A 135770-nucleotide genomic window follows, 5' to 3' on the forward strand; every position below is an offset into this window, starting at 1 on the left:
TGTGGCAATGATTTAACACATCTCTTTGTTCCTATTCGGGAATGCAGCGCCTAATCACTTGATCTGAGCACATTTTCCACAGGTAAGGATCATCCCAAAATTAAAATTTGGATTCGCTTTTAATCTTCATCCTCTAGGCCCGGGAAACTTCTTCTGAAATTGGCATCTCTCCCGTGACCAAGTAGTTGGCTAGATCAGCAAACCACGGTTCTGTATTCAGCGTGTGCTTCCCCTTATCCGATTCCCCTAGACCGGTCAAGGCCAAAACTGCTTCCCAGTCAGGTGGTCTAGGAAATTTCTCCAAAAGGTACAAATGTTCCTCGGGAAAGGCATCGAGTATGGCCTCTTCTGTTTCTCCTTGGCAGATTCTGCTCAAATGATCTGCTACCCTATTCTCCGTTCCTCTTTTATCTCGTACTTCCCAATCAAACTCCTGTAAAAGTAACACCCAACGGATTAACCTTGGCTTCGACTCCTTCTTAGCCAGTAAGTACTTTATTGCTGCGTGATCTGTGAAGACTATAACCCTTGACCCAAGAAGGTAGGGTCGGAATTTTTCAAAGGAATACACGATGGCTAACATTTCCTTCTCCGTGGTGTCATAATTCTTCTGAGCTTGATTTAGTGTTTTGGAAGCATAGAAAATCACATAGCTTTTTCCATCAATTTTTTGTCCTAAGACGGCTCCCACAGTGAAATCGCTTGCATCACACATTATCTCGAAAGGATGGTTCCAGTCTGGTGCCCTGATTATTGGTGCTGATACTAATCTGTCCTTAAGCAGCTGGAACGCCCTCTCGCATCCTTCGTCAAAGACGAATTCCACATCATTTTGTAACAACCGAGTGAGTGGTTGAGCGATTTTTGCAAAATCCTTTATGAACCTCCTATAGAACCCTGCATGGCCTAGGAATCCTCATACCTCTTTTTGGTTCGTGGGGTATGGTAATTTTGATATCACATCCACCTTTGCCTTGTCTACCTGGATACCCCTCTCAGAAACCATGTTGTGATTTTTAGGGTGCAATTTAAGTACACAAAACAAGTAATAAATCCCTAAAAATACTACCTCTGCAAGTATACAGACGTGCAATGCAGTATAAAAGGTGTCGAACCCACAGGGAGGAGATTAATTGCTAAAACTAGTAAATCTAACTAAAAAGCAGTAAAATAATTTAATTTTGGGTTTTTTTAATCTAGAGGCGAGTGAAGGACGAAACGAGAAGGAAAAAGAACAAGGGAATCACGATAAAGAGGGAAGACTACTCCTAGCTTGTTTCGGGTTGCTTGTTCACATGAATCCTAAAGTCTAATTACTTTCCAATATTTATCGGGATCGTGTTGATTTTACGCTCTCACGCAGCTGATCACTGATCGTGGAATTTTACACCTAGGATAAGCTGATCACGTCTCCTAGGCTCTACTCACCAACCCATCACTCCTACAGTCGCATAGTAAGCTCGAGATTGGCTTCTACAAACGTTCAACACATAAGATCCACCCCGGACTATCCCCTGATCAGTTTTAGCCTAGGGTTCCTTATCTATGTTAGCTCCCTACTCCAAGTTAAAGAGACATTGAAGTTAAGGCCTTTACCGGATTAAGTTTGCTAGCAAAACCCAACACGGATTGAAATAAACACATAGACAAGAACCAAAACATGGAAATCTATCAAAACACAATCATAGATTCATATTTACAAGCTTCCCTAACAAACTAGGAGTAATCCCTAAAATCTAGCCACTCATGGTGGGCAACAATACAAGAAAACAAGTAAATGCTACCATATGGGCAAGATTAGGGAAGAATTAGCCTCAAGCTTCTTCTTCTTCCTCCGAAAAATGGACTCCAAGCCTCTTTATCTCTCTAAGAATCGCCTCCAGCCGCCAAAAGATGCATTGGAAGTCGTGCCCTAGCTATTTAAATAGTTAGGGCCCGAAAAACAGGCCCAGTAGCATTTGCCCGGTCGGGCGATTTGCATCTTGAAAAAATGCCCGATCGGGCGTTTTGTCATACTCTCGATCAGGTCGCGCGTTTTGACGTCCGGTCGCGCGTTTTGCACTGCATTGCGCAGTCTTCGTAAAACAGTCGTATCTTCTTCATCCTGTACCCCAGCTGCAATTGTCCTTCTTGACCTTTCCCTGACCAGTTGGACTGCCTCTCCGGAGGGTGTGCAAAATTCGTGAGCTGCAAAGGAGGTGGCTGGCTTTGATCATGGTCAGTCCATCTAAAGTTTGGGTGAGTCCTCCATGGAGCATCCCTCTGTCTTCCTTGATTCCAACTCCCATCGGGATTCCAACTTCCCATCGAATTTGCTTGAGCTTGACACTCCCCTTCGTAGGGCTGACTGTAGTATGGTTGCAGTTGCCTTTCCCCTTGACCAGGGGATTTTTCAATTTCCACTGGAGCATGCGGATTGTATTTCTCGATTGCGTTTAGCAGGGCCTTTTCCAGTTTATCGATCCTATCTTCCACCTTCTTATCTTCTTGATCCATAACTGCATTAGCTGATCCTCTCCTCAATATGCTTCGCGGGTTATCATAGGCCTTCTTTGCCTCGATCAGTCTCCCTAAGGTTTCCCGAGCTTCACTTGCCTTATTCTTGGTAAATTTTCCCCCGCTCGAGGAGTTCATCAAGTCCTTTGATTCAGGGTTTGCACCTTCATAGAACAAATAGTAAGTCTCCGCTTCTATCATCCTGTGGTTTGGACAAGCATCCAGCAGCCCCTTGAAGCGGGACCAATAAGAACTTAGAGACTCATCGTATTCTTGTTTGCACTCCTGAATCTCCTTCTTCAAGGCATTCGTCTTGTTGGATGGAAAAAAGTAATCCAGAAATTCAAGTTTAAAATCTTTCCATGTATTGATCGAGTCCGGCGGAAGCCTCAGCAGCCAAGTGTTCGCCTCCCCTTTGAGAGCAAACGGAATTGCTCGAAGATAGTAGTCCTCTTCTGTTGCCTCGTTGGGTCGCTTCTGAATGCTGCATAGTTTGCTGAACTCGTTCAAAAATTCATAGGGGCATTCGTTCCTACGCCCAAAGAAAGTAGGTAGAACTCCAAGTACATTCGTCTTGATGTCGATCGACCTCCGTCGTGGGTTCGAGACTATAGCATGAGCGGGTTCACCATCAAGATGTGCGGTGAGCGACCCTATTTCCGGATCGGGGTCCAGTAGATGAGCCATATCTGGGTCCTTCTCCTCCTCGGTCTCGGAATGCTCTGGTTCGGTTGATGTCCCTGGGTTCTCCTCTGTCGATGAATTCGACTCCTTTTCACTCTCTGACTCGAACGGGAATGGATCCTCCGTTCTCAATCCTGATCTAGTGGTGATGGTAGATGTAGATTCCTTGACTCGCCACTCGTACTGGCCACTCCCTGATCCAGATGAGCTTGCCCAACTTCCAGATTGGAAGCCTGCTCTCATAAACTGTCAAGGGAAAAGGAAATAACAGAAATTAAAATATTTACACCAAATCCTTAAATGAAATAACAACAAACGCCATCGATCCCCGGCAACGGCGCCACTTGAAAGGTTCTAATTTCGTGCTACGCGTGTTCAAATAGGAAATAGCAGGTTCCCTAGATCCAGCAAGTCCACCAGATCACTCGGTCTAGGAACTTGTGGTTCGCGAGGAATCCCGGTCGTCGGGCACACATAGCACTTTTTCTTTCAAAAAAAAACCCTCAACCACTTTACTAAACCTAGTATAGGGAAGTAGGGATCGATCCCACAGAGAAGGATGCGTAATACTCATGTTCAAGGATTTGGGAATATTTTTGGTGTTGGCTGCTGCCACGCATTTTCTTGGGTTGAGGAAAATCAAAATTAACTTGACTTGGGAACTTTTAAAAATTCTTAAACTAACAGCTAGACCTAGGAAATAAACCAATTGTGGGGACCATGTCTGAAAAAACAAGGTGCGACTGAAAAGTTGGCAGAGTAACTAACTCTCGTACTGACTGACAGTGACATCGTCTTCCACAACCAAAATTGCGTAAAACTTCTTAAGAAAAGCAGCATTAGCAAAATAAAAACAGAGCTACTGACTTGAAATCAAATTTATGCATAATAAACGAAGAACTTAACTGATCTGCATACCCTAGACGAAGTAAAATAGAAACCAAGAAGAAATAAAACAAAATCTATCGAACTACTATCTTTCCACACGTCAAATCCAACCTCAGACGCTAATTCCACTCCGGATCCAAGCGTCCGACATGAACTCCAAACAGAAGAAACTCTCCATCACGTCAGATTTTTAAAAAAAACTCCGAATACTCAAACAACCACAGATCTGTCACCAAATTCCACATCAAACACCTCAACATCAAAATAAACAGAGATCGACATAACAATTAAAGAAATAAGCTAACAGCAGAGAGATCTATGCAAAACGACTTGAAATTAAACAGCTAAACGCAGATCCACGAACGATAAAACAATTAAACATCATCAACATCAAGGTCGACTCCCAAAAGTGAAGTTCGACGGTGAAAACAAGCAAAACAATTGAAATTAAAGGTAATTGTATCTTCGCCCTCACTAGGACGGTGTTGCCAAGCACGAAATTTGCTAGAAAGTACCCCTCCGATCACGACTACCCCAGATCCATTCTCAAGTGTGTGTAAAGTGTGTGAGCTAAGAAGAGTGAAAAACTATCTAAAAAACTAATCTCCCTTTTCCGTTGCATGCTCTTCCATATATATAGGCGTTTGAGTGGGCCCAGCGAGGTATAGATAAGACTTTGTTGCCCTCAGCCGTAGACTCCTCTGTCACGCCAACTTTCCTTGTAAATCCTGCTCACTTCGTTCCTTTCCTTCGCTAGACCATCTCCTTCAGTATTTCCTTGATCTAGCGATTTTCTTCACACACCTGGCTTAGGAAACGTGTTAGACCCAGCAAATTATAACATTTTTCGCACATTACCGATGCATGAAATTAGCCTTATCAGTGAACATGATGATTTTGTTACATGTAGTCTAGTTAATATGTGCTCGAAATGTGGAGTGGCTGATACGCCTTAAAAGTGTTTGGAAGATAAACAATCCTGATATAGTTGCGTGGAGCTCGATTATTAGTGTGCTTGATCACCAAGGTCTGAAGGAAGAAGCAGCCAAGTTGTTCCAGCAGATGAGGGAATCTGGTATGAGAGTATTGCTAGTGCTGCCGCAAATCACTTAATATAGCCATTGGATCGTATAATCTTAAGATGATCTGAACTAATCCTAAGGAGCAGATTCGGCCTTGATTTCTTTATTTAAAGAAATTCTTGTTTTGATCAAAATCATAAGGGTTTTGATCTATGAAGACCAGATTTAAATACAGAGTTTTGATCTATATATATATAGAGAGTTGTGATCAATGTCGAACCAATTTTAAAGACCGAACTAGAGACCAAATCTGGGCCATTAGATCTAGTTTTTTTGATGAGATGTGCTGCTGTGAAAATTTTTTCTGCTTCATTACTAGCCCATTTTACTTCATTGTATAGGTTTATTACTTCATTCTGTACCTAATACCTTGAAACTACAACATGTTTTTTACTTGCTTCCAGTAGGTTTTGAAATGATTCAACATATGTTTCATTCAAATTCATTGATGTTGGTTTTTGCTTGATTGACATTTAAAAATGCAATTTATTCAAGTGAGTTTATTACTTCATTCAGGAACGTTATTACTTCATTGGATAAGATTTTTACTTAATTCCAGTAGGACTTCAAATGCTTCTACACATACTTCATTCCAATAATTTATTACATTATTCCATGTGTTTATTAAACCAATATTAGCGCCATGGCGGTGGTGATAGATATTGTAGAGAGAAAGAACGGCACGCGACGGCGAAACCACAATTACGTACTGGAATGAAGTAAAAACCTACTAGAATGAAGTAATATATTCTGGAACGAAGTTAAATCTTCGTAACATGTTAGTATGACTTATTTACCTTCAGATGAATTAAAATAGGCTCGTGATGAAGGCGAAAATAATTTATAAATTTCTGTATCTTATCCATAAAAAACTAGATCTAAAAGCCCAAATTTGGTAGGGTTCGGTGGTTCGGTCTTTAAGAGTGGATTTGTGGATAATGGGACTCTATATAGATATATATATATATATATATATATATATATATATATAGGGATGTATTCAAATCCTTTTCATATCTTTTGTCCTTTTTCCTTCTTAATCCTAGCCCCACGATTTTGTCATCTGACGGTTAGATTAATGCCACGTGTCATTTAATAATGCATATTTTCATTCTAATAATGCAACATTATAGACTAATAATGCACATTTTCATTCTAATAATGCACAACGGCTAATAATGCAACATTATAGACTAATAATGCATTGATCACAACCATCCAATTCAAGGATCCAAGGGCTGAGATTAAGAAGGAAATAGGACACTTAGGATGCAAAGGAGCCTAACGCACCCCTATATATATATATATATATATATATATATATTGTGTTAAAATGACAACCCCTCTTAAAATGACAACGTGACAACGCTTATACAGCAATATTATAAACGCTACACAACAATATTACAAACACTACACAGCAATCTATAGATTGTTGTATAGTGGTCGAATATTGCTGTTCAAGAAAAATTGTTGTACAAAGACCAGCATATTGCTGCCCGTCTTTTTTCAGAATATTTTTTTTTGCCACGTGGCAGCTTATTATTCGTCCACGTGTACAAATGATTGGCTAGAAATGGTGGTATGGTAATATTTTAAGGGATGGTGGCACCCTAACATGCCCATATATATATATATATATATATATATATATAGGGATGTGTTAAAATGACAACATCATTTAATATAACACCATACCACCATTAGGGGCCCTAGGATCTGGAAATCGGACGGTTGCTAAGCTGCCATGTGGCATCTCATTTTATTTTTGTTTAATCAAATTAAAAGACTGAAGGGCATAATAGGAATTTTCTTTTCTAATTCATCTTCACCCATTCACGCCTAAATTTATCATTTTGCAAATTTTCTTATCATTCTCAACCCAAATTTCACGCTAGATTCTGCAAATCACCCAACTAATCTCGATTTTGATTCTCGATCCTGCAATATCTAGCTCCAAATAACACGCCACATGTTCAATCCAGTTTGAGGTCATCTCAATTCGAGCTATCAATCTCACCATCGGTTCAATTGACCTAAATTTAATTCCTCCAGAATTGACAGCGATTTCTCTGCAATTACAGCACTTGTGCAATCGATTTTTGTGCTCTCTGCAATTCATTCACAAAATCGTTTGAATATGGGTGAATCGATTCAACTTTGACCTGGATGTTTTTCTAGAAGGTGAGCTTTGTTAGATTATCAATTCTCGATTCAGATTGTTTGCGGATTTGTCATATTCAGATTCACATTGTTTTGATTATGATTGGTTGGCGAGTTTTTTTTTGGTTAAAGGGTAGTTTGTGATTTTGGTTGATGAGAAGTTTTTGGTTGAGCAATGTTCTGTTTTAGTAGATTTAAGGAATTATTCAGAATATGCAGGTTGTGATTTTATGGCAATACTATGTTTCTGTTTTATGTAGTTTCTATGTACTTGTTTTACATCTTGCTGTTTATATAGTCGTATATTGCAGTCCATACTATCGTATATTGCAGTACATACTATCTGAACTGATTCGGCTTGATTTGGCTTTAGAGATAAGTACTTTTGCAGAAGGTAAGCATTTCCCTAATTTTGCAGATTTTGTAATCTCCGCGATAGGGTAACTTTCATGATATGTGTGTTGTGTAATCCTTGACACAGATTCAATTTTTTGTCATTAATTTAAGTTGTCGCGATTTTGTAAGTATTTGTAGATGTTGTTGTTCAATCAAATTTGGCCATATTCTGTGTTCATCAATTGAATTAATTCAGTTATCTTCAATTTTTGCAGCTGGTTTCAATATTTCGTTGTTGGTTTCAATTTTTTTTACCATTGAATTAATTTTGTCATCTTCATTTTTCTCATTATACTATGTTGTGGCAGATTGCTTAGTTATGCAGTATATATCGCATTACATAGAAGAGGTATTTGCAGTTCTATACATGCATTGATTTCCTTTTTCCCCGGTTGATTTATTTTTGCACACGTGTTATGTTTTGTCGTTGTTGTTGGTTTTGTAGTCATTACTTGATTCCAATTTATTTTTCCATTGAAGCAATTATGTCATGCTCTTATTGCTCCACCTTTTTTGTTGGCTTTGATTAGAAGTTGTTCAGTTAAGTATGTTTTGATTTGTGTTGAAATTACATGTTATTTGCTATGAATTGAGTTTTTTTTTCATGAACTCATTGATTGTTGTTCAAATTCGTTTTGATTAATTTTTCTATTAAGTTCTTATGGATACCTTGTTTTTTACCAGATTGCTGCATTATGTGTTACATATTGCAGTCCACCATATGGTTAATTGCATTCGATTGCAGGTTTGGGAAGCAGTTCTACAAACGATGCCCTGTTTGGGAGGTGTGATTTTGGGGGAATCCTGGAGGTATTGCTTGAGGAGTGGTGGCTTCTGGAGGCGGCAGGAGCGGAGCTGGAGGTAATTGGCGGTGGAGGAATTGAGGCGCTAGAGGGCTAGGGTTCTGGCTAGGGTACGGACGCCGAGGAGAAAGTGAGAGACGTCGAGGTCTCTCATGGTTTTCCTGCAATTTTCGCCATCACACCTTTTCTTCTCAATTTGCAGGTTTTTCTCGATTTTCCTGCTCGATTTTTGTCTTCGCGGCTTCTCGCCGTTGAAGCTTTTCTTCTCAATTTTTGGATTTTCATTTTTTTTATCTCAATTCGGATTTTTGATTGTAGGATATAAACATCCCAATACACATACGGGATATTTGAATTTGCACATGATTAACATATTGCAGTGTGACCAAGTAGTATTTGTTGTGCACATATTAATTTATTGTACTTGTTCCCGTTCGATTTTCTCGATTTTCAATTTTTCATCTCGGAGGATATTTGAATTTGTACATGATTAATTTAATTTCAATTTAATATTTTCTGTTATGTAATACGGATTATAAATTCCATATTGCTTGGTTAAGTATTGTATATCAGCATTACACTGAACGAGCATTCCATATTTTACTGGCTTTTGATTGGTGTAAAGGATGACTCCTATATTGCATAGTACTTGAACATTTTATTTGTATTACTTTTTCACAATACAATTACAAGATTGCAGTTTTACTTTATAAATATTGCAGTGTTACCAAGTAGTATTTGCAGTTACAAGTCTTGTCGTATTGCCTATTATAGCTTTGTGGCATGCAGTGTTTGAATTACTTCTTGGCTTGCACAACACAATAAAAGTTTTTTTTTTTTGTAATTCTATACTGTTGTGGCAAGATTTGCATTCTCATTAATTAAATATTGCTTCCGAATAATTGCATTGCAAACATACGTATTGCAGTACAGAACTTAATGAATTGCTGACTACTCCATCTTATGCATGCAAACATTACAGTTATCGGACAACTAACAACTATGCAACAATGAACATTCAAATTATGTGACCAAAAATGTCTACACCACGATAAAATTATCAGATTTTTAAGTACGAGTATTCACAAAATAATAACATTAGTCAATTCATTTACACCAAAAATAACACTGAAACTAAACCTAATGTTTGAAGATAAAAGAAGTTCATTCAACGACAATTTCTTGTAGTCCGCGACCATCTTCTCAACATCTATCGGTCTCTTCTCTTTTGCCTCCTCAAAGTGTTTTGTCGCAATATTCATGACAATGCATTACATTGGTAAACAGTGTTGGTGACATCCGAAAGAGCAGGGCCTTCACTCCCTTGTTTACTTTCACCATCACTGTTACGTAGAAGAGTATTTCAATCATTAGATCATTTTAATATTGCATTTTCATATACACTAATATGCAACCAACTAATGTAAATACTGCAAGGATAAATGTATACAAAAATGGAATGTCCTGTTGCACAACATCGTACATATGTATTTAATAGTGTACTGCAATGCCAAATAACAAAGTATTGTAATCTAAATATATGCAAATAATTTGCTTAAAATATGCAATCCGTATAACAAAATACTGCAATATAGATTCGGCACTACAATAGGCAATGTAATGTCAACAAATTAATTTGTTTCAGATATGCAATCCATATAACCAAATACTGCAATCTATATAACAAAGTACTGCAATATAAACTCATATCCACTGCAATATGCATCTACATTCATTACACTACATTCACATATACATTAATCTGCAATCTCCAATACTATCAAGTGCATTCATGTTTTAAATCACTATCTCACGCACATATGCAAACATGTTACAGAATACTGCAAGATGTAGGAGTAGTCACAGGATTGAACCCAAATGTCAACTTCATAACAGAAATCGCCAAAAAAATAAGAACAACATTAAACAGAACCGAAATTGAACGAATGATGCTTAAATCGCTGCATAATGTTCCATAAAAAGGCTATAGGCATTGCAAAATAAAGCAAAAATTGACAAAGTTCGATAAGCACAATACGAAATAACATTTTCAAAACGAATTCCTATCAACACCAACTACAAACGAGAAGAGAGTCCAACAATACTGCAATATTTTAAATGATGCACTGCAATATATAACAAGCAATACTGCAATATATAACATCAAAATTGCAAGATGTATCACAATACCTAAACCTCCTGGTCCTGTTATTTCTCTTTTTTCTTCATCAATGTTTAAAATGCTGCTTGTTTCAGCTTCCTCCTCATTCGTATTTCGATTACTAGTGTTGTTTTCAACTTCTTCTTCTGTCTCCCTTCTAGAGTTATGTTCAAACTCTTCTTCTTTTTCCGTCTGTGATCTTGTTCTTTTTTGTGCCATTTTAATTTGTCTTACACTGCATTAAACCAAGAATATGAATCAAATATTGGCCACCAAACAAGCAACATTTAAAAAAATGCAGTGGATACAATATAGCAACTAATGAACAACCAAATCATCCCCAATCAACCAAACCATCCACAAATCATTTAAATCAATCAAAAAAAACAATCTCACATGGCTTGGTTACAGTAGCTCACTGATCTAGGGTTTCCTAACCGAGCTTCATCTATGTTCTCCAAAACATCAACCAAAATCTCAGAAAAACCTCAGATCCAAACCATAAATCACTCACAAAAACACAAATCAATATTAAACAAGGCATAGATTGTAGGAATATTAATCTCTCAGCAACATCAAACAAAAATCAATAAACACATTCATTAATCTGCATAAACAAATCAGCAAAATTCTCGGAAACGTATTCCCATCAACATACCTTGTCGACAGTGGACTAATTTCGGCGATTACTGGCTGAGTGGTATAGAGGCATTCAGAGTTGCTGAAATTGGCTGATTCTCGAAGTAGTTATGGTCAAAATCGCCGATTCTCGAAGTAGTTGTGGCTGGAAAGCGCCAATCTCGAAGTAGTTTGGCTGGAAATCACCAATTCACGGTGTAGAGGCGGAGGCGGCAGATTTTGTGTGAGATTTTCAGAATTTTAGGGTTTCTATCGATTGTTTGAGGGTTGAAGAAGATTAATTGCGGTGTGAAGAAAGAGAGAAGGAGGGAGAGAGAGAATGTAGAGAATGGCGTGATTGTGAGGAATATCCCCAAATCTGATTTAATTTTAAAATTTATGAAATGACTAAAATGCCCCAGACAGCAATTCGTAATACATTAGACAGCAATCTCGCGAAACTTAATCTTGGGCGTTGGATTTCCAGATCCTATGGCTGATATTGGTGGTATGTTGTCACTCTAAACATGGTGGCACCATAGTGTGCCCCTATATATATATATATATATATATATATATATATATATGGGCATGTTAGGATGCCACCACCCCTTAAAATAACACCATACCACAATTTCTAGCCAATCATTTGTACACGTGGACGAATAATAAGCTGCCACGTGGTAAAAAAAAAAATGAATTCTGAAAAAAGACGGGCAGCAATATGCTGGTCTTTGTACAACAATTTTTCTTGAACAACAATATCCGACCACTATACAGCAATCTATAGATTGCTGTGTAGTGTTTGTAATATTGCTGTGTAGCGTTTATAATATTGCTGTATAAGCGTTGTCACGTTGTCATTTTAACACAAACCTATATATATATATATATATATATATATATATATATATAGGATTGTGTTAAAATGACAACACCTCTTAAAGTAACACCATACCACCATTCCTAGCCAATCATTTGTACATGTGGACGAATAATAAGCTGCCATATGGCAATCATAAAAATTGCTCAAGGGTAAATTTTCACGGACTGCAATATCCAATACACTAGACTGCAATTTTTTCCGGCTGCAATATCCAATACGCTAGACTGCAATCTATAGATTGCAGTCTAGCGTTTATACTATTGCAGTCTAGCATATATAATATTGCAGTCTAGCGTGGTGTCACAGTGTCATTTTAAGAGTGTTGTTATTTTAACGCACCCCTATATATATATATATATATATATATATATATATATATATATATATATATATATATAGGGATGTATTCATATCCTTTTCATATTAATTGTTCTTTTTCCTTCTTAATCTTAGCCCCACATTATTAAGATCTGATGGCCCTAAATCATGCCACATGTGTTTAATTAAAATATTTTAATAATTCGAAAAGGTCAAAATGGGTATACACAAAGTAGTTTGTTATGGTAATTACCTTGATTATCTCCATCAAAGATATCAGCGTTTATTTTCCACGCTTATACTCTTCCATCTTTCTTCTTTCTTGAAAATTTCAGCGCCACTTCTCCATTGAAGAAATTCTCATTCCTCAATTCTTGTCTGTTTTTATGAATCGAAGAACACACGTTTTTATTTCTTACCGAAAAATACCGATTATTCCGAGTTGTTAAACAGCGAAAAATTTCCGAGCACTAGATCATTGATATCGTTTGTTCTCATCAATAGAAGAAGGTAATTAAATTTTTGCATGTCATTGATTACTAATCCGAGTTGTTAATTGAAATACAGATTTGTTGGAGTAATTGATCGTTGAAGAATTTGGCAATATGCATTGTTTAGTTGTTTCACTTAATTTCATGAGCTACCTATTTTGTGATTTGCAGTTAGTAATGTAGAAATCGAGTAGGCTTTCGCAGTCAGTGGTGGATGTGGTTTAGTATGTTGCTTAGGCGACAAGTCTCATGTATTAGGGTTTAGTGTTTATTTTGTTTTCTCGGCTGCTGTGTTGTAGTTCTGGACTTATATAATGTACGAATAATAATGTGTACTGCATTCTTTCTTATATGTAATGTATGGTTGATATCATATAATGAAAATAAATTCTGATATACTTTTTGTTTTGGTTTTATGTGTAGTGTTCGTTCTCGGTATAAACCAAATGATACTATTCAATTAGTTCGTATACTTGTGTTTGAATACGTATTAGTTTATTTTAATCCTCTAGGTTTTAGCAATCATTGGTGGACAACCCCAATACACGTTTTTTGCTTAGGCTGTTGTGTTGTATTTCTGGATGTAAATAATGATAGCGTAGTAATGTATAATGTATTCTTTCTTATATTTAATGTATGGTTGATATCATATAATGGAAATAAATTTTGATATGCTTTTTTCTTTTGTTTTGTTTATAGTGTTTGTTATACCTGAATGTTCTCCACAATTGAAGCTTGTGGTTGGTCTGAAGTTCCAATCCCTAGATTTTGCTTTTGCGTTTTATGATGTGTATGCCCGCGATGTTGGTTTTGATACGCGCAAACAAGGAATGAGAAAGGCGACGGACGGTGTTACTACTTGGTATTCTGTCGTATGCAATAGGGAGGGCAGCAAGATGTCGAACGAGGAAGACGATGTGAATGCACGATAAATTTATTATGCATAAAATGTTTTGTACCTAAAAAATTAGTTTTCGTCTTGTATTCAGTCTTATTATATGTTTCGTTGTCCTAGTTTTATTATTTCTAGCGCCGTGAACATTTTATGCATAATAAATTTGCATTTTTCGATAGTTAATGTGCATTATCGAATAATATCCTTGTACTACTAATCTGTAAACGTACATTATATGGAATGAATATGTACATTACTCCACAACATGACTTAACTGTCTGTAGATTAATTCGACGGATCTGTGCATTATTCCCTTTATTTATACCATTATTCCATTACTTTGTTAATTTGCATTATCGAATTATAGCATTGCAGTAATACTGATATTCTGTGCATTACTCCATTTATTTACTCCATTAATCCATTACTTTGTTAATGTGCATTTTCGAATAATAGCATTGCATTAATAATGATATTTTGTGCATTACTCCCTTTATTTATACCATTATTTCATTACTTTGTTAATGTGCATTATCGAATTATAGCATTGCAGTAATACTGATATTCTGTGCATTACTCCGTTTATTTACTCCATTAATCCATTACTTTGTTAATGTGCATTTTCGAATAATAGCATTGCATTAATAATGATATTTTGTGCATTACTCCCTTTATTTATACCATTATTCCATTACTTTGTTAATGTGCATTATCGATTAATAGCCTTGCATTAATAATGATATTCTGTGCATTACTCCCTTTATTTATACCATTATTCCATTACTTTGTTAATGTGCATTATCGATTAATAGCCTTGCATTAATATCGATATTTTGTAGTGCACAACAACGAAATCAGTTGAATTCCTACATCCAGTTAGACCAAAATCTAAGATATTACACAATAATCAACCAAATCGTCAACAATGGAAAGAATCAACCACACACTGAACAAAAATTCAAAAATTGCCAGATACCATAAAAAACCGAAAAAACTCGACAATATCCAGAAACCAAAACAAACATAATCGGGCATTTACCACAAACAACTCAGCAATAAACTATAAAATTAACTAATTGAACGAACCCTAGTTCACACGCATACGATTTCATTTTTTTTCCAGAAAAATTGATCCATAAAATTCGTGCATTATTCGAAGAACGAAGTCAATCGATGACTACAGTCCAGAAATTGTTAAAAACCGACGCTAACAAGTGTTTTTACCCAAAAATCGGAACTTTAAAAACCCACCTTTAGAAACAAAAATCGGTCAGACAATCAATTGCCGTGCACGAAACTAGAAATCGGTACTTCAAACCTCTTAATCGGCGACCTACGATGCTTCTTGCGGCGAGAAAGGGTGAAAATCGGGGGTTAGAGCGGCGGCTTGGGTATTCGCCAGTTTAGAAACGGTGGAGAATGGGGTTGATGGGATAGAATGAGAGAGAGAGGGGGTAGATGAAAGGTTTCAGAAAATCACGCTTAATTATAGGACCTTCCGTTTTGAAAGTGTTACAGCCAATATGCTTTTACTCTTATACCCTTATAATGCACATATTAGTACAAATAATGCAACACGGGATCAGTTTACCCAATTTAATCTAGTCCATCCATTCCCTCAATCTAGTGGATGAGATTAAGAAGGAAATAGACACTTAGGGGGCAAAAGGACCCTAATGCTCCCCTATATATATATATATATATATATATAGAGAAGTGATCAATGTTTAACTAATTTTAAGTCCATAACTAGAGAATAAATCCCAGCCACACATTTTAATACTTCAAATTAATCATATGGCTTAAGTTATCCTATTGCTTAAATATAGCCCAAGGGCATTTTTGTAATTCAATATTACTAAATCAAACTTATGATTTCTTCACCATCACCATATTTTCATGATTTTCTTAGCTCTTCGCAATTCACGATTTCTTCCAAAATTCACGATTCCTGATCGTTAATCCTCTGGATTTGTTCATCATGATTCGATTCCAGACTTCAGATTCATCACGATTCCAGATTTGTTCATCTCGTTCGTGATTTCCAGATTTCTAATCGTTCGTCAAGCATGATTTCCATATTCGATTCCTGATCGATCGTCCTTCGTCAATTCACATGATTCGATTCCATATTTCAGATTCATCACGATTCCATATTTGTTCATCTCGTTCGTGATTTCCAGATTTCTAATCGTTCGTCAATCATGATTTCCAGATTCGATTCCTGATCGATCGTCCTTCGTCGTGAATTCACATGATTCAATTCCAGATTTCAGATTCATCACAATTCCAGATTTGTTCATCCTATTCGCTATTTTCCGATGTCTAATCGATCGTCAACCATGATTTCCAGATTCGGTTCCTGATCGATCGTCCTTCACCGTGAATCCTTCGAGGTACTGCAAAAAGATGAAAGACAAAACAAAACAGAGGCAGTGAGAATCTGGCAGAAATAGTTCACTTTGTAGAATGTTTAGTTCACTTTTGAATGATTTTTAATATCTGAGTGAAGAATATTGGTTATAGTGTACTGCTTTTTCATAGAGTGAAGTATATTGCCCATAAAGTGAAGTATATTGAGCATATAGTGAACTATTAAATGCTTATAGTGAAGTATTGAGCATACCTTATGGTGTACTGTCTTTTCATTCCGGTAAAATAAATATGATTTTTAATATTTCATAAAGTGAAGTATATTGAGCATAAAGTGAAGTATAGTATGCATAAAGTGTAATGTTCTAATGATGTACTGTTTTTTTCATATAGTGAAGTATATTGGGCATAAAGTGAAGTATATTGAGCATAAAGTGAAGTATATTGTGCATGTCTTATAGTCTACTATTTTTTTCATTTTCAGTGGAATATATTGTGCTTATAGTGATGTAAATTGAACATGCCTTATAGTTTACTATTTTTTCACTACAATGAAGTATATTGTGTATATAGTGAACTATTATATGTTTATAGTGAAGTATAATAACTTTACAGTGAATTATAATGAAGCAAATATGCTCTATAGTGAAACAAATATGCTCTACAGTGAAGTAAATAGTCAACATAATATTTAATTTAATTAAAACGGATGAGCTTTATATTGAATATAATGACAAATATTATGAACTATATCATTTTCATACAAATGGGCATGAACGCTTGAAGTTTACAATAATTTTTCCACATCTATCTCCAAGTTGTTACTTCACTCTAAGCATAATCTGTTCACTCTAAACATAATATTGAATTTAAATGAACTGAATACGGTTTACAATGAACTAAATGAAACATGTTATGAATATATCAAATTGGTACATCTTCGCCTTCATAGACGCCAAGCTTCCAATCATCATCTTGGCCTCTACTTTCGTTGCTCTAGATCTTTCTCTTCGTCTTTCTTTAAGTATATCAACAGCTTTCAAAAGATTAATAGTTGTCCTGCCATTTATAGAAACTATAAGCATGGATCACAAACACTTCACTTTAACCATGAAATACTTCACTCTAAGCACATTTCACTTCACTAAAATGAAAGGTTAATTAAGTGTCACTCTAAATCAATAGCAACACTTGTGCCAATATAAAAAATCCTGGAATACTTCACTCTGACCATGTTTTACTTTTGGAAAAACAAAGCACTACAAGCATAGATGACAGACACTTCACTCTAATACTGGAATACTTCACTCTGACCATGTTTTACTTCACTGAAATGGAAAAACAAAGCACTACAAGCATAGATGACAGACACTTCACTCTAACACTGGAATACTTCACTCTGACCATGTTTTACTTCACTGAAATGGAAAAACAAAGCACTACAAGCATAGATGACAAACACTTCACTCTAACACTGGAATATTTCACTCTAACCATGTTTTACTTCACTGAATTGGAAAAACAAAGCACTACAAGCATAGATCACAGATACTTCACTCTAACACTGGAATACTTCACTCTAACACTGTTTTACTTCACTGAAATAGAAAAACAAAGCACTACAAGCATAGATGACAGACACTTCACTCTAACACTGGAATACTTCACTCTAACCATGTTTTACTTCACTGAATTGGAAAAACAAAGCACTACAAGCATAGATCACAGACACTTCACTCTAACACTAGAATACTTCACTCTAACACTGTTTTTACTTCACTGAAATGGAAAAACAAAGCACTACATGTATAGATGACAGACACTTCACTCTAACACTGGAATACTTCACTCTAACCATGTTTTACTTCACTGAAATGGAAAAACAAAGCACTACAAGCATAGTTCACAGACACTTCACTCTAACACTGGAATACTTCACTCTAACCATGTTTTACTTTACTGAAATGGAAAAACAAAGCACTACAAGCATAGATCACAGACACTTCACTCTAACACTGGAATACATCACTCTAACCTTGTTTTACTTCACTGAAATGGAAAAACAAAGCACGACAAGCATAGATCATAGACACTTCACTCTAACACTAGAATACTTCACTCTGACCAAGTTTTACTTCACTGAAATGGAAAAACAAAGCACTACAAGCATAGATCACAAACATTTCACTCTAACCCTGGAATACTTCACTCTAACCATGTTTTACTTCACTGAAATGGAAAAACAAAGCACTACAAGCATAGATGATAGACACTTCACTCTAACACTGGAATACTTCACTGTAAGCATGTTTTAGTTCACTGAAATGGAAAAAACAGAGCACAATAAGCATAGATCACAAACACTACACTCTAATAATGTAATACTTCACTAAATGAAAAACAGAGCAGGTAGTTGTTACTCACGATCGGAGTCTACGGTTGTTGTTTTTCTTTTTTTCTGTCGATCAAAACCTACACAAAACATAGAAATAGTTAACTGTAGTTAATTAACTGTAAGCTAACATTTGTTCTGTTCAATTTGGATTCCATAATAAACTACTACATATCTCACTTATTAAAAATTCTCGGCGTTTGGATTTGCAGAATTCTCAAAACTAAATCTAGATAAGAATGAGAAATCTAAATCAGAAACTAGTAGAACAACTTACATTTTGAAAAATCTTTCTATTTGGATTCATTGTTTGACTATGGATGGAGGCGACGGCGATTGCAGCGATGATGGATGGAAGCGACGACGACGGTGGATGGAAGCGACGGCGACTATGGATGGAGGCGACGGGAAGAGCAGTGATGGCGGGAGATGAATTCTGCAAATGAGAAATTAATTCAATTGTTAACCCTAATTTTATTAGTGAAATGTCCATTATACCCCCGCCTTGTATAGTGAAGTAAATTTGTGATAGAGTGAACTGATTTCTCCTTCAAATTCGAAAATCTCATGTGTTAAAACTAGCCCTTGATTTTCTTGATCTTGTGGCTGTGATTTGTTCTCTAGTTATATACTTAAGGGGCATTTTCCCCATATCACTACTCTATATATATATATATATATATATATATATATAGGTTTGTGTTAAAATGACAACCCCTCTTAAAATGACAACGTGACAACGCTTATACAGCAATATTATAAACGTTACACAGCAATATTACAAACACTACACAGCAATCTATAGATTGCTGTATAGTGGTCGGATATTGTTGTTCAAGAAAAATTGTTGTACAAAGACCAGCATATTGTTGCCCGTCTTTTTCCAGATTTTTTTTTGCCACGTGGCAGCTTATTATTCGTCCAAGTGTACAAATGATTGGCTAGAAATGGTGGTATGGTGTTATTTTAAGGGGTGGTGGCACCCTAACATGCCCTTATATATATATATATAGGGGAGTGTTATATTGTTAACTCAATGCTTAATTGCTAACTACAACTCAATAATAGCCATTAGATATTCAAATTAAAGGCCTAGATCATCAACCACAAAATGTCAATACGATCAACAAAAAACGTCAATAAGGCTATAGGATTGATTCCAATAAAAATCAATAGGGGTATTAATGTCAAGTTAGTTAGAGCATCCACAGCGGCTGACAAATTCAGCCCGGTCTCGTCTCGGAGAGACGAGACGCCGCTGTGGCGTCCATCTCGTCGCGGTCTCGTCCCGAGCCCGTCCCGCGTCCCGTCTCGCCGAGGCAGCTGGCGAGACGGTCTCGCCACGCGCTGGGCGACGTGGCACGTCGCTGTTGGTGCGTGACGCCCACTCGCTGACCCCGCGAGTGGGCGTCGAATATCTGATTTTAATTTTAATTTTTTTTAAAAAAAAAAATCGATTTAAATTTTTTTTTTTCAATTAACGGTAATATTACCGTTTTTTTCAACGGTAATAATTTTTTTTTTTTTTCTTTTTTCTTATTTTATAAAATACACACTACTCTCTTTCATTCTCCATTCCACACACAAACACTACAAACACCAATTTTCAGGAAGAACACATTCCGGAATACGTTCCGTTCAGCAGCGGTAGAGGCTCCGCCAGCCGCGATACCGAGGACGAAGAGACCCCGGTGGAGGAGGTGGTGGATGAGGATCTAGGTCGTCATCCATACAGCTCCAAGGAGACGATGGCTCTATACACCTCTTGGCTCACCGTCTCGTACGATCCCATCGTCGGGAATCAACAAAACAAATTGTGCTTTTGGCAGAAGGTCACCAAGCTTTACAACACAGATTCAAAGCCGAGGGGAGTCGCCCCCTCACCGTGAAGATGCTCCGCGCTCATTGGGACCGGGTTGACAGAGATGTCAAAAAGTTTTGCGCAGTCTACAGGGGTGAAGCGAAGCATTACCAAAGCGGAGCCAGCGAAGCCGACATTCTGCGAGCGGCGATGTGCGTCTTTAGAGACGACGTCAAAAAAGATTTCAAACATATCAATGTTTGGCAGCTGGTCAGAAACGAAGATCGGTGGGCTGGCAGTGTCCAGTCCTCGAGCTCGAAACGTACGAAGCACACGGGGGGTGGCTACTCGTCTAGTGAGGGCGGCGGATCAGGCAACGCCTCACATGAGGCTGGGGACACGCCCACTGAAGCCGGTGGCTCCTCCTCCGGTTCACGACGTCGGCCGCAAGGGACCAAGGCGGCGAAGGCGGCTAGAGGGAGATGGAAGGGGAAGGGGAAGAGCCGGGGCGAATCGAGCCAGGCGGGAGCGGGCATGGGCTCGAATACTTCCCTGTGGTCCGTATACATGCTCTCCACGATGGCTGACACTTCCAAGATGACGCCTACCCAATACAAACATCATGTTCTCGGAATGCAGGCGATGGCAAGGCAACTTGGTCTTCAGCCGGGTGGACCGCCACCGGCTTCGAGGGATGATTCGCCGACGGAGTAGTTTTTTAAGTGTTTTTAATTTCTAGTATTTTAAATTACGTGTGTTTTTATTTTTTTAGGATTTTAATTATGTGTGTTTTTATTTTTTTAGGATTTTAATTATGTATTTTTTTTATTTTTAGGATTTTAATTTGTAATTTTATTTTATTTAATGAAGTGTGTTTTTTATTAATTGGATTTGTTGAAAATAAAAATGAAAAATGAAATTGAATGAATAGTTAAGAGATGAGATGGTTAAGAGATGGATTGATGTGGGTGCTATCTCTTAGTTAAGAGATGGAGTGAAAAGTACAGTGGGGCCCATGAATAGTGAAGAGATGAGACGGTTAAGAGATGGATAAGAGACACCACTGTGGATGCTCTTATAACTAACTTTTAAAAGAAATCCCAAAACTTTAAATTCATATAACATATATCAAATTAAAGATAATTTTATAAGGATTCCAACGATATACTACATGCATACGTCAAAATTTGAAAAAAAAAATCTAGAATTTTTGTATTTTTCGTACACAGATTTATGTCAATGCAGCTAAGATAATATGTCAATATAAAGCGTATACAATGTCAATCCTAAATTTGTGTTGACATTCTCAAAGCATTGTGTTGATATTTTCGAAACACTATATTGGCATTTTCATCCAAAACCCTAATTTGACGTTTTTTTTTATCTTTTTAGATTTAATTAATAAAAACGAAAATTACACGTGGGAAATTGTAGACCACACGTTTTTTAAAATCATGTGGCCTTAAGTTATTTGTAGTTAGCAATTAAATGATGAGTTAGCAATTGATCACTCCCCTATATATATATATATATATATATATATATAAGGAGATGATCAAAATAAGTATGTGTTTAAAACCAGAAATGCAGCCCAAATCTTGGCCTTAGGATTAGATGATCTAATGGTCAATAATTAACCAAAAACACGGAAGGTCATAATTTAGTAGTTTTAGGTCATATTATAAGATTTGACTTTATGTCATGTTAAGATCATTTTAGGTCATGCTTTGTTATCATGACCTAAAACTAAACTAACTATGACCTAAAAATGCACTACGTATGACTTTGTTCTGCATTTCTGTATTTAAATCTGGTCTTCATAGATCAAAACCCTATATATATATATATATATATATATATATATATATATGTATATATATATATATATGTTTGTGTTAAAATGACAACCCCTTTTAAAATGACAACGTGACAACGCTTATACAGCAATATTATAAACGCTACACAGCAATATCCAACACGTTAGACAGCAATTTATAGATTGTTGTCTAACGTGTTGGATATTGCTGTTCAAGAAAAATTGTTGTTTAAAGACCAGCACATTGCTGCCCGTCTTTTTTGGGATTTTTTTTTTTTGGGCTACGTGGCAGCTTATTATTCGTCCACGTGTACAAATGATTGGCTAGAAATGGTGGTATGGTATTATTTTAAGGGGTGGTGGCACCCTAACATGCCCATATATATATATATAGCAAAAAAAAAAATTCTGAAAAAAGACGGGCAGCAATCTGCTGTTCTTTAAACAGCAATTGCTGTATAAGCGTTTATAGTATTGTTGTATAAGCGTTGTCATGTTGTCATTTTAAAAGGGGTTGTCATTTTAACAAAAACATATATATATATATATATATATATAGGGACATGTTAGGGTGCCACCACCCCTTAAAATAACACCATACCACCATTCCTAGCCAATCATTTGTACACGTGGACGAATAATAAGTTGCCACGTGGCAAATAAAAAATAAAAAAATCTGGAAAAACTCGGTCAGCAATATGCTGGTCTTTAACCAGCAATATTTCTTAACCAGCAATATCCGACACACTATACAGCAATCTATAGATTGATGTGTAGTGTTTGTATATTGCTGTATAGCGTTTATAATATTGCTGTATAAGCGGTGTCACGGTGTCATTTTAAGAGGTGTTGTTATTTTAACACAAGGGTTCAGGGTTTAGGTTCCAGATTTTGTTGGATATTTCAAATTTTTCGGTCCAATCTTGGATTAATTATATACTGTACATTGGAAATTAAAAAAATGTATTTTTTATTTTTTTAAGATTTTGTTGGATATTTGAAAGTTTTCGTTCCAATCTAAAATTAATTATATACTACTACATTGGATTTTTGGACACAGATATTTGGATATTTTAGACCAATTTAGGTGGAAGATAGAGGTAAATATTACTCACTCCGTCCCAAAAGAATATACATTTTAAATTTGACACAAATTTTAATACAAAATTAATAAAGTAAGAAAGATAGAGAAAAAAAGTAATTAAAATATTGTTAGTGGACAATACTTTACTAAAAAGGATAGAGTGGGTAATCTTATGGGATAGAGAAAGTATATCTTAAAAGGATGTAAAATAAAGATAAACGAGATTAAAGCACAGACAAAAGTTAAGAGGTAAATTATGAATTGGTAATAACTCACTTGCAAAGTTTACTACCACATACTGCAAAAAATAGAGGTAATTTGTGTAATGTGAGTTTAGGGTTTAGGATTTTGTTTACATACCAATAAAAAAAATGTAATTTGTGTAATGTAAATCTCTACTAATAGTGAGAGAGTTTAGCCTGCAACACAAAAATTTCATCTGAAAAGATCAAAATTTTAGCCTGCGACAGAAAAAATAATTATTAGAATCGTTAAACACAGATGAATAGCGTTAAACGAAATCCAGACGTACCTCAAAAGAACATAGTAGGAATGTTCGGCCAAAAATACACACTTCCATCAGTCCGTCTTATAAAAGTGTAGCTCGGAAAATTCCACTCAAAGCCGACCAGATCGAACTCACCCGTACGCTCCGTCATTTGAAAACGGACAGAGTGTGTTTCATTATTATCAGCGTACGTGATGGAAAAAGGCTTATTAGCTGTAAAGAAGAAAGCTAATTGCCTGTACTGGCCATATTCTGGATTCATAAGCATAACAGCATCATCTTCTCCAAACATTAGTACACCATTAACAACATTCTTGTTCATGGTCACCACGACATTTCCTTGATCTGTTTAAAGAGAGATTAGGAGATTAGAATGGCGTTTACTTCATAAAAAATAAAAATAGATCAGGATGCAAGCAATATTACCAGGGTGGAGGCAATACACATAATCAAATGTGTTAACGCCACAAAGGCCATTAAACACAAGCACGCCACTTTGAAAGCTATCACCTCCCATAATATAAGTGCCAGGAGGGCCACGTTCGAAGCTTTCATCTCCCATAGAATAAGTAGAGGGAGGGCAATAAGTGTGCGGAGGGCCTTCCCCAATCACAGGTACTTTGATCCAGGCATTATTTGCTACATAAATTTAAAACCATCCACTTAGTAATTGACAGATTTAGTAAATAAACAAAATTTCAAAAAGTGAAGATCCTTGTAGAATCTTTAAGATTCTAGGAAACCATCTACTTACTAAATTTCAGAAAGTGAAGAACGTTGGACAATCTCTGATCCTCTGGAAAACCACCAAAGGCATACAAAGTTCTTACAGTTGGAGGTGGCACTTGCTCGCCAAACTTTCCAAACAATGTTCTTCCAGTTGGACTTACCACTTGCCCGCCAAACAAACTTTCAGTTGAAAGTGACACTTGCTCGTCGAACTTTCCAAACAAAGTTCTTCCAGATGGAGGTGACACTAGGTCGCCAATCAAAGTTGTTCCAAAGGGATTAGACCACTCAAGAGCATCTATATCATTAAGGAATGAAAAACATGTCAATGCACATATTATTACTATACATATTTCTATAAGAATCAAACATGTTAATAACAAGTTACCAAGATCAAGTACGCGAACATCAGATTGGGACATATTGGAAGAGACAATATCGCCTACGACAATAATATTGTTCTGCCACACAAGGCAAGTATGAGAGTTCCTATTACTTGGAAATGTACCAGTAGGGGACAAACGATCCCACATCCAACAATCCGGCTCTGTAAATAAAGACCGAGAAAAGGATGAGAAAGATTCATACACAATCCATAGAAAAAGTGAAATTCTAAAAGAATTATGTGAATTCTCAATCATCTAATATGTAGGAAACATGAAAACAAAATTAAATCTCTCCTCAAGACTACTTAAGTGGCTAAATAAAACCAGATACAAAGGGAAAGAAATACATAAAGGAAGAAGATTGATTAGCATCAATAAAATCATATCTAAAAAAGAGTGCTGCTATCTACAAAACAAAAATGAACAGATTTTTACAAGAGAGGTAGGGGGCCTTGCTTAGCACATCACAACACAAGGAGCTGACAACTGAACATATATACAGAAATGATATTCTTTCCAATACATGCAGACAAAGAGAGAAGATTGGTACCAGTATCCAACATATAAAGATCATCATATTCCTCATTATCCATGCCAACTCCACCAAAAACAATTAGTTTTTTCCCGACAAATACAGCGCTATGTCCTGCCCTTGGTGCAGGAGGTACCCCAACAACAGATGGAGCAATCCATGTATTGGAGGCTATCATGGACAAAAATATATAAAAAAAAAGAGTCAATTACATATTGAGTGAAAGCAATAGAGGATCAATTCCAAAATGCAAAAACGAAAGGAGTTATTTGTTACATAGGCAATGAATGACTTGAGTTGAAGATAAACTTAAAGAAAACTATCATAAGAATTAAGCACGAACAAAGTTGTCTAAACAGTGTATACAAATTAAAACTTAACTGCAAAAGAATTGAGAACTTACAGGTGTCCAAAACATGTAAATCGTTAAATCTTTCATTCCCATTCACGCCACCAAAAACAAACAATTGATCACCAATACCGGTACAGCTATGGCCGTTCCTTGGGGAAGGAGGTATGCCATTCACAACAGGCTCAATCCAGGTCATTTCATCTGAGTACACATTACAATAATAAGAGAGCTGGAGTTTCCATTAATCCCCACAAATAATGAATACAGATAAAGCAGAGCTCGAGTTTCCATTAATCCCCAAAATAATGAATACAGATAAAGCAAATGATTCCATATAGAAACATCCATATGTGAATTAGGGATAAAATTTATTGTTCAAATTAATTAGAAACCAAATATTTCAAGAATGATGAATATCTACAACAAAAAAATGCCCAATAAGCAAGAAATCGAAAACAAGAACCTATGCTTCAACTCATTAAATTTCAATATCATCCGTTTAGAATACAAATGCAAACAGCAATAGATAACTATATTTGTAATAGATTTTCCATAAACACGCGCACAGAAACAAACCCTAAAAATCCGTGCATTTTAAACACAAAAAATTAATATCACTAACACGACAAACACATAACTGAAAATTAGAAAGCATATTAGGCAAAAAGGGCCAAGAAATAACCAGTATGGAGAACATAGACACCATTCGTATTGCTTTGATCTTCGCCACGCCCAGCGATTACATAGATACGCCGCCCTCCTTCAATGGCGTTGCAGGTATGGCCAAGCCTCAACCTAGGGCGAGCACCGCCCTCAATTTTCACCCTCTGCCAGCGCAACACCAAGCCCGTAGACTGCATGCTCGCACCTCAAGAAAGTAGCGGAGAATTCGAACTAGTGAAATTTCTTAAGCAACTTAGGGTGAAAACCTTCACGGCTAAACCCTAAACTAACTTATAAAACTAACCGGTAGCGGGTGTGATTCCCGGGTCAGTAATTCCCGTACCAACCCGATACCCGGCCAGTAATGGGTACCCGCTACCCAACCGAAGCGGGGCACGAGGGGCGGTGCGGGTATTTAAAATCAATATATCAACCGGGTATACCCGTTACACCCCTAAATACGATCAATTCTTTTATTAAGCAAAATTTTGTTTTAAACAAGTAACACAATGTGTTATTAAATACTACTCTCTTTGTCCCACTAGAAATGAAACGTTTTCCTTTTTAGTTGTCCCATAAAAAATGAAACGTATGTTAAAATAGAAGGGAAATTGGTCTCTAAAATCATGAACTTTGCCTAAAATTTGGTATTTCCCATGAACTTTGAAATTGGTATATAATATCACAAACTTTGTATTTTGTTTGGTATTTTCCAAACTCACTCAAATAAGATATTTTCATCAAAATCTTATTTAATATAGGCAACCTTGATATGCTTTATAATATTTGAAACCACTTTTTAAGTTCATAACATGTAGCATAAAAAGTCACGTTGAAAACTACGTTGATTTAATTGTGCCAAGTATGATAAAAAAACCTCGTAAGTTAGTCAAATATAGCAATAAACATGCCGTGGGAAATACCAAACAAAATGCAAAGTTCGTGATATTATATATCAATTTCAAAGTTCATGGGAAATACCAAATTTTAAGCAAAGTTCATGGTTTTAAAGACCAATTTCCCAAAATAGAAATAACTTTATCTCTACTTTTTACTATATCTTACTTTACTCTCTCTTCTTTAACTCACAAAAGAACACTATATAAAATCATGTGCCGAAAAGCAAACGTTTCATATTTATTGGGATGGAGGGAGTATATATTATGCAAATAACTAAAACCATATCAATAATACACAAAATTGACATTATAATGCATATGGATAAGAATTTCATAATCACATAAATTTTGTGAAGAAAACTCGATAATATACTACTTAAAACATTAAGCAAAATAATAAAATATAGTACTCCTCTGTCCACAAAATATAGTCTCATTCCTAGACGACAGGAGTTTTAATGAGATATAAAAAATAGTCTAGAGACAACACATTCCATTAACCCATTCCAAAATCATACATATGTATGAATGTGTGTTTTCTCTTAAACAATTGCCATCACTGAGAACAACAATGAATACAAGAGTATGAATGTGTGTTTTCTCAATTGCCATAACTGAGAACAACAATGAATCACCTTCGTATTCAAAATGCATTCAAACGTGTATTACAAAAGAAACAAGTAGAAACAAACATACATATGCGTGAACGGCTCAGGGACTTGAGAGGCGTAGAAGAGTTGTCACAATTAGGTGTTTATATAGTAAATATGTAATCCTATTTGGGCTGTGACATATTTGGGCCTAACCTAAAAATGTTTAGGGATTCTAAACCCTACTTACATTATTAAATGAAGGCTAAATTTAAAAATTGAAGTTTCGCCGTTATGAGTAATAATTTTATAATCTCTATTTCCCATTAAAAGTGAAACGTTTTCTTTTTTGGATTAACTTATTAAAAATGAAATATTTACTAAAATAAAAGTAATATCATCTCTCTTACTTTATTCTCATCTCATTAACTCACAAAACAACATTACAAAAAATCTCGTGCAGAAAAGCAAATGTTTCATTTCTAATAGGACCGAGAGAGTATATTTTACTTTACTGTTTCTCCATTTTAACTATTTAATACTCCATCCGTCCCATAAAAATATGTGTACTTTATATTTTGTCCTTCCCACAAATACATGTGCATTCTATGTTTGGAAAGTTATATCAATGTAATAATATCGGTTTCACTATCCACTAACACTACTTTAACTACCATTCTCCTCAACTCTCTTACTTTACCATACCATTCTCCTCATCTCTCTTACTTTACCAATTTTGTCTTAATTCCCTTGCTATATCCATTGTCCATATTTTTATTGAATGGGGGAAGTATTATTTTCTCAAAACTAGTGCAGGAAATGAAACGTCGCTATTAAGGTGAACGGAGGGAGTATTTTATCCTTGTCGATTAGTATATTTATAAAAATGCACTGATTTTGGGATGGTGATTGAGTTATAGTTTGAGATTGATAGTAATCGAAAATTTGTCAGAATACACTAAAATATTGTAAAGATGGTAAGTACTGGACTAATTTGTTGGATGGGAAGTAGTCATGATTATAATAATTGTAGGATACATACTAATTGAAGATATACTCCACCAAATTCCGGCGATATTTATTAAAATGATCCATATGAATCATGATCACATACTGTTTGGATGAATATCATCAATGAGAATAAATAAAAACAAATTTTATAATAAAATTACAATATTTTGGTAAGATATTATAGAATAACTTTCTAAAAATTTAATAAAAGCATTTGAATTGACAAAATAATCAATTTTTTAAAGTCATCAGTGTCCAATTGTTTTAAATTAAAAAATTCTTAAAATTCTAGATTATAACAATGACTACGTGTATATATACTTAATTTTTTAATATTATTATTAAAAAAATTACAATTATTCATATCTAATTATTTTATTATTAAATGTTTTAAAATTTCAAGTTTTAAAAATGACTACATGCACATATACTTAATTCTTAATTTTATCATTAAATGAAATAATCAGTCACTCACATCTAATTTTTTTATTATTAATATTTTTTAAAATTTCAAATTATGAAAATGACTATATGCATATACTTAATTTCTTAATGTTATCATCCAAAAAAATAATAATAGTATTTCACATCTAATTATTTTATTTTAAAATATTTTTTTAATTTCTAGTTATAAAAAATGACTACATGCACATATACTTAATTTCTTCATGTTATGATCAAACGAAATAATCATAGTCATTCACATCCAATTATTTTATTATTAAATAGCTTTTAATTTTTTAAATTGAAAATTGATTACATGTATATATACTTAATTTATTAGTGGTATCATCAAATGAAATACTACAGTCATTCGCATCCACTGATTTTGTTATTAAATAATTTTTAAAATTCCAAGTTATAAAAATGACCCATGCAGATATACTTACTTTTTTCGTGTTATCATCCAAAGAAATCATATTAGTATTTCACATTATTTTTACTAGTATTAAATAACTTTTAAATTTATGAATTAAAAAAATGACTACATGCATATAGTACTTAATTTCTTAGTGATATCATCAAATGAAATAATTAGTCATTCACATCAAATTATTTTATTATTAATACTTTTTAAAGTTTCAAATTATGAAAACGACTATTGAATGATCTATATAATTAAATTACATATTCAATGTATGAGCAGTGATAAAATGAAAACTCATATATTGTACAAATTCCAAATTTTTCAGCACAGTATTAAACACATTCAACACAATGTAAAATTTCAAGATTTTGATGCCAACACAATTTCAACAAAACATCAACCGTTGACATTGTGTTGACATTTTTTTGTTGCTATTATTTTATCATATGTTGACATTTTCTAATGGTGCAGATCATAGTTTGGAGTTTGTACAATATTTAGAGTTTGCATTTGATCACATTCATTCAATGTATAGTATATTCTTTTGCATATTTATATCATCAACTTTTCCTAATAAAATATATGAAAAAAATGTAGAAAGAAAAAGATTTTGTATAATAAAATTGAAAAAAAAAAGAGAATAACTACATAAAAAAAATAAGACTAAGGATTAGACTAAATAAAGTGATAATCTATCTATTACTCCATCCGTTCCACATAATTTGACCCAGTATTTCGTTTTGGGTCGTCCCACATAATTTGTCTCATTTCAATTTTACCATTTTTGGTAGTGGACCTTATATTTCACTAACTCATTTCTACTCACATTTTATTATAAAACTAATCCTTTAAAAGTAGGACCTACATCCCACCAATTTTTTCAACTCACTTTCCATTAGATTTTTAAAATTCATTCTGGGTCAAAATGTCCCAAATTATATGGGACGGAGATAATATACTATATAAAGTGACAGTTTTCTAAAATCATTTTTAGCGGGAAACATGATAAAACGTGGACAAACTTTATTTATTCGTGATTTAAAGTTATAATAGTACATCTACTGAAAAAGCCAATTGCACATTGATAGTATTAATTATTCATTGGGGAAACCAACTGCCTATTGATAGTACGAAATTATTCATTGGAAAAATAATTTACTGCAAAAGCCATTCCTTGAGCCATGTGTTCCAATTTATAGACTAGATTTATTGTTAAAACATATACCAAGAAAGAGAGCATGCAAAATAATAAAATCCGATCCAAAAAAAAATTCTTGTGCCAAGTTCAAAATATAATTTTTAAAAATAAAATTGGCTTCCCAAGAAGCTTTATCCCTTATAAAAAGTAAAAACACTAAATATAATTTAATTTAATATCATTTGAGTGATTCTTACTACTGCTACGCCGACATTTGTCTAAGGTGGTTGGGCTCAAAGATCTCATTTTCCTTTCTCACCATGTCTGTTGAGGCTCTGTATGTTCCTTTTCCTCCTTTTTTTTTTATTTTTGAATCATACTTAGTTGTAGTTGAGTATGAAGGACCGGTTGCGGCAAATTGATTCGACTATGATACCCCAGAAGCTCAATCGCAAGCAGTCCCCCACGCCGGGGTGCACCAACATCATTGCGCGAGAAGATAAACATTCTAGAATTGACAAGCGATGCCAACCCCCCAACCAAATCCAAGAAGGTATAATCGAACAAAATTGGACGAAACTTGACAATGAATAGCCAGTTCGATGAAAATTTTGTTTTTGACCGCTTTCAATAAATTCTAATAATAGCATTTAAATTTTGTAATTTCGATTGTTATCTTAAATTTATGTTTAATACAACAAATTAGAAGAGGATATATATTAAATAAAACAAACACAATGAGTATATAATAACTTGTAGGGATCAGATCACTTGGGATTCGCTAATTACCAGGACCTCTTTATTAATTGAATTCTGAGATGGCTAATCTCAGAAGTTACAAGCCAAATACAAGGGTGTTACAAGATTACAAGTAATCTAACTCACTAAGGTATCTAACTATTACAGATATCGAACCCTAATTAGAGCCCTAACTATTCCAAGATTTCAACCAATCTAGAATTCAAGTCCTTGCCCAATTAGTACCTGCACACTCAAGTAGATAGATCAGTAAATCAACACAAGACTCAAAGAGTCTAAATCAAATCAGAAAATGAGACAAGAAATCAGAGATATGCGGATATGGCTCAGGTCACAATGTGACTATGCTCTGGGCCAAGGACCTCCTCAATCACACTGTTTTATCCAAAGGAGCGTAGTGAAACCGTCTGAATCAGAGATCTACCAAGACCTCACTGATTGCTACCAACGTTACCGTCTCAACACGCACAACCCCCTTTTCACCGAGAGAACCTCTCTAATACTCACGAACTCACAGATCCTCACAAGAACACAATGAAATCGCCTCCAACTTAGCAGATCCAACAAACAAGTTAGACCTAGCCCTGGACTTCGCAAGGCCACCGAAGAGGTAACCTCTGCTAGTGATTTCACCGGTTGAAACACTCTGAAAGGCTCAGAGAAACACTCGAAGAGAAGATCTCAGACGAAGAATGGAAACCCTAGGAAAATCGCCAGAGAGAGAGAGAGTTGAAGAGAGAGAGAGTTGAAGAGAGAATGAATGAGAGAGTCTAAGAGACTCCTCAGTTATTACTCACAAAACTAACACACTCAACATCCAACGGCGAGGAGGGGCGATCCGCGTGGAGTTGCAATGTGGCAGCAATCCAGCCACTCTAGAGAGTAAGGCAGCGACTAACCGGGCCTAAAGCTTTGGGCCCAGAATTAATAAGTCATTGGGCTGAACACATCCAAGCCCAAGACACCATTATTCAGATATGGTCCATTAAGTCTCACATGCTCCACCTTGGACCTTATCAGATAGAAAGAGAAGAGCTTGGTCCTTCACATTGCTTCATCACAGCCTACAAGGTTCATTCCTGACACCGAAGATTTAGAAACAGCTCATTAGTCAAGGAATAAACCAGGTTGCCTCACAAGACACCAGATGGCAAGCCAATTAGTCTTAGAGGACTTTTAGTTGCCTTGTGATCTCAACTAAGCCAAGGCTTAATGAATCATCAAGGTCTTTCCCCCGGGACATGCAGATGCACATGCTAACCACAATCAAAATGCAGCCTTTTAATGCAAGAAAGCAGTTTCTCCACAGGTAGGCACTTGGTGCCCATGTCTGCAGGGTTTTTATCAGTATGCACTTTATGCAACAAAACCTCACATTTTTCAACATCTCTAATGAAATGGAACCTAACATCTATATGCTTAGTTCTATCATGAAAAATAGGATTTTTGCACAATTGTATAGCAGACTAACTATCAGAATAAACAGCAGGAGTATTATGCAAGAATTTGAGTTCAGAGAGAACTCCCTTTAACCATATAGCCTCCTTCATAGCCTCTGTGATTGCTATATATTCTGACTCAGTAGTAGAGAGGGCAACTATGTGCTGCAATTGTGATTTCCAACTAATACAAGACCTACACACAGTAAACACATAGGAAGTAGTGGATTTTCTCTTATCCTTGTCATTAGCATAGTTAGAATCAACAAAACAACATAGCTCAACACCATCATCACACTTAGTAAAACACAGACCATACTTGGAAGTATGTTTCAGATACCTAAGCAACCATTTAAGAGCCTCCCAATGCACAAGTCCTGGATTAGACATGTATCTACTTAAGCAAGAAACAGCATAGGCAATATCAGTCCTAGTACTAACCATAAGATACATAACAGAGCCTATAGCATTAGAATAAGGCACCTTCTTCATAGCTTTCATATCAGACTCAGTTTTAGGACAAAGGTCCTTACTTAGCAAGAAATGAGCAGCTAAAGGAACAGAAGCAGTTTTAGCACCAAGCATATTAAACTTTTCAAGAATTTTTTGCACATAAGGCTCCTGATGAAGAATATGAGAAGAGGACTTCCTATCCCTTAGGATATTGATCCCCAATATCTTTTTGGCATCACCAATGTCTTTCATGTCAAAATTATCACAGAGAGCAGATTGCACATGTTTAATAGACTTAATGCAAGGACCCATAATAAGCATATCATCCACATATAGCAGCAAGAACACAGGCACCTAATCAAGGTCTTTCACATACAAACAAGCATCAAATGAGCTCCTAACAAAGCCTAACTTCTGCATGCATGTATTGAACTTGATATTCCACTGCCTAGGGGATTGTTTAAGACCATACAAAGCTTTCTTAAGTAAGCACACATGATTGGGAAGGTTTGGATCTACAAAACCCTCAGGTTGTTTCATGTCAATGGGTTTATCCAAGTCACCATGAAAAAAAGCAGTTTTGACATCCATTTGCTTTAATTTCCAATTGAAATGAGCACATAAGGCAAGCATTACCCTTACAGTAGTAAATTTAACCACAGGAGCAAAAATTTCTGTATAATCTACCCCCTCTTGTTGTGTAAAACCCTTTGCAACCAACCTAGCCTTGTATCTTAACCCCTCAATCTCATCTTTCAGCTTAAACAGCCACCTGCAGTCAACCACAAAGGCACCAGGGGGCAGAGGCACAAGAATCCAGGTTTTATTAACATACAAAGAGTGGATTTCTTCTGTCATGGCTTTGAACCACATGTCCCAAAACTTGGACTTTTGAGCCTGCTTATAAGATTGGGGCTCATTTCCATCAGACTCATAAACATTAAAAGCAAGATTAACCAAGTTAACAAGGCCTAAATACCTTACATAGGGATTAGGTTTCCTTCTGACTCTATCTCTAGACAGGAGGTAATCCTTCAAATATGGACCAGGGTTAGGAACATGTTCAGGCTCAACAACTTGGTCATCATGAAGAGTCACATTTTGGGGTTCAGGCTCAAGCTGAGGCTCAAGCTCAGGTTCTGGTTCAGGGGCTATAGGGTTTGTATTCCAGAAGTGCTCCACCTCACTTGGAGCATCATTAGATGGCTCCACCTTAGTGAGAGTGTCAGTGGACTCCACCTCAGTAAAAGAGGCTCATTTTCAACACTTATAGAAGAGGTATCAGGGTCATGCTTAAGACAAGGGAACTCATCCTCATTAAAGACCACATCCCTACTTATTATGACCCTAAAACCTGGTTCACTTCTATTCCAAATCCTATAACCCTTAACACCTTCTAGATATCCAAGAAATACCCCTTTCTTAGATCTGGGATCCAGTTTATCAGTTTTAGAGTGAATGAAAGCACTACATCCAAAAACTTTTAAATGGGATAAAGTAATTTTTCTCCCAGTGAATATAGACTCAGGACATTTACCCTTTAAAGGGACTGAGGGAGACCTATTCACCAGGTATGCTGAAGTCAGAAGGGCTTCACCCCAAAATTTTTTAGAAAGACCACTTTTAGACAAAAGACACCTAATTTTTTCCAAAAGGGTTTTGTTCATCCTTTCAGCAACTCCATTTTGCTGAGGGGTATAAGGAGTGGTCTTGTGTCTTTTAATTCCAAACTTGGAGCACAGAGCATCCATTTGGGAATTACAAAACTCAAGACCATTATCTGTCCTAATTACTTTAATGGTTTTTCCAGTTCGATTTTCAACAAGATTTTTTCAAGTCAAAAAATTTTCAAAGACTTCAGACTTATTTTTCATTAAAAAACACCAAACTTTCCTGGAGAAATCATCAATTATGGACAGAAAATACACAGACCCTGAATGAGAAGAAACAGAGGCTGGTCCCCACACATCCATGTGGAGATACTCAATAACACTCTGACTGACATTGTCAGTCATAGGAGTGGGGAAGGTAACTCTGTGTTGTTTGCCCAACACACAAGTGTCACAAAAGGGAAGTCTATTTTGAAAATCATTTTCAGACAACAACTCATTTTTCTTCAAAATATTAAGACCCTTTTCACTCACATGACCAAGTCTATTATGCCACAACATGGCCTTATCCACCCTAACCACATTAGCAAGATTACTCACACAGGCCACAGATTGAGCAGAACACACATAGAGATTACACTTCTTCTCAGCTTTAAACAAACACATAGCACCATTACAGATTTTCATTACACCCTGCCCCCACTTACCCTCAAAACCTTCTTGTTCTAAACATGTACAGGAGAGCAGGTTGTAACATAAATCAGGCACATATCTCACATTCTTCAAATTAAGCACATAGCCATTACTGAACTTCAAACACACAGTCCCAATGCCAAGAATCTGACACTTTTTGTCATTAGCCATAGAGACAAAGGTATTTTCAATAGGTTTGAAATCAGAAAACACAATTTTGAAAGGAGAGATATGATAGGTGCAACCAGAATCAATTAGTCAGTCATTGATGGAAAAAGAACAGCCCAGGGTAGAGTTGACAGAAAGAATATCATGAGTCATGAAGCAAACACCTTCAGAATCACCATTCTTAGCCAGGTTAGCCATGGAATCCAGTTGATTATTATTTTTCTGCTTTTTAGGATTAGGGCACTCCTTTTTATAGTGACCAACCTCACCACAGTTAAAACATTTTCTATTAGCCTTAGGATTCCTGCTTTTAGACCTGGACCTACTCTTACCCTTCTTTTTACCATTCCTATTAGAGTTACTGTCCTCATTACCCCCTCTATTTCTAGATCTGCCCCTAACATTTAAAGCATTTGACTGAACAGTTTTAAAAGCTTGATTTTCCTTAAGCTCAATTTCTTTGGATTTTATAGAACTAATGATTAAATCAAGGGGGGCAGAATCTCTACCATACTTAATGGCAGCTTTAACATCATTGTAAGAATCAGGGATAGCATTCATTAGGGCAATGCTAGTATACTCATCAATGGTTTTGTCACCAGACCTTTTAATGTCTTGAACAAGTTTTTGAAAAATATCAATATTATCCTCAATATCCTTTGAAAGAACAAGTTTAAACTTAAAGAGCTTTTCAAGCAAATACATTCTTGATGACATTGAGGTTTCAGTGTACAGAGTATCTAGCTTTTCCCATAGCTCAGAGGCAGACTCAATGGTACCAACCTTTCTAATCACGGAATCAGAAAGGTTGAGTATTATAGTAGACCTAGCTAATTCATTCATTTTAGCAGCCTTATCTTCAGGCTCAGAATCAGGGACACTGCTCTCAACAGATTTGAAAATTTTTTGCTGAATTAAAACACACTTCATTTTCTGTTTTCAAATCACAAAATCATTTTTCCCATTAAAGGGGACAATGCCAACTGGCTGGGACATTTTGAGAAAGATTTTAACATACACAGAGGTAACCCAGAGAGCACAGCAAGCAACCCTGCTTTCACAGAGAGTGGTCTTAAACACACAACAGTCAAAGAGAACACTTAAAACAGATATGCAGGGGTTTCTCATGCAAGAAACACAGAAGCACTTTTACAGCAAAGGCGCACACGCACAGGAGACACCTCAAAGTGATCTCAGACTCAAGAATCAAGTCCAAAAGGAGTTCCTCCCTATCTGTCACGTGTACCCCGGCAAGAGGATTTCCCAGTTCACAATCACCCAATGTATGGGGGCGCAGGGGGTCACTCAAGACGGTTAAGGCACAGGGTGGATAGGCAATTCACTCAAGAACACAGAGTCAAGCTCTGAGATACACACTTTGAGATTAAAGAAACACTCAGAGAAAACAGCAACGGAAGCAAGAAAGCTGTAAAGAGCAACTAGAACATGCAAGACAAACAGGAGAACAGAAAGCCTAAGCCACGGCCAGTGGCAACTACCAGCAACAACTGCCCATCCCTAAACTTGAAAGCGGTAAATGATGGTGCTGGCAGTGGAAGCGCATGCAAAATAAATCACATAATTTTCAGATCTATTTAGCAGATTATTTAGACAAAACCTATTCGCGTAATTATCACATGTATCATGCTCATAACTTGAATTAATCATGCTTTAAGAATATTGAAACCTAAAACATGCTTTTCTACGGAGCAGAAAAATACCTAATTAATTCTCCAAAGAATTGAAGATGGCTAGCTTCTTCTCCACGTGATGCTTTGAGTACTAAACCACAAATCTTCTCTCTGGTTCCCGAACTGTATCCCAATATCAGTGTGGGCTGATCTTACTAGAATACTAGGACTTAAATAAAGAAGACAGAAGAAATCCTTTTTGGAATAGGAGAAGATTTCGAAAATCTCCTCAGCTTAGGAGAGGAATTTCGAAAATTACACTAATCTGAATTGTGTTATTTCTGTCTCCTTTATTCTCCTATTTATATTAAGTTCCTTTAGGGCCCAGACAGGGATCTATGGAAGACTTTGGATATGGGCTCATCCAATTTACTTTTTACTAATTAAATTGAACCCACAATTTAATATAAGTTATAATTGGAATATTACGAGCAGCCACTACAGAAGTAATATTGAACTCTCCCCATCCAAATCCGAAATTATAAGTAATCCGGGTTTCCGTTTAACTTTCATTTCCCGTGCTTAAGATTAAAATGTCCATTAATTAATTAATGTCTGCTATTGACTTAATTAATTAACTTCTTATTAATTCCAAGAGTGGACTTAGCATGAAACGCTTATTTATTATTCATAGAGTAATCACACTCCAACTAGCTAGGTTCCGAATAATAAAACCTCGTTTCGCGCTCCTCTTGAGGACATTATCAAACGAGACTCAGCTCGTGCACGATTCAATATAATAGCAATCCTAGCACCACTAGGTATCGATCACCACTACCCAATATATCAGGATAATTGGGTTACGAAAAACCCGCACCATTTGATAAGTCAAAGCAGTGCATAATCAATACCGTATGCACAATGCTAACCTACATTGATTAAGAAATAAATATTTATCAAGACCTCACCTTTCAGTAGATAGCCTAAGGCAAGTCTTGCTGTTAGATCCGTTCAGTGCTATACCACACCAATGTCATCTTATTTCAGTAAGGCTTAGAAATATGCGGACTGACATTGCAACCTTTCTCGATGGATAGTCCAATTCCATCTAGGTTGTGAAATTCATATTTTTCTTTGTTTAGAACTGACCGTATTACCATAAAGTGGACGACGCCCACAACCGGTCTACTGAAACAAAGACTTAGACTTCGTTAAGTTAACTTATACATTTAAACATGCATTAACATCCATTAAATGTAAAACATAACAACATTATGACAAAAATAATCTGTTTTATTCATTGGAAAATAAAATAAGAGTTTTACAGTATTCAATCACTCGAAACGTGATTTCTAGTATACAAACTCTAAAAGTAAAGAGTTTTAGGGATTCAGCCAATTTACCTGAGCGGAAACCCTTCGTTAAGGAGAATCCGAACTACCTCAGAGCCTGTACCGGAGGCTGAGCCTTACTCTGACGAGCCCACCTCCTTATTTTGCAACCCGGCGCGCCCAAGTGATCCCCCCGTGGCTCTGATACCACTGTAGGGATCAGATCACTCGGGATTCGCTAATTACCGGGACCTCTTTATTGATTGGATTCTGAGATGGCTAATCTCGGAAGTTACAAGCCAAATACAAGGGTGTTACAAGATTACAAGTAATCTAACTCACTGAGGTATCTAACTATTACAGATATCAAACCCTAATTAGAGCCCTAACTATTCCAAGATTTCAACCAATCTGGAATCCAAGTCCTTGCCCAATTAGTGTTGGGGTTTGTATACTAAAAGATGCTTCGAGCGTACATGCCTTTGTACAGTCAGCTTGTGCATGTATACGAGAAACGCCACATCCACTTGTTTACCTATTTATGAGAATAAATAATATAATATAAATGGTTTATTATTGAAATATGATAAACAAGTCTAAGGCTTTTTACTAAGAAGGTCAAGTAGGGAAATTCGATGAATCTCCTCATGAGTTTTCCAGTATGGGACTTGGCCAGATCTAGTAAGAAGAAAAACGTATTCACAACCTAGATAGGCTTTGGCTACCTATTGGTACGGTTGCGGTGTTTGTGATAATTCTCTCTTACCTAAGATGAGATTAGTAACACCGGTGTGGTAAAGCACTAAAAGGATCTAATCCGAAATGTATTCTTTATTGCTATCTACTGAAAGAATATATTTCAAGAAAGTTTAGTATTTTCTAGTCTATGATATTAATATCAATATTGTTTATTCAATCAAACGCCACTTTGACTTATCAATATGTGAGAGTTTGTACGTAACTCAAGTTCATGATATCTTGGGTGGTAGTAATTGAATAACATGAAGGTATTGGAATATTATTTCATAGAATTCGCGTGCCCAGTGTGGTGTGATTAAATCCCAAAAAGGGTGATCCCCAATGAGGTGTTTGAAAGAGGAATTTATTATTCAGAAATCTGCGCAGTTGGAATTTATTCCACGAATAATAAATAAAGTTTCAAACTAGAAAAACTCTTTGGAGAATTAATTTAATTCTAGTCACATAGCAGACAAAAGAATTAAATTGATGGATCAAGATAATCTTAAACGCGGGAAATATTATAAAATAAAATGGACCCAAGTTATTTGTAATTTGGTGATTTAAGTGGGAGTGCAATATTATTCTTTAGTGGAATAAAATAATATTCCATTGATAATATATTAAATCATGGGTCATTTGATTTAATTAGCAATTTATCTAATGGGTGAGCCCCCAACACTTAAGTCATTCCATGGATCCCCAACCTAGCCCAACAAGTCCATTATAAATAGTGATGAGATGTGGAAACTCTAGCACACCATTCATTCACAACACTCCTCCCTAAACCCTAGAAGCCGTCGCCGGCTCTCTCTCTCTCTCTCTCTCTCCTTGCCTCGGTTTTCGTGCCTTGGCACGTGGGAGAATTAGGGTTTTTGCTTTGTTCTTGTTCTATCCTAATTCATAGGATTAGATCAAGACAATATCGAGTTTGTGATTGGGTTTTCCTAGATCTCTTCAAGACTATTATTGATTATCTAAGATCCGCCCACACGGATGGAGAATCAAGGACTAGGGAATAGGTTGGAAGATTCACGGTCGATAAACCAAGGATCTCCGGGTGGTGCAGCTAGCAACTTCGATCCTATGATGGATCAAAATGAGGTAACAATCGAATCTACATCAAATTGCATGATTATGTGTTTATTTGATGTCATATCTATAGATCTATGAATATTGCATGAAATTGGAGTCGAATGCATAATCAACTAAATAGACCCGTTCTAGGACGTGTTTGGTTTCCGTGTCTTCCGCTGCGGTAGTCCCAACAACTGGTATCAGAGCCATTTTTTAGGCTCTGATTATGTATTTGATTAATTGAATTTTTCGAAAATTATAGTGTGGAAACTTGGGATTTTCGAAAATAATGCAATATGTGTTGGATCTATGTTTTTCTTGATTTTATTTTTGGATCTATGATATGATGTTCTAGATCGATGAAAGAATATTATGAATCTTGGATTTTATTCAAGTTTTTCACAAAAATATTCTAGATCTATGATGAACATCATTAGATCTATATATTCTAAGTAATATATACTAGATTATATGTTTGATGATTACATATATGTATGTGTTTAAGTGAATATATGTTTTTGAATCAAGAAATAAAGTGGTCCATGATTGAATACTTGGATCGATGAAAGAATATTATGAATCTTGGATTTTATTCAAGTTTTTCACAAGAATATTCTAGATCTAAACAAGTATTCATTAGATTTATAGTTTTATGTTCTTAATATGCTAGAATAATTTAAATTGCTAAAAAGCTAGATATTTAAATATGCATATTTGATATGAACATAAAAGATTGTTACAAATTAAGAAATGATTAATTAAGATTTAAGATCGCGGTCAAGCGTAGCGACCGCGATGAATCGAGTTAATTAAAAATCGAAAAAAAAAAAATTGAACTAGGGTTTCGAAAACCCTAGCTTCACGCCGACCGGGGATCGCGACGGAGGCGGAGCTCGGGGCGGCGGCCGGCGATGGTCGTCGACCAGAGGGAGCTCCAGTCCAGTGGGAGAGGCGGTAGACGGCGAGCAGGCGGCGGAGCTGTCGGAGGCGCGTCGGATCGATCTCGATCCGACGGCGTGGGCCTCCGGCGGATGCTGCAGCGGCTGTCTGACGACGACGGCGCTGGAGGCGCGTCGGGTCTGCCAAGATCCGGCGACGTGGGCCTCCTTCGTCTCTACAGAGGCTGATCGACGCTTGCGGTGGCCAAACTCGGCGTTTCCAGGCGACGGCGGCGGTGGCGTGCGGTGGTTCCAGTTGGCGGTCGACGCCGGAGCAGTTCCCGACGGGCCAGAGGCGGCAGCGGCGGCTGCTGCGAGGCAGTGGCGGCCCAAACCCTAATTAGGGTTTGGATTGCACCGTCTCGTCGTCTCGTTTTGTTTTTCGTGTTTACATTTCGTTTCTTAACTCGCAAGCTATTTATAATTGTGGTTTAAAATCCTAAACCTAGAATAATTAAAATATCTTTTGGGAATTAGAATGATTTTGCAATTAAGTCAAGATTCTAATTTAAAGAGAATAATTGCCTTCTTTAAAATATTGCCAATTGATTAATTAGGTCAAATAAGTTGATTTAATTTGTTAATTAGTTGATTTTGATGGATTCTTTCCATCTAGATAATATCATGGTAATTAACATAAGGAAATTCAATATTTGATTGATCTAATTTTTGGCTTTTCCTTAATTGGATGGAATTTTAAAGAATATTCTCTTAATATGCTTTCATGTTTTAATTTTAAGGTTTAATTGAAAATTGTCTATATTTTATTTGGTGTGTTATGGAATTATTTCCTAGATATATACCTAAGGAAAAGACATGAGTTTTTTTTCAATTGTTTTAAACCTTGAATATTTCGAAAATTACATAAGTAATAATTGGATGGATTTTAATTGGAATCCTATTCCTAGTTTGAATTTCGTCTTTAATATGATGTAGGTGAATTTTATTTCATCTAGATAACATCGGTTTAATTAAAGAAGTGAAAAATTCATTTGGCATTAACATGCTACTTATATCCTAAATTATTAAAGTGTTAAATGATTAATTGGATTTTAATTGGAATTCAATTCCTAGTTTAATTTTAATTTTATCTTTAATTTTGATGAAGGTGAATTTGTTTCATCTAGATAACATCAAATGTGATTTAAAGGTATGAAAATTCATAGAGCATTAATTTTGCTATTAAAATCCTTAATTATTTATTAAGTTGAATTTTGTCTTTAATTTTGATGAAGGTGAATTTTATTTCATCTACAAAACATCATTTTGAATTAAAGATGTAATAAGATTCTTCTTGTCATGTGATTTTATTTGAAAGCTATGAGAATTTTGATTCTCGAATTTAATTGGTGTGTTTTAAATGGATTTAGTCTTAATTGGATAAATGCGGATTTATATATCCAAGTGGGCATTTTAAATTGAGACTTAGCTAATCTTTTATGATATACACCTAGACATTAATTTTAGGATAAGGATAGATTAATTCTATCTAAGTAAATCCTAATAATATTGAAAGGTAATTCTAATAATCAAGATACGTTATTTTAACTAATAATGTATGATTGTTTAAGATTGGACTTAATGTCTAGATAATCTTGTTTATGTGAAAATGGAATTTTAATTCTATCTATTTATTTTAGATGCTTAATTAAATGATCAAGTTTCGCCATTATGTTTATGTGAACCTTTTGTAAATGTGTTTACATGTTTTATTGATGATTGATGGATATTTAATTTGAGTTATGATTTTATTTGTTAAAATCTAGTTTAACTCGTGCATCTCCTATGTACTTATTGCCTTGCATGCATAGCTAGTACATGTTTAATTATTCTTTGAATGTGGATATCTGCCTTATCTGCTTAAGTAATAATTAAACTATTAAAACCACCAACAAGAAAATATGAAGCGATAATTACAACACGTTTGTATATGGCCTCCATAAAATTGGTCTTAGTGCGAAGTAGTGACCGGCCTGTCTTTACGGGAGGAACATTACCAGTTCGTAAGTTTGGACTTCTCTAGATAAAGATTATTAAAATCGTAAAATTAGTTTTTCAATAATATCGCGACTGGTCTTTACCAGAGCAATATTGCTGCGAAATTATAAGGATTGTATTTTAATAATGCTTAGAGGGAGCTATAGGAGGAGGTGCTTGTCCGGTTCGACCTTTCTTTAGAGGAGTTCACGCACAAGTAAAGAATCCTTAGTGCTTAATTTTATGGTTATACGCTTTAGCATTGTTAGTCAGCCATGCCATTCTTATGGTCTCTGGACTATCTGTCGACATTGTGGCCAGTAAAAATAATGAATTTCTTGCATGAATAAGACTCGGCTTCCTTGTAGAAGAACGTTTGTGCTTGATTTTTGTGGATGTAAAATTGATGAATTGTTTTGTGGTTATTTGCAATTCTTTGAAATTTTACATGTTTATATTATTGGTATTTATTCTCAGCTTGAACGAAAGATGATTGATACTTGGGATATTTATTATGCCATACTTAGTTCGAGGAAGCATGACTCTGAATTGTTTAAGGAATGGAAAAGTAAACTTGATGTTGATCGTTTGATCAATGACTTGAGATTGATCCTCAGCAAGGATCGTCCACCCACATACCATCTACAAGGAGAGGACAAGGAGTTTCGTGATCAGTGGTATACCGCGGAATGTCATCTCAAGGGCTTCATTTTGGCCAGTATTGGCAATGCCCTTGAGAGGTTTGACAAACCCAATAGGCCGTTGGTCAACAAGCCCACGTGGTTTGAAGAAAAGTCCTCTAAGATAAGAGCTGGTATCGCTGTGAAGCATTTAAGGCATGATGTGTTTGAAGAGGGCCAAGACGTGGGGGTATATGCCCTAGTCATGCTTGGCTACTTCAATAAACTTCACTTGTCGGGGGGGGGGGAAGTTGACCCAGAAACCCAACAGATAATGATCCTTGATGGGCTTCCAGATAGCTTTAATGAAGTCAGAAATGAAATTTTGTTTAGCCACAAAAAGTTTTCGTTTTTGGAGCTTTATAAAAAGCTTGTGATTGCTCAAACAAAGATGAAAAGAAGGGGTGGACTTTCGAGATGATCATGTTCAAGTCAGAAGAGTTTATTTTTGCTTTATTTACATTGTTGAATTTTAAAAGTTTTTGATATTGTTTGGTTTTGATATCATATGGATTATTGATATGGAAATTTATTCCTAGTTTATCAATTGTGTTTTTGGATTATCGATGTCATTTTATAATGCTTGCATTATTAGATAAATGAAGTTTTGATCATCCAATAATTTATGACATCAAATGTAACATGGTTCGTATCAAAATTGTTTACTTGTGATTAAATTTGTTGATTCAATTATTATGAAGTTTTCTTCTAGAAATATTGATTATTAAGTTTCTTTAATCCTTGAATCTTTTGAACCATTATTATGTTGATGAGTCAATAGAACATTAATGTTCGACATGGATTCAATACAAAATAAAATGATCTTATGATCGCGTTTGTTCAAATAAAGGTGTAAGAAAAATAATCACAATAATTGATTACAAGACAAGTAAATTAAATTCAACTAGAAACAAAATAAGTATTTATTATAAATACTAGAAATTCTTGTATAGTAAATATAGTGTACACATTAAATTATTTTAATGTTCCAAGCCTAGAGTTGACTATTTGATTAGTTATTGTTTTATTTATTTTGTTGTGAAAGTGATAATTAAAATAGTGGGAGCTTTTCTTAATGAATGATTAAATTCTAAGTGTTTAATAAGAGCTTCATAGCTTGTTTTATTAAACTAGGATGAATTTAACTCCAAGCACTATTTAAATTGTTTTAATAGCCTTAAAGAATATTGAAACTAGTATCTTTCTACTTTTAAAAGTGGGAGCTAAATTTTGTCTCATAGAATATTCATAAATGGAATTAAAGTAATGTTTAATAGAGTTAAAAGGGTTCACACCCTAAAATGAAAGAAGTGATGAATTGCACACTTTCTAAGACTCTAATAACATTAAAAGACATTTCCAAGTTAGCTATTAAATTAGAATTACTTTTGGATTTCCAAAGAAAGTATTTCTAAAGATCACAACAAATGGTTAAGTAAATGAACTCTTGGAATTTATAACTATAAAACAAAGAATGCAATCATTCGGTTTTATTTTGTCATAAGGACTAATTTCCAATTAGTCATTGTGATGAGGTAATTATGTTCATGCATGAATTTACATCACAAGTTATATAGCAAGGATAATACCAAGTTAGGTTGGTATTATATAATTAAAGTTTTGGGAATCATATTCGACATGATTAAAAACTTTATATTTGCTATAAGTATTCTACTTTAATTAGTAGAAATTCAGAAGGATCAAAATAGTGGATTTTGATAGAGGAATATGTATAAGTGCGCTTGAGAAAGGCACATAAAATTATTCCACTGGATCAAAGGGCCTAGAAATATTTTGATCAAATTATCGTGCTCCTTAGCAAGAATTAAGGTTATAAATTACAAGTATATTTTCGTTTTATGTACTCTAGAAAACTATGTTGGTAGATTCTTTTAAAGAATTATAGTTTTGAGTACATAGTGGCCAAAGCCTGCTTTGAGTATAAGTGGGAGAAAATGTGTTGTGAATGTGTAGCACAAGGCCAATAAAGCGGTTGGTATACTCGAAAGCATTCTTTGAGTATAAGTGGGAGATTGTTGGGGTTTGTATACTAAAAGATGCTTCGAGCGTACATGCCTTTGTACAGTCAGCTTGTGCATGTATACGAGAAACGCCACATCCACTTGTTTACCTATTTATGAGAATAAATAATATAATATAAATGGTTTATTATTGAAATATGATAAACAAGTCTAAGGCTTTTTACTAAGAAGGTCAAGTAGGGAAATTCGATGAATCTCCTCATGAGTTTTCCAATATGGGACTTGGCCAGATCTAGTAAGAAGAAAAACGTATTCACAACCTAGATAGGCTTTGGCTAGCTATTGGTACGGTTGCGGTGTTTGTGATAATTCTCTCTTACCTAAGATGAGATTAGTAACACCGGTGTGGTAAAGCACTGAAAGGATCTAATCCGAAATGTATTCTTTATTGCTATCTACTGAAAGAATATATTTCAAGAAAGTTTAGTATTTTCTAGTCTATGATATTAATATCAATATTGTTTATTCAATCAAACGCCACTTTGACTTATCAATATGTGAGAGTTTGTACGTAACTCAAGTTCATGATATCTTGGGTGGTAGTAATTGAATAACATGAAGGTATTGGAATATTATTTCATAGAATTCGCGTGCCCAGTGTGGTATGATTAAATCCCAAAAAGGGTGATCCCCAATGAGGTGTTTGAAAGAGGAATTTATTATTCAGAAATCTGCGCAGTTGGAATTTATTCCACGAATAATAAATAAAGTTTCAAACTAGAAAAACTCTTTGGAGAATTAATTTAATTCTAGTCACATAGCAGACAAAAGAATTAAATTGATGGATCAAGATAATCTTAAACGCGGGAAATATTATAAAATAAAATGGACCCAAGTTATTTGTAATTTGGTGATTTAAGTGGGAGTGCAATATTATTCTTTAGTGGAATAAAATAATATTCCATTGATAATATATTAAATCATGGGTCATTTGATTTAATTAGCAATTTATCTAATGGGTGAGCCCCCAACACTTAAGTCATCCCATGGATCCCCAACCTAGCCCAACAAGTCCATTATAAATAGTGATGAAATGTGGAAACCCTAGCACACCATTCATTCACAACACTCCTCCCTAAACCCTAGAAGCCGTCGCCGGCTCTCTCTCTCTCTCTCCTTGCCTCGGTTTTCGTGCCTTGGCACGTGGGAGAATTAGGATTTTTGCTTTGTTCTTGTTCTATCCTAATTCATAGGATTAGATCAAGACAATATCGAGTTTGTGATTGGGTTTTCCTAGATCTCTTCAAGACTATTATTGATTATCTAAGATCCGCCCACACGGATGGAGAATCAAGGACTAGGGAATAGGTTGGAAGATTCACGGTCGATAAACCAAGGATCTTCGGGTGGTGCAGCTAGCAACTTCGATCCTATGATGGATCAAAATGAGGTAACAATCGAATCTACATCAAATTGCATGATTATGTGTTTATTTGATGTCATATCTATAGATCTATGAATATTGCATGAAATTGGAGTCGAATGCATAATCAACTAAATAGATCCGTTCTAGGACCTGTTTGGTTTCCGTGTCTTCCGCTGCGGTAGTCCCAACAATTAGTACCTGCACACTCAAGTAGATAGATCAGTAAATCAACACAAGACTCAAAGAGTCTAAATCAAATCAGAAAAGGAGACAAGAAATCAGAGATATGCGGATATGGCTCAGGTCACAATGTGACTATGCTCTGGGCCAAGGACCTCCTCAATCACACTGATTTATCCAAAGGAGCGTAGTGAAACCGTCTGAATCAGAGATCTACCAAGACCTCACTGATTGCTACCAACGTTACCGTCTCAATACGCACAACCCCCTTTCACCGAGAGAACCTCTCTAATACTCACGAACTCACAAATCCTCACAAGAACACAATGAAATCGCCTCCAACTTAGCAGATCCAACAAACAAGTTAGACCTAGCGCTGGACTTCGCAAGGCCACCGAAGAGGTAACCTCTGCTAGTGATTTCACCGGTTGAAACACTTTGAAAGGCTCAGAGAAACAATCAAAGAGAAGATCTCAGACGAAGAATGGAAACCCTAGAAAAATCGTCAGAGAGAGAGAGTTGAAGAGAGAATGAATGAGAGAGTCTAAGAGACTCCTCAGTTATTACTCACAAAACTAACACACTCAACATCCAACGACGAGGAGGGGCGATTTGCGTGGAGTTGCAACGTGGCAGCAATCCAACCACTCTAGAGAGTAAGGCAGCGACCAACCGGACCTAAAGCTTTGGGCCCAGAATTAATAAGTCATTGGGCTGAACACATCCAAGCCCAAGACACCATTATTCAGATATGGTCCATTAAGTCTCACATAACTTATCCAAGAAATACATCCTAAGCACAAATACAAAAATGTTTGCCGCATCCCACTTCTGTAAGGTTGCACACCAACTTCCACAAATGCCACTATGCAACTTGAAGCATGCCAAGTAGATATTCCTGCTTAGCTCATATAATTTTTTTTCTTAACTATCTAAGGCATCAAATGCAAACTAAATGATAGTAATAACATTATTGACAATTCTCCAATTTTAGACAGGTTCTTATTCTTAAGTTATAGTTAGATGTTGCTCTCTCTTTGTATTTTCAGATATCACCAAATGTTCTAACTCCTTTTTCAAATACTAATTTCTTCAACAACCTTAATTCTTAAGCTGCCGGAATATTAAAACTCAATGTGACGATGAAGTACACATGAGATAAAGCATTGGAACTTAAGATTTAGGCTTGAAGGAAACATTTTATCCTTAAATACATGTATAATCTACAAGTTCTTATCAATATGTATAGATTTCCAATGCATGACATATATATATTACTCTACGAAAAAATCAATTAAAATCTTATTATTGCAATTCTCAGATCCATAAATTCCAAATTTTCCGATTCAGGAAATATGAGCAAGATTGCAGATAAATATAAGTGATATTGTTTTAGACAAAAATAATTCATCTATTGTGAATGAGACTAATTTGCATTTGTTAACTTTGAAGATTTTAGATTGTAAAGATGATGTTCATATTTCAATATTTATGTACCACTGGTTCGTTGTTATCATTCTAAGTTAAATTCCTAGTTATGTATATTTATGTTTTTGGAGATCAAATTTTATTGAATATTGTAAGTTTTTTTATTAAGTAGTTTATATTCCTTATTGTTTCGTACTATTAAGTAGACGTGTTGTTAAAGTTTGATTTTTATGTTTTTATCTTAAATTTGAAAAATATTATAATCAGCATTTGTTTTTGTAACTTCTTAAAACATGTTTTTATATGATATCTATACTGAAGTGTTAGTATATATATATAGGCTTCGTCTGTTCACGGTAAGCGACATATTTCTCTTTTTTTATGTCTTACTCTAATTAACACACTTTTTGAAATAGAAACATCATTATCTTCACTTTATCTTCCGTCTTACTTTATTTTTTCCCTACTCAACTCATAAAGTAAAATTTTATAAATTCCAGTGCTTAGTAGGAAATGTTTTACTTGGAATGGGATGGGTAGAAGTACATTTCTTTTTTTAAAGTGTACATATGATATTATTTCTTAATTATGCTTAATCATTTCAATTTGTATTAAATAAGTGAAAATCATATGACTCGTGCATAGATAATACTAGTTGGTCAAAAGGCCGCCGCAAAAGTTCAAATCAATTTTCAAGGTGGCCGAAAAATGAGATCATTGAGAGAAGCATTGTGACGACACTTCGTTCCCTAAAATCACATGGAGAATCATTAAAATCCAGCGGATTGTGTGGTGTGTGGATTGTGTGTGTGTGAAACTTAACTTCAAAAACTAACCTGAAACGTAAATAATATAGACGTGAATTTTGAATGTTCTAAGATATATTGTGTATTGCACTTAGAACATCTTTATTCGTCAACACACATTATATAGCACATTGACTACAACAATCATATTACACGGGTCGTATATCTACTAGTAAACACAAAAATACTATGCGTACCTACTATTTTAAGAGATGCACAATTCATTAAATACTACCTTCATTAAATATATACAATAGAAATAAATAAATAATATAATTAAAATATAAATTTCATAAAATTAGTGGAGTACATAACTTTGGATAAAATGAGTACATAATTGAGTGATTCGAAATAACTAGACTAAAAAAAATACATTTGTGGATTCGGTATTTTTCCATCTGTTCCAGTTTAATTTCTTTTGCATTTTCTTTCTGTTAAAGATAGATTCCTTAACCGGCACCGGCGGCGTTAAAGCTCAGCAGTGAGAGAGGATTCCTTAACCGGCACCGGCGGCCAGGAGGTGATCTCCGTGTTTACTTAGAGGGGTTGGCCGAAGCAGAAAATGTTCAAGAATGTATAAAGCAAAACCCGTTCGGCCAGAGGCCCATAACGGAGAATAATCTTTCCCGGGGCTACTATTGCAAGGTTATTGCAGCAAACTCCACACCCACGAGAAACAGACATTGGCAGCCATCAATCATGAACAGTAAGTCTTGATCCCTACACCCCACACGTAAACCACAATTCTGCCCAAACATAGATTATCTGTTTGGTTATCGAAAAGCATCAGCGTCTCTCTATTGCTGCTTTTGGTTTCTCAATAATTCTGGACTTTTTTCTTCTCTAGAATAGTTATAGTGTATGTTCCACAGCTCTATGTTTGGTAAGTGGATGGTTAGTTCAATGTAATTTTAGTTAGATTTTTGTATGATGAGCTTTGCTAAGCAGAGCACCCTTTGAACTACAGTGTTTTGGTGTATGACGACATGTCGTCTGGCTACGTTGCAAATAGAAAGAATTGTCCCTTATTTAATTTGATCACCGAATTTCTTTAGTAAAATTCAAGAAAATGTTCCTTGAATCCTAAGGCCTTGCAAAAATAAAAATTAACTATTAAATGTCATAGATAAATAACTAAAAAAACCTAATAAAATAGTAAGAAACAGCAAACAAATATCATATGGTCATAGAAAACACATTCAAAGATAAGGAAAATATTGGCCATTGGCTTTCTTCATAAGCTCAGCCCTACTTAGTTATCATCTCCAAACATTTGCATCAAATTCGACGAAAGCATTCAAGCATAAACACTACATATGCAAATACTTAGATGTCACCACTTTCACAATATCCAGTAACTATTCAAATAATGCAACCCTAATAAAAACATAATGACTGAACATTGTGAATTCCCAATGTTTTGAGTGATAAAAAGCTAGGGATGTAAATAGTGGTGCTAGGAAAGTAATAATAGCAATATTGTTGAAGAAAACCACGTACATCATAAGCTTCAGTGTTTTTTGAGTAGATAAATAATCCACCATGGCCAGTAAACAACAATTCACCATTCGTCAAAACTTTGAGCGGAGTGGTATAGTATGTCGGTGATTTGAAGTCATATTCCTTTATCCAAGAACTTGCATCTCCATAATTGTGCATCTTCCAAATTTTGGCAGCATTTCTAGGATATGATGTATCGCATAAACATAGCTGGTCCTCTAAAATGCATAGCCGATATCCCAAATATAAGAAAACCGAACGTTTATCCTCAGGATGAATCAAGATACGCACATCAAGGGATGGAAGAGGAAAACTGGTAAACAACTCTGTTTCAAGATCAAAGCAACAAACTAAAAAATTATTCTCTAAATCACAAGCAACCCAGTGAATATTTCCGTTTAAAAATACAGCATAATCAAGTGATGGTCTAAGTGTAACTGAGTCCCACAATGGCTTTGTTGTAGGCAATCTAGTTGTCAGTGGTGCTAGGATCCTTCTCCACGAAGATGCAGATTCTCCTCCTAGAGTGTACACATGAGAAAACCTAGATTCATCAACACATAATATCTTATATTGTCCACTTAATTTGCTCACTCCAAATCCATATAGACACCTACGTGTAGGTAGAGGAGGAAGCTCAGTATATTCACAAGTCATTGGGTTGGCTATGAAAAGAATATCACGATTATCATCCAATCCATCCCACAACAAAAGCAAACCATTAACTGAGCTAATTACCAAACGATGGTGAGAAGTTGAATAAGGGGGCCAGTAGAATTGGAAAAGTGGTTGGCCGTCCTCATCAGCGACTGCATACCCCGTCATGTCTTGATTAACAAAAGCCATGAATTGTTTTGGAGTCGCAAACTGATCCCCTTCTATTAGATTGCGCCATGACTTACAAACGCACCTACACCTCATAAGGCATCTGATCGGGAGTCTTGTAAGGAGATTTCTCCATATTTCTTGCGGTATCCAAATTTGTTGCAAATCACATTTCTTGCAAGTCTTGTAAGGATCTCTCTCCATATTACTTTGACAGACGGCTTATGAAAAGTAAGAATTAATTAGGGATAGGAACAAGAGAGTTTCGTACATATTTATCCTATATCAAATCCTAATCGACATGGAAATAAATTGAATCCAGAGTATAATTAAGGAGGATAAAATTCACATCAAATCCTAACACATAGGAAGAAGAACGTGGGCCGAAGAAGAAAAATTGGGCCTTGCAAGGAGAACAACAATTCATGTTGTGTAACTAACCTTCGATTCTTCGCCGCCGGAGATCGGACTAGAGGAGTCAAGGCGCCGCCGATCAGGCTTCAAAACGATGGCGGAGGGCTCAGAAGCTGAACTCTGATATCGAAGAACGGATTTGGCGATGGAGAGGATTGGAATCTGAAATCTGGATGCGCGTACCCTAGCCCCCAAATTCAAGATAATATGGAATTTTAATTTTTCCTCCTTTGCTGTGTAGTCTGGAAAACGACGTCACTTTGGCTCATATTACATCCTTTTCTCTGGCGGAAACTTCTAAGGGCCTTTCCTTTCCTCCTCAACTTTATTTGCTACTCCCTTCCCATTAGAAATGCAACGTTTTCCTTTTTGAATTGTCCCACTAAAAATGAAACGTTTCCTAAAATGGAAACATCACTCTTTCTACTTTTTCCTCTCTCTTACTCCCTCCGTCCCGGCTAAAATGACACATTGCTTAGCCGACACAGGATTTTAGGAGTTATTGGTTAAAATGTTTAATTGGAGAGAGAAGGTGGGTGTAGGTATTAAAGTAGAGAGATGAAAATAGATGGATATTTTAATAGAAGTGAGAAAAAATGGTTGAGTGTATTAATTGGAGAGAGAAAGTTACCAAAAAAAGAAATGTGTCACGTAGTTAGGACAAACTAAAAAGGAAAACGTGTCATCTTAAGCGGGACGGAGGGAGTACTTTACTCTCTCTTCATTAACTCATAAAACAACACATGCATAAAATCCTGTGTCGGAAATCAAATATTTCATATTTATTGAGACGGAGGGAGTATTTACTTCGCATATCAATTCATCTATTTGATGCAATAAATTATGTTTATTACTCTCATTTCTTTACAAAAATGCAACAAAAACTCACATTAAACAAGTTTTAAATGATAAAGTATTATGCATCTTACAACAAGTTACATAGTAAATTATTAAAATAAAAATATAGATGAACATATATAATTATGTTTTTAATGTCTTTAAACTTTAAATTGGATTAGATTTAATTAACATAAATTCGTTTTATTTTTAACTATATTATATGTACTCCGATACACCATCAGTAAACATAATATGAAATATGCCAGGAGTTTTTGCTATTAATGAAAAGATTCAACAGATTTTAATTTCCTTTAATTTTATAACATGTTAAATGCACCCACGCACATTATTTAAAGTTCTTCTCAACAAAAGAATAAAGAAAAAAATCGACAAACATAATATGTTATAATCAACAGTAATGAATCTGATTTACATAAGTTATAATCACATCGCAGTACCATATGTTGTAATTTATAAGTAGAAAATAAAAATTGACTTCTATTCAATATTTTATTGGAAGCTTGAAAATTGTGAGTATTATTTCATTTGAAAGTTGAAATATCAGAACTAACTTGCAATTAACATAATCTAGTGTGGATTTTGAAAGACCACAACTGAGTTCTTAAAGGGACGAATAATTGTGATCTCCAATACCGATTTACAAAAGAAAATTTTAAATTTGAAAGGTATACATAATATGAAGTATGCTAGGAGTTTTTGCTATTAATGAAAAGATTCAACGGATTTTAATTTCCATTAATTTTATAACATGTTAAATGCACCCACGCACATTAATACATTATTTAAAGAAGTTCTTCTCAACAAAAGAATAAAGAAAAAAATCGAAGACGTTAGTAAAACGTAGGCCCAATTTGGCATAGTGTTAGGCCCATTTAAGGTCGCCCGAAACGCAATACATGTTCTTATTGGGCCTGAAGCTTTAATTTATTGAACAAATTATGTGGATGCGTTATCATATTCTTAAAAAAAAATTCGACATATAACACACCTCTAAAACATATAAATGACAGATCTGAAAAATATCTGATTATAATTTTTTTTTATATTTTTATGAAATAGGAGTAAATTTTAAATTTTAAACTACCGATAAACTATTAAATCAATAATTTATTATTTTTAATAAATACTATACAGTATTGATTTAAATAATTTTGGATAGCATGTTATGATGCATGTGACGAGTTTTATCAGTTAAATTATACTGCGGCATTATTGACACCAGAATGACTATTTTTATCTCCGTCCCAGCTTAAGTGATAGATTTCTTTTTGACCGTTGTTTTGCGGAGATGATAATAAATAGTTAAAGTGGAGAGAAAGAAAAGTAAGAGAATGAATAATATAGAAAAGAGTCGTATATACATTATTCTATTAATAATTTACTTTATTTCTACTTTAATTATTTGTTATCATTTTCCCCGAACACGTGCTAAAAAGCAGTTAATCACCTGGGATGAGAAAGTAATTAGAATACTTGTATATATCTATTAATCAATTAAATACAGAGGGGGTAATTAGAATACTTGTATATCTCTATTAATCAATTAAATACTATCTTCTGTATTAAAGGGGGTGAAGAGATAAGATTGCACTCCAGAAAAGCATTAAATACTTGTATATCTCTATTAATCAATTAAATAGAGTACTATCTTTTGTGTTAGAGGGGGGTGAAGAGATAAGATTGCACTCCAGACAATATATCCCAGTATGGTTGAAATTTTTCAAAAATAAATTATATGGTTGAAATTTAGAGATTAAGTTTCCTTTTCAAGTATTGAACAGATAGATTTTTCTTGGCTGTAATGGTAATACAATGTAAAACATAAATGACTATAATAAATCTAGTAACATCTGTGAAATTGCAAATTTTGACCGGTAGGAGTCGGTTCATATTAAGAATTAAATTAAATAAATACTAAAATTATTAATATGCGAATCTATTATTAATTTATACAAAATGGATTGGAACTTTAGAATGTACTTAATTCATATCCATATTTCAAATAGTTGGTAGTCAATGTTCACGCAGATACGCACTGACACTCTTAATAGCATGTTTAGAAGGGGTGATAACTCATCTAGAGATGGAATTTTATGAACAGGAAGTAAAAGAAAAAAAAAAAACACCAATCATTCGTATAACAGAACAATAATTCCCATGTGGTTCAATCTTCTAAAGTAAGTAGACACCCCTAAATTTGATACGAACTCTAAATTTGATGGTACTATAATTTGATATACTTACATATGAATATTATTTACATGACACCCCTAAATTTGATACTAACGGTAAACTGACAAATTACCAAAAATATCATAACCTTATTTGATATTTCTATGGATTTTGCAACTCAACAGTCAACATGATTTTGGAATTTATGAACAGGGCTGGCCACGGCTCATGTCCAGTATGAGCCGGCTCAAGACCAATCCGAAACAAAGCAGGTCTTGACTGGGCTAATTATTGAAGTGGACTTTAATTGTATCATTTTTCAAACTCACTCAGCCCAGCCCAATCCAAAATAAGACCATAATTACAAATCCTATTTATCTTCTAATTTTAATAAATTTAAATTATGTTTAGTCGTTAATTTATATTTTTTAAATTCCTATTTACATCCGATTATTGAAAATAATTATAATAAGATGATAAATTTGAATATAGATATTTATTTAATAGTATAATTTTAAAATCATTCAATAAATTATATATGATTATAAGTAAATTATAAAATCATATAAATAATTTAATTCTTTAACTATTTTTTATTTTAATAGTATATAAAAAATAAAAAATATATAAAAAAATAAAATAGATTACTTCCTCCATCCACCACGTAAATTAATACTCCCTCCATCCCCAGAGAATATACACTTTGGGATCGGCACGAGTTTAGTGTAAAATTGTTAAAGTAAGAGAGAAAAAGTAATTAAAGGATTGTTAGTAGAAAATGGTCTCACCTTATTAGAAAGAAGACTTTTTAAATTAGAGTGCATATTCTTGTGGAACGGACTAAAAAGGAAATAGTAGATATTCTTGTGGGATGGAGGGAGTACTATTTTGACTCAGCACGGGTTTTAAAAAATTACTTAAATTTGTGAATAAAAGTAAATGGAGAAAGTAAGGAGTATCTAAGAGCATCTTTAGTGGGACGGACATCCCTTCGCCCTTTTCAAAAACACCTTCTGCCACGTCATAAGGACTTCCCACCCTCCTGTCACGTCATAAGGACTTCCCACTGCACAATCCACCCTTCCCATCGCCCTTCCCGCACGGACTTCCCCCAATAAAAAAAAATTCACAAATATTAATTTTACATTACAGAATTAAAATTTCAACACGAATACGGATGGGAAAAATGCAACAAGTTCATTAATAAAAAACTTACATAATTAAATTTAAAAAAAATTACGTAGTCATAAAAATAACCCAAGCTTCAACAAAATGTGACCCCCCAACTCACTCCTCGTCCTCCGCGTCGCCCCGTCGCCACTGTCGTCGTCCCCGCCGGCAATGCCGCTGCCGTCGTCCCCGCCACCAGTCTCGGCGCCATCATCTCCAATGGGTGGCATCCCCAAATCGCGCTTCAATGTGTCGATGGCATCCTTCAACATCCTCTTGTAGAAAGGATCGGTCGTTTTATGCCACCTATGCATGGTCTGTACCAGGGTAGCCATTTGTTGTGCGCGGGCGAGATTGTTGTACTCTTGAGGGGCCTCCGATTGGACCTTGTCGGACTCGCTGGCGCTTCCTCTTGCCATCCGCTGCGCAGTCTTTTGCTCAATCAGGCGACGACGGCGGCGGGAAGACGATTGAGGGGTCGGGATCACTACCTCGGCTTCGGGGAGCTAGTGCAAACCGACACTGCTGCTGTACTCGCCGGAAGCGAAGATCTTCGTCCGCTTCGGCCAGTCCGCTTCAACCCCCGCAGAAAACTTTTGAGAATTCTTCACCACGAGAAAGACCTCCTAATGCTCGAATTCACGGAACTTCAACTACTTGTCGGGGTACTGCTGTATGGCACGGATCTTCACATCCTCCTCGAACATATCGCTGGTTGCCTGGCGGAGGTTGTTTTGGTAGAGGCCCGCAAATCGACTAAGCTTGGCCTCAACCGCTCCCACTGTTTCCGGCATTGCTCGGGACCATGAGGCTTCCCATCAGCCGGTTTCCATTTGAGGTAGCCTTGACTAATGCGAAACCACATTTTGTCGATATGCTGGTTATTCCCGATGTAGGGATCCTCGACTACACCGACCCAGGCCTTCGCATGCGCGACTTTTTCCGCCACGGTCCAGACGGTCCTCCTTCCCGTCTCCTCCACATCCTCATCGGCCCTCGTACACGAGAAAGAGGCCAGGCCTTTCCCCTTGCCCTTGCCTTTGCCCCTGCCCCTTGCCGTTGTCCCTGTCTCACTGGGAGTTTCCCTGACCGTAGATAGCCCCAATTCCTCAAAATAGAAAGTGTCGATGCCGGTGAACTGAGTATCCAGAGGAGTATCCAGACAATAAATCCATATATGGACGGTAGACATTGTCCACAGGTGTTTGGGAGCCCCTGCTACCTCCCCCCTCCCCCGCGCAGCGGCAGGCATGGGCTGCATCATACCAGGCATCATCCCCGCCGGTGTCATTCCTCTCCCCCCCAACCCCCCCACCATCCCCACTGGTGTCATTCCCCCCAGCCATCCCACCATCATATTGGGTGTCATCCCCAATCCCCGCTGCCCTCGGGCATCATCATACCACCCATCCCACCCATCCAATTGTACATATTGTAGTACGGGGACATTTGCGGATGCATCCCCGCCATTTGGGGAACCATCCCCGCATTTCCGACGGGGAAAGACGACGTATGTGACTCGCTCGTGGCGGGAGAGTTCCTATCTTTCTCCATTTATCTTCAACAGAAATGAAATTTAGATTTTAGAGAGAGAAACAACTTGTTAACACAAGTAATGCGTATGAAATGAATTTCAACGAGCCATATATATAGAGTTTTTGTTTTTTTAATTAAAAATGGCGGACGTCCCCGTGTCGCCACAATGGCGGGCGTCCGCCCGCGCCCTTCCGCCGACGGCCGCGCCCTTCCTGTGTCCTCACCGGACGTCCGCGTCCGGCTCTCGACGCCTCAACGGCAGACGTCCGGGGCGCCCTTCCCGGAAGCCTCTCCGAAGGGCGACGGGAAGGGCGCCATTGCGAATGCTCTAAGACATATTTTTAGTATTTCATATCAAAAGTGGAAAAAAATAAATAATTCTTTAATCGTGGAAAACTAAAATCAGAAAATGGCTCGGTGGACGGAGGAAGTAAAAATTATTTTTGTTTGCAACCCAAGTGAGCTTATGCCTAATTGGGTCAGAACTAATTAAAAGAAAACACAGCCCAACCAACTTTGGTTGTGGGTTGGACAGCAGGCACCAAGTTGACTGGTTTGAACCAGTCCGGCCTTACCATAGAAGCCCATGACAACTGTGGCAAAATTTATGTGATATTTAATCTTACATTCAAAAACTTTGGGACTCACATAAAAAAGAAAAAAAAAACTTTAATTTTCGAAGTTGAAAAGCTTCAATTTTTAGTACTCCGAAATCCCCTCCCATAAATAAGCATTCCAAATATCGAACAAAATCTCTGCTTTACTTAGAGATGGACGACGACGACGACGCTCCATTAATGGATTCGATGTACTCTGGCGTCACTCTCGACGACACCATATCGCTCACCGAATCAGAATGGCTCTCCATGAACAAAAGATTCACGAGGATGGTCGAAAAGCCCGACGTCTTAAACTTGGACTTTTTAGCCCATCAAATCCTGGGCGACCACATCCTCCCCGGAAGAGGCCTCTTCTGCCAAGCCCTCATCCAATCGCAGTCCAAACACCCCGACTCCAGCGACGTCTACACCGCGCTGGCCGCTCTGATCAACTCCAGGCGCCCTCAGGTCGGCCACCTCCTCGTCAAACGAGCCGCGCTTCAGTTCAAGGCCGCCTACCACTGCGGCGACGAGACGCAGATGCACACCTCGTCCAGCTCGTGAACCAGAGGATCGCCAACGAGGCTCTGGCGCTGGACGTGCTGGTGCTCCTGTTGGACCATCCGAGCTCGGACAATGTGGGGGTCGCGGCGAGGTTCTGCAGGCAGTGCGGGCTTCTGCTGCTGGAGGAGACGCCGGGTGAGCTGAGGGAGATGCTTGCTGAGTTTCGCGGCCTGCTGAGGAAGGGCGAGCTGGAGCCGATGCCTCGCCTATTGATCGGGAGGCTGTTTGCTGCGTACAGAGTGGCGTTTAGGGAGTCTGGGAGAGGGTTGAGAGTTGTGGATGATGAAGAGCAGATCACGCACCGTGTGAGTCTGTTGGAGCATATTGATCCGGAGACCAGTCTTGATGCATTTCACACCAATCCACATCTTTTGGAGGAAGATGAGGTTAATTCAAATCCATTTTGAGGTATTTAGTTTGGTTATTGTTATTCCAATTTTGATTATACAAATTATTTGTTTCTTAGCATCTGAATGCTATGTTCATCTTTCATTCACGAGTATTTGTGTATCCTCCTATCATTGCTGTTGGGACTCCCTCCTACAAGGAAGTAGAATATGAGTATTAGTGTAGATGGTTAGAGTCCCTATGAGAGATGGTTCATATTCTACATAATGAAGATGGTTCATATGCCAAGTCTTTTGAGATGGTTGGAATGCAATAATTATGGTGGTTCAAATTAGAATGCCCAACCCATATAGGAACTAATGATATCTAGAAGTTAGATGCCAAGAGTGCAAAATTTGTCCGAAAACACATTCTTGATTGAAAACAAAATCTGGCAGAGCAAGTTTTTCACTCTGTGTAGTTCACGATGAAGTCATGAATGCATTGTTATATCTGTTCTGGTCGAACTTAAATTTTGCAGAGAGTTCCAGACACATTGATCTTAAGTTTTGGATAGTCGAATTATGGATTGGATGGTCCGGACACATTGATCTTAAGTTTTGGATAGTCGAATTATGGATTGGATGGTCCGGACTCAAATCCATTTGTCTTGTTGATGATAATTGTGTGCTCCTAATTTTGGTTGATAGAGAAGAAATTGTATTCCCATTGTTATAGTCGAAGTTTGTAGGAGTTGGTTCCATGGTTTTTCAATTTTCCTATATTGGGGATTTCCCCTATTTAAGTTCCATTACTTAGTTTTCTCTACTTGATTGCTCTGGATTTTGATTGCACTAGAGGAGTAGTTCATTAATCTTGGTATTATTATACTTTGTTTCTGCTGCGCCACTCCTCGCCAACAATTGCATGTTGTTATCTAAACTTCTGTACTATTAGTTATTCATATCGTTTAGAGCAGTCCACAATTCAAAGTACATCGATAGCCAAGGTAAGAATGGATCCACTGGTCTGACTGGTCTGATTTTGAGTGCTCCTACCTAACTACAGACTACAGGCAGAGAGAACTGCAACCATGGTAGCTTCATCGGGCCTCACCTCAGCCTTCGACAATTGCCTGAAGAGAACTATGGCCTCATTCAGCCTTCCATGTTAAGCCTCACCATCTATTTTTGACGTTCCAACTAACCAAGTTCCTCTAAACCATCGAGTCAAAGAGTCCACGAGCCAAGACAATGTCGCAGCCTCTTTCGTAAATATCAATGAGAGCAGCCCTATCATAATCATCCGATACAGGCCCAGATTCGTGAGCATGGCAATGCAGGGCTTTTCCAGTTTCCAGTGTGCAGGCTTTGACGGCAGTAGCCAGCATAAATGCATTAGGCTCTAATTATTCAATTAGCATTTGTACATAAAAATTAAGAGCTTGTTCATATATTAGAGACTGTGTAAAAGAAAACATCAGGATTTATTGTTTAACTACCTAGTGCAACCAAGATGTATAAAACAGATATTCACAAAGAAATCAAAACAGAATATGGCACATGCACAATCAACCATCATTATTAGGCTATCTATTGTGGTTGAGAGCAGGGCATGACAGTAACAGAACATATCGCCTCATTTAATAAAATCTGCATTCAATGCTCATGAACATTTCATTTATATACCCACTGAATTCATATTAATTATCCGTACAGATTCCCGAAAACAAGTCAGACAATTCACCCAACACCATGCAGCAAAATTAAAGAATTTAAGCACATAATCGGTTGTTTGTTCCTAACAGAAATTACTGCCAAACTAAAACTATACTCAGTTTGAATTAATAGTTAGTTCTAGAAATATTCACTTTATATTTTACATTGTTTGATAGGGTTTCAAAATAATAGATTAAAATAGGTAATAACAATATTATTCTTTTTAATTAACCTTCATAATAATTAGGGCTACTTTAAAATTAGATAAAAAAAGGCGTGTTCTAGCCTCCATCTCCGCTACTCCAGTCTCCATCTCCATTACTCTACTCTCTCAATTGAGCGCAAAATCTAATCCATAAAGCAGAATTGTGCTAAGGAGCGGTGTGATTTATGATGGAATTGATCAGTAGGAAAAAATCCTCAAAATTACTGGCATAGGATGGATGACGTAATTGAGAATTGCGATTGTTTCGTTGCAGATTCATATACTTTTTTTTGTCAATCTGCACATTCTTCGTCATGGAGTTGAGATCTTTTTTGTGAATGATGGAACGGATGTAGAGAAATAAAAACAAAGGATATTTTGTGTAAAAAATTATACGTAAATATGAGGGCATTGTGTAAGAACATAGATTTGTCAGGTTAAAAAAATGATGGAGATAAATAAACAGACCTTGGATACCGGATAATTATCTATAATATGAGAGTTTATTATATCGGGCCCGTCCTTAATCATATACTCCCTCCGTCTGCCATTAGGAGTCTCAATCACTTTTGCGCACTCGTTTTATAAAAATGATAATAAATAGTTAAAGTGGAGAAATGGAAAGGTAAAAGAGAGAATAATGTAAAGAAGACTCTTATCAACATTATTCTCTCTCTTACTTTACTATTTCTCCACTTTAACTATTTGTTATCATTTTTATAAAACGAGTGCGCAAAAGTGACTGAGACTCCTAATGACGGACGAAGGGAGTACTTTATAAATAAATAATCTATGCTACCAAATGATCAATAATGTAGGGTAAATAATATAATCTATTGTTATCATAGCTACCATTAGGGAGGTTCGTTTGTAAAATTGTATCTCGTGATTAAATATATAGTGTGTTTAGTTCAGAAATTCAATCTCACACCTCAATCTTTGATGGATAATCATATGAACACAACCTAATTGTTTATAGGAAAACTAAAACATGTGTTGAACGAAGCCACGAAATTCAACAAGCAAAACCACATAATCATGAGGGAAACGTTAACGGACATGCGAAAGCTGTTTTGCCATATAGTAATGAAAATGGTTAGATTGAGTTCATACGTTGATATATGTGATTAACGTTTTTGTCAAAAAGTTATTTAATTTATTAATTATTTAGTTGATTTGGTCGGCATGAGTTTCACTCACATATACATTTATTTTAGTTTAAGTACTCCACTGTACATCAAAAGTAGTGTTTGCATAAAAATATATAATCAAATAAAAATCAAAGCTCAAACCTTATTCTCTTTATTTAATTATTTGAAGTTAAAGAAAGAATATAAATCAAATTTTTTATTAATTTATAAATTAATAATAATATTTCATTAGAAAAATGTTGACAGAATTGCAGAAAAGAATAAAAGTGTCCACAAAAAATTAACTACTATAGTATAATAATATTATTATTCGATCGATATATCTTGTCAACAATAACGTGATTTTCTGTTATAACAACCCGATGACATCCATTCCATTATTCTCAATGTCCTTGGAAATTGTGAGAAATTGTGAGAATTTTTATTAATTTTGTAAACTACATAAAATTGAAGGTTAAAAATTATTACTACTACTATTATTTTGTTTATTGAACTTAAAAGGAATAGATGGAAAAAATGACTAAGGCGAATTTTATTTTTATATAATTTGTAAATTTATAAAGCCAATAACAATTTATTATACATAAGAAACTCCATAACAAAAGAAACAATAATGGCAGTGTTCACTAAGTATGAAAGGAAACATATTTTTTCATCCAAGTATATATTTTTTTAGATGATAATTTGGATTATACATTTTTATTTTATTTCATACAAATTTAGATTTCGAAATTTGAAAAATTGTTTCTGAAGTTATTTTAAAAAGAGTGATACTGCGGTTAAGCTATCCATGTAAAGTTTTTTTTTTCTCTCTAAAAAACTTGAATCAAATAATTGGTTTATAATCCGTATCAGTTGTTCGGACCGGCCACGAGCGGGGGTTTCGCTGCACTATTGCACGCTATTTCAACGTGGCGATTTTTTTAATTATTATTTTAATACATTTTTCTATCTTTAAGTATCTCATTTCTTCTTCTTTACTTGTAGTTTTTGAAATCATATTGGCATTTTAATCTATGTTACATATTATGTGAGCACAACTAAAGGTGGTTGCTATATATGTTGCCGAGCACAAGTAGAAGTGGTCGGTATATTCCGAGCACAGTTATAAGTGCTTGTTGGGTTGCCGAGCACAAGTAAAAGTAATCGCTGGTTTGCCGAGCACAAGTAAATATACTCAGTAGTTTTGCGAGCAAAGGTAAAAGTGCTCGGTAGTTTCCGAGCACAAGTAAGATACTTGGCCAGTGTTGGTCAGAGTGTTTTTTTTGGAAGTGTATTATTTAAAAAACTTGGCTATGTTGTAATAATCTAAAAACAACCGTTTATTTTCAATCAAATAAGATTAATGTTCAATTAGAAATAGCGGGAAAAAAACAGATTAATTTTCCTCTTTCTTTGCGAGGAATAAAAATAAATGTACATGTACATACTATCCTTTAAGTTATAAATTAAAGTACGTATAAATTAATTTTGTTATTAGTTATGTTATTCTATAGCAATAAAGAGGAAATGATGTGAATAATTTATGATAATTTGTCACGTTAGGTTAAGCCTAATTCGAAATAATTACACAATATTAAATAAAATTTACTTTTTTTTAATATATTGATATCTAATTAAAATTTTTAATAATTTTCTAAATTGTTATCGAATAATTAGTACTATGTACTTTATTTTAAATTAACTAAAATTTATAAATTGATTTTAATGTACAATTTGAAAAAATTTATTTATGAACGTACAATATGTACGTTTCCTTTTTTTTAATTTACTTCCCAAACAAAACAAACATATTTAATGTGAATCTTGATGTATACAGTTGAATCGGTTTTAATGCATGCAGAGATTTTTGACCAACCTTCCATTTATGCAAATTACATCGTAGAAATCTTACATAGATCGTGTTTCACAAAAATTCGTTTTTTTTATAGTTTATAGTAATTTTATGGTTTATATGACAAAGCCCTATTTCCTGAAATTCTAGTAACAACAAATTTTGAAATTGAAAATAGAAATTGAATCACAATCCCTACTTCTTCCACTACTGCGACGTTTTCAAACTGACTTTTCACATTTTTACATATTGCTGAAATTGCAACACTGAATTGATGGAAGAGAAAAAGTAGCAAATAATAATAGTATAAGTTTCCAGCGCTCAGCAGCTGACTTTTCTCGCCTAAAATACTCTCTCGCTCTCGCATCATAGACCTTGTTTCTTCAATTTAATGTGGCTGCGAATTATTGAGGCTTTCAATCATAGTTTTCAGTGACAAGTTGCAGAGGTAAACGTGCCCCCGCTAATTTTATCTTCCTTGTTGAAATCCTTGATTTTCTAGAATGTGTGGTGGATTTATGTGATGCGAATTTGTGCTTTTTTGAAATCTCGATTGCATGAATTCGTCATTATTGGAATTCGAGTTGTGTTGTGTTTTTATTAATCAATTGAATGATGTTAGGTTTTAGTGTTCATTTTTGACATCTCTGGGTCTTTCCCCTCTCGTCTTATTCACTTGATTTGTAGACTACAGTTTTTTTTCTAATGGTGAAAGATTTGAGGCACAATTGTTTGCTTACTGTTTCTTCTGTTTTAGGAGTCATTTGAATTTTGAGACACTGTGCTTGTTTGGTGAATTTGGATATTGAAGTCATGTATGGTTTTCGTGTTATTCACTGTTTTTATCCTCATAATGTAATGAGTGATTTGCTGCTGTTATGGAACTTGTTGAGCTCATATTCAGTGATGGTGGCATACAAGTGGAAGCATATGAGTAGAAGCTCTTGATTTTTCTTTTCTTTTTTTACTTTGGTAAAATCTGCTATGGAAATTTGAGCAAAGTACAAGGGTTTTCTGTGGCTGTAGTCCCGTTTTCCTTCCATTGTTATTCTTATCACGGAGGGATAACGTTGTTGTTAGCTGTCACTTTTAACCTTAAATTCTTCTGATATCTTTTTGCATGCCCGCAATTTCTAAAGTAATGCTTACTATTTATCGAAGTGCACGAGTCTAGGAGTGAACTTTCCAGTGGATCTTGACTCTTTGGTCTTCTGCAACATTTTCATCTCACACTTATTTCTTTTGTTCGTCTATAAGTTGAAACTGCGTGCTGTGAAGTAGTCAGCTTTGGTTTAAATGATTCCGGGCATCTATATACATGGTTAAAGACTTAAACTCAGTTTATCCTTTATTTCACTATCTGAAAGCATAAGTTTTTGGCTTTGGTGTTAATGCTGGAAATAAATGTGAAAACCTTGCGAAGAAGAAGTTGTTCTGCTTACAATGAATTGATAAAAATGTAGAACAGTATTTTTTTCAGGTTGCTGCCCATATAATCCATGTAGGTTCTTCTGTGTGAAAGGTCATAACTTATGCTTTTTGGTTTGATTCTTTTTCTCTAGGTTCATGGTATTCACTTGAAACCATACAAACAAATCAGATTCTAATTAAAGTTGTTCGTGGTTGATGGGCTTCTCAGTTATCGCACAACTACAACTCTTGCAAAAGGGCAAAAAAGAAACTGAAATGAAAGGCCTTCTTTGTGCCAGAGTGTGCTGACCTTGAATGTTCCGAGTTTGCGTCTTCTGTGGACTTTGACCTATAAGGCAATGTTGTCTGGTAATAATCCTGCTAATGGCCACAAGGATAACCGTAACGGTGGAAATCAAGAACAAAGTTTGGAATCTGCAAGCAGGTAATTGGTCAATCAACTTTTAAGGAAGAGGTAATAATTGATTGTGCCTAGAACTTGTTCAAACAAAAACCTATTTTGACCACAGTTACAACCTGGAAGCATCTTCTGTACCTAAAAATTCGAAGGGTAAAGAAAACTTGAGCCACTCGCCAGACCAAGATATGATGGTACTATATTTGTTCAAAAGATTGGTATAGGTATCAATTTTGAAGTTCTAAATTGAATGAATGCTTCATAGGAACTTTACTCCCGGAAAAGAGCTCAAGAGAAAGAAATTATGTATCTTCGTGAACAAATTGCTCTTGCCAGTATCAAAGTAAGACATGCTTTTTGGCTTCAATGATAAATCTTGGTCTGTATGTTTTCCACATGGCTTATATCATTTTATATGATTGAAGGAATCCCAGATGCTGAATGAGAAATATGCACTTGAGAGGAAATTCTCCGAGTTACGAATGGTATGCGTCTGCCATCCACCTTTCCTTAATTTTTTGTAAGCCTGTATTAAGTAACTTATTTTCGTTTTAGGCTCTAGATGAAAAGCAAAATGAAGTTATAAATTCTGCATCAAATGAGTTGGCACGGAGGAAAGGCGATCTTGAAGTAAATTTAAATTTGCTTAATGAATTAAAGGTAAATATTTGGTTTGATCACTATTTACTTTTTACAGTTTTGCTACTAGTTACTATCTTGTTCTGCTGTAAATTTATCAGCTGCAGTTTTTCCAGGCAGACAAATTTCTGTCCCTGCACTCTTGTACTACTTTATGGCACATATGCAGCTTAATTGATTTGATATCTAGGATAGTTGGAAGGTTGAACCTTTCTTAGGTTTCGGAATTCCTATACTCCAATGGAGTCGAGCTTTGAAAGCTGGGTTTTTTCATATCAAGATTCAGTAGTAGGTCTATCATATGAAAACTATTTGATTACAGTAATCACTAATGAAAACCCACGATATGCTCTAGTTCCAATTTTACTTTCTTCTAAACTTTGTGATTGTTGTGTACAATTCCTTAAAAGGATGGGTTCAACTTTCATTGCAAAAAAAATTCATTGTACTTGGTATATGCCAGAAAATGCAAAAGCAGTGTAGTTATCTTCCATGTAACCTATTTTGGTTGCGAAGAACAAAGCCGCATTGTTCCCACTAAAATCTCTTAAATTCTTTAGACTTCGACTTGGTGAAGATCTCATCTAATAAGTGTGGACAATCCCCTCTCCCTTATGAGGCCTTTTAAGGGGTGAGTGGCCCATTTCTAATATGGTATTAGAGCGGGCCCAAGTCGATGATGGATTTTATCTCTTTATCTCTTGTCTTGCTTACCCACGTGATGGAAGTCCAAAGTGTCATTCCGGCCCACACGTGCGAGTGTGGAAACACTCCCCCCTTATGAGCCCTTTTAAGGAGGTGAGTGACCCATTTCTAATAGTTCACATTGTTACCGAAGATCTAAAAAACAGAAAGATGTATACTCTGCCTTATATCATCGTCTTTTCTTTTTGTTCGATAAAGTAGACTAAGAGAGCTTAATTGTGGTAATGATCAAACACGTACTCTATCAGTAAGTGAGTGGAACAAGTAGAATCATACAATGCTCATGAATTCATAAGATATAAGCCCTCCGTTCCACAGTAGTAGAGTCATTTCATTTTTTGGGAAAATGAGGAGTAATAAATAGTTGAAATGGAGAAAAAGTATAGTAAAAAAATATAATATAGATAAGAGACTTTCCTACATTTTTCTCTTTCTTACTTTACTCTTTATCCACTTTAAAATTTAATCTACTACTATGGAACGGAGGGAGTATGATATATATATTCTTTATATGTTTAATATTATCATTTCCAGTTTATTTATTCTTGTGGCGGGTTATGTAATGGGGCGAATGTCAGAGCTCTTCTTACTGAATAAGTATCACATATCCTCTGAATATTTGAATATTTCCGGTTTACTCAACACAAAATTGAATATTTGAGCAAAGCTTCTGTCTTGTCATTCTGCATATGAAATGAATTTAGACTTATCTGTCTTCAATATATATCTCTTTACCTCCCCACTTCCATCCATTTCTCCTACATTTCCTGGACTTTCATAGAAACATTCACATGGGCCCAGGTTGCTGAAGATGAGAAACATATCTTCAAATCATCCATGCTTATGATATTGGACGAGTTTGGGGCTTTGCCTCATGTTACCAATGCATCAGCCCTTACCAACAGCATCAAGGTATTTCTTTACATTAACGTTCAGATAATTTTCTGTAAGTTTTCTGACTCCCCAGTATCTTCATTCTTCACTCCACCGAGCCAATGCTTAACTTATTGCTAAAGTTTTGACACTCTTTTAATGCAGCACTTACATGATCAACTCCAATTGAAGATTAGAACATCACATGTAAGCTTGTACCGTCCGTTATTTTTGCTCATTCTGTCACTTTGTGTTTGTGGCATCAAGAATCTTAGCTCCTGATTAGTTTTGTTTTTTGTTCTATTTGATACTCTTCCTTTTTGTTTGTTGAGTAGCTGTGGAAGTGTGGATATGGTGTGCTTTCTAATTTATGAGATGATGCTCTCATGCGAGTGAGTTTTGCTTATTAATCTTTATCTTCATTCTGATAGAGTGAAGGGTTTATTGAGATAAAAGATAAACAAAGAAAACTATATACCCTTAGTAACAAACTCTGATAAAGAACTTGCAGGGAACCTGCCATAACTGTGAGTGATGTCAGGAATATTACTTCCTGTCCAAGCAGAGAAATCTGCTGCAAATCGTATACCAAATCCTAATCCTGCTAAGTGCTAACTCAACTAAAGCATAGGTCATGCAAGGGTCCTATCATCTAAAATCCCAAACTCAATGGAATATTATTGCTAGAGCTAATTTATAGTATATTTTAACTGGAAATTAAGTGTAATGTGCACCAGATTGGATCTTAGAAGAAGGGTTCATAAAGATTTTCATTCCATTATTTTTATGCTTGTCTATCATCACGCTACGTAGGTTTACAGTTGTGCATCATAACTTCAATAAAGCTAATAAGAAATCATTAAATGCAGGCCAGACTTGTAGAATTGAATTCCATGACTGGAGATAATTCCAGAAACAGTTATATTGATAAAGAAATTCCAAGTTTAAGACCCGAGAGTAGCCCATTTCCTAGCAGTTCGGTGGTAATTGCTGCATTTTTTTGTTTTTTGCTTTGGTCTTTGTTCACGCTGAAAATACTACTCCCTCCGTCCACAAAAAATAGTCTCATTTGTGGACGGCACGAGTTTGAATGTGAAATTGGTAAAGTAAAAGAGAGGAAGAGAAAAGTAGGCAAAGTAAGAGAGAGGGGTGAAAAGTGGATAAAGTATGAGAGAGGAGAAAAAGTAGGTAAAGTATGAGATATAAACTTTCCACTTTTAGAACTGGGACAATCCTTTGTGGACATCCCAAAATGGCAAAATGAGACTATTTTTTATAGACGGAGGGAGTATTATCTGTTCCATTGGTTTAGGAGTTAATAGGTTGGCTTACTCATTATTTGTGGACACACAATTCTTTTTTTTTGCAAATAGACATTGTTTCTTTATTGACTTCCTTCTGTAGGGTTTCCGCGGGTTTTCTCAGTATGGGCATTATATTGATGGGAAAAATATGGAACCAGCTGATGACATGTCAAGATATATGCAAGCTGATGATCCTAACAAAAACCTGAGGCAGAGTGTTGAGATGCATCAACCACCTGATAATGAGCATTTTCAAAGGACATCTCCCAACTTTGACAGGTTCCCCATCACTGTTCAGAGTTACTCAATTTCAAGGAGATTTTATGTACTGCCACAATTTGTTTTAACAACTTGAATAGGTTCATGAAGTGCTGGAACTTTGTAAACTTTATGACACTACTACAGATCTGGACTGCAATGAATTTTCTACTCCTGTTATTCAGGTCAAAAATAGAGTACAGAAATCCCGAAAGCCATATGGTAGACATTATGCATGAAAGAAATGGGCTCCTGTCAGGATCTGAGCAAAGAGCTGTTGAGCAATATCCCCGTTCACCGATGATGCAAGTAGATAGAGTTGCTTCTTTTGGTTCAGAAGGTAACATGCCTAATTTCTTGTTAATGAGTAGCATATCTTCTCGAGTATAACACAAGTTCTACCTCAGAAGATGGTCCTGGAATTGAGAACTTTCAAATAATCGGGGAAGCTAAACCAGGATGCAAACTGTTAGGCTGTGGATTTCCTGTACGCGGAACATCTCTCTGCATGTTTCAGGTATGACAAATTTATTCACTCAATGTTTTACATTTGGCAATTACTTTTACTGATAATTGCTATTTTATATGCTGTCTCCTTCTAATTAGTGGGTTCGTCATTATCCAGATGGGACAAGGCAGTATATTGAAGGTAAGTGAATGAACAGCTGCGCACGCGTGTTGTTATGCACATATTTGTAAATGTGGCGTGTTTAGGCAATATATCATTCATTTTTTTTTTTAATTTCAGGAGCCACCAATCCAGAGTACGTAGTGACAGCTGATGATGTTGATAAATTTATTGCTGTTGAGTGTATACCAATGGATGAACAAGGACGACAGGTAATGTAGCTTTGTTTCCTCTATTGCTCTTGCTTGACTTACAAAGCACTATAGAAAGCGCATCTTAGAAATAAATAAGGAATTGTAAAATGATGAAAATATAATAAAGAATCAAGCAGCTTTTGTATTAGATAGTATTTGATTGTTGGCAGCACATATGATTTCCTGTGTATGCACAACTGACTGATGATGGATATCATATTTTTTATTTTATATCAAATTGAATCAGGGTGAGCTCGTCAGGATCTTCGCCAATGAAAACAACAAGATTACTTGTGGTGAGTGCACTTCCATTAATTAGATTATTTTATAAATAATTTTTCAACTGTAATGCTTAATTTTGAAGTCATTTACCATATTTAGATTTCTCTATTACCTTGTTGTATGAACACTTACTTGGAATGTTAGGAGTTCAAAAGCATTCTTGACAATTGTTCCCAAACATGTATGTGTTGTGTCTGGTTTTATACCTCGATGAACTTATGAAACTTGACAATTTTAAGAAAGACAAGTGTCTCGACATATCATCCATGTTAAGCCACAGAAATCTGATTCCTCTTCTTGCCAGTTGTTGGTTTGGTTGGATTTTTTCATCTATATGAGCTACTGCTTTCCTAATCGGTCACCTGGCCTTCATGTTAGATATTGGCATATTGCCGAATGTTATCACATTTTATGTTTAGTATGTATTGCTACTATGTACCATTCAGCCAACTCTCTTTACTGGTTCTGGCTCTTTTGGCCATTCCTCTACATTACATGGTATCTCATATGCGAATGTAAACCTAATAACAAGCAAACTTCAAATATTACCACAGAACTGGCACCCATAAAAGAGTCATAAAAGAATAGCACTGGAACCTGTATATGTTTCAGAATTGAGTTCTCATGAGGTCAGTTAGTCAACATGTCAGTTTTCTGGGACTCGTATTCATATTGAAATAGACTACAAAGACAATTCTTTTGTAACCTACTTCTCAATTAAACGTTGTAGATCAGGTATTTATGAGCTTTCACCTGTTTATGAAAAGGATATCTAAACTGATGCATGTTCACTCCTTAATGGGGGAAATGACCTGGTCTTCGTGTGATACTTGTATACGAATCTTTCAAGATGTGAAAATGTTTGAAAGTGTACATGCCTGCTTAATTTGAGAGAAACTTGGCTGCCTGCTAACTGCTAAGAAGGAGAAGGACCTTTACCTTGTCTACCTGTGCAGAAAATTATCTTCCCACCCTAAACATGGCAAAAATGCACTAGGAACATGACAATTTAGAGAATGACAAAAGGATTCTGATCTTAGTAGTGAACTTGTGTTATGTGAATCAAGTCAGATCAGTATAGGCAGGCCTTATCTTTGTTGCACATCCAGTGATAAAACTGGGAAAATTCTTCTTCTTAGTTGTATATTTGATGAGTGGTATGAAAAATGCAGATGCGGATATGCAGGAGGAGATTGATGCTTATATTTCTAAAGGATCGGCAACATTTGGTGTCCTAATCATTGTATGTACTGATAATTTTTCACTTGTAGCATTATTTCATGTGTTGCGTAATTTCAAAAGCTAGTTTGAACATGTTTATGATATTCCTCTTAAAGTTATGTTCACAATTTCTCTGAATCATTTTGACAGCTAGATTCTTCTGCTGAGATTTGGGAGCCAGCAACTCTATTGCTGAGGCGATCGGGTTTTCAGATTAAGGATGGGAGAAAACAGGATGTTATAATCTCAGATAAATATTCTAAAGAATTATCGGTATGGTACTCTTTAAAGACCACCCTTGTCAGTTTCGTTTTCTACATTGTAAGCATGTAACAAATATATATTTTCCTTCTAATTTACAACCAAGTTCTATCGAAAAGATGTCACTTAAAGCTGAAGTTGGTAGTATTATTAGAATAGCTGTCATGTGCACCAGTGTTGTACTATTTGATAGTAAGGGTTCGGTTTACTATATAGATGGCGTTTATTTTGAATGATATGATAGATTGATATAAATAGAATTTGGTATTTGAATTATAAGATGATAAAACAAGCCCAAATTAATCAATCCATGCTGGTAAAGAGTGGATTACTGTGTATTTTTGTTTTTAATCCATCCTATCACTCAAAGTAAATGCCTCCGAAGTCATGAAAGGACTGGTATATTCGCATTACGAGATCTTGACACTATTATGGAAATTGTTGTCTATCTATCCTATTTTGGTAATGATGTTAAGCCTTTAACTTAAAATTTCCAGATCAAAATACCAAACGGCTTGCCAGCGCAGTTTGTCCTGATCAGTTCAGATGGCTCATCTTATCCTTTAAGTACAAGTGATGACATACGGTAATACCTACTTTCACTTCTTATATCAGCTTCTTTTCATGATTTAAACTTTTCTTTTCATGATTTAAACTTTTCATCATCTGACTCTTAATTAATTGTGTATAAAAGTTACTCCCTCTGTCCCATTAAGTGGCTCGTATTCCCTCTTGGGTCAACCGACTCGTCCCACCATTGGTGACTTGTTCCCCAAAAAGGAACAACTTTCTTAATCTTCGTGCCCAAAATAACAAAGCCACTTCAAATGGATGGAGGGAGCACTATATTTCCAACTTGTTTAATACTTAGGTAAAAGTTTTGACAACATTTTTGTTGTTCAATATGTTGGGTTCTACAGGTAAATCAAGTAGTGAAGTAGTAAACCATCCCCAGCAATTTTAGGACAGAAGCAAATTGTGTATGGTCAATCTAATTACAAATACAGAAAGCACTTTATAGAGATAGAAACATCTAACCTTTTTTCTCATGTTCTTAATTATGTGAACATCATTTCTGTTTAAATTTGATCATATGCGACATACTGGGGACCAATTTGTGCGTAATGTAAGTTCTTGCATATATTTCTAACTTGATGCTTCCGTATTCTTATGTAGACTGCGAGATACAGTTGTGCTGACAATGAGAATCTTCCAGAGCAAGGTACCTCATCCGGCACTTAATTTACTCTCTAATGAACATCAATATTTATAGTCAGAATAATCCCATTTTTCCCCTAATGCTGCAACCTAGATTCACTTCTAAGAAGCCAATTTCACATTCTGTTGTGTAGTTTAGTTAAGTTAAATAGGTTTGTGCATGCCATTCTAAACCGGCGATTTGTTCGATCTAGAGTCCCAAGATATGTGACTGAGTGATGAAAATGCGAGTTTCTTGATGGTTCCATGATCATTTCTATCATCTGTTGTGCCTGCTTCCTTTTTATAAACACTAGTCATTGTCGTTTGAGCCTATCGTGCGTAAAATAGATGAATTATGCAGAGATGTAAATGTCTCATCATATGGGACTATAGATATGTAAAACCAGTTAAATTCCTCTTATATCCTTCAAACAGGCTCTAGACGAGAAGCGGAAGAGTAAAGCTTGATCGGCCATCTTCTTGTAGGTGCAGTGTTTATAGCCATTCTTCATTCTTTCTTGGAATAGGAATACAAGCAGTTTTGCTATATGATTGAGAATAAGTAATTAAAATATAGTGCATCTCCATTTTCCTTGTGTTGTATTGTAACACTGTAAATGTACAGTCCCATTGCCTCTCATCGATCACGTTCCGTTTTATTATGTTCATAGGTTTAGAAGTCGAAGAGGGTTTTTTGTATGTCAAATGCTCATTTTTGACCTTGTATTGTAGCTACACGAACACGATAAATATAAACTTGTATCTTGTACATACTGATGGTTCTAACTTCTAAGAGAAATACTATCTGTTTCTCACCATTTTCATATGAGAAATTATATTAATGGAAATGCTACAATACATATTGTACTTATATAAAAGTCAAGGATTAGTGCATAATAAAATTTGGTGTAATTCCAAATGTTTCAGTGGAAGAGTTGATCACCATTTGACTAGCTTAATGAGAGACATAATTAGGCGTTTACTTGTGAAGTCCACTGCTATTATAGAGTTGGAATTATATGACAGCTAATGTCCAAAATATTCAACCAGTTAATGATGAGATTTACTGTTATTGTACCTAAATTTATCATTAGCTGTTAACTTTTATGATAACATTCATAGTATCATCTTCCCTATGCAGACATAAGAAGGAACCCACTTTTAATAAAGCAAATATACACTGTTTCCCTATTCTTTGGATGGCTCAACACATTTTCCCTCTAATATTTTACCATCAACCTATGCCTCCCATTTATTTTAATCAAAGAGTGCTCCCTAATATTCCACCTGCTTCTGAATTTGTGAAATTAACAAATATAAAGACAGCCCACATGCCACTGATTCAAGCTTGATTCGTCACACTCACTCTATGGTGGGGGCTCCCTCTCTCCCCCTCTGTTTTTCTCTGACTATAATGTTAACAAAAGAGATTAATAATGGTCAAAATACAATTACTGAGAACTAGGGACAAAAGACTAAAGTTTGATTAGGTATTGTTGCTTCAAGATATGTTGCTTTCATTCACTGCTACTAACTTAATCACAAGGGCTAAGTTGAAATGTTGTAGACCACACATAAAGAAAGGGCTTAAAAAGAAAAGCCAAAACATAAAGCAAAGTAGATGTGGACCATTCTCTACCTTAAATATCAGTAAATGCAGTTTGAATTGTAATTGTGCCACCTACTGGCACAAAAATTAGTGTTGATGGATGATGTACTTTAGTTTTAGCCTTCTCAAATTATTGTCATCAAAAAAGTATAGATTCTTGATATGATGCATAGAATAAATTTGATGAAAACAAAAGAGAAAAGAGGGTAGATATCAACTTCCACTTTCACATTCCCTTCCCCTTTTTTCCCTTTAGTTTCCTTCCCTTCAAAGCTCTCTCTCAGCTATGCATAGATTGCTGCAATTCTAATCAAACTGTTGGTGTGAGTGTGGAAAATGGGGAGTGTTGGAAATCCAAATCCATGGGCTCCTTATGAGAACTACAGAGATTGCTCACAGGGGATTTGCAGCATCTACTGCCCTCAATTCTGCTACTTGATCTTCCCTCCTCCGCCGCCGTCCGACGACGATTCCGGCGCCCCCTTCTCCCCTCTCATAATCGCCATCATCGGCGTGCTTGCCAGCGCCTTCCTCCTCGTCAGCTACTACACTCTCGTCACGAGGTACTGCCGGCGGAGGAGGGGCGGCGGCGGCGGAGGATCGGAGGGCCGCGGCGGAGGAGGAGACGATTCGTCGCCGGAGCAGTGGCAGGTGGCGCAGGACGGGCTGGACGAGTCGCTGATCAAGACCATCACCGTCTGCAAGTACAAAAAGGGGGAAGGGTTGATCGAGGGCACCGATTGCGCCGTCTGCCTCAGCGAATTCGAGGACGACGAATCGCTGCGGCTCCTCCCCAAATGCAGCCACGCATTTCACCTCCCCTGCATCGACACGTGGCTCAAATCGCAGTCCAATTGCCCCCTCTGCCGCGCCAGCGTCGTCGTCGTGGTGCATCACCCTTCCCCTCCTCCGATTCCAGCCAATCTCCATCAATCGTCGCCTCCGCCGCCGGCGACGGCGAATTCCTACCAATTTGAGAGGCGAGACGACGAATTGGTGCTGGTGGTGGATGATCAGAGCTCACACTCTCAAGAGATGGTCGTGATTGAAGCCGACGCCGGCGAGGATGAAAACCCCCAAATTGGGGAGGATCAGTATAGACGATCGGTATCCCTAGACACATTTCCGCAGCAGCTATTGATCTCTGATATTCTGAAATTTGAAGATATCGACGAGCAAGGACAGAATTGGAGAGGCGTTGGATCGTCGAAGGGCTTTCTGCGAAGCCCGGCCTCGATGAAGAGGTCGATTTCAACCGGTGGATTCGTGTTCCGAATCAATGAGGCCGCTGCCAAATTTTAGTGTAAGATAAGATACTTTTTTTTTTGTGGAGAATCAACATAGATTCAGCTGAGCCATTTTACTTCCACGTTTATTGTATGATGATGATTGATAAGTACACAAAGGAACCAACATAATGTCAGAATTTGAGAAACTGTTCTTTCTCTTTATATACAAATCAATATTTGGTGTCTTCACAGAGCATTGTTCAGTTGTTCTTGCCTTTTTTTCACTCTTGTTAGCTTTTAAATTGCGAATTCGAGCTTAGTAAACGAGAGGGGAGCACGCACGTAAATTCCTTCGAGATCAACTAGAAATGGATCTAAAGCTCAGTTTATGTTGCAAGAAGTGTTGAGGAGATGCAGTGTGTGTGTTTGTCTGGTGAGAGTTGGAAAGGGTGGCTTGGCCTATTGTGTTGGCAATGTGCAAACAAGCACATGGATACAAGGCTTGTACCTAACTCAAAGTGCCCACATGTCTCACCAATATTTCCTCAATCATTTAGCTATCCTCTTTCCATATCTGATAGTCAATGTGTGACTAGGCTTTTTAGGGTAGCCCAGAATATCACCATATGCCAATAATTGAATAGGTTGAGGCCATGTTATTACCCAGAAAACAAGGCCACCCAATATAAAGTTTATAAGTTAATGTTAGACTCTTATTGAATACAAATGTTAGACTATTATTGAATAATGGTCATAAGTGGATTTGGTCAAATAAAATACATAAAAATCAGAAGTAGTTATACTATTATTGAATAATCTTTGCTGCACAATGCTTCACAGAATGCATCTTGTGTTTTTCAGACTTTGAAGAAGATTCTTACATATTTTATTGGCACCAACTCATTAATAAAATCAAGAATCACATGCTTTTTGATAAATCCAAAAGGAAGATGAATAGCTCAGATTAAGCTGTCTCCAACTCCTCTTCTTGTTCCTGCAATCTCATATTTATATCCACAAACACACCAAGAAAAAGAAAAACATTCAAAAACATGCCTGAGACTCCCACAGATTACCCCATCAAGACAGTTGTGATCCTAGTCCAAGAAAACCGATCATTCGATCATATGCTAGGATGGATGAAATCCATCAACCCTGAAATCGATGGTGTCACAGGCCAAGAATCCAACCCTCTATCCACCTCCGATCTCAGCTCGAGTCGCGTCTCCTATGGTCACCAATCCGGAAACGTTGAGCCTGATCCCGGCCACTCTTTTGAAGCATGCTACGAGCAAATCTATGGCGTTCCATGGAGTCAGGAGTCAGCCTCTAACCACAACCTGCATCCTACAATGGAAGGCTTTGCTCAGCAAGCGGAGACCATAGAGAAAGGAATGGCCAACATAGTGATGAACGGCTTCAAGCCGGAGCAGCTGCCTGTTTACAAGGAGCTGGTATCAGAGTATGCAGTTTGTGATCGATGGTTCTCTTCCGCTCCCACTTTGACACAGCCAAACAGGCTCTTCATACACTCTGCAACGTCCCACGGTGCAACAGAAAACGACACGAAGATGCTGATTGAAGGCTATCCACAGAAGACCATCTTTGAGTCTGTGGAGGAGGGAGGTCACTCATTTGGGATATACTATCAGTATCCTCCTTCAACTCTCTTCTACAGGTAGTTCCATATACTCATGAAGCATCAATTCCTTGATTTCTTTCATTCTTAAAATTTCTTTATTTATGCTTTCAATCAGTTTTTTAGCCATTAGCAAGTGATTACACATAGTAGTAAAGCTTAAAATTTCATTCTTTTTTGCCTATATGAATTCAAAAATTCAAGAATTGTCACTAGCATACCACTACCAATACATTGCCACCAATGATATCAACATCAACATATGTTTAATCCTATTTGATTAGGTAAAGGATTAGTTAGATATGAGTAGGGCAGGACCCCACCATCACCTTCCCTTCTCTATCAAAAAACAAGATAAACTCTTTTTCAATGGTCAAAGCCACCAATCAAGACTATTTGATAGTAGCCTTTACTTTACTCCAATTTTAGAGCATATCTAGTTTTTAAACCTTACAAAGCAGTAACTTATAAATTCACTTTGCAAAATGTAGAATATTTTTAACAGAGTTAAATGACAGGAACCTGAGAAAATTGAAGTACATAGACAACTTCCATCAATTTGATCTGAGCTTCAAAAGGCACTGCAAGGAGGGGAAGCTACCAAACTACGTAGTGATCGAACAGAGGTATTTCGAGACAATACTGGCCCCGGGAAACGACGATCACCCACCCCACGACGTCTCAGAAGGCCAGAAATTCATCAAGGAAGTGTACGAGGCACTTCGATCAAGCCCACAGTGGAATGAAATCCTATTCATCATCATATATGACGAGCACGGCGGATTCTACGATCACGTGCCCACCCCCGCCACCGGGGTCCCTAGTCCAGACGACATCGTTGGCCCCGAGCCTTACAACTTCAAATTCGACCGCCTCGGCGTCAGAGTCCCCGCAATCTTGATTTCCCCTTGGATTGAGCCTGGAACAGGTTCTTGCAACTTTTCACAATCTTTCATTATAGTTATAACCAAACCTTTGCATGTTAGGATCCTCGACTGCACATTAGTTTGATATTATCCACATATTATCCACCTTGAGTCAAGCCTGCACGGATTTGTTTTTCTGGTCACTCATATATTGCTTCCAACTTCCTTCATTAATGTAGTGCTGCATGGACCTTCCGGGCCATATCCGACGTCGGAATACGAGCATTCATCGATTCCGGCCACGGTGAAGAAGATTTTCAATCTGAAAAGCTTCTTAACAAAGCGAGACGCTTGGGCGGGGACTTTCGAGTGTGTGATAAACAGGACTAGTCCACGAACAAACTGCCCCGGTAATTACATTACCAAGTTTCTTACAGATTTGTTTTTGAGTCACTCCAAAAAGGATTTAAACAACACTTATATACTGCTTTCAACTTTCATCATTTTCTAATGTGGGATGAGTTTGCAACCCGACAAATACACATATGACATGAATTGATTGATGGTGGCGCAGTTGAGCTGTCGGAGCCGGGGAAGATGAGGGAGAGGGAGGCGAACGAGGAGGTGGGGCTGACGGAGTTTCAGAAGGAGCTGGTGCAGATGTGTGCGGCGTTGAGAGGCGATCATGGAGAGGTGAAGGATATGAAGGTGGTTGAGGCGGTTGATTACGTGGGAGGCGCGTATCGGAAGTTCTTGGATGACTGCCACAGCGCGGTGAAGAATGGAGAGGATGAGTCGCATATTGTATGCCTCGCGCATCAGCCGCAGCAAAAGCGTGTTTCAAAGTCCTTTGCCGGGAAACTCTTCGCCTGCTGCGCTTGTGGCCGCGATCAGGCTGTTCAATGATTTTATTTTATTTTATTTTTTATGTGTGTATATTTTAAATTACAATAAATATGCGTGCAACTTGTTTATCTTATAAATAAATATTTACTGTTTGTAAATTTCATTTTGACTAAGGTGTATTTAATTTTAATTACTAGTACATGGAGGGGGTGTTTGATTTGCAAGATTGTATCTTGCATTAAATTTATTGTGTGTTTGGTTCAAGGGATTCAATCCACAACTCAATAATCATGGAATTAGTCATAGCTAATCTTCTACGACTAAAATAATCTCACAGTTCAATCCTAGATTATATCTTGGTACTACTTTTAGAGATAAAAGTGTTTCTAATTTTAGTAATGAATCATCTTAGTTGAAACAAACTAAAAAATAAAGTGAATCATATTTTCTCATTCTGATCTTTATTTTGATTTTTTTTATTTACGAAACATTTCTATTTCTAAGATTTCAGGATTATTGATTTGCAAGATCATTGACAGAAATCATACCCAAATACCAAATCCGACTTCTATATACTCCTCGGAAATTCTTATTCCAACATAAGAAATTCTTCCAATAATTCCGAGCCTAATCTTTTTAAAAAAGACGAGGGAGTAATATTTTCCTATTTCTAGTGCTTGTGGGCCCCAGATGGGTTTAATTGAGCCCAAGTTCGATAACACATTGGGCTTTTGGTCAGTGCGTTAAAGAAACTTTTTCTTCTCTTACTTTTTGGCTCAGCTATTACGAAAAAAAAATAGGCTGTAAATAAAATTATCGTTCCGCGTGGTAATCCACTAACACCCTTTTTTTGTTGGGCTTAATTAGGTGGTGTATTTCTATGTGAACATATTTATGTGTGTGTAGATTTTATTCGTAACATGATTAGCTTATTATAGATTTTTATTGTTCTACATCAAATTCATCGTGTTTACTTCATTGAACGTCAATATAAAGTCAAGTTAAATCGGGAATCAGGTATATGTTGAATATATCGATAGAGAAAAAAAGAGGGATTTGGCAACCACGCCCAAAATAACATCTTCTAGTCTCCAATAGATCTTGTTTTCTGAATATCTACACTAATTTCTCCAATCAATATCTTCTTGTTGACTTTCATTGCAGTATATTGTTACGATCTTATTTAAGACCAGGTAATATATACTATATCCAGCCCCTTAAGAAAAGAATATTCGTAGCATAACAATACATACTGTTGACCTTAATTAAACAGTTTTTTTACATCTGACTAGTAGTATTAATTTTAACAACAATTTTAAAGTATGCTTCGAGATTGGAGGAAACAACACTTTTGTAATTGTGGTGTACAAGGAATAATTTGATTGGGCCCTCCTATGATTGTGGTGCAACACGTATGAAAACCAACTATATATTGAAGATTTAAGGTTAGGTGCAAGTGTGCAACGTGTTGAGACTTGAGCGGCACTTTGAGGATTATATTTTATATTCGATGAAATCTAAGTTGTTTATAGCATAAATTTGGGTGTGTTTATCATGCCACTACTTTGATTTAACTTTACACCGTTACATGTAATTAAGATCAATAATATCAGCATGTGATTAGTATGCACATTCATGGAATAATGGAATATTGTCATGTAATGACGAATGAATCAATTGTGGAAGAGAATTTGAATTTGATTTGTATTTTGTCCAAATCTTGAAATCGAGTGCTAGCTCGTGTCAAATTATGCAAATAATTTAGATGAAATTGATTGCCGATTATATTCATTACTAGGCAAACCACATCTAAAATTACTATTTCAAGTAATTTTGTCTCATAGATGCCGTTGTTATTAGGAAAAGTAAATCTTTTAAGCCAATCAAATTTCACGTAACTTTATGAATTTGAATTAGTCGAACACGTTATAGATTGAATTTATTAGAATTGCACCCATTAATAGGAATTTAAGAGCATCATGTAAAGATTCCCAAATTTGACACGTACCGTATTACTACATTTTTTTCAACCGAAGGAAAATAATAAAATACAGTTCGTGGTTGTTGGATATATATTTCACATGCTTAGCTAATCCTGTATAACAAACGTGATGAAGATGGGGTAGGTTGCGTCTCGATTTTGCTATTATCTCTAACTCAGACAATTTTAAATTCCGAATATATTACATCACTCAGGAAACTCGATATATATTTGTGAACACCGAATCTCTAACAATAGATAGTAAATATAAAATGGAATGGAATTTGCAACAAAATCAAAACACGAAATTAGCCTCTGGAATAGTGTAGATCTGTTTCATTATTGAATTTATTTATTTTATTATAGTAAATTTAAAATAAAATTTTCTTATGTACTATGTTAGTAAGTAAGTACTTCTAAGAAGCTTAAAAATTCAATTAAGAATTACCAATTGCTACAAAAGTAAGGTCACATCTAAAAGTGAGAAAATGACCAAAGTGAAAATTAGCAATCCACTTGTTAATTGTCGACTTCCTAATCATCTAATGAAGGTGTACTAACAAAATAGAACCAACCCCACATTTGGAGATAAGGGTGCATGAGTTGGTTGGATTGACTTATAATTATATAACATGTGCAAAACCCTAAAAATGAAACCAACGACATCGAGTTAATATAGTTAAAAGTAATTTGATTTAGGACTAAAAAGCTTCTTTTTATTGTTCATAAATAGAGAATTGTCTCCCCAATAATTTCATGTGGGTTCCCATAGGCCACAATAAGTCTCACCTTATCATTGAAAAAAAACAAATCCCACTACAGTTTTCTTCACCGCGTTATCCTCATTTCAAATTGTACAACATCATCATAACAACAAGACAAGCAACCTTAACATCTCATTTTTTGCAATCTTACATCCATACAATATACTTTGAATAAATTTCTTCCTTCTTAGTATAAGTTATAACCCGTATAGACTAGTCACTCCCAACAACCAAAACACAATCCAAAAAAAAAGAGATATTTTAGAGAGAGACTAAAATGGCATCTCCGATCAAAACAATAGTAGTTCTAGTCCAAGAAAACCGGTCATTCGACCACATGCTAGGATGGATGAAAACCCTAAACCCGGAAATCAACGGCGTCACGGGCACCGAATCCAACCCGCTACCCGGCTCCAACGGCCTCCTCTTCCAAGACGGGTCGGCCTACGTCAACCCGGACCCGGGCCACTCCATCCAAGACGTCTACGAGCAAGTCTTCGGCGTGGAGTGGACCCCGGAGACCGCGGCCTCAAACCCCGAACCCACCATGACCGGCTTCGCCCAAAACGCGGAGCGAAAAGAGGCCGGCATGTCCTCCACCGTCATGAGCGGCTTCTCCCCGGACTCCGTCGCCGTCTACAAGGAGCTCATCTCCGAGTTCGCCGTCTGCGACCGCTGGTTCGCGGCGGTCCCGGCCTCGACGCAGCCCAACCGCCTCTTCGTCCACTCCGCCACCTCCAGCGGCGCCTCCAGCAACGTCACCAGCCAGCTCATCGCCGGCTACCCGCAGAAAACCATCTTCGAGTCATTGCACGAAGAGGACTACACCTTCGGAATCTACTACCAATACCCGCCGTCCACATTGTTTTACCGGAATCTGAGACAGCTCAAGTTCATTTTCAACTTCCACCAGTTCGATCTGTCGTTCAAGCGCCACTGCGAGGAGGGGACGCTGCCGAACTATGTGGTGGTGGAGCAGCGCTTCTTCGACTTGGCGGTACTTCCCGGGAACGACGATCACCCGTCCCACGACGTCTACGAGGGCCAGAAGTTCGTGAAGGAGGTTTACGAGGCGCTGAGGGCGAGTCCGCAGTGGAATGAGATGCTGTTTGTGATTATTTACGATGAGCACGGTGGATTTTACGACCACGTTCCGACTCCGGTCACGGGCGTTCCTAGCCCCGACGGGCTTGTGGGCCCCGAGCCGTACAATTTCCAGTTCGACCGCCTTGGGGTTAGGGTTCCGGCCATTTTTATATCCCCGTGGATCGAGAAAGGCACCGGTGAGTTATTCAATTTATCGTAGCGACCATGTGAGTATCAATTTAAAAATAACTCACTTAGCTTGGGACTCACTTAGCTTGGGACGTGTGAAAAAGATATATGAATCACTTAATAAGGAACATAGAGTATCAAATTAAAAGTAATTTGTTCTTAGGTTTCATATGATTGCAAAATTGAAAATTGTAAGTGCTAGTATTAAAAAGCATTATTATTATAATTGAAAGATAATGTTGATTATTTCATTTTGTATAGTTTAATGAAAGTGAATAAGTGATGGTGAATAATATGGTTGTGATGATTTGGGCAGTTGTACATGGGCCTTCAGGGCCAACTCCAACGTCAGAATTCGAGCACTCGTCTATACCGGCAACCGTTAAAAAGATATTCAATCTAAAGGAGTTTTTGACGAAACGAGACGAATGGGCTGGCACTTTTGACGTTGCTTTGAACAGGACCAGCCCTAGAACCGATTGTCCTGGTACACTTCTTTCATCTATAAATATTCTTATTTATTGAACTTCACATAATATCAATAAATAGAGTATGGGCACGTTGACCTGGTCCGTTACAAGTCACTACATTTTTTATTTTTATTTTGTAAGTGGTAATTAATAAACAATAATACTGATAATAGAACTACATTTTTATGTTTGCAGACTGACATTTCATTAGTAGTATTTTCTAACAACCCTGTTTTTCAAACTACTAGTGTTTAATTTCACATGCTAGCTAATTGATTCTAACTACGAAATCAACCCTGTTTTTAAAGCTAGTGTTTCATTTCATGTTCTAATTGTTGGATTGTTAATTACAACTCTTGCTATTATCCTTAAAATTATAAATTTGATTTATGATCGATCGCATAAAGAATGAAAACGGAATATTAAATCACACAGTTTTATCAATTGTCGTATCTGTGTACAAAACGACGTCTTTTGGAGATGTTAAAAATAATATTGTTTCATTAAAATTAGTATTTTGAGTATCACTATATAAGATAATTGCTAAAAAAGGAAACTTGTAATGTAATACTCCTATTTCAATTTTGAAACGTTACATATGCATGACCGACTAAAATTTGATCAAATTGTGTGATTTCACCAAAATTTGATCAAATTGTCTGATTTCACCAATTTAAAATATAAGCGTGCCAATCATCCAACACTTGAAATAGGAGACGTACATACTAGTATTTGACAATAGGCATGACTTATGAATATGGCAATGTGCAATTTGGAGCATACTAATTGAACCTCACCATATCGACAACGACAGTGACCCTAGGTGAACCATCGAAACTGCGGGAGGCAGAGGCGAACGAGGCTGCGATACTATGCGATTTCCAAGAAGATCTGGTGCAGTTGGCCGCGGTTCTGTGCGGTGACAAGCGCAGCGAGGCGGACTTCCCACCCGAGCAAATCGCGGAAATGACGGTGGCACAAGGAGCCGAGTATGTGAAGACTGCGTTCGACAAATTCCTGAATGAATGCAACAAGGCCAGGGAAGAAGGCGCCGATGGATCCACCATTTGCATACCACCTAAAACCGGCGACGCCGCTGCCAAACCGGCTGATTCCAACTCCTTCGCCTCCAAATTGATCGATTGCCTTGGTTGTGGTCGTGATTGATTCCTTCATTTCAATGTTTTTGTGTATTTTAATGGTTCTCGCTTTTTCTTTTCTTTTTTTTTAACTGGATGCGTTAATTCCTTGTTTTGTTTCGTTTGTGGCTGCTGTTCAAGTGTTTTGATGCTAGTAGCGTACACATGATTATATGTGTTGTGTCGAATTTGATTCGTAATTTTCTACTCCATTTTGTACTTTCTATTTCATAAGACAAAAGGTCGCACCATTTTGTGATTTCTATTTATTTATCTCGTTCTAGTGTCAATATAAATTAATATGATAAGAAGAATTTAAGGTTTGTCTGCACGGATACTCAGATGGTGTTGATGAAGGAAATGTAGTTTGAAGGAAAGAAAAATAAAATGAAGAGGATGTTGCATAATTGCATTGCATTAATGTGAGAAAGAAATATGGGCCACCTCAACTTAGGGCTGGCTTCAACAATTAATTTTTTGGCTACGAACTATTGGGCTTATCAGTTAAATGACAATTACAGCGGCCGTCGATGGCCCACTAAAATGAGACGTGGGCTTTCAGTCAAGCCTTCAATACTTGAAGCAAAAAAGCAAAATTGTCTAATATATGAAGCAGGAAATATGATATTTTAAATATGAGAAACTGTATAAAATTAGCTTCTTAAACAAAGCAAAATTGTCAATAAAAAACTTAGAAGCTCTTTAGCATGAGTTAAAACCGTCTATAAATAACAACAGAGATTATTGACATGCATCAAAATTAGCACTGAAAACTTAAAAACTATTTAAAATGAGTTTAAACTTTCAATAAAGAGTGAAACATCTCCTTGAAATTGGTCAGGTCTAAGCTTCAATGAAGGAAGTGAAGCATCTCCTTAATACAAGCCTAAACTATTATCTGAAATTGACTCTTAGGCCCATTCACTAAACTCAAAACATACCAACCACTCAATGGGCTCGAAAATAAATGGAACAATTCCATGAACTGGTGCCCAAAAACAATAGAGAGGATGGGATGTATACAATTTCAGAATGAAATTAATGTCGAACAAATTTAACCTGTGCCAGGTCGGTTAAGTGTAAAGTTGTTTTCAGTCAAAAAAGTCTATGCATTAAATTATTTGACAATTTAGTACTTGGTTGCACTTTCATGGATTCAATGTTTTCGGTTCATTCTTGACTTTTTGGTTCTTGTTTTTCACTTTCTTTAACTCTCTAAGTTGTGCGCTGTCGGATGTAATAATGTAAGGAGTAATAACGAAAGATTACTATGAATGTTCTTTACATATATATACACTATCATTTGCCTCTTTTTCTTTTTTCTAGTTTCGCTCAGTTTCATCTCTGCTTTGGCATTTCATGATGAACATTATCCATGTGCATAACATATTTATATTTATAACTTACTCGAGTATACTATTTATTAGGTATAAGTATTAATGTATTATTGGAAAAAGAGTCACTTTAATAGGTATAATGTTTTCTATTTAGAGTTGCAAATATACACTTGATGATCAATTCTCAACTAATCCAATCAACAAACAACTTACCACATACAATCAACAAACAACTTACCACATATATTTAATAGGTAATAATGTTTTTTAGAGTTGCATGTATATAATTGATGATTTGAATTCTCAACTAATCCAATCAACAAACAACTTACTACACATTAGAGGTTGGTGTTGTGATTTCTCTTTCTCATCAGGGGAGGTGAATGACACCACGGGGGAGGCAGAGGCTCTTGATAACACAACCTCTGATATGCTGATATGTTGTTAGTTGGTTTAATGTCATATTTTCTTCATGCTCGTTTCGTGTTGTTCGTTTCGTATTGTTGTTGGCTCTTATTGTTAGTTGATGGTAATCTTGTTTGTCATAGTAGCGTCTATGGAGGTGTTTTGTTTTTTCGCTTCACTGTGATTCTATTATATTTTGCTCTTCTCTATGTCTTTGTTCGGGCAGAATATGTATGACTAGGGGTGTCGAAACGGATAGCGGGTATCCGCTACCCGACGAAAACAGGTAACGGGTCGGGATCGGGTAATCATATTTTTGGGACAACAATTTCGGCCAAAATCGGGTGCGAGTACCCGTTTTGACACCCCTATGACATTTGTACTGAACTACTATTAATTAGTCATTTAACGATTGGAACATTTTATTACTTATATATAAAAAATGCAAAGTTTAACAAAATTGCAAATTTATAAAAAAATAATTAGTACAAATTAAATAATCTATTTCTATATTCCCTCCGTCCCAGTTTAAGAGTCACTTTTTGCCATAAAAGTCCGTCCCAGTTTAAGAATCACATTTAGAATTATTATTTAGAATTTTTCATATTTGGTCATACAATTTTATCCCATTGTTCATCAAAATTACATCAAAACGTCATTATTTACATTAAAATAAATCAAAACAAAAATAAAAAATCAAAAAGTCAAAAAGGGACCCACCTTTAACTAACTCACTTCATTTATTACGCACTCCGCCATCTCACTTCATTTACTACATACTTCCACTCTTTCTTAAAATCTGAGTCATAATAATAAGTGACTCTAAACGTGGGACGCAAGGAGTATACGTTAATTGCAACGAAATCTTCGTACAATATGCCAGTTTTTGTTTGGTAATTGGGTGAGATGGAGGGTAGGAATTATATGGCCCCATGGCCTCATCCTCATCTTCTATGTGGATACACATGATTACGTATGCATTCTTATCCCTCTAGGCTCCATCTAGTCTAGTGGCTCCATACTCATGCACCTATTTTAAATAACACATGTAAAACAAATAATTAATCATAAATATTCACACAATACAGCACATAGTCACAGACCAAATGAACTGCTCTTTTCATTATGGGCGCGGTTTGATTTCGTAGGGCCCACCACTCGAGCTGACCTCCTCCTTATTGGCTCTAACCAAACCGATTTTCCATTTTTTTAGTTTCCCTCTTCTGTCTTAAACCAAAGTTCTAAAATAATGCATCGAATTAAATATGGTGAGAATAATTGTTTCCTAACATGTACTACAATTTATACAATATATTACATTAATAAAACCAACAGACATTGCGTGACATATATTTCATAAAATTGGTAAAATGGGTCCCACTGCCTCCACTATAAATTTATTTTTGTTAGTTTGGAATGATTATTATGAGTAAACCTCTAATCCAATATGTAGCTGTGAGCCACTTTCTAATATTGCGTCCAACTTAAGTAAGCCGTGGGGGCCTTATGTTGGTCTGGCGCACTGATTTTTCTCTTTTGGTGTTCAATTAAATCAGTATTTTGGTGAGTTCAAATTTTAAATTAGTATTGGATGATCTAATTGTGTTTGAATTAGGAATTTTATAATCATGTGATTGGTCATTACTAATGAAGTGTTGTTTTTATTAACAACTTGGGTTTGGTTTTATGTGATGAATTAGTCTAAGAAAAGGTTCATAGAGCCGTTGGAGAATTCTCGATGGAACTTATGGATTTTATTGAATTTATGGACTTTAAACTAATGATTAACCATCATTGTCTTATTTGATTAAGTTTTGAGTGGCTTTGGAAGCGTGTATAGGAGGTAAGGAACACACCTATGCTTCGTGTTGTCATTTTGAAATATTATCTTAAATGTCTCATTTCAAATTATTAATTTTTATGTGCGAAAGTGATAGAGCCGTTGGAGAATTCTCGATGGAACTTATGGATTTTATTGAATTTATGGACTTGAAACTAATGATTAACCATCATTGTCTTATTTGATTAAGTTTTGAGTGGCTTTGGAAGCGTGTATAGGAGGTCAGGAACACACCTATGCTTCGTGTTGTCATTTTGAAATATTATCTTAAATGTCTCATTTCAAATTATTAATTTTTACGTAGTTCACTCTTTTTAATAAGCTTCACATTCTATTAATATATAAAAATAAAAAGAATTTGTGTGTGACATTTAATTGGAGAAAAAAAATGTCATGTAATATCATCATGTCTGTCCATAGGATAATAGATTCCTCTGAGATAAAAAAAATAAATATTATTTTTATGATAAAATGTGGATAGACATTGTTTTCGATCCGATAATTTCCACGACATATTTTTCATATTTCGGCTAAAATCCAACTCAACCTTTAGTTAAGAAATTTAGGATAGAAAGTTATGATGACTGAAGAGTGACGGGTATCAAACCACAAATAATGTGTAGGTCAAATTTTTTTCACGAATTTGATGGAAGACAAAGTGCTAGTAACCATCGAATTTTTCCATCTTATCTCAAAGTAATTTTCATCTCAATATATAATGGAATCTCATATTTTATTCTACTTTTAAAGTAGATTGTGTCTTTGCGTGTATCAGAGCGTTGAGAAAATTATTGAGACTTAAGCCCCTAAACTTAGTTATACTTACTAAATAGTCTATATGAAAGTAAATATGAGCACTAATGAAAACAAGATAATAGTAGTATAATAATTTCATTTAATAAGGTTTAGAGTATATACTTCTCCATCCCTAAATCACTACCGAAAAATAGCTAAGAATATTTTTAAAAACAATTAAGGATGTTAATTTGTGTTTGTAAATATAATACTAACACTTAAAAAGCGTCTTCGTTTTGATGTCTCAACTAAAATTAGGAAATGCAAAAGAAAGCATCTTAAAAAAAAAATAAAAGATTAAATTATTCGTCCTCAATTTAAGGATACTCTATTTTGTGTCCTTTTTTTTACCATATTTTTAACATAAATCATTGCATTTCTATTTATATCCTTAAAATATACACTCTGTTTTCAGTAGTAAATTAACAATGTTTTATTTTTGCCATTTTTGTAGGTCCATAAAAATTATTCTATTTTTATTTAGACATACAAACAATTACAACCCAGCGTTATCTACAATGTGAGACTTTTTCTCCACACAAATAAACATTATTATTTATTGAATTAAGCCTTTCAATCACAGCGACGGTTTGATCATTAGCTATAATCCCTGTTTTTTTTCAATAAATAGATCAACTGTATCTTATACTATTGGGTTCTTAAATTTTACAGACTATTACCAGAAATTCTAAATTTGGAAGCCAATCCCATGCGTTGCAAACCACTTATTAAAAATTCTCATATTAATACTAAATTAAAAAGATTAAGTCACACACCATGTGCATTACACATGCATTCAATGTTCTTTTTTCAATTCCTTAATCATTTACTATAATAAATATTTTGCTTAAGTATATTATATATACTTAATTATATATTCATTAATATAATAAAAACAAAATTAGATGGAATTTATGTACATGCCTTACATAATACCCTTATCTCCACGGCAAAAGCATTTTTGAGTAGATAATATTTTGTGTAATATCCGTCGTTATAAAGAAGACTATTCATGAAATGCTGTACTAATATTTATTGAAATTGTCATCTATAGGATGGTGATTTGGGCTAGGCATATACTTCAAATAAGATTTATAATGCAAAAAGTAGTTGCATCTTCAATTTTGCATCCACTCAAATAACTCTTTTTAAGTAATATAGCATCTACATGCCTTGAAGAATCAAAATTGCCTAATTTCCTCTTTCCCTCACCTTTCATTTACTCTCAACTTTTTCTAAATCTTTTCTATATTTTTCATGGATACACATCCTCAAGCAAAGAATTACACAGGTGGCATTTCTTGTCTTCCTTAGAAAGTAGGCCCCAATTGTTAAAATGTATTCCCAATTTAAATGGTTGAAAAACAAAAAAATAGCTGAAAACGGCGGAGAAAGCGACCGGCCAACTAGTAGATTCCTCAAAGGGTTGGCCCATATATTTCCAGACAAATACAACTACACAAACAATTTAAGATTGTGAAATATTCCTCCACTACAAAATAGTTTACTTATGTGTAACGTTTGGGATAATTATTATACTTATTATTAGCATGAATTTTTATTTACATTACTTGGCCGCGCCCCGTCTTTTTCGTCGACAAATACCATAATGATTAAATTGGGTAAAAAAAAGACAATAATTGATTGATTCGTTTTATCGTATTATCTTGATGAGTATTTAAAGAAGTATGACTATTTTGTTAAGTTGGTGCAACAAATCTCACGAACATCTCAGTTTTTATCAACTTACAACAAGACATTTTCACCTAGACAATTGTTTTGCTTATATTTATTTATTACAAACAATTATACAGGTCATCAATACATGTCTTCTGCTAAGTGTTGAGTTTGGGATTAGAGATTGTAATCTTGTAGTAATTTGTTTTAATACACAAAAAACAGTGTTTACGGATTACAAAGATAGTTGTTAATTGAAAGGCAATATATAGTGCTCGGTAAACATGAGCACAACGCATAGATATTTCTAAGCACCTCGTGCTTGAAATAGTCGGTTGTGTTGAATTTAGTCATTACACAGATAATTGCACGGGTCGTGCTTGTTCACATACAACCGTGTTTAGTGTGCTCGGAATAGAGGAATTTGTTGAATTTTGTCACGAGGGCTACATGGGCCGTGTTTGTAAAAAACAAGCATGATAGGAACTTAAGCCTCTTGATTACTTCAAATGTACACTATTATACACATATTCACCTAACATAAAGTTGAGATTAATACTAGTATAAACAAAGAGGGAGCTAGTAAGGAAGGTGGAGAACTATGGGCCCTCCAACAATATAGGGGAAAAAATTAATGGGTATTTTGGTAAATTCATAGCTTATTACTCCCTCCATCCCATAAAAATAGGGACTATGGAGACGGCACGAGGTTTAATGTGAAATTGGTTTTCTAAATTTACTGATGATGTTGCTTCTATCGGTAACTACAATATGTATTTCTAGCTCTTTTCACTTCCTCTAATTCTTTCTCTCCCCATGTCTCCTACCTGATCCCGCCAACATCGTAGTTGCTTCTAGCGACACCAACAACGAGAAATACTCTACCACTATTAATAATGGCTAAGCACGACCAACAACATACTATAAAAGGTACTTCCTCCGTTCCAACTAAGTTGATATTACATAACTTTTGGGCATATAGATTAAGAAATTGTATTGAAAAGTGGGAAAGAGGAATAAAGTAGGAAAGATAAAGAGAGAGTAAAGTAGAAAGTGGAACAAAGTAAGAGGGATTGGATGTTTTGCTTTTTTGTTAAAAAGGAAAATGACTCAACTTAGTTTGGACATCCCAACAAGGAATACGACTCAATTTAGTTGGGACAGAGGAAGTAATTATAATGGAAAACTATAAGAAAAGAGTTTTTTTATGAAATGTTTGATAACTTTTCTATTAGAACTCCAATAAGAATTAGAGATGTGATTCGGTTTCTTCCCAATCAAAGAAAAGAGTCATTTCAACTCTATATATGCCAAATATGACATAAACCTCTATTTATTTAGCAAAAAGGCAATTTGCTTGCCAAGATAAGTTAGGAAAAAGCTTTTCTAAAACAAAGCTATCATTATAATGAGCTCATAATTTTCCAAATTATTTTGTCATACTCAGAAATTCTGCAAGTGATCATTTGTCTCGTCATGTAATTAACACATATTTTTAGATTTTTGAACTCGAATAGGTACAGAACATCAATATTATGGCAACTCATGCAGTTCTGCGTGACAACTGTCTTTGAGCAAGTAGATTATACTGGAGTATTTTTTTTCTTAATTAATTAAAATAATATTATGTGACAAGGCCATTGCAACTTTCTTAATTACTTAAAACTTTCGTGGCACATTCATTATACACAAATTACTTTATAGTAGCAGTTATCAAGCAGGTTGATCAATTTCTGGTCAAATGGATTTAATAGTATAAACTGATAATAGTGAGCCACGTGGACAGCTTGTTTCATACACATATGATGTTTTTGTTTAAAGAAAGTCAGAGCTTTGATAAAAATTCAAATTGAGTTTGAGAAACAATAAAACATTGTTTAATCAGTACAGATAACAGTCAGACTAGTAATCAATTTAAAAATTAATATACATAAATATTTGATTTCGATAGCCTAACCCATCGCTGCTTCAATAAAAGAGAGCTATTTAGTCCTTTGTTATGATTATTAGGTGGGAAAAAAGTTTTCATTTTCCAACTGCTATTAATTGTAGTTTTAATACATATGTGGTTTTGTGACAAGTAGTTGCTTTTCCATATTTTCTTGACTTTTGTGCTTTGGCGCATGAGTGGCTCTCTAGATAACTTTAATGCCTAATGTTGAAAATAAATCAATAATTTTAAAGAATAGGACCTTCAAATTGGGCAAAATATTTAATGAGATGTTTACGCATTAAACTTATATGAATATCCGTAAACAAATGAGTACTACTTTGATTTTAATTGTTTTATTTTATAAATCATGAAAATAATATTAATAGAATAAATTTAATAATTAAAAAGGAAGAATTTCATAAATATAGAAGCCAAAAAGACTAATTAGTGGAATTAACTTGATTAGATATGATAAGATATCTTTATACTGAAATATTGTCCAGTGCATAATGAAACAATTCTACACTGTAAAAGAAATATTAACATAAATCACGATGTTGCGCATAACATAAAAACAATATAATTGTAATGGACATATTCTTGTAAACATATATCACAAATTTACAACACATTAAATACATGATGTATGTCCTTGAGAAATAGACCAATTTTATTTAAAGAAACATTTTTTTCTCTTTAATAAGACGAACTTCATTCTTCACTAACAATACTCAGTTACTTAAAATTCGTATCATTTCAAATATTATATATTTTTCAGAGACGGAGGAAGTACGACGTAATAAAACAATATTGAATTAAGTTGTAATGAAAGAAATATCATAAGCATAGATTGTATGTCATGTTTCACGAAATTAACTTGATTATAAAATAAGATATACAATAATTACAAAGTGATATGGTAAATCATATTTGACTGATTTATTTTAATTAAGGAAAGACAATTATGTAAAAAGTAATTTTACATACTGTAGATCATATTTAACTAATTCACCTTAACAAAGGAGAGAAAATTGGTGTGGCCTATCGAATTTGGTATGTCTACAAGTATTTCGTAGATGTAGAAACCGTCCATAATGAGGAAATTATCCCATTGTCCTTTTGGAATTAATTTATTCAATTAATAATTTTCATACAAGTAATTAGATATTTCAGATTTGATTATTCAGTTGTCCATAAATAATGATTTTTCATGTATTAATAATTAGTTAGCAGTACTACTTATTATTAATTATGCACCTTTTCGGTTAGTAAGATTATATCTCATAATTAATTATATATTATGTTTGGTTCATGAGATTGAGTCTCGTAACGTAATTTTACATGGATAATCCTACGATAACTAGTCACAGACTCACAATCACCCTTTAAATAACATAATTTTAGACGGATAGCCATATGACAACGAGTCATGACAACGGAACGACACTAATATCTACTAAATGAGTAATACCAGTAACCACTAAATTAAAAAGTATGAATATACACATAAACAATTTGCATGGACTTTTAAATATGAAGGTGGAAGAATCTGAGTAGTGAAATAATTGAGAAGAGTCTTTCAGACCGTTTCCAAAAATACCCTCGATTGTAACTCCCACTTTTTCTTGTGTCCACTGATTATTAAATTATCGATCATCTCTCTCCCCTCAAACTACACATATATATACTCTCTGCACAAAACAAAAAGAGAAGCATTAGCAGAGCAAAATGGATAAACTCAAAAATCATATGCCTGCAGCCTTTCTCCTCCTCCATGTCTTATGTTTATGCATATCCCACACTGCAGCTTTCAATGACATCTCCATCATCCCTTTCACCCAAGGCTTCACCACTCTCTTTGGCGAATCCAACATCATCCCCTCCCAAGATGATCAATCCGTTCAACTCCATCTCAACCAATACACAGGCATGTACATACATACATACATATCACCCATCATCATCATATGCATACATACATCTTTTTTTTCTATTTATATTTTAAATATATATTGATAATTAATTTTGTGTACTAATAGGGTCCGGCTTCCGATCATCGGACCACTACAACCACGGCTTCTTCAGCGCGAAAATCAAGCTTCCGTCCGACTACACAGCCGGAATTGTCGTCGCCTTTTACGTACGTTAACACCATACTTACAATTTACAAATAATCATCCATTAGTACTATTTTTTTTATTAAGGTATGATCATAGTCTAATTAATTTAAGTACAGACTACAAACGGGGACTTGTTCAAGAAGACACACGACGAGTTGGATTTCGAGTTCTTGGGAAACATAAAGGGGAAAGCATGGAGATTTCAGACGAATATGTATGGAAATGGAAGCACACACAGAGGTAGAGAAGAGAGATACTACCTCTGGTTTGACCCTTCCAGAGAGTTTCATAGATACAGCATATTATGGACCACCCACAATATTATGTAAGTTTTTTTAATTTAATTTAATTTTTGGCTGCTACCACTTTTCATATTTTAAAATTTGGTACTATTTGACCTTTTCAAAATAGATTGCTTCATCAACAATATAACCACGCTTTATCCACACACTTTAAACATAAGCATCAAAATTTAGGCCGCCCCATATAATTAAGATATAGTAATTTATTTTATTGATTAGTATATATGTGTATTATGTTAGAATCATCTATACTTTTCAAAGTTCACATGTGTTTGAAAATATATGGAGGGGATTGAATGAGTCACATGCAAGGTCACAGGATCTAATTGGCGACTGGTAAAAGGTTGGATTTTGATGAAATTTTAGGGAAAAAAAAAAGTATTTTGGTTAATTATCGCAATATGGTTAGGAATAATCTTGTGAACATAAATGATGGTGTTGTCCTTGTCAAGCTTGAGGAGGATTAGCTGTTAAAAAGTCATAATTATGATGGACCGTTCCTATATATGCTTTTGCTTATTGCTTAACCTATTTCATGAAAGTTACGACTATAATTAAAGGTCTAATTAATCAAATGTCCATTTTGGACTTTGAGTTTTAGGCACCTACCTAAACATGTACTACTTGGTAAAATTCGTTAATAGTGGGCAGCCAAAGCCTGGCTAATTTCTGTAGTGTCACATCTATTTTTAATTAATTAGGGGAATTAATTTAAATTATATATGTTTTAATATCTTTCACATGCTGGCTATAATATCGCCTATGTGTATAATAATATGTTTAAATGCTCGCTTAATGTGTTTTAAGTACTAGTAAAGTCAAATGATACTAATTATACTTCGTGTAATATACAAATGTGTGGCGTAGTAATGAAATAAAGTACACTCTTCTTAAAATTTAAACAATATGTAATAGATTTTGACTTTTTATTTGCAGATTTTATATTGATGATGTTCCAATCCGGGAGATAGTAAGAAATGATGAAATGGGGGCTGATTTCCCATCCAAGCCTATGGGATTATATGCTACAATATGGGATGCTTCCGACTGGGCTACTTCCGGTGGTAAATACCGAGCAAATTACAAATATGCCCCTTTTGTTGCTGAATTCACCGATTTCGCCATCCATGGATGCGCCGCTGATCCATTGGAGGAGGTCACGGCCACCGAATGTGCCGAAAGAGATGAACATCTAGCCGGAGCTGATTTTGCAACGCTAACACAAAAACAAAGGTTGGCTATGGCAAAATTTAGGTCAAAGTACATATACTATTCATATTGTTACGATACTGTACGGTACCCGGTCCCACCACCAGAATGTGTTATTGATCCGGTTATGAGGCAACAATTTAAGGAGACGGGGCGGCCGAAGTTCGAACGCCGCCACAGGAGATACAAGCAAAAAAGTGAAGTTATGGGAGCTAGAAACTATGGAAATCAAGAGGAGGAGTGATACTTAAGTACATATTTATACAATATTGGATTGTGAAGGTGATTTTTTAATTAAGATATAGATTTATTTTTGGGATTGATACAAATAAATATAGATTTGTTTATGGATTGGACTGGGAAATTCTTTAGCTTGACCCATCTTGTAATATAAAATAAATGGGGATTTGCACTGTACTAGTTCTTGAGATAATGAGAGATTTTAAACTTTGTGATTTAGTTAAGTAAAAGAAATATGTAGACGTTACCACCAAACTGATATTTGCAAAAATGAATAATCTCAATAAAGTTTACTGTTTCACTATTCACTATAAATTCAACGAAATCGGCGTTGACTAGGCCAACAATTAAATAACTTTAACTACCATCCACAATCTTACAAGTTACACCTTCTACATAGTTACATCTGTTGACCATCTAATAGTGTTCCTTCTTTATGCAAACCAATCAAATAAAAAGTAGCTTATAGAAGCAAACACTTGTCAAAATATCATGTAAATATCACATAATTTTATTCTTTCAAGCTAACTTAGTTAATAAGCTTGTGTATGATTTAATTAGTTGATTGCTGTCAAGCTCAAACTTTAGTAGCTTGATCATGAGTTAGACGAGTTAGACAAATTTACGAAGACAAGGAGCTCTTTTATAATCTGATAATTACTTTAGCTTTTTGAAAATTTTATAATCGGATACTCAGTGCAAAGTTATTTTATTCGAGTAAAATAAGATACAATTAATGATGCAGAAAAACAATATAGCTTGGGCTTTTATTATGGGCCGGCTTGGGCTTCACTTTATTTTGATGATAAGATCGGGCACAATCAAATTTATAAGATCTATTGATCCTAAAATTATAAATTTTTGCTATAATATTATCTACAAACTTTAAATTTGGTTGCAAAATGAATTTATGCAGTGTATTGAATTTCTCATAGTTTGAAATTTCGACGAAATTTGAGAGGGATTTTAAAACTCATAATATTGCACAAAATAATGTCATTTACATCCATTAAAAGACATGTTTCTTATGTTGGTTCAACTACATAATCCGACATGACAAATTTAACTTAAGGAAAACAAACTTATGGAAAAATCGCTACAAATTAAGTGTATGCACATCATTAATGAAGGGCTATAGTGACTAAAATAAGGGAAATGTTTAAAATTACCTAGTTTTTAATGTTTTAGAATTATATAAAATCTCTATATCATCACATAAAGTGAAGGTATTATTATTTTCGTTCAGAAAAAATAAATTTATTTTCTATTTTCCGTCATCCACCAAAATTAATACCTCTATATGTATAGTTTTTTCTCTAAAGTAGTGGGTCTCATTTTTTTATCTTCAATAACTTTTTCTATCAATCTCTTTTATTTTAACAATTTGCATTAGAACTCATACTACTATCTGCCATCAAAATTACTTTTTATTGACAATAGTAATACATTATATAGAGATCATCACACCATTTCATACATAATTGTAAATTTTCTTACCATCTAGAACCTATCAAAGCTTAGTTGAACCACATCATTTTTTAGCTAAATCTAATTCATCCTTTTTAACATTCACAGGTTTATTCGTTATTCTACCCAAATTCATATGCGAATCCAATTCAATTAAAAAAAACGCCGAGATATAAAATAGCAAGGTTGCTCTCCCAAAATATTGCGGGATAATTAATCCAAGGCTAGGTAAACATTTTATAGAATCATCAAATCAAATCAACACAAACATATACAAAAGTTTTGAAAAACCAAAAAAACACCTTCCACAGCTTCATATTTGCAGAAGCATAATACTAATGTAACAAAATTTAACTAGAATTGCAAGGGTTTTCTACAGAAGAAAACACCTTCCAAAAAGTAGCGTATGCTGGTTTTAAGCGACGAGCACACGGTATTCTTTAGTAAAAGGCGAAAGAATAGTTCGCTATGTGCTCGACGCGCAGCTGCGTGATTTTTGGAAATGGCAATCAATCTCTATTTATTGAGGATTTCATATAGGCTGGTTGGTCTGTGGCCGATGTGGGATTCCTTCACATTACATATTATAACATTGACAATAGCAATTCTTCAATAATCTACTTAAAATTGTTACACTACAAAGGTTTTAATAAAATGTTGAAGAAATGAGGCACTTATAGATTGGATCCATGAAATCTTCTTTGTGGTTATATTTTGATTTCAAGAAGCACAGAGAAATGTCAGTTTTTCCTTCAAAGTCTGGATAGGAACAGAATTAGTTAATGGATGACAATATTTGATGATCAACAGAAACTCTATAAAAGTTTGAAGCTCTCCACTTATAATATAAAGCCTGTTATAAATCAGATGGATTATAATGTTAGACTGAATATCCTTGAGCAGTATGTAGATACTATGGTACTTACTGCTTCGGGCATTGCTCTTGTTTAAAGTTTTTACCAATATTTACTATCCAATCTTCCCACCGAGTTTCGATATCTTGCAGTCACTATATGGAAAGGAAACATTGTTAGCCAAGCATTAGATATGAACAGACTTGTGTTCGAACATACATACTTGTTGTGCCAAGTCGCTTCAAATGAACGTATAGCTTGTCTTAGTTATTCTGCGAGTTGCTTGCAATGTTAAATGCCAACTGATGATGCAACTGTTTTCCTTCCTTTTCTTGTATTGAACTCCACAAGTCTCTGTTCTGTGAGGTCAGAGTTCTTGGACTTGCCTTTCAATATAAAGACATCATACTCTGAGATTTAGGTACTACTATTCTGAAGTGATAATTTATTCTTTTAATTGGTGGAACTAATGAGCATAATGGGAAGAAAATCAAATGACATTTCTATATTTTTTGAAATGTGCAATTCACTTTTCCTTTTCTTTCTCGGCATCGTACTAATGGCCGATCTACTATAAAATTATACAAGATCAAACCGTTCGACCTCGAGTATACACATATTTTGGCCATAAAACGCGGCAAAAATAACTCAATATTTGAATCATGATTCGTGACTTTCTATTAAGACTTTATCAAGCTCAGTCTCAAAATAATATCAAACAAGTTCAACATGCTTTTTATGCTTAAAGCCTTATATTTGCCTTGAAATCGAACATGGATAAATAAATACATATTCAATTTGCAAAACAAAGTGAAAGACAAAAAAATTAAAGCGAAAAGAGTTATAAATAGAAAAACCCAACAAATATAGTAGAGGAAAAGAGTGCACATTTACTATTCAATGCAATTTCATAATGAAAACGAAATCGAAATAATGGAATTCTTCATCACACGCTATTTATTAAGCACTCGTTAACATTTGTAAAAATGGTATTTTAAAGCGTTCTTTGTTTGAACAAATCAATTGTGTTAATCGCCAAATTTTTTGAATAATATTTGGTGTAAATTTATAATTTCAAAATTTAGTGTTTTGGTTTTTGTCGTATTTAATCATATACACTCATTTGGAACATATAGTATTCATCAATAATTTCCAAAAAAAAATTGTATATATGTCAAACATGAATATATTTCACAGTCACTGTCGTCCCACACTTTGGTATTTCTCTTATTTACGCTTTCTTCAATTAATAATTCCAAATTGTGACACAAATAATCACAAAATATAATTGTCTCGTGATCGGCAAGATCTCACGTGGAGTAGATCCTGAAATGATATAGATCCATCCCCTTTTCTTTTCCAACGACTTTGAAACGCTGATTACTTCTCTTTCTGAAGCTTCACACCATAATCTCGGACCTCCTCAATAGCCATGGGACAAATTCTTGAAAAGATTCAAGGTATAATATTATTCAAATTCAAACCCATACAATTTCCTCTCGTGTGCGTGTTTCTTAGTATTGAATTCTGAATTTTTTTTTTTTTGTGGGCTTTTGGTTTTGGAGGGAAAATCTATTGTAGGAGTTATGTTTTCAATCTGTAACCGATTATAAGTAGTGTAAAGGCCGAGTTTTTGTAGCTATCTGCTCATGAAATTCGTCATTTTTGGGGGAAAAATGTCGAAATTTCAGTACTAAACTGGATGAAACATATACTTATGGTGACTGTGTTTGGTTATTTTGATTCTCGTGCCTAATTTATCTTGTGTGTGTCAAATTTGAGCAACCAAAAACTCAAGATAATTTGTTATAAAAAGATGGATAATTGCTGATAAACAGGCATTATTTGCATGATTTCTTTGGTTTAGATGAGATTTTGTGGAAGTGGAAACTCTTTCTGTGATTGAAGGCCTCCTCCTGTTCAATTCCCAACTGATAATGTAATAGCTATAGACACCCAACACTCTGTTGCAGGGTGATGATATACTATTGATTATATTTGGATCGCGTGGAAAATAGAGTTGTTTCTGTTGTTTTGACTTACAAACTGAAATATTCATGGAACTTGAGGTTTGAACAAAGTTGTGATCATACATTTTCTTGCAAGAAAGTACTTTACTAGCCTGGCCTTGTGATGGCGAGCTGGTGTATTTCTTGTCGACATCTTCTTATTAAGGCGCTGCCTTTACTAGATCGTTGTGTTCTTTATTCCAGTTGATTCATTTAACGGTTAAGTTTGTGTATGGATGCGAGCTTTTTCAGTGCCTTGGATCCGCAATATGGTTTCACTAGGGTCACAACTCAGTTATGTACGTAAATAATTTCTTGCTGCCCTCTTTTGCAGGAAAAGATTGGAAAGAAAAACAGATTCGACATATCAGTAGCAAAGTTTTTGACCGTGTCAATAATAATGAGGGCGGTAAATTGACATTTGAAGAGCTCTACATTGGTGTGCTGCTAGTATTCAAGTGAGAAGCTTCGCCTCCATTCCTTCTACATCGTTGTAATTTGTTTTTGAGGTTCCTCAATTGTATATTTTTTCTTTGTAGTGATATTAATAAGCGTTTGCCCGGTCCTCACTTTGATCCCCCAACAAAGGAGGAAGTGCGCAAACTGCTGGAGGTATGAGATAAGACTTTCCAATCATGTACCTATATAGAATCCACATTTTTGTTTTTTGCAGAAAAACATATCTAAACCAGAACCCATGAGTTTTTCCTACCTTCACATTTAGCTACTCAATAAATGCATATGTTTATCTTGTGTAACATATGTTCTGCAGGAGTGTGATATGAACTGCGATGGGGCACTAGATCGTGAAGAATTTGTGAAGTTCATCCGTCGTATTACAAAAGATACACTCTTGACAGTGAGTCAAGGTTTGATCATTGCTCTGGCTGTTGCTCCAACCGTGGCAATACTAACAAAGAGGTCAACTGAGAACATCCCGCATGTCGGAAAGGTGGTGGAGAAGATACCAAGTTCAGTCTACGCTTCCCTCGTCACCCTCGTGGTTGTTGCTTTCCAACAAGGTGCTGAGAGATCATAAATACTTCAATTTCTTTGCACTAGTTTGTATGGAGATGGCCGCTTTGCAACTTGATAATATAGAATACTAGACAAATAAAGGGTTTTTTATGTTGAAAATGTGGTGCGGTAATGTAAGTATGATATTTGAAAGTTGTATCATTACTTGCACAGATAGTTATGGTGAACCTTTTTGTTACAGAAATAATGCCATCCCAGTTTGTGGTGATGTTAACATTTTCTGGTCACAGTTTGTGCTGAAGCAATTTCATCTCAATCATGCTACATATCAACACAATCAACTTTAGCAAAGTACACTGTAATTAAACAAACTGATGCCTTGGAAAGTTAATTATTATAGCAATACAAAGTATCTACACATTCACAAATTGAATAAATAAGTACTCATAGTCATAGTGATCTCCAAAACTGTCTTCACTTTCTACTAATAACTGGAATCAGATATAGATGTTTTACCCATTGACAACTGAATATAGAAAATAAATGGTATTCCACCAAACTGTAGTCTACAACTCTGGGTACTGAAATTTTATGAAGACTATATATGGATGCACATCATATAAAATAGTTAGGCCGGAGTTCAGCTGTGAGTCGTCCTCTCTTAATCTGAACACTGCACCACAAAGTCGAGGGTGGTAGGAGTCAGGTACATGGATTTGATCGCATCAAGATCAACTCAGCTTTTGGAGCTTAGCTTTTGCTGCATCCAATTGTTCTGCCCAATAATTAACAGCAGCGGTGTTGATACATAAGCCACATATGCAAAAAAATATTACATGCTGAAACTCAACAGTATACTTTACTTTGTTCAAATGCAGTTGCTTTCGGAATGGTTGTTCGGAAAAATATCTTGCCATTTTTTTGGTAGACAGCCTACACAGAAGAATAATATCAAGCCGTAAAATTAAGTATCACAATCATCGAACAGAGTAAAGTTCTCTGAGTCCCACTCAAGAAGATGCATCTCCAAATCATGGCAGAGACAGACAAGGATGATCATGAATGAAGTTATTCACCACATAATAAGCTTTTCATATGAAATCACTAATACCATAGTTGACACTCAATATGAACACCAAAGCATTTTTCTTGACCATGATAAGGCTTCCAGGTAGTAAATGACCAGAAACCATCACAACATTAGTAAGTTGCATAATGAAGTATCCCTATCTCCTCTTTTACAAAATACGAATTGAAAAACAATCAAACAAAACAGATTTGATAGCTCCATCAACCAAACAAGATGAACAATCATTCAAAAAGAACATTTTAAGAGTAGAAGCAGAAGGAAATATGGAAACAGAGGAAAGCATATGCACCCGAGAGGAAGAAAGACTATTGAGCTCCGCTACAGCAACCTCGTGACTTCTCACCTGTCAATTCCACCATCATCATTCATCAATGAATAATTTTACCATAAAATCAAAGCATAAAGAGAGAGAGAGAGAGAGTAACGAAGAAAACAAATTACCTGCTTCCGAAGATCGTCGGAGGATGACGAGTTTGAAGACATTAAATTCCTAAGGGAAGAGCTTATTAGGGTTTATTGAAATTGGGATTTATGAATTATGATTGCTCTGGTTATACGGCCTTATGGCTTTGGTAGGGATGGGTAATAGTGTTAAAACGGTTCGACCGATTTACAAAAAGTAGTCTGCGTATAATCCTAAATGTTTTACTAGTATAATTTAAAATATTAGATTTGATATTTATAAATAATTAATTATATTTATAAATTACCATTTGCAAATCGCACAAAACCTTGCTAAGTGTAAAAGAATAATAATCCAGAAACAGAACCTTGTTAATTCATCAATCTCCTATATCATTTCAGTGTAGTTGATTCACCGTTGCACACATTTTTTGTTTCTTTGAGTTACAATCACAATCACATATACTCCCTACACAAACACAAACACGCATAATGGCACAAGCAACTATAATTGGCAAAATCAAGCCTGAACATCCATCCATCACTGCTACAAACTTCACAAAAAATCTCTACTTATGAGAAGAAACAATGAAAAAGAGGTGTACAGAGTGCTGAATCTGCTCACGAAATGTACATGATAAAAGAGGCTACATAAGCCGATTAACAGCAGAGCTTATTACTATGATGACAAGTGCTTTTGTTGCTACTGCCCAGAGAAGCATCAAACATTCTAATGGTTGAATGATCCTCTAATGCCATCTAAGCTTTCTCCGAGAGATGCCCTGCCATTGAATTCAAAGAATTACTAGTAAGATAAACAAACACACTCAACCAGAGATTAATAGCTTTGTGCCCTCAAAGTAAACATATTGTTAGAGATGAAAAGGCGATGATAGGATAGTTAGCCCACTTGGACTGAATGAACAATACTCCTTCAAAGAAGGCCACGGATTTGCTAGCGTAAATGCCAAAATTCATATATATTGATAATCTGCCCTTCCTTCCAAACCTCAAGGGTTTATATAGGGCCTAACATCAGTTACTGATTAACTAATATAATTAAAAGCATAAAATTGGTAACAGCTGAAACTATTATTGTTCAGCTTTCCCTCTTCCTTCTTTATTTATTCTCTCATGTCTTTTCCCATCCCCACATTTACTACTCTTTTATTGTGATAGATCACAGACAGCCTTGTAATGTGTATCACATATGGTTATGTTTAAGTAGAACCCTAAAACAATGGCATCTACCACTTATTGTGTCATCCACTGCATATACAAGTAGCGAACTCTATTGCCTTAATAAGTTATAGGTTCAATTTACTTGGTGCCAAGCATGCCAAAACCCATCATTTGTGTGCCGGGATAGGACAACTAGCCTTAATTTGCACTAAGTAGAGAAATTTTGTTTTTTTACCAATGCACTTTTTTACTTTTTTTATAGTTCACTTTTATGGCAAAGCTCTTCTCAGTTCTCATTCACCTTGTCAAACAACTCCAGCTATGACTTATTGTCTCTCACAATCACAGCCATGCCTATAAACACCCTCCCAAGAAAAAGCCGTACATGCTATACCAGAACAAGATAGCCTTGGTAGAAAAGACCATGATCATAAGTTTCATTATGCATACAGATGTTACGGAACCTGGACTAACAATGACAAGAATTATTCTGCAGAAAACATCTTTCCAACTATTTCTTGCGAAATTACAGGACACGAGAATGTAAGCTTAGAGTTATCCCTATTTAGTAATTTCCCATCATCCGATAACCGAGTGTATGAGCTCCCAAGGAGTGCATTTAGTGGATCGTCGTGCATAAGCACAGTATTTCCAATTTATCACGAGACACTCATCCTTTACATAGTATCACAGAGAATCGAACAAGAAACCAGTGTGCATAACTCCACAAGCAATGACAAGTAAGAACCAGCAACAATTTGAAATCATAAAATCCTCAGTACACCTTGAGCATCATCATATTCAATAACAATTTTCGAGCATCAGTTATTTTACCTATGCATGCAATATTTATACTCCGAACTCCTAGTAAAGTCTTTCTCCCCTTCTTCCAGCTGCAAAGTTATATAAACACATAAACTCATCACCAGAAATCCATAACCAGAAGCACAATCAGTGATTTTTCTTCATAAATGGTAGTAAGTTAGGTAAAACCCTCACCGGATCACTCTCGTAGATGAGCTCATAACAAATCGGTGAAAGGCATCGTAAAGCACAATTCTCCTTAGCTATAGTCGAAGACTTGCATTGCTCACCCCACAATCCGCTGCAATTTAAATTATTGATCAAATCCATTGGACTAATAATCAGATACGAGTGAAATCAACAACTAAAGAACAAAAAAATCATCAGCAATTTCTACATAATCAAGTAAGCGTAAGTGCTGCATAAATACCGACGAAGGAAAAATTAGGGATTTGAGAAATTAAGTAGTACCTCTCAATGTCTGCATAGCAATCATTTTTCTTCTGTCGAGTCTCCGCGTCCTGCCAAGAAGGTGAATAAACCGATAAATAAGGAGGCGGATTACACAGATTTTGGGGGGAAAAGAAAGGGAGAATCAGGACATACAGAGATGGGGGTTCGAGACTTGGCAAGAACTAGATCGGAAGTGAGTAAAAACACGGCGCAAACTATCATCACATAAAATTTCGCACCGTAATTGGAGAAAACCATCTTAGATTCTTCAATCTTTCGCTGTCAATCAATATGCGGGAGACCGCAGTCTGTTTGGGTGCGTGTTGATACCTTACCCCTTTCTTTTTTTGAGTGGGACTTTCCGATTCCGATGACCGGATTTTAATTGAAATGCTCTTTCCAATCCCTAGTGAAAACGAAAACCATTTTTCAATAACTAATTAACGAACTGCATAAAATGCAGCTATTTTTTAAATGAAAATAATTAAATACATACACCAGATGGTTCATAAAATGCCATTAATTACATTACATGGATAGAAAATAACTACTAGTATAAAGTTTATCTTTTACATTGTCCTTGTTGAATCATTTCAGTTTTATAGTAAAAATAATATAATTGAACTCTTTTATTTTATTTTTTCTTTCTCTTGCTTTTTTCTAAAAAAAATTCTACTCTATTTTTTCTCTTATTTTATTTTCTATCATTTAACTAACTTTATATAATTTTATTAAATTTTTTGCCAAAAAAATGTCTCTTTACTAGATAGGAATGGAAAGAGTACTATGCATAAATCGATTCCTAAACCAATTAAACAATTCTTTACTTCTCATTTAAACTTCAAATATTTGGAATAGAAGATTTTGAATACACTCATGCCACGGTCAGGTCTTAAGATAACACCTAGTACCTCTGTCCCTGAAAATTTGATACATATTACCATTTCGGTCCGTCCCTAGAAATTTGATACACTTCACTTTTACCATTTTTGGTAGTGGACCCCATATTCCACTAACTCATTTCTACTCACATTTTATTATAAAACTAATACTTTAAAAGTAGGACCCACATCCCACCAACTTTTTCAACTCACTTTCCATTACATTTCTTAAAACCCGTGTCTGATCAAAGTGTAGCAAATTTTGGGGGATGAAGGTAGTACAATCCAAAATTATTTTATCGAGACGTAGATCAAAGTTTTATTTTTATTAGACTACTAATAAAATAGTTTATTCACATAAAAATTGATTAGAATTAATATTTTTTACTTTTACAGAGTTAATTATTATTTAATCAATATAGTTATTTTAATATTATAGGAAAAGAGAGAGAGAAAAATATAATTATAAAGTGATGTAGAGAGAGTTTTCGTATTTTTTTGTGAGGCGGGGCAAGATCAATGGAGATTGAAAAGGAAGGAGACGTGCGGGTTCCGTTAGCCTTCGCCGTGTTCTTCCTTTGCGTGACCACCGGCGGCGTCTTCCTCTTCCTCTACGTGTTCGTCCCCAGCCTCTCGCAGCCGTGGTACCAATCCGCCGCCCTCTTCCTCATCGCCGCTCCTTGGATCTTTTGGCTCCTCACCTTTTTATACACCATCATGAAGCGTTGTTGCGGGGCCCGCCCCCCGCCCGCAGCAGACCACAAGATCTCCCGGCGCCCCTCCACCACCACCGGTGGCTCCTCCCAAATTCCATTGACCAATCCTGTTTGATTGTCGATTGGATTTCATTTTTCTTTTCATTTTGTTAGCTTTTGTCTAACATATTGTGGTTGTATAATATGTCACGTTAAAATGTGTACCATTTCATGACATCATCATTGGATGCTATCACACAAATAATAAAATTACTTCCACTCTTCGTATTTTCATTACTGGTTCATGCTAAGAAAGCTTTCACCTACTTTAGAAATGTAGTTTGGTAAGTAAAAAGAGGTTACATATTTGTTGTGTCAATGAAAAAAGTGTGCATGAGCAATAACTCAACCATTCCCATACAAGAACTAGCTATATATTAGTGCATGAATTGAAACAAGAAGAGTTATACAATCAAATGGAATCAAATGAGAGAATAATTGACATTACAGAACCTTCAAAAAGGTTAGTACAATACACTAATATCTTTGCCCTCTCTTTTTCATTATTTGTGACTTCTCTCTTCATGTTACACAAGATTATTAACAGGGAAAGTCGCGGTGATAACTGGTGGCGCGAGGGGGATTGGAGCAGCAACGGCTAAAGCCTTTGCTGAAAACGGGGCGAATGTTGTGATTGCTGACATACTAGATGAGGCAGGAGCACAGCTAGCTGCTGCAATCGGAGGGCAGTACGTGCACTGTGATGTCTCCTTGGAGCGAGACGTGGAGCAAGCAATCCAGGCGGCCGTGGGCTGGAAGGGGCGGCTGGACATAATGTTCAACAATGCTGGTATATCTGGCCCTGAAGGGAGCATCACCAGCCTTAAAATGGAACAGTTGTCTGCCCTTCTCGCGATAAATCTCAATGGAGTGGTGCACGGGATCAAGCACGCTGCACGGGCCATGATCGAGGGGAGAATTGCAGGGACGATCATATGCTCGTCGAGTTCAGCAGCCATGATGGGAGGCCTAGCACCACATGCCTACACCTTGTCCAAAGCTGCAATTCTTGGAGTGGCAAGGAGTAGTGCCTGTGAGTTGGGGATGCACGGGATTCGAGTGAACTGCGTGTCGCCACATGGAGTGCCCTCGGAGATGCTCATGTCCTCCTTCCGGAGATTCCTCGGGGATCAGAATCTGCAGCCTCGAGATGTTAGCAAGATCGTTGGGGAGACGGGGAGTCTGTTGAGGGGCAGGGGAGGGAGCGTGGAGGATGTGGCCGAAGCAGTGGTGTTTCTAGCAAGCGACAATGCAGGATTTATAACAGGACACAACCTAGTTATAGATGGAGGTTTCACATATGGTAGCAGTCAAATGAGTTTCATATACCAAACCAAGGGTGATATAAGCATAGAACCACATGACCTGAAAACATGATCAGTAGTAGTATATGATTTTGTATCAAACACATACAATGCTCAGAGTGCCAATGTTGATGCTGCAAAACAAGTAAAGGAATTACATTTAAAATTACTAACTCGATGAAAGCCAGAGGCTCGATGTTGTGTACACTATCAAGGTTTCACCATTGTCGAGTTTAATAAAATCGTTTCCTTGTGTAGAAGGTCAGAGCGAGGTTGTGTACTTGTGTTGTAGTCCTGGTATTTCATAGAGATTGTGGTTATATTTGTTCTAGTCGTGGTATTTCGTGTGTTCTTCTACATATGAAGAACACACCATTATACTACTGGAATTGGGCATTGTTGATGGAGCAGGGTTGGGATTCTCTACTGTGCAATCTTGAGGCTGATGTTCCTAATACAACCATGTGTATCCCTAATTTAATGAATGAAATCACCACGAGTCAAAAATAAGTTATTCTCAATCTCACAAGTAAATCTCATTGACTTTGCTTAGAAATTTCTAAATAAAAAAAAATAATAATAAAAGAATATTTCTTCTGTCCGCAAATAGGAGTTTCGTTTTTCTGTTTAAGTCCGTTTAAGAATAGTAGTTCCAGTTCATATATACTATAAATGGTAATATATACAAGTAGTATCTTTATTCCACTAACACTTTTATTAACATTTCTTAAAACTCATGCCAAAAAGAAATGAGACTCCAGACAAAGGAGAATTAGTTTAAGGAGAATTAGTTTAAAGAGTTCTAGAGCGTACGAGAATAAATCAACTTGGGAACTTTGCACTATTATTTTAATTGAAAAACACTAGAATTAGTGTAGGACAATTAGCTAAAATATTCTAGGTATGTGGGTTACTTTGAGTCTATAAATGGCCTTAGACGTTGGCAAGTGTAAGAATGACATATAGTGTTATATTTAGTTTGAGAACGAGTTATCTATCAATATATAGTGTTATAAACTTGCTTCTATTAATTTATTGTGTATAGCATTTTTCCAAAACTTATGATTTGTTGTTTTGATGTTATTATCGTAAACAAATCTTATAAACTACTATTTCCTCCGTTCCGACTAAGATGACACATTTCTTAGTCGGCATAGGATTTTAGGAGTTGCTGGTCAATGTGTTTATTTTACGAGGGAAAAATAATGGATGTAAGTATTAAATGGAGTGGGGAAGAGAGTTAAACATTTAATTAGAGTGAGAAAAAAAGTGATTGGACGAACCCAAGACCTTTGGCCTCAGACATTATTAAACTAAAGTGTTAGTATGCACTCTCTTTATCCTATGGCATATTCTCTTTTTTGATGTCTTATTCTAATTAATATACTATACATTTCTTGAAATGAAAATATCATTATTTTCAGCTTTCACTTTATCGACTTTTATTCCTTATTTACTCAACTCACAGAATAAAAATATACAAAATCACATACCGAATAGAAAATACTTCACTTAGAGTGGAAGGAGAGAAGCACATTTTTTTTTTCATGAAGAGTATGTATATATTATTCTTATTTTGTTAATTATTTCAAATTTTATATTTACTTGTGAAAATTATATGATCCGTGCATAGCATGGGTGTTGATACTAGTATATGGAGTAATAATCAAATCTTTTTGGTTGTGATATTGTTTTGCTAGGGTGAGCATAGGTTAAGATGATCTAAGATAACTAATGTAAAATGGGTTTTAAGATAAGGATTAACATAAAATTCAGATAGATAATTTAACGATCATGTTTGGTAACCGGGACAAAGAACTAAAATTACTAATATAACCCTATTAAATTTAATTTTAATCAAAAATACCCCTATTTCTCTTGCCCGAGAGTATAATTAAACCAATTAAATAATTGGAAAATGAGTTCTTGCTAATCTTAGCAAAGAGTTAAATAAAACTTGTAAAAATCGAGTTACGGAACTGAAAGGAAAGATTAAATACGAACTACAAACGGAAGAAATAACAGGGGCAAAACCAAAACAACAAGGAGCTCAATACAATCAAGAACATTAACAAAAGAAGATATCAAATGAAGGAAATGCAACTCCTTGATAGAATACCTGCCAAATTCCCACCCAAAAGCTTACAATTTTAAGAGTCATAATTGAACAAGAAAAGGAAAAGAAAATAGTATTGCTCGTGATTAGCGGCATGATGAAGTATTGGATATGCTTTATCAGAAATTAGGGCTCTATTTAGGTGGAGGAATTAGAGATTTCCCAAAAATTAGGGTTGCAGAATCGCTCTCTCAATTATTTTGTAAATCATATGAAAAATATGATATTTTGGTAATTTTATGTTTTATCTGGTAATTTGGGCTGATAACATATGATAAAATATACTCCGGTCCAATAAAAGATGTCTTACTTTTCTTTATAGTTTAACCCACTAGATGTCGCATTTCTTACATTAATATAAATATAATATATTTTTTCTTTCTACTTTAACAAACAAATCAGGGCATCCACAATGGGACGCCCTAAGCGACGCCCTATGCACCGCCACGTCAGCATTTTATCCTCCTCCTATTCCACCTGCAGTGGGGCGGACTATAGCCCACCCTAAGCGATGCCCTAAGCATTTTTCTATTATTTGAATATTTAAATACTTCAAAATTTGGAAAACTAACTTCATTTCATTAAAATTCAAACATTACAATACGAAATAAAAAAAAACTACAATTTATCAACGGCGGCAGTTGCGGGTCCAAACTTCTTCAATCATGTCGGTCATGAGCTGAGTATGGTCTTGTTGGTTGCGCATTGAGGCCTGTCGCTGTAGAACCGCACCGAAGCCAGTCGGTAATCCTCGAGTGACCGGCGAGGTCGCCGTGCTGGAGCTAGATTCGGGTTCATCATCCACCCAATTGGTGACATGGCCACGTTCTTGTTCGACTATCATGTTATGCATGATGATGCACGCATACATGACGTCGGCGATGACGTCCTTGTACCAGAAACGCGTCGGACCTTTCACGATTGCCCACCGCGATTGAAGCACCCCAAAAGCCCGCTCCACATCCTTCCGGGCTGACTCCTGCTTTGCTGCAAATAAGACTCTCCTCTCACCAATTGGGCAGCTGATCGTCTTCAAAAAAACAGGCCACCTAGGGTATATGTCATCGGCCAAGTAGTACCACATATGATGTGTGCGGCCGTTGGCAGTGAACTGAATGGCCGGACCGTGACCCCTGCACTGATCGGCGAATAGGGTGGACGAGTTGAGGACGTTGATGTCGTTGTTCGACCCGGCTACACCAAAGTAGGCATGCCAGATCCAGAGACGGTGGTCAGCTACGGCTTCTAGGATCATCGTCGGGTGGCTGCCCTTGTAGCCGCTAGTAAATTGGCCTCTCCAGGCCGTCGGGCAGTTATTCTACTGCAAGTGCATACAGTCGATGCTCCCTAGCATCCCAGGGAAGCGGTGCACCGTTTCGTGCATCCGCATCAGGCTCTGGCAATCGTCAGCAGTCGGACGTCGCAAATATGTGTCGCCAAAAGCCTCCACAACTAACTTACAAAATTTCTTCAGACATTCGCGGCCAGTTGTATCCCCGACGTGAAGGTACTCGTCGAACATATCTGCTGTTGTGCCATAGGCCAACTGGCGGATCGCAACCGTGCACTTCTGCAACGACGTAAGTCCGGTCTGCCGAATACTGGAAGTACTCATCACGGCCCTCCAACGTGTGCACAATGCGGAGAAAAATATCTCGGCTCATTCTAAAACGACGGTGAAAAACATTCGGGCTCCACCTTGGATTCCGGCAAAATAATCTGCGAACAAATGTTCGTGCTCTACGTCGTGCTCGCGGGGGACAAACGTCCGACGTCGTATCGGGCGAGGGACCCGCGCCTCCGCCGCCGCCTGCTCCCGCTGCATTTGTGCCAAGCACTCCGCCTTGGCTTCATTAACGGCATCGAACAAGGCTCGAGTCAAGGCCCGTCTGCAGCCATACGATGTACTCAAATCGTAGTCGTCGGGATTCATTTTTGAGTCGATGAGAGAGAATAATTGAAGAGAAATTGAAGAGATGTGAAATTGGAGTGTGTGAAATGGTAGTGAATAGTAGTGTTTAAATAAGAAAATTTTTTTGAAAAAATTCAAAAGAAAAGGAAACGCGTGCCCATCGTCCGCGTCGTCCACAGTGGCAGACGATGCGACGGACGATGGGTATCCTCCGCGGACGATCTATCGGGCGCGGACGATGGTTAACCCATTGTCCGCGATGCTGCAGTGGCGGACGATGCATCGTCCGTCGCATCGTCCGCCCCATTGCGGATGCCCTCAAAATCTTCTAAAATCCGGTGTTATTCCATAAGTGTGATATCTTTTATGGGCCGGAGGGAGTACTAAATTGCTTCGGGCCTCAGCGGGCCGAGATTGGCCTAAGTCTTAAATATAGATCATATAGATAAATTATCTTATCTTCCAAACACTCAAAGAAGCATAGATAACTCATCAAAAAAGGATGTTCGGTTTGCAAGATTGTATCCCGGATTAAATTAGAAACGAGCACATGGATGTACCGTCTCATCTGCCGATTCACTCAATGTGGAATCAGGCTTCCAACAAATATTACAAGAAGATGGAGTTAATATTCGATATTTTTTTGAGAAATCATGATACACTTTATTCTTATTTTATGGAATAATAATTTTTGTTTTATAAAGCTGACTAAACGCTACTTTCCATTAAATTGTTTAAGGAAAATGGTATGCATTGATTCTGGAAAATATTTCTTTTGAGTTTGACAAACTTGTTCCATGTGTATACTATATTCGTCCCAAAAATTTTTATATTTATCTTTTACGAGTATTGATATGCTGAGCGCTCATTTTGAGCGCCAGCTGAGCGACTGTCTCTCTAATCACATTTTTTCCTTTTTATAATATAAATATTATTTTTTATTTCTCTATATAATATGAAATCGCCTCTTATTTCTTATTCTTCAGCAATATTGCGTTAAAAAACTCATCTGCACGTTCATCGTCATACTCCACAACACAATCTGTTCTGATTTTTTCTTCAAATTCAGATTCCACAACATTTTCTCCAAACTAAATTAAACATAACATCTCATCTTGTAATTTCTTGTATCTCCAAAATTTTGAAGAATCTCAAATTTGCGCAGATGGATATGATAAATTTTCAAGAATTAGAATTGGGCAAGAATGAAGAGAATCAATAATCATGATAAATTTCCAAATAAATTGCGCATCCCAATTGGCAAAGTAGAAATCAAATATATTCTCTATTCTTCTTCTGACTTCTTCATTTTGCCATCCTTAGATTCGAAATTTGTTGAATGTATTCATATAAAAAAATACTACTGAGAATTATGTGGCGAAACTTGAAAAGAAGTGTAGATAGAGAGTTCAGAAATTCCAGAGTATATCCATACCAAATAATTGTAAATAAAAAAACAATCATGATTGAGATTTGAGGCGAACACAAGAATCAAGAGATGAAAATATTGCTATATTCGTATTATAAAACTGTAAATTAGAAAAATAATAGGAAAAATTGTGACGAGTAAGGGTCGCTCAAGCTGGCGCTCAAAATGAGCGCTCAGCATATCAATCCTCTATTTTTTACTATTTTATTTTATCTTCACATTTTATTGTAAAACTTAAATTAATCCCTAACACCACGTGTCGTACCCACGAAAGCAGCGATCGCCACGGCAAGGGACCGGGAGGCCGTGTACAAGGGTCAGCCGGCAAGATTGCAAGGTGGGGTCCAGGGGCTTCAAATTTTAACCGCATTATCAATTTATGATCAGTCATTTTATTTAATTGTAAATGAAAAATAGTTAATTCTATAGTTTATCGTCTTAATTACCTCGATCAATCAAAAAAATAATCTACTTTTTGATCCAATTTTTAAAATTAATTTTCCACTCAATATTTTCTTTCCGTATGTCTTTCATCCCAAATTCTCTATTTCTAAAGGATTGCTAAGGATTCGACAAATATTTTAATTTCGTAGAGACTCAAATACCAAAAAGCAAAGCCGAAGTTAGAATTTTGACGATGGGGCTCCAAACATCAATTGTGGGGTACTCCCTCCGTCCACGAAAATTCGTCCCAGTTTGACCGGGCACAGATTTTAAGAAATATAATGAAAAGTGAATTAACAAAGTTAGTGGATTGTGAGTCTTACTTTTATATATTGGTTTTATAATAAAATGTGAGTATGAATAAGTTAGTGGAATATGAGGTCCACTATCAAAAATGGTAAAAGTGAAATGAGACAAATTTTGGGGGACGGACGGAAATAGAAAAATGGGACAAATTTTCGTGGACGGAGGGGGTATATTTTTTGATGTTGATGACATCATAAGCATCTGCAGCATTATTTATTTCAGTAGTTGAAATGGTTAAGTAATATTTATTCTATCATCAAGATATTGACGTAAGCGATGACGAAGCTCCCACATTCCATATTTTGAAAAGAAATTGCCTACAAGTATGATCAACAACATAGTTTCACAATACCAGTCCAATGAGAAATGGCAGAAGCAGAAGAGTTGAAGCTATTCAGAACATGGTCGAGTCGATACGCTTTGAGGGCAGTGCTAGCTCTCAAGATCAAAGGCGTCGACTACCAAACTGTTTTCGAAGATTTGAAAAACAAGAGTGCTTCACTCCTCCAATACAATCCCATACACAAGAAGGTGCCTGTTCTGCTTCACAACGGCCAACCCATCTGCGAGTCCCTCGTTATCCTTGAGTACATCGACGGGGTCTGGAAGCAGCCTCCTCTCCTCCCGGAACATCCCTATGACCGAGCCATGGCTCGGTTTTGGGCCAAGTTCGGAGATGAAAAGGTATCATGTATAAGTCCTTATAAAAAAAATGCTCAATCTTGTATATTAAGTGGTGAAATCTTGCAGGTTATGCCATCGCTGCGGAGTGTGTTCCTTTCTCAAGGAGAAGTGCAGGAGGAAGCTGTTGGTTCGTGGATGGAGAATTTGAAGTTGTTGGAAGAGTTATTGGAAGGGAAGAAATTCTTTGGAGGAGAGAGGATTGGGTACCTTGATATTGCTTTGGGGTGGATGGCCAACTTGATCAGCATATATGAGGAGATCATTGAGATGAAATTGGTGGATGCTGAGAAATTCCCTCTGCTATCAGCATGGATGAGAAACTTATCAGATGATCCCGTGATAAGAGAGTGCTGGCCGCCGCGACACAAGATGGTTGAGAAATATGTGGCTGTTCGTGAAGCTCAGTTGTCGTCGACCTGAGCTTCCTCCCAGCAAACCGTGATCATGCTTGGAAAGAGCGCTTAGATGACCATATTTATGTTGTATGTAATGAAATCTTGACTTGTTTTGCTTCTCTATTCTCTAACCTCAGATTTTGCAATCAAACGCGGAGATAATTAAGAGTTGTCCTCGTTTTATTTAGACTCAAGCATATGGAGGTGAAATATGTTTAAAGAGTGTGAGGGAGGGGATAAGGATTTGCGGAGAAGGGAATGGGTGTATAATTTTATTTGTAAAAGGAATTTGTGATGTTGGGTAGTAGTATCCCACATCGGTGGGAGAGAGAGAAGGGAGAGAGGCTGGGGTTATAAAAGAGGGTGGAGTGGAACCGAGATACATACTTACCTGGACGGGGTCGATGGGCGATCCATAAGACCCATGGCCTAGGTTGGCGACCTCCATTGCACTACGGAGGGGCGCCCGCCTAAGGTCGGCCCAAGTGGTCGAGCCTACGTCATAATTTGTGCCAGAGGGGGCCTGCGTTCGCGCGGCCCCTGCCCATCTTAGTCTAATCTTTATTTCCCCTGTTTGGGCGGGTTTGGTTCAATAGATTTTGAAACTAAACAAATTTGTATTTAAGTGTATTTCGTTTTTCAATATTTGCAAAGTTCTTATACTAGTAAAAATGAATTTTATGTAATAATTTGATATTTGAAAAGTACTGCTACTATACTAGTAGTAAAAATAGGTTTTATGTAATAATAATACCAGAGGTGAGTGAGGACTGGGGACTATCATTTCGTCTTGATTCAATTGCATTTGAATCAATGGGTCAACCAAGAGAGGCCATTACATGAATATCCTGGACCAAGAACACGTTTGCATCTTCGTAACGGTATTGAATTAATGATCTCTTCAGCTTCAACCGGACCACGAAAAGATAAATTATGCAGGCATAGTGTTCCATCCTAGGCACAACAGTATGTTCCCTCTTGTTGCTTGGCTATGAGAAAAAAGCACAAAGGCAATGAACTTAGAAAGTAGGTAAATCTAGTATTATCCCTTCTAGTCTAATCTTTTAAGCATTTCTAAAACCAACAACTTACATGTCAGAGTGGTTGCCAAAAGATGCTTGAGTTGTCCATGTAAATTGTATCTCGAAATTTCATCTTCTTAAATTGCTCGAATGAATCATGTAACTCTACATTTCACATGTTGGAAAGATGAATAATTTCAGGAGGCAATCAAAATTATGTGTTGTTGGTGTTTAGGGAGTAGATTAATGATCACCATACTTCTGCACAATTACTGATTTGCCGATTAGGAATCATTTGCAAAGTGTTCAGCTAGATATGAATTTATATTTGTAAAAGTATCTTTTAGTAGTACTACCATTGGAGTGAAAAATATAACACCATCCTTGTATCTGCTGTATGAATTAAAAGAGCAGAGAATCAAAGTGTGTAACTTTCTCTTACACCAGTGCTACTCTTTGAACATAATTGCTGATCAGCTGTGACATGATGATACAGATCACAACTCTTTGAGATGTAGAGTTTTCACAACATTAAGTCATAAATCATAAGGATTTTTGCATATCCCTTTGATATCAGATTGTGCAATAAAACTTCCTTGATAGTGATAAAGATCATAAGAGTAGTCCTCACATAAATATGTGTCGTTGGGTGGAGATAGGGATTAGTGGAGAAGAGAATGGGTGTAGAGCTTTATTAGCAAAAGAGTATCCCACATCGGTAGATGAGAAGATAAAAAAAGAAAGAAGGAATATAAAATAGGGGCGAGTAGCATCATAAAACTCACTTACCTGGATGGGGTCGATGGGTGATCCATAAGGCCCATGGCCTAGACTGGTGACCTCCATTGCACTCAGGAGGGGCGTCCGTCTAAGGTCGGCCCAAGTGGTCGAGCCTGCGTCATAATTTGTGACAGAGGGGGCCTGCGTTCGCGCGGCCCCTGCCCAATCTATAGTCTAACCTTTTTTGGTGTTTTACTAGTCTCCATTTATTATGTACCAGCAGCAGCAAGAGTTGTCTCTGTTTTGTCTCAAATTGCTCTTGAATCTTGCTTGCGAAGAGAGTTTAGATAAAGTGGCTCATCATGCATGATGTTGTCAAGCATGTTTTTTTCATTTTTGAAATGTGTTTTCCACATTGCTGTGGGGTTGGTGGAAGTAGTGGAACATGAAAATGTGTCAACCTGATTTGAAACTATGTTACTCCATTCATTTCTAGCAGACCAACTCTTTGTAATGTCTACCACATGGGATTTGTGTCAGACAGGCTTTCCATGGTCTTGTACCATTTCAAATGGATCTGTGGGGAAGAGAATGGATGCATAATCTTGTTTGCAAAAGGAAATTGTAATGTTCAGTATCCCACATTGGTTGGAAAGAAGGGAAAGATACAAGGGGTACAGAAAAGGCCATGGCCTAGGTTGGTGACCTCCATTGCACTTAGGAGGCCCACCTAAGGTCAGCCCAAGTGGTCGAGCCTGCGTTCGTGCAGCCCCTCCCCATATTACTGTCAAATATTTTTCTTCCCCTTTCTCCTAAGGTTCCATTGATTTTTTTAGATTAACCTTTTATATTGAAATTGTATACTTGAATCAAAACCCATCTCTTTCTCATTTGAGTAGGAATATCTTTTGGGATAGTTGCTTCATTTGTAATAGGACACCTACACTCTCATAAGTTCATTATGTTTGGAAAGGATGTTTGATGAAGTCGACACAAATTTACTTTTACACATGACGTGTTTCGGTCCTAGAGATTAATTTTCTGCATTTAATTCGAAAGTTACTTTGTATGAGCTTGAAAGTCAACTTGAAATATTTGTTCTTGGTGTGGACATGAATGAAATTTTTTCACAAATATTGGCAGTGTTAGACCATGACATAGAATAAAATCAGCCATGCAAGGCATAGTGTCCTATCCTAGGCAAAACATTGTGTGTATATAAAACTAGGATTCACGTTCCATTAAGTTTTTACATTTTTTTTTATGTCTCTTAAAATACATGCCGAGTCAAAGTAAAACACGTGAGGGGGAGTATAATATATTGTTGAAATGATGTAAGAAATCATCATTAATACTTTACTAATTAGTATACTATTATTATTATCATTGTCAATATATGAGGGGGGTCCAATTTTTTTTATTTCATTTATCTGTACATAGGCACACAATATACTGCTGATTTTATTATAAACAATTTATACACAATTTACTTTGAATTTCAGCAATGAAATTTGACTCATGTAACATTTGATACGTATTTAATTTAATTTTATCATAATTATGACTTGGTATAATTTTTTCAATATGTAACTAAAGGTAACTTTTTGTTATTTGATATTTAATTTAATTTTATTATAATTATGAATTGGTTTAATTAAAAGTTACTACCTCCGTCTCTGAAAATTTGATACAGTTTACTATTTCGGTCCGTCCCTGAAAATTTGATACACTTCACTTTTACCATTTTTGACAGTGGACCTCATATTCCACTAACTCATTCCTACTCACATTTTATTATAAAACTAATACTTTAAAAGTAGGACCTACATCCCACCAACTTTTTCAATTCACTTTCCATTACATTTCTTAAAACCCGTGTCGGGTCAAAATGTAGCAAATTTTGGGGGACGGAGGTAGTACTATTTTTGTAAGTTATAAATTATACGATTTCAACAATTAAAAAAGATAAAACCAAATCAAGTAAGTCATGGTATTGTTTGCTTGATTTGGGGTAAGGATTTACTCAAGTTCTGAGTGAAAGCAGAAACTGGTGAATGAGGACGTGATAGAGTTTTGGATTGAATCAATGCTATTATGCTAAATAATCTCATATAATTAAGAATATTAAAATCAATCTTTATTCACACAATCAAATTGACAAATTTATATGGACATTTTATATACCCTATAATAATACAGTCCTCGTGATTAAAAAAATATCACAGATTAGTTGTCTAAATTAAATAGCTTAGTCGTTACTAAAAATGGCGCCAAAATCCAAAATCCCCAAATCAAATTACGTAGCTCTAATCTCCTTCATTCTAATCTCCGAATCAATCGCCACCGCCGCCGGTTTCACCACCGATCTCATCCACCGAGACTCTCCCCAGTCTCCTTCCTACGACCCCTCGTTCACGCCCACGCAGCGCCTCATCAACGCAGTGCACCGCTCCGTCCACCGCGCCGGACTCCTCAGCCGCCGGCAGCGATCCAAACCGGAGCCGCAGCCGGATCTGACCAGAGGCGGCGGCGAGTATCTCATGAAATTCGCCATCGGCACTCCGCCCGTCCCCACCATCGCCATCGCCGACACCGGCAGCGACGTCGTTTGGACGCAGTGCAGCCCCTGCCTCCACTGCATCAACCAGAGCCTCCCGCTCTTCAGCTCCCGCGCCTCCGCCTCCTACGCCAGAATCCCCTGCAAAACCCCCACCTGCGACTCCCTCCGCCGCATCACCACCTCCTGCAGCCGAACCAGGCAGAATTGCCGCTACCTCGCGATGTACGGAGACGGATCCTACACCGACGGCATCCTCGCGACGGAGAAATTCACCTTCCCCTCCTCCGCGGGGACGCCGATCGTCGTCCCCGACGTTATATTCGGATGCGGATTCCGAAACGGCGGCGTTTTCAGCGGGATCGAATCGGGAATCGTAGGGCTCGGGGGCGGATCGGCCTCGCTGGTCACGCAATTAGGGAAAGGGAAATTCTCCTACTGCCTCGTTCCGATTGAAGATCGAATTCACACAAGCAAGCTGAATTTCGGCGGCGAGGCTGAGGTTTCCGGCAGCGGCGCGGTGACGACGCCGATGGTGGTGAAGAAAGGGATGGAGACTTTCTACTACGTGACGATGGAAGGAATCAGCGTGGGGAATAAAAGGATTGATTTCGGCGAGGATGAGAGAGTGACGGTTAAAGAAGGTAACCTTATTATCGACTCCGGAACTACGGTGACGATGCTGGCTTTGCCTGTGTATGAGAAGGTGATGAAGGCGGTGAAGAGCGTGATCAAACTGAAGCAGATTCCGGATCCGAGTGGGATTTTGGATTTGTGTTACTCTTCGCGAAGCCGAGAGAGGGATTTTCCGGAGATCACGATTCATTTTAGAGGGGCGGATGTGAAATGGAGATTTGAGAATGCTTTTGTGAAGACGAGTGATGAATCAGTGTGCTTTGCTGCTCAAGCCATTGATTTTGATGGATTTTCTATTTTTGGTAACTTGGCGCAGGCCAACTTTTTGGTGGGATTTGATCTTCTCAAGAAAACGGTGTCGTTTAAGCCTGCTCAATGTGGAGGAACCTGAGACTATCACACATAGTATAGTAATTTTGGAGTATATTTATAGAAAAATTTTCTCCTATAATACGAAGTGAAATTCTGTGAAATGGAAAAAAATAAAATATAATAATATTTTTATGGGGCAGAGTGAATATTAATTGACATAACAATTCATATTGGCATATTGCTAACTTAGACCATCTCCAACAGTACTGCAAAATTTAAAATGCAGTAGAAAAAGACCTCCAACAGTACTGCAAAACCAATCCTATTATAGGTTTTTGAAGAAAAAATACCTATCTTTAGGTTTACACTAAAAAGTATACCAAAAACACTTTTTAGATTTTGGTTTATTGCATTCAAGTCCAAATCAATTTATATTATCAAAATAGAAAAAGGAAAGGAAGAGAATTAAAATGCAGAAAAACTTTCAGAATAACTTGCAGGAAAAGCGCGGCTGTGTGAAGAAGAAGATAATATGAATAATAACCTAATTAGTTCTACTAATATTTGATTAGTTTTCAATTAATGGGCTGGCCCATATTAGTATAATATTAAAAATGATTAGTTAAATTAATAATATTAATAACACTTCAAGTAAAAAAAAGTTAGTAAATTAAATCTACTACTACACGTACGCTATTATATTTAATACTACAGATACGTAATTTTCAATATTAATAATTTTTTATTAGTTTAAAATTTGTCAGAATCTTAATTTTAAACAAAATCTTATTATATTTAATTTTAGTTATTGACAATGTTATGGATCAGTGTGTAATTCAAATCAAATATATAAGTGTGATTGAAAAGAATAAAAAGTAAGTGAGTGGAGAATATTCTTTTAAGTTTGAGTTTAGTGTAAATGGTTGAAATAAAATCAATATTTAGTATAATATTTACTATAAAATAAATTTGAGTATAGTGTAATGGTCGGAGATACTCTTAGTATTCTGACTTTTAATTTTTGACACAAATGAGTCTCACTATTATTACTAATGTAAAACAAGATTTGACAAACGGTATGCTTATTACGTAACAACATCCCATATTTACTACTCCATGAATGCCTAGCATAAAGAGATATAAAGTAAAATTTGGAACCATCTGTAGTTGACTACCGAAAGAGTATTGGCTGTATTGCTACACTACATCTCATTCCAACCCAATAATTAATATGGAACAATCTTTAGTTGACTCACATTCTTAGGTCAACTTTCCATCCCTATATAAAACAATACTAGTACACACCATTCATCTCCAAATTACCATCTTTCCCAAATAAAAAACATGGCCAAACCCCTAAAAACAATCTTCTTCCTTTCTTATGTCACTCTACTCTCCTCCCTTTCCATATGCAAATCCGACCCCTTAGCAAATGCGACCACCACCAAAGGCTTCACCACCGATCTCATCCACCGAGACTCCCCCGACTCCCCCCTCTTCGATCCCTCGTTAACGTCTTGGCAGCGCCTCGCCCAGGCCAAGCAACGATCGCTAGCCCGCGCAAGCAGCTTCACCGACCGGCTCATGCAACGAAAGTCGATCGAGTCAACCATCAACGGCGTCCACGGAACATACCTGATCCGATTCTCCATCGGCACTCCTCCCCACCACTCGATCGCCATCATGGACACCGGCAGCGAGCTCATATGGACGCAGTGCGAGCCCTGCACCAAGTGCATGAAGCAGCTCTTCCCGATCTTCAGCCCGGGATCCTCCACGACGTACAAGGATGTGCTGTGCGACTCCCCAGGCTGCGGCTCGTTCGGGCATTCGTCCTTCTGCGACAAGCGGTGGGAGAAGTGCGTCTACAACGTGCGCTACGGCGACAAATCTTACTCCAGCGGCACCGTCGCCACGGAGACGTTTACCTTTGCAGAGAGTAGGAGTCCAGCGTTGCATTATTTCAAAAACATCCAGTTCGGATGCGGACATGACAACTACTTCCATTTTGCAAGCTCCATTCCATCTGGAATTGTGGGGCTCTCCGCTGGAAAATCCTCACTGCTTACTCAATTTGGTTACGACAGGTTTGTTGTTAATTCATGACATCATCTAATGATATGCACTACTATATTAATACTATGATCCAAATTTATAATAAATAAATATTGCATATTAAGTAATTAAACACAACAATTAAAATCACTTGTTGTGTTATTCATTTTTAGCTTCTTAGTACATGGATCAATCATTGAAATCTCTAATTGAACATACATATTATATGTCATTAAAGAGTGATTCTATGGACATTGTTAATATTAAAGAGATATTAAATGGCTAAAGTTCAAAATTGGTCTAGTACATTTTTTTTCAAAAAAACTTTTGGTCCTATACATTAAGTGTGTTAGTTTGTGGTCATAGACAATATGCTTTATTTATTTTTTACGGTTCCTAAAAAATTAACGGTCAACCATGTTTTAAACCTGATCAAGTTTTTAATGTAATGTACGAGACCATTTTTAAGACTTTAAACGCAGTTGACCATTAATTATTTACGGAACGGTTAAATATGGACTAAACATATGTAGTAATTTAAAACTAGAAGCAAACACATTTCATATGTACAATTAAAAGTTTTTTTTATCAAATGTACGAGGTCAATTTGGAATTTTAATTAATTAAAATTTAATATCCTAATATAGGCCATATATGTTTCAGATTCTCCTATTGCCTCACAACGTACGAAGATCGCAAAAAGGGGAGCAAGCTGCATTTCGGCGAAGACGCTGATGTCTCCGGCAGAACAATGGTGTGGACGCCGATGACCGAGATGAACGTCCCGGATTTGTACTTTGTGACGCTGGAAGCGATCAGCGTGGGCAACAAGAGGATCGAATACCACAACCCCGCGCTGCTCGAAGGAGGGAACATCGTGATGGACTCGGGGACCGTGCTGACCGTGCTCCCCGTCAACTTCTACGACGACGTGGAGGTGGCGATAGCGAACCAGATCAATCAAAGGGCCGTGCGGGACTACAAGGACTGGCGGCTGTGCTACTCTGACCCGTTTGTGATGCCGAAGATAACGGTGCATTTGAAAAGGGCGGATGTGGAGTGGAAGCATGAGAATGTTTTTATCAGAGTGAGTCCGGATTATGAGTGCTTGGCGATGCTGCCCAAGGAAGGCTTGCCTATCTACGGTAACGTTGCGCAGGCCAACTACTTGGTGGGATATGATATCAGAAATACGCGTGTCTTATTTAAGCCCACTCAGTGTGGGGTGTAGTTATTTAAGCGTGTCTTAGACTGGCCCGATTAGCCTGCTAAATTTAGAGGGTTAAGTCGAAAAAATTAAGCCTCGTAAAAATTGGGCTAGCCAGTTCAAGTTAGCGGGTCAGCCCCGCGGGCTGGCCTGTTGGGCTGTAAGCAAATATAAGAATTTGTTTTTTTTACATTTTTTTTTTGTCTTGCATTGTGCCATTTCATTTGAACTATTACTCCACATTTTTTATTTAGTATGCCTTCCCAAACTATAAAGGAAAAAAATATAAATACAAATGTTTTCTATATAAATAAATACTTAAGAATTAATTATACTTTCTTGTATTCATATTATATTTTTTGTTTTCTATTTTTAATTTATGCCAGATACTACTCCCTCCGTCCCACCAAAGATGACCCACTTTCCTTTTTCGTCCGTCCCAACCAACAGTGGCGGACGCAGGTGGAGGAAGTGAGGGGCTTAAGCCCTCCCCAAACTATTTTTTTTTTAATAAATTTCTACTATTTTTTCCCCAAAATTCTTAAAAACTATCTTCAGCCCTTCCCAAATTAATATTTTTGGGGTTTAATGGGAAAGAATTTAGTGAGAAGGAGGGGCTGAAAAATAAAATTACAGAGAAAACTTCATGTAACAATGGCCGCATAGGAGTAGGGATGAAGAAGAAGAAGAAATAAATAAAATATCTTAAACTTAAATGATTATAATAATAGTAGTTGAAAAAGTTAATCCCTATTCCTCCTACTTAAATGGTGGCCCGTTTTAACTTCTAGCTCTACAAATATTGTGAATAGTGTAACTATGTTTTAAAAATATTACTAACATTTTTATGGAGTATTAGATATTTATTGCTTTAGCAAATTAAAACACAACTAGAACATGAATTATATTATTCTTTTTTGTTAAACTTGTGTTAGAATTAATTTTATATAGTATTAGATATTTATGCATTTTTATAATTTTTACTTCATCCGTGTTTTATGGTAGTTGGGATAAAGTAAGTGAGAATAAAGTAAGATAAATGAAAAGAGTAAAGTATGAGAGATGATGACACAAAAAATATAGTCTCATTTGTGGATAACACGAGTATTAATGAGAAATTAATAAAGTAAGAGAGAAAGAGAAAAAGTAAAAGTAAGAGCATCCGCAATGGTCGGCTAGCGACCGGCTAGCCGATTCGTCGCGCTGGCCGATCGGCTAGCCGAACCATTGGAGTCGGCCAGCGCGAAATCGGCGAGCCGATCGGCGTGGGCTGGCCGATCGCTCAGGCCGATGCGCTGGCCGCCACAATGGCGGCCAGCGCATCGGCCAGCGCCGATTTTTTTTTTTAATTTTTTTAATTCTTTTTTTTTTAAAAAAATTTAATTCTTTTTTTTAATTTTTGAAAAACTATATAAACGCGATTTTCTCTATCTCTAAATTTCTGTACAAGAGCAACATCTAGCGATGGACAACAACAACTAGCCCAATACAAAATTAAGACCTAAAACAGAAACATGTCATACCGTCGGGCTAGCGGCAAACTATAACAGATTCAAGGTGGCTCGTGTGTGGAAGCCCGGATTTTTTTTTATTATGTTATTTTTATGATTTTTAGTTAATGTACTTTTTTTTATTTAAATAAAATTAATGAATTTTCCCGTATATGTCTCGTAAATTTAATTCCGTATTTTAGTCGTAATTTTAATTCCGTAAATGTAGTATATTTTGAATTATTTTTATTGCGGCTGGCCTATGGCTAGCCTATGGCTGGCCTAAATCTGATGTGGCAGGTAGATTTTTTAGTGTTGCTGACGTGGCAGGGGAAAGAATGGCTGGCCTATGGCTGGCCTATTGCTGGCCTAAGCACCATTGCGGATGCTCTAAAAGAGATAGAAAAAATAGTAGATAAAAATATGAGAAAGAAACTTCCCATTTTCACAAATGGGACTAGTGGATATCCCAAAATGACAAAATGAGACTATTTTTTATGGATGAAAGTGGGTATGAAAAATTTTAGTTAAGCCCCTGCCAAACATTTTTCCTGTGTCCGCCACTGCCAACCAAGATGACCCCTTTCTTATTAGGAAATATTTAAAATACTCAATAATCATTTTCCTCTCTTACTTTATTCATCTCTCCTACTTTTAAACACCCAACAACTTTCTCTCTCACTTACTTTTTTGCATCTCTCCTACTTTTAAACATCAACAACCTTTTATCTCTCTTACTTTATTCATCTCTCCTACTTTTAAACACCCAACAACTTTCTCTCTCCCTTTTTAAACACTTTAAAATTAACATGCATAAAATTCCGTGCCGTCCCAAGAAGGGATCATCTTCCTTTGGACGGAGAGAGTATATTTTAGTTTATAGTTTTAAATATATTTTTAATTTTGTTAATGATGTAGACGTGTATATAGTACTTATAGGACATATAGAATCCTTAGGAAAAAAAATATACTCCTCCACATCGATCGGAGATTAAGAATTAGTGTTAAATAGGTTAGATGAAGATAAAAATAAAATAAAAGGGAGAATAATGTGAAAGAAAGAACAAGTAAGAGTGATTTTATGTTTTGCTTTTTGTCAATTTTTTTTTTCTTGACTTAACTTAGTTGAGATAATCTGTAAAGGAATACGACTCAATTTAGTTTTTAGTCTGATTAACCCATTGGGCTAACCCCAAACCTGAACATTAAGGAATATAGTTAAAGTTTTTAACCTAATAAAATTACAGTCTAATTAACCAACACCCGATTAGAGTTAGCCTAAAACCTGCTGGGCGGCCTCATCGACATCCTAAATGGTAACACGGAAAAAAATAAATGTGATAGAGCCTTTGTTGAGCTTAAGTTTATTGATTTGTTTCTGTGTTTTTATTGTAATTTATATTTCTTATTTTGATATTTTCTTTTTTTTTAACTGTAATATTTTACAGTTTTTTTGTTTATTTTTTTAATTATTATCTTTAGCTCTGACAATATAACATCATCTAATAAGATCTAAAGATAATTTTGGAACATAGTAGGGACTTGAGCACTTTCTCCTAGTATATGGGAGTGGTGCAATCAGTAGGCTCGAAAGACACCGTCTTCCTCACCAAATCATACCCGACCAAGAAATTCATCTGCGCTATATTCCCATAAATCGGCACAACATCCGCCGGCGCAAATGCAAGGCACATAACCTTCTTGCTCGCCATTATAAAAGACTTCTTCACCGTCATTATAAAAGCGTTGTGTCGCTTCAACTTCACATCCGCCCCTTTGAAATGCACCGTGATTTCCGGAATCTTCGCATCAACATCCTTCGCATTAGTAACATCGTAGCACAACTTCATCGCCTTATGCGGATCGTCGATCTGCTTCAGGCTCACCCGACGCTTCAACTCCACCTCGACTTTACTGTACACGTCCCTCGGGAGGAACGTCAGCGTCGTCCCCGAGTCGATCACGATGTTTCCTCCCAATATCGACATCGATGATTCCAAATTGAACCTCTTGTTTCCGACGCTCATCCCCAGCAGCGTCAGGTAGTATAAGCTGCCGGTATTTTTCAGAACGATCGGCGTTGTTACAGCTCCGGCGCCGGAAACCACGGCGCGGTCGCCGAAGTGCATCTTACTCGCCTTCTTCCCCGACGACGACGGAACCTGTAGGCAGTAAGAGAATCTCCCGCCGATTGAAGGCCCCATCTGCCGCACCAAAGACTCCCTCCCGCCACCGAGGCCGACGATCCCCGATGTGGAGGGGCTGAAACTTCCCCTGGTCATGTGGCTGCACCCTACAACCATATAGGAGAACGGCGCGCTCTGACCAAACGAGAGGGTTTCGAGGGCTAAGTCACCGATGCTGACAGAGTTGTCAGCGTACCTGATACGTATTAATTAGCGATTAATACGTATCGGATATTAGAATGGAGAGCAAAAGGGAAGAGAGTTGAAGAACGAAAAATATTATACTCCATCCATCCCCTATTATGTGTCACAGTTTTTCATTTTGGCTCGTCCTTATTAATCGTCTCATTTCATTTTTACTACTGTTGATAATGGACCCACGTTCCATTATCACATTCCCCAATCACATTATAGTATAAAACTAATACTGTAGTATATAAAAATATACTCCGTACTTACATATGACTAACTCTTTCAATTCACTTATTACATTTCTTAATAGCCGTGGAAGGTCAAAATGAGACACATATTATGGGACAGATGGAGTGATAATATAAGACAGAGACATATTTATAATAATGTGGTAAATAAAGATCTACTAATATATATAATGAGGGAAACAGACAAAATCTAAATATCTCTACTAGTACCTGAGTACGAAGCCGCAGCCGCCGTTGGTTCCTTCGCAGTTGGTGTTCTTGACGACATTGCATATATCGGAGCGGCAGGGAACTGATTTGTAGGTGGAGGAGCGGGTCGGGTTGAAGAGTGGGGAATTTTTCTTGTTGCAGCCCTTGCAGGGGACGCATTGTATCCATGTGAGGTCGCTCCCGGTGTCCACAACGGCTAGGGTTTCAACTTTGGGGGTGCCGATGGCGAACCGCATAAGGTATTCGCCGGTATCGGGGACAATCTCGGTGGAGGCTGATTGTGGGGAGTGATGATCTGAAGGGATTATTAGGGTTTTGGAGCGGTTGAATGATCGTTGCAACGCAGCTTCTACGCGGTCGAAGGGTGAAAGGAGGGAGGGGGATTGTAAGGAGTCTCTGTGAATCAGATCAATGCTGAAACCAGCTGCTTCGGTTGCATGGACGCTGGGATTTGAGATGGCAAAGGTTAAGGTTATTGCAAAAATTAGGTAACTATTCTTGTAGAGTTCCATTGTAGTATTAATCTAGCTTGTGTCAGTTTGAGGAGTTGCTGATTTTATTAGGCATAGTATTGATATTTATATGGACGACCATGATTTCCTTAATGAATATAGGGTTTTCTTCTATCAATTACAATTGCTGGCATTGTTTGTACTTTTGTACTACAAGTCATGTAAAAAACTAACAAAGAGGAGATAGCTATTAACACTGCTGGATGAGTTTGAGATGTAGAAAACATCAATGAATGACAACATTCTCAAAAGTGAAGTTTAGGCAAGGAAAGTAAGTCGATCGTACAATATTGGTAGAAAATGAAAAGGTATAATATTAGTGATCAGTTTTGTAGTTATCTACATACCCCAAAATTGATGGGCTAATTTAAAAATTGAAGAATTAATGCGTTCATGAAGAGATGGGATTGTAAAATTAAGGAATGCAGTATAATTGTTCTAGTGCCATGACGTATGAAGCAGTTATAGATGAAAAAGTAATCTAGTGGGTATGGCCTTATTAATTTAATAAACGTTGCTAGATTGTATGTCTTGCTAATAATTTAATCAAATTTGCTAGATTGTAATGTGTTGCTAATCCAGATAATGTAAGATATCTAGGAAAGTGCCTTCTTGATGCCATCGTGCTCCTATCCTATGCACGTGTGGGCCGCCCAAACCCGGTTAGTTTATTTTTATATTTTACAACATAAATGTGTATTAAAAAATAATAATCCCTTTTAATCACAAATACGTCACTTTTTATTTGGGGCACTATATAACTTTTATCAATAAGAACAATCATTTATTGTAACATCTTAAAATTTGGTTTAGAAGAAATTTTATCAATTAAAAAAATTGGCGAATTAGGAATTTCGTCAAATAATTCTTTATAAACAAGAGTGATATGATTTCTTGAAAATCAAATTAAGGAGACAAAGGAATTCATTCTAGTGATATGATTTCACTATTTCAATTTATTCAAAATACAATTACGATATCCAAACAAAATTATAAGGTTACTATGAAAAATTTTCTAATTATTCTCATTGACTAATGAACATAGATTACTACTCCAAAAAGATTAATTTGACGCTTATAAAGCCCTTTTTTCTTTTATATGGCAGTGGTGCAATCAGTAGGCTTGAACGACACCGTCTTCTTCACCAAATCATACCCGATCAAGAAATTCATCTGCGCCATATTCCCATAAATCGGCACAAGACCCGCAGGCACAAACGCAAGGCACATAGCGCTCTTAGCCCCCGTTATAATACCCTTCTTGGTAGACATTATAAAAGTGTTGTATGACTTTAACTTCACATCCGCCCCTTTGAAATGTGCCGTAATTTCTGGAATCTTCGCTTCAACGTCCTTCATATTAGTCACATCATAACACAGCTTCATCTTCTTATGCGGATCGTCGATCTGCTTCAGGCTCACCTGCTGCTTCAACGCCGCCTCGACTTTACCGTACAGATCCCTCGGGAGGAACGTCAGCGTCGTCCCTGAGTCTATCACGATGTTCCCTTCTAGTGCTGATTTCTTCGATGAATCCGAATCGAACCTTTGGTTTCCGACGCTCATCCCCACCAGCGTCAAGTGGTAGAATGTGCCTGTGTTTTTAGTGACGATCGGCGTCGTCACAACTCCGGCGCCTGACACCACGGCGTCGTCGCCGAAGTGCATCTTGCTTGACTTTTGCGCGGAGGTTGGGACCAGGCAGTAAGAAAATTTCGCGCCGATTGAAGGCCCCATCTGCCGCAGCAGCGACTCCTTTCCGCCGCCGAGGCCGACGATCCCCGATGTGGAGGGGCTGAAGGTCCCCCGGGCCGTGTGGCTGCACCCTACGATGATGTTGTTGAACGATGCGCTCGGACCTAACGAGATGGTTTCTTGGGCCACGTCACCCGTGCTGACCGAGTTGTCACCGTATCTGATAAGTACGTATTGATTAGGGATTTATATGTACTCAGAGGGGGTGTTCGGTTGCCAAAATTAAATCCCATGATTAATTATATATCATGTTTGGTTTATAAGATTGACCCCCACAACTTAATCCTAGATGGATAGTTTCATGATTATTAGTCATAGCCTCTCCCTCCAACTAAAATAATCGCACAACTTAATCCTAGATGGATAGTCTCATGATAATTAGTCATGACAACCGAACGCCACCAAAAAGAAATTATTATATGGAGAGCACGAGAGAAAAGAGTTGAAGATGGGAGAGAGATTGGTATTTCTCTTTGAGAGATAAACGGTATAGAATGATAAATTCTCGAACTTTTTGAAAATTTGATTTTTCCCACGAACTTTAACATATGATATCACAAACTTAAATAGTTGTTGAATTTCTTTCACAGACGATGGAATCCGGCAATATTAAAATGAGTTGGATAACCAAATCCACCTTTTAGGAATTTTGTAATCACATCACTAACTCCTTCGTCCCTTAAAATAGAAATTTTTTAAAACGGCACAGGTTTTAATGCAAAATTAATAAAATAAGAGAGATAGAAAAAAAAATGTGTTAGTAGAAAATGGGTCACACCTCATTAGAAAGAAAGAAATTTCCTAAAATAGAAAGTTTCCATTTTCAGGGACGGACCAAAAAGTAAAGAGTTTCTATTTCTTGGGGACGGAGGGAGCATTATTTTTCAGTGGTAATCATATCTTATGTGATGTGATAGCAAATAAGATGTAGCTAGATTTTGATGCCGGTGGAAAAATTCAACAATGATTGAGTCGATGATATTATATGCCATGATATTATATGCCAAGTTTAAATTTTGTAGGGAAACATTTTTTTATGGGAAGTTTCAAGATATTAGGCTCTAATACCCCTAAATTATTTATAATATTTTAAAAAAAGTAGATGATATGGAACAAATATCTGTATTAGTACTTGAGTGTGAAGCCGCACTCGCCCTTGGTTCCTTGGCAGTTACCGCTCTTGACGCCGTCGCATATTGGGGAGCGGCATAGAACTGATTTATAGGTGGAGGAGCTGGCTGGGTTGAAGGGTGGGGATTTTTGCTTGTAGCATCCCTTGCAGGGGGCGCATTGGATCCATGTGAGGTCGCTCCCGGTGTCCATAATGGCTAGGGTTTCGATTTTGGGGGTGCCGATGGCAAACTGCATTAGGTACACGCTCTCGTCGGGGACAGTCTCGGTGGAGGGGGATTGTGGGGAGTGCTCTGCGGGTATTAGAGTTTTGGAGCGGTTGAATGATCGTTGTAACACGGCTTCTACGCGGCCGAAAGGTGAAAGGAGGGAGGGGGATTGTAAGGAGTCTCTGTGAATCAGATCAATGCTGAAACCAGCTGCTTCGACTGTATAGAAGCTGGGATTTGAGATGGCAAGGGTTAAGGTTATTGCAAAAATTAGGTGATTATTCTTGTAGAGTTTCATTGTACTACCCATGATTAATCTAGCTTGTGCCTGTTTGAGGGTTTACTGGTTTTGGGATTGATACTTATATGGATGAGCACGATTTCCTTAATGAATTAAGGATTTTCTTCTATCACAGTTACAGGAGGCATTGCTGGTAATTTTATACAAGTCACATTAAAAATAACAAAGAGGACATAGCTATTAATACTGTTAGAGATGTAGAAAACATCACTGAATGAAAATTTTCCCAAACGTGGAGTAGGCAAGGAAAGTAAGTCGAACAATACTATTAGAAAATGAAAAGTTAATATTAGTAATGAGCAAATCCTAAAATTAAAGAATTAATGCGTTCATTAGGAGATGGGATTGTCAAATTAAGGAATGTATATATAATAATTTTTCTAGTGCCATGATTTTATGAAGCAATAGATGAAAAAGTAATCTAGTGGGTATGGCCTTATTAATTCAATCGATTTTGCTAGATTGTAATGTTGCTAATCCAGATAGTGTAATAGAAGATGTACAATAGCATATCTCGTACCCATATCTAGGAAAGTGCCTTCGTGAGGCAATCGTGCTCCTATTCTATACGTGTTTGGGCCGCCCAAACCCGGTCAATTTATATATTTTTTTTATTGTTATTCTTTTGGTATTTTAAAAATAAATGTGTAATAAAACAATAATACCTTTTAATCACAAATATTTCACTTTTTGTTTGGGGTCACAAATGCCTTTAATCACAAATATGTGACTTTTTTTGGGGTCCATTAACCGCCCATTTAATAGTAAAATATTAGTAGCTAGATTCTTTTATATAGTATTTGAAATACATTTTACTCTCCTAATTTTCATTATCCAAATCGTCATCGATCTCTATGTTGGATATAGTTTCATAGTTTATGAGAATCAAGGATGACTTTCGAAAATTTACAAGTTAATTTATAAATATAGTCAATAGCGCAATTTGACATGCAACGGATAAAAAATAATTAGATCCCTAGAGATCATAAATACTCCATTCGTCTCCTATTAAGAATCCTGATTTGTTATTTTAGTCTATTCGTAATTCGTAATTAGGAGTCCTGGTTCACTTTTATTATAAATAGTACAAGGTCTTACACTCGACTAACGTATTCTATTCACATTTTATTGTAAAACTAATATACAAAAATGGATTCCTAATTCCACTATCTTTTTTCACTCATTTTCCAATATGGATTATTTTCCAAAAGTCGTGCGAAACTCAAATGCGACTCCTAATGTTGAGCGTGAGGACCGTCTTCTAAATGATGGTCCTTA

At 36.2% G+C, this 135770-nt stretch overlaps 13 protein-coding genes, 3 non-coding genes and 4 pseudogenes across 21 annotated transcripts; 14 read left to right on the top strand and 6 right to left on the bottom strand.

Moving 5' to 3' along the window:
- Positions 1-23585: 23585 nt before the first annotated feature.
- Positions 23586-27176, bottom strand: LOC125211608 (uncharacterized). Its single transcript, XM_048111479.2, has 8 exons — positions 26537-27176; positions 25906-26055; positions 25521-25673; positions 24973-25131; positions 24610-24882; positions 24282-24494; positions 23880-24200; positions 23586-23808 (listed from the first exon to the last, which is right to left on the bottom strand). The coding sequence occupies exons 1-7, from the start codon at positions 26712-26714 to the stop codon at positions 23881-23883; spliced, it is 1446 nt and encodes a 481-aa protein (XP_047967436.1). The 5' UTR covers positions 26715-27176; the 3' UTR covers positions 23586-23808; position 23880.
- A 10415-nt stretch (positions 27177-37591) lies between these two features.
- On the top strand, positions 37592-50824 carry LOC125199186 (uncharacterized). The gene is made up of 3 exons (XM_089064801.1): positions 37592-37678; positions 44315-44827; positions 50780-50824. Exons 1-3 carry the CDS (start codon positions 37592-37594, stop codon positions 50822-50824), a joined length of 645 nt encoding a protein of 214 aa, XP_088920927.1.
- A 721-nt stretch (positions 50825-51545) lies between these two features.
- LOC125201379 (F-box/kelch-repeat protein At3g23880-like) lies at positions 51546-53342 on the bottom strand. Its single transcript, XM_048099461.2, has 2 exons — positions 53106-53342; positions 51546-52885 (listed from the first exon to the last, which is right to left on the bottom strand). Exon 2 carries the CDS (start codon positions 52866-52868, stop codon positions 51717-51719), a length of 1152 nt encoding a protein of 383 aa, XP_047955418.1. The 5' UTR covers positions 52869-52885; positions 53106-53342; the 3' UTR covers positions 51546-51716.
- A 6155-nt stretch (positions 53343-59497) lies between these two features.
- On the top strand, positions 59498-61837 carry LOC125218655 (pre-mRNA-splicing factor CWC22-like). The gene is made up of 2 exons (XM_048120409.2): positions 59498-60388; positions 61376-61837. The coding sequence occupies exon 1, from the start codon at positions 59674-59676 to the stop codon at positions 60385-60387; it is 714 nt and encodes a 237-aa protein (XP_047976366.1). The 5' UTR covers positions 59498-59673; the 3' UTR covers position 60388; positions 61376-61837.
- A 3545-nt stretch (positions 61838-65382) lies between these two features.
- On the top strand, positions 65383-75426 carry LOC125201138 (uncharacterized). 6 transcript variants are annotated; one of them, XM_048099087.2, is made up of 20 exons: positions 65383-65663; positions 66778-67070; positions 67156-67237; positions 67309-67386; positions 67469-67528; positions 67599-67703; positions 69189-69299; positions 69426-69467; positions 70130-70243; positions 70665-70843; positions 71008-71162; positions 71233-71339; positions 71429-71471; positions 71571-71662; positions 71892-71940; positions 73099-73169; positions 73298-73420; positions 73906-73994; positions 74585-74630; positions 75044-75426. In XM_048099087.2, exons 2-20 carry the CDS (start codon positions 66985-66987, stop codon positions 75074-75076), a joined length of 1665 nt encoding a protein of 554 aa, XP_047955044.1. In that variant the 5' UTR covers positions 65383-65663; positions 66778-66984; the 3' UTR covers positions 75077-75426. The 6 variants fall into 6 exon arrangements, with proteins under 6 accessions (XP_047955044.1, XP_047955040.1, XP_047955041.1 ...); XM_048099083.2 differs by having other exon boundaries at positions 65384-65663; positions 71230-71339; XM_048099084.2 differs by having other exon boundaries at positions 65384-65663; positions 66855-67070; positions 71230-71339.
- Positions 75427-76274: 848 nt separating this feature from the next.
- On the top strand, positions 76275-77695 carry LOC125224000 (RING-H2 finger protein ATL52 pseudogene; annotated as a pseudogene).
- A 122-nt stretch (positions 77696-77817) lies between these two features.
- On the top strand, positions 77818-80960 carry LOC125223990 (non-specific phospholipase C3-like). Its single transcript, XM_048127319.2, has 4 exons — positions 77818-79124; positions 79604-80013; positions 80191-80361; positions 80526-80960. Exons 1-4 carry the CDS (start codon positions 78499-78501, stop codon positions 80855-80857), a joined length of 1539 nt encoding a protein of 512 aa, XP_047983276.1. The 5' UTR covers positions 77818-78498; the 3' UTR covers positions 80858-80960.
- A 2689-nt stretch (positions 80961-83649) lies between these two features.
- Positions 83650-86695, top strand: LOC125202640 (non-specific phospholipase C4-like). Its single transcript, XM_048101090.2, has 3 exons — positions 83650-84825; positions 85134-85304; positions 86102-86695. The coding sequence occupies exons 1-3, from the start codon at positions 83820-83822 to the stop codon at positions 86452-86454; spliced, it is 1530 nt and encodes a 509-aa protein (XP_047957047.1). The 5' UTR covers positions 83650-83819; the 3' UTR covers positions 86455-86695.
- A 9405-nt stretch (positions 86696-96100) lies between these two features.
- LOC125201981 (putative xyloglucan endotransglucosylase/hydrolase protein 30) lies at positions 96101-98503 on the top strand. Its single transcript, XM_048100290.2, has 4 exons — positions 96101-96340; positions 96453-96553; positions 96650-96858; positions 97772-98503. Exons 1-4 carry the CDS (start codon positions 96142-96144, stop codon positions 98286-98288), a joined length of 1026 nt encoding a protein of 341 aa, XP_047956247.1. The 5' UTR covers positions 96101-96141; the 3' UTR covers positions 98289-98503.
- Positions 98504-100118: 1615 nt separating this feature from the next.
- LOC125202919 (U5 spliceosomal RNA) lies at positions 100119-100239 on the bottom strand. Its single transcript, XR_007173249.2, has one exon. It is a non-coding gene; the product is annotated as a U5 spliceosomal RNA (small nuclear RNA).
- Positions 100240-101854: 1615 nt separating this feature from the next.
- LOC125200541 (uncharacterized) lies at positions 101855-103879 on the top strand. The gene is made up of 4 exons (XM_048098179.2): positions 101855-102065; positions 102949-103072; positions 103154-103226; positions 103387-103879. The coding sequence occupies exons 1-4, from the start codon at positions 102038-102040 to the stop codon at positions 103651-103653; spliced, it is 492 nt and encodes a 163-aa protein (XP_047954136.1). The 5' UTR covers positions 101855-102037; the 3' UTR covers positions 103654-103879.
- Positions 103880-105574: 1695 nt separating this feature from the next.
- On the bottom strand, positions 105575-107968 carry LOC125200542 (uncharacterized). Its single transcript, XM_048098180.2, has 5 exons — positions 107677-107968; positions 107542-107591; positions 107266-107371; positions 107101-107159; positions 105575-105866 (listed from the first exon to the last, which is right to left on the bottom strand). The coding sequence occupies exons 1-5, from the start codon at positions 107779-107781 to the stop codon at positions 105815-105817; spliced, it is 372 nt and encodes a 123-aa protein (XP_047954137.1). The 5' UTR covers positions 107782-107968; the 3' UTR covers positions 105575-105814.
- A 1606-nt stretch (positions 107969-109574) lies between these two features.
- On the top strand, positions 109575-110881 carry ATA1 (TAPETUM 1). Its single transcript, XM_048082163.2, has 2 exons — positions 109575-109622; positions 109696-110881. The coding sequence occupies exons 1-2, from the start codon at positions 109576-109578 to the stop codon at positions 110534-110536; spliced, it is 888 nt and encodes a 295-aa protein (XP_047938120.1). The 5' UTR covers position 109575; the 3' UTR covers positions 110537-110881.
- A 6112-nt stretch (positions 110882-116993) lies between these two features.
- Positions 116994-118458, top strand: LOC125201143 (glutathione transferase GST 23-like). Its single transcript, XM_048099097.2, has 2 exons — positions 116994-117354; positions 117421-118458. The coding sequence occupies exons 1-2, from the start codon at positions 117037-117039 to the stop codon at positions 117772-117774; spliced, it is 672 nt and encodes a 223-aa protein (XP_047955054.1). The 5' UTR covers positions 116994-117036; the 3' UTR covers positions 117775-118458.
- LOC125202944 (U1 spliceosomal RNA) lies at positions 118133-118293 on the top strand. Its single transcript, XR_007173271.1, has one exon. It is a non-coding gene; the product is annotated as a U1 spliceosomal RNA (small nuclear RNA).
- Positions 118459-119552: 1094 nt separating the features above from the next.
- On the top strand, positions 119553-119713 carry LOC125202956 (U1 spliceosomal RNA). Its single transcript, XR_007173281.1, has one exon. It is a non-coding gene; the product is annotated as a U1 spliceosomal RNA (small nuclear RNA).
- Positions 119714-121755: 2042 nt separating this feature from the next.
- On the top strand, positions 121756-123075 carry LOC125185619 (aspartic proteinase CDR1 pseudogene; annotated as a pseudogene).
- A 1264-nt stretch (positions 123076-124339) lies between these two features.
- LOC125201148 (aspartic proteinase CDR1-like) lies at positions 124340-126453 on the top strand. The gene is made up of 2 exons (XM_048099112.2): positions 124340-125083; positions 125715-126453. Exons 1-2 carry the CDS (start codon positions 124341-124343, stop codon positions 126280-126282), a joined length of 1311 nt encoding a protein of 436 aa, XP_047955069.2. The 5' UTR covers position 124340; the 3' UTR covers positions 126283-126453.
- A 2851-nt stretch (positions 126454-129304) lies between these two features.
- On the bottom strand, positions 129305-131096 carry LOC125185629 (aspartic proteinase CDR1 pseudogene; annotated as a pseudogene).
- Positions 131097-132191: 1095 nt separating this feature from the next.
- On the bottom strand, positions 132192-134501 carry LOC125185639 (aspartic proteinase CDR1 pseudogene; annotated as a pseudogene).
- Positions 134502-135770: the final 1269 nt, after the last annotated feature.

The sequence above is a fragment of the Salvia hispanica genome, chromosome 2 (assembly GCF_029641045.1).
Source record: "Salvia hispanica isolate PSC_SH4W2 chromosome 2, Shi_PSC_v1, whole genome shotgun sequence".
NCBI lineage: Eukaryota > Viridiplantae > Streptophyta > Magnoliopsida > Lamiales > Lamiaceae > Salvia > Salvia hispanica.

What these genes read in the sequence shown, in the direction of transcription:
- LOC125211608 (XM_048111479.2), bottom strand. Translation starts at nt 26,714, where the DNA reads ATGCAGTCTACGGGCTTGGTGTTGCGCTGGCAGAGGGTGAAAATTGAG. An exon ending in TGTCTATGTTCTCCATACTG is followed by an intron (nt 26,056 to 26,536) that starts GTTATTTCTTGG and finishes ATGTGTACTCAG; the next exon opens with ATGAAATGACCTGGATTGAG. An exon ending in TGTGTATTGCCTCCACCCTG is followed by an intron (nt 24,201 to 24,281) that starts GTAATATTGCTT and finishes CTCTTTAAACAG; the next exon opens with ATCAAGGAAATGTCGTGGTG.
- LOC125199186 (XM_089064801.1), top strand. Translation starts at nt 37,592, where the DNA reads ATGCAAGACAAACAGGAGAACAGAAAGCCTAAGCCACGGCCAGTGGCA. An exon ending in CATCCCTAAACTTGAAAGCG is followed by an intron (nt 37,679 to 44,314) that starts GTAAATGATGGT and finishes ATTTATTCTCAG; the next exon opens with CTTGAACGAAAGATGATTGA. An exon ending in TTCCAGATAGCTTTAATGAA is followed by an intron (nt 44,828 to 50,779) that starts GTCAGAAATGAA and finishes TTTCTGTTAAAG; the next exon opens with ATAGATTCCTTAACCGGCAC.
- LOC125201379 (XM_048099461.2), bottom strand. Translation starts at nt 52,868, where the DNA reads ATGGAGAGAGATCCTTACAAGACTTGCAAGAAATGTGATTTGCAACAA.
- LOC125218655 (XM_048120409.2), top strand. Translation starts at nt 59,674, where the DNA reads ATGGCTCTCCATGAACAAAAGATTCACGAGGATGGTCGAAAAGCCCGA.
- LOC125201138 (XM_048099083.2), top strand. Translation starts at nt 66,985, where the DNA reads ATGTTGTCTGGTAATAATCCTGCTAATGGCCACAAGGATAACCGTAAC. An exon ending in AGTTTGGAATCTGCAAGCAG is followed by an intron (nt 67,071 to 67,155) that starts GTAATTGGTCAA and finishes TTTTGACCACAG; the next exon opens with TTACAACCTGGAAGCATCTT. An exon ending in CCCTTACCAACAGCATCAAG is followed by an intron (nt 69,300 to 69,425) that starts GTATTTCTTTAC and finishes CTTTTAATGCAG; the next exon opens with CACTTACATGATCAACTCCA.
- LOC125223990 (XM_048127319.2), top strand. Translation starts at nt 78,499, where the DNA reads ATGCCTGAGACTCCCACAGATTACCCCATCAAGACAGTTGTGATCCTA. An exon ending in CCTTCAACTCTCTTCTACAG is followed by an intron (nt 79,125 to 79,603) that starts GTAGTTCCATAT and finishes GTTAAATGACAG; the next exon opens with GAACCTGAGAAAATTGAAGT. An exon ending in TCCACGAACAAACTGCCCCG is followed by an intron (nt 80,362 to 80,525) that starts GTAATTACATTA and finishes ATGGTGGCGCAG; the next exon opens with TTGAGCTGTCGGAGCCGGGG.
- LOC125202640 (XM_048101090.2), top strand. Translation starts at nt 83,820, where the DNA reads ATGGCATCTCCGATCAAAACAATAGTAGTTCTAGTCCAAGAAAACCGG. An exon ending in GTGGATCGAGAAAGGCACCG is followed by an intron (nt 84,826 to 85,133) that starts GTGAGTTATTCA and finishes TGATTTGGGCAG; the next exon opens with TTGTACATGGGCCTTCAGGG. An exon ending in CCCTAGAACCGATTGTCCTG is followed by an intron (nt 85,305 to 86,101) that starts GTACACTTCTTT and finishes CGACAACGACAG; the next exon opens with TGACCCTAGGTGAACCATCG.
- LOC125201981 (XM_048100290.2), top strand. Translation starts at nt 96,142, where the DNA reads ATGGATAAACTCAAAAATCATATGCCTGCAGCCTTTCTCCTCCTCCAT. An exon ending in GAATTGTCGTCGCCTTTTAC is followed by an intron (nt 96,554 to 96,649) that starts GTACGTTAACAC and finishes ATTTAAGTACAG; the next exon opens with ACTACAAACGGGGACTTGTT. An exon ending in TGGACCACCCACAATATTAT is followed by an intron (nt 96,859 to 97,771) that starts GTAAGTTTTTTT and finishes TTTTATTTGCAG; the next exon opens with ATTTTATATTGATGATGTTC.
- LOC125200541 (XM_048098179.2), top strand. Translation starts at nt 102,038, where the DNA reads ATGGGACAAATTCTTGAAAAGATTCAAG. An exon ending in GGTGTGCTGCTAGTATTCAA is followed by an intron (nt 103,073 to 103,153) that starts GTGAGAAGCTTC and finishes TTTTCTTTGTAG; the next exon opens with TGATATTAATAAGCGTTTGC. An exon ending in AAGTGCGCAAACTGCTGGAG is followed by an intron (nt 103,227 to 103,386) that starts GTATGAGATAAG and finishes TATGTTCTGCAG; the next exon opens with GAGTGTGATATGAACTGCGA.
- LOC125200542 (XM_048098180.2), bottom strand. Translation starts at nt 107,781, where the DNA reads ATGGTTTTCTCCAATTACGGTGCGAAATTTTATGTGATGATAGTTTGC. An exon ending in AGTCTCGAACCCCCATCTCT is followed by an intron (nt 107,592 to 107,676) that starts GTATGTCCTGAT and finishes CCTTCTTGGCAG; the next exon opens with GACGCGGAGACTCGACAGAA. An exon ending in TATAAATATTGCATGCATAG is followed by an intron (nt 105,867 to 107,100) that starts GTAAAATAACTG and finishes ATTCAATGGCAG; the next exon opens with GGCATCTCTCGGAGAAAGCT.
- ATA1 (XM_048082163.2), top strand. Translation starts at nt 109,576, where the DNA reads ATGGAATCAAATGAGAGAATAATTGACATTACAGAACCTTCAAAAAG. An exon ending in ATTACAGAACCTTCAAAAAG is followed by an intron (nt 109,623 to 109,695) that starts GTTAGTACAATA and finishes ATGTTACACAAG; the next exon opens with ATTATTAACAGGGAAAGTCG.
- LOC125201143 (XM_048099097.2), top strand. Translation starts at nt 117,037, where the DNA reads ATGGCAGAAGCAGAAGAGTTGAAGCTATTCAGAACATGGTCGAGTCGA. An exon ending in CCAAGTTCGGAGATGAAAAG is followed by an intron (nt 117,355 to 117,420) that starts GTATCATGTATA and finishes GAAATCTTGCAG; the next exon opens with GTTATGCCATCGCTGCGGAG.
- LOC125201148 (XM_048099112.2), top strand. Translation starts at nt 124,341, where the DNA reads ATGGCCAAACCCCTAAAAACAATCTTCTTCCTTTCTTATGTCACTCTA. An exon ending in ACTCAATTTGGTTACGACAG is followed by an intron (nt 125,084 to 125,714) that starts GTTTGTTGTTAA and finishes TATATGTTTCAG; the next exon opens with ATTCTCCTATTGCCTCACAA.